The sequence below is a fragment of the Mytilus edulis genome, chromosome 4, assembly GCF_963676685.1.
Source record: "Mytilus edulis chromosome 4, xbMytEdul2.2, whole genome shotgun sequence".
Lineage (NCBI taxonomy): Eukaryota > Metazoa > Mollusca > Bivalvia > Mytilida > Mytilidae > Mytilus > Mytilus edulis.
In genome coordinates, this window is record NC_092347.1 from 39,486,472 (window position 1) to 39,630,650 (window position 144,179).

A 144,179-nucleotide genomic window follows, 5' to 3' on the forward strand; every position below is an offset into this window, starting at 1 on the left:
TGGCAGATAACAATACATATGGTCAATTAAAGTAGATGAAGTTTTAGTTACTCTGGTAGGTTCTGTAACCATTTGACTCATGTTGAAAATATTTTTGATGTGTGACCACTTAGCATGGTTTTTACTTGACATTATATCAATATTAAAATATCCCATAACAATAGTTTCCTTTTCTTCAGTGTCAACTTTTAACATCATGGTTTCAAACATAGTAACCCAGTTAGCATAACTGTTAGGTGGTCTATATACATAACCTAGTAAAATAGGCTTTTGATGAATATTAATAATTTCTATCCACATTGACTCAATTTCTTGCATTTCCAAATCGTCCCTTCTAAGCGTATTTATTTGATTTGAAGTATAAAGTAAAAGCCCACCCCCAGATTTATCAATTCTGTCTTTTCTATGTAAATTGTACCCTAGAATAATGATCTCTTTATTTTTGACACTGTTTGACAAAAAAGTTTCACTCAAACATAAAATATGCGTGTTTGACTTTGATTCCGAAATTAAGTATTGTATTTCTGCAAATTTTGGTAAAACATGGTTTATATTTAAGTGACAAATGTTAAGGTATTTGTGTGGGAATATAAAAGGATTGATCTGGGTATATTTGGAGGATTCTGATTTTTGCTCAAGAAGAAAAATAGCAATACACATATATACAATGAGAATGACTATAGAATGATATAAAATACAATCGTTTGCTTGACTTGAGCAGATTTTAAAAGTTTCTTCTAATTCCAGACGTCTGGACGAAATGAATGTGGATGTTAATAATCTTGATTGGTTGTCTCTAATGGCGCATATCTCCTCCCTGTTATCCTCTCCGAATAAAAATTTTGTTCAAATTGTGAATTTGAATTGTACAATCTAAGAATTGTGTTAACAAAAGAAATAATGTTATGGCTTAGAACTTTAGCACCGTCTACGTTGGTATGTACATGGTCCTGAAAAAGTAATTGATTAGGACGATTGCCGTACAAAAAGTCTAACGTGTTATCCAGTATTTTCACTTGATGTCTTCAACTGTTAGTAACTGCTGGTTGACTTCAGAAATAATTTGGTTTGACTTGTAATCTGTAGGCCTTGGTAGAATTGATGAAATAATTATTTGCGTTTCCGGTAAGCTCTGTTTCACCGTGTGAATAAGATGATGGATTGAATACGAAAAGTAAACATAGATTCGGCTATTTTTTTTATTATCTTCTAAATCAATAAGTTCTATATGTTTGCTGCAAATCCTCATCTTCAAACGCATTGGCCGTTCTTTATTTAGCGATAGTCTACACACATATCTTTGTTTAATGACTTGTGATGTACGATCCAAAATAATGATTAATAATTCCATACGAAATTCCAATGAGCAAACTATTTTCTCGATGATTTCGCAATGTGTTATAGTTCGCGCGAGATGCAGGATTTCCTTTACTATTCTATTTTTAGGATTATTTGTTTACAAAAGGTAATTTATGGTCAGATCGGTTCTTTTTATGTTGTAGTGTAAACGCATTGAATTACATAAGATCGATCTCGTCCATTAAAGATACATTATTTTTTTTTAAATGCTTCCCGAGAACTTAATCTTATAAATAAGTATCTCATATAACTGTTTCAAATCCCACAATCACGGGAATAACTAAGTTCGGGTACATGCATGTTTTGTTTATCAAATGTGAATCAAACCTGAAAATTCGGTGTAAACAATATTTTTGTAACTCGCAACTCGACTTTCTTAACTCGCAGCTCGACTTTCTTAACTCGCAACTCGACTTTCTTAACTCGCAACTCGACTTGTGTAACTCGCAACTCGACTTTCGTAACTCGCAACTCGACTTTTGTAACTCGCAACTCGACTTTCGTAACTCGCAACTCGACTTTCGTAACTCGCAACTCGACTTTCGTAACTCGCAACTCGACTTTCCTAACTCTCAACTCGACTTTCCTAACTCGAACTCGAATTTCTTAACTCGCAACTCGACTTTCATAACTCGCAACTCGACTTTCTTAACTCGCAACTCGACTTTCTTAACTCGCAACTCGACTTTCGTAACTCGCAACTTGCAACTCGACGATAAGAAACCCTCAGTCACATAAGTCCCGCTCGACTTCACACTATACAGATTTTATAAGTCCCACTGACCTTGACTGCTAGTTAAAGTTACACACACTACATGTCTGAACTACTCTATTTAGAATTCAGAACTATGTTACAAATTAAACAAACGTTAGTGGTTGTTCATCTGCTGACATATTACACAATAAAACTGAATCAAATGTTTCTTTTTGTTCAATTATCAGGAAAGTACATGCATATTCCGGAAAGTGGACCGGAAAAGTTTTGTTTGTTATATCGAACTGGTTTACTAATTTCTTCAGTCCTATTGCTCAAGGTTGAAATTTTTAATTGAATTCAGTAGAAAAGTATTTGCATGCTGAAATCTTCTCCCGGTCTTACATAAACATAATTAGAGGATAAACCTATGTATTACAGATAAAATGTTTAAAACACCAAGCATCAGAAGTGCAAGACTAATAAAGGTAATTTTAAAGATCCGTATTCAGAAATTATAGCAAAAACATAGAAGTCTTTTATCTGTTTGCCGTGTCAACAGGTTGGATAGTCTTTGAAAATGAAAGGCGAAATGCCGAAATCGATGGGTCACTGTGAAAACAGTCTGATTATGAGAAAATAAAGGTTGGCAGGTAGGTTAAACTTACATAAATGAAGAGATAAATGAAAAATGAACAGATTGATGCCCATTCATATAATTCCAAGGCCGCCAGTCGGCACCAGAAGCGACGAAGCAGCGCATCTATTTTGGATGGGCAAGTATCCACTTTTTGATATGGGATGAGCTCTGACGTCCCACGGCCCCAGCTTGTCTGGCAAAACAGCCGTTGGACGTCAGAGTAATCTCTGACTACAGGTTGGAAAGATCCACAGATAAAATTGGGATCAGCATTTATGTGTATATCTACCCAGGATCTCCTGTAGTTGGTGATCGCAATACTGGTATAAAAATTTTGTACCAGTATTGTATTCCAGTATTGTACAAGTATTGTGTTTTTTTTTTAAATAAACAATACATATATTAGGTTATTCATCTTGTATTAAAGGTGTCACATACATGTATACATGTATATGCATGATGAAAGTAACATATGATATGACATGAATGATTGTATGTTTTACTTCAGATGATGCCAATGATGATACACTGCGATTGTCATCAAAGAAAGTGTTAAATCTTCTGATGTTTTTTTTCTTAACATGCTTAAGGGAACTGTACATACTGTCTCAGCATTTTAACAAACTCTTTACTTTCTGCTATGTTTTCTTTCTTAGACTAATAGTATGTTTTAGGGAATTTTATATTGGCATGGCTGTTAGGCAGCAACCATTTGATTTTCTGGGGGGGGCTATGGGTTTTTTTTCTGTGCAAACTTTTTTTTTCGCCTTCGGCGAAGAACAATCTATTTTTTTAGCGACAAACCGAAGACAATTTTTTTCTTTCAATTTTAGCATTACATATAGTGGCAGCTGAGGGTGAAACAAACAATTTTTTTTACTCAGGGTCCAAAACAAATTATTTTTTTCACCAAAACCTGGAAACAAACTTTTTTTTCCAAAAAAAAACCATAGCCCCACCCCAGAAAATCAAATGGTTGCTGCCTTACAGCTTCTGTATCATCAGCATTGGAATTGTCTGCTTTTATCATTTGTTTATTTTATTTTATCTAAATTGACTTAAATAAAATATAGAAATATGATAAAATTATTAGCAATTGTTTGATTAATATATACAATGATATAAGTTAATTACAATAATCTTTTGTTTATTTGTACAAGCAAGGATTTGTATAGTATTATTATACAAATCCTTGGTACAAGTATAGTAATTATTTTTAACTGGTTGTTAATTAATTAATTAAGTTCACAATTATCATCTATATAATCTTAAAAGTTTATTTAATGTCCATTTGATCTTTAATATCTAGATTTGCTTAAAATTCATTGCGAAATTCTTTAATTTTACTTTCCGATGTATTGATGATGTTTTATCATTGAACAACCCATACTTCAGCAAATACTTACATCTCATATATCCCAGTGAACTTGAAATTAAGGATACTACTGATACTCGAAGGACTGCTTCATACCTTGATCTTTTCCTCAATATTGACGTAGATGGACGACTTCACACGAAAATCTATGATAAACGGGACGATTTCAACTTCCCAATTATCAATTTCCCATTTCTCAGCAGTAACATACCCTCTGCCCCTTCGTATGGTGTTTACATATCACAATTGATACGTTATTCACGTGCTTGTTCACACTATACGGACTTCATATACAGGAGTGTGCTCCTTATGCAGAAACTGCTCCAACAAAGTTATGAGGAGGACAGATTAAAATTGACACTCCGTAAATTTTATGGACACCATCACGAATTGGTGGATCCATATGATGTCTCTTTAACCAAACTAGCTAAGGACATTTTTACCACATGGTAGATTGTGGTTTGTCATTATGTCGTCTAATCTTTTAATTACCAACTGTGACTTATTCCCGATTGTGACTGTTTTGCTGAATGTGAATTCGCATTACTATAAGACGTGTTTCTGTACTTGTTTATCCCAAATTCATGTATTTAGTTTACATGTTTAATGTTATATTTGTAATTCTCATCGGATTTTGTCAAATGTGTTGACGTCTTTTTATTATATTTAGGTGTTACGGATAGAAAAATTAATCACCGCCTTTATTAATTATATTAAATTTTGTACGATTATTTACGTTTGAAGTTGGATTCATAACAAACTGGACATATATATATTACAGTTAATTGCTATTAATAAGTATTGCAATATGCATTTTGTTTAAATTAATTATCAGTATTTAGTTCTGATATAATCTTAAATCAATCCTAATTCTATCTCACTTTGATAGTTTTTCATATGTGACGTCATGCTGTTTCTAAATTTCATAAATTCAAATGTGGCATAACGTTTGTACCTTTTCGCCATCTTATGTGACGTCACATTTTTGTAATTACGTTGACGCCTGGACTGATTCGGATGTGTCTATTCTGTGTTAAACTTTAATAGCATTATGTATTCGGGTTTAGTTTTCTGTAATTAGTTAATACTTTAGTTTCATTATGTATATCTCTTTCATATTCATTTGTTAAAATTTACTGTTTGCAATAGCATAAATTGTTCTATATAATAAGGATGTTCTTATCCCGGGCATAAAAACAATGCCGTATTTGGCAAAACCTTTTCAACTTTTGATCTTCAGTGCTGTACAACTTTGTACCTTTTTCACTTTCGATCTTTTATATCTGGGCGTTATGTATTCGGGTTTAGTTTTCTGTAATTAGTTAATACTTCAGTTTCTTTATGTATATCTCTTTCATATTCATTTGATAAAATTTACTGTTTGCAATAGCATGAATTGTTCTATATAATAAGAATGTTCTTATCCCGGGCATAAAAACAATGCCGTATTTGGCGAAACCTTTTCAACTTTTTATCTCCAGTGCTGTACAACTTTGTACTTTTTTCACTTTCGATCTTTGATATCTGGGCGTCACTTGTAAGTCCTGTGTGGACAAGGCGCGTTTTTGGCGTATTGAATTTTAAACCTGATGCTTTTTGTTATCTATTAATCATGTTTTTCTTTGTCTAATATGTTCTCCTATTTATTTGTAATGTAGTCCTGTAATATTATGTTGTCATTTCAATGTTATATTTAACTTTGCCATTAAAGTGCGAGGTTTGGCATGCCACAAAACCAGGTTCAACCCACCACTTTTATTCCCCTTTAAAAGTGTCCTGTACCAAGTCAGGAAGATGGCCATTGTTATATTATTGTTCGTTTCTGTGTGTGTTGCATTTTAACGTTGAGTCGTTTGTGTTTTCTCTTATTTTTGAGATATTGAGATCAGACGTGGCACGGTACTTGTCTATCCCAAATTCATGTATTTGGTTTTCATGTTATATTTGTTATTCTCGTGGTGTTTTGTCTGATGCTTGGTCCGTTTCTGTGTGTGTTACGTTTCGGTGTTATGTCGTTGTTCTCCTCTTATATTTAATGCGTTTCCCTCGGTTTTAGTTTGTTACCCCCATTTTGTTTTTTGTCCCTGGATTTATGAGTTTTGAACAGCGGTATACTACTGTTGCCTTTATTCACATTATGCACCTTAAAGCAGTGTTCTCCCCAGGCCGTTTTAGCACAGCGCTTTTCAGCGCTATTGCAATTCCCCGCTGTCCTAGTATTGCACTGACCGCGGCGCTATCCCACGCAAACGCGTCGCTATATTTTTTTTCGTTTTTTTCAATTTTTTTCAAATTTCCCGCTTATTTTTCACTTCCGATCACGTGATCGACTGGTTTACAATTTTTGAAAGAATTATTTCCGTTGTATTAAAGTAACTCCGCGGGACCAGTCTAATAAATTTTACAAAATGGCGTTTTTGAAAGATCAAAATAAACAAAGATTTCAACATTGACATCTATTTTTTTTAATTTAAAGAATATATAGAGGCCGGCATATGGACCATAATTTGCTATTGGGCTCGTTTCCTATAACGATAGAAAAGTGATAAAAATGTGTATTACTGTAAGAAAAGTTGTAACTACATCTAAAGATGCCTTTATTTTTATCAACATACAAGTGTATGCTACTCTTCCCTAGAAAAAAAATTGAAATTAACAAATTTCAAAGATTATACGACAGTATTTTTGTGTTGTTTCTCGCGTTACTTTTCGCTTCCGAAGTGCATAACGCTGACTGATTTATAGATAATCGTCACCGGCAAATTCGTAACATTTGCTTTCAAATAATAAAGAACATCGACCAATAAGAATAGTCAGAAGAAAATGCAGAGAACTATAAGTATTTCTGTAGCAGGTGTAAGAACACTAGCGTTACTTTGGTTTCCAATTTCGTAACGCAAATTTTAGATGATGTAATCTGCTTTGTTGTAATAAAATTCTTTATAACAATATGCAAATATGAACTCTCGCGAGATGTTCAAACAGGTAAATCAGAGATGATTTACATTCTAGTTTTGTTCTTCGTAATAATTAAGTTAGAAAATGATGTTATCATTATGCGTTACATTTCAAACGATTATTTCCTTTTTTTTATTAAAATTGTTTTTGTCGTTAAGTTCTCATCATTTCCGGTCATACGTGAAACATGTGACTAACATGTGATCACGCCCTTACGGCCGGATGTATGAAATACTAGGTCTAAACATTGTTTTTGTTTCCAATGGGATGTTAGCAAACATAATCTGTAGACTTGTTTTGTCTTGTATAAAAAAGGAAAATACAATTTTCAAAGAGATTGCACCGGGGGTCTATTGTTTTTCCTATGTGCATAATGTTACATACGATCTTGTGTGAAAATAAATGCCCAATGACTTGACAAAATCGATTTCAGATTTGACAGACGTTATGACACACTTCGTTTCCTGATAACGATGTAAAGGGTCCTTGGAAAATTCAATCGACATTACGTCTCTTATCATTGTGCCGATGCTCGTTGGATTGATTTTGCTTCAGCAGTAAATATTACTGGATATTTTAGGTGAATAAAGATAACTTAATAAAAAATACATGTTAATATACCGTTACACTTGGAATGTACAAAGTTGGTATCTTTGTCACAATTTTTAATTATTTTTTTTTATTCATGTTCTGCAAACACTTTTCAGAAACGCAATAAACTTGTCAAAGGAGAAGTAAACTTTTACCATGCATGACTTGAAAGGAAGTACTTTATTGATTTTAGCCCACTAAAGTAGGTTAAAATGTGGAAACCATGTAGATGGTCTACAGGTCACAAATATCACATGGTGCCTATTTTAAAGATTTTAATTCCAAGTTAAAAGTTTTTTTCTTTACTGGATTTAAAGAATTTTACATTGCCAATGATTTGGAATAAATTGTATATAACTGGAATTTCAAAACCAAATATAAATACATTTTTTTGGCTAAAACATCAAGATACAACGATTATGGTATCCTGTATCAATGAAGAAAATATGGAAATTTCTGAATAAATTGTACTAATTGTTTTCAAAACAAACACATATTTAGGAGTTTTATAATACTGTTACATTTAAGATGGATTTTAAGAAAAAGTATACTGTTCAGACTATTTTAAGCAGATTTTGCAATAAAATAAAACTAAAAAAATGCTTTCGGTTTCTTATGGTTTCCTGTCGCGTTTAAAACTTTAAAAAACTTTAATTAAACATTGAAAATAAATTTTAAATATTAACATGAAGCAAGTAACACTAGTAATGGTGTTCATTTATGTCTTTTGAAATATATTGTACAAAATAAAGAAAATAAAGATTGGTTTCCTGTTTGGTTTCCTGTCATGTAAACGGTGAATCAAAATGTATTATTTTTTTCTTGAAAAACTCAATTGTTCCATTAATACTATTCTAACACCAACACAACCCACAGAATAAAAGTTAAAGTTTTAGAACTTATAAAAAAGGATACAAAAAGAAACCAAAGGCCGAATACCAAATTATGGTCCATATATGAATGAAATGAGATGAAATGAATTGACCGCATTTCCCGACGTCACTCACAAACTTGTTTTACGAATTTTGAACAAACGAGGATTTTAAAAACGATCAAACACACTTAAAGTGTAGACAACAATACAACTATAATACTGGTATATCAGTAATGTACCAGTATTCCAGTATTGCTGTTTTAAAAAAAAAAGTTACAGTACTGGTACAAAATTTTTATACCAGTATTGTGGACAATACTGGTATACCAGTATTGCGATCACCAACTATAGGAGATCCTCTACCCAGAATAGGTATTAATTTTCAGATTTCAGTAATACAAACTTTTACTTTCAAGACATTTGCTGACATGGCACAAAACAAACATTCTGGTAAATTTTTATTTTTAATACAGAATTTTTTTATATAGACAAAATGATGGTTGAGTCAAATTTCCCCCCACTGTGGCGACTAACATCCTTCTGTCTTTCCTTCGTCCTATTTTTTTTTTTATTCAAAGCTGATTCTTCAGACACAGTCTTCTTTTTTACATATCTGGCTTCCAAATGAAGGGGTACTGGTCCGAAAATCCTGTGCTTAAAAACATGAAATCCTGAGGTCCAGAATTTAAATCCAAACATCCTGAAATTCCAAAAAAGTATTCCCTGGATCACGAAAGGATCAATCCAGAAATCCGGAGCTTAAAAACACACAATCCAGATGTCCTGAATAATGTCCTTCCACCTAAGTATAGAAGTTAATCATATACTGAGCAAAGATATATTGATTTTTGATTATGTAACAAAACAACAGAAACGCAGACAAAATCACAATTTGTGACAAAACTTCAAATTTGCTACTCAAGAAAGTGATTTAAAAATCACTTATTTCAATAAGTCCCCTGACTGATGATGCAAGGACCACGCTTTTAAAAAAGCAAATGCCACAAAGAGCACTAGAGATGTTCATAGGTATAAATATCTTAAAGCAGAATGTCAATGAACAGTATTTGTCAGTAATTATGTTAAAGACATCATTAGCCTGGATGAGAGGCAGAACCACAAAAAGTTATGGTCCTCTCGTAAAAAGCAAAAGAGAGGCAGAACCACAAATAGTTATGGTCCTCTCGTAAAAAGCAAAAAAAAAAAATTGTTTGCTTTAAATAGGATTTATCTGGTCATGCTGGTATTACATGTATCTTACAAATATGAAACACAAATATTTAGCAGCAATTTATAATAAACATATATATGTATTAAAGGTATGATGTATTTTTCTTAGTTGATGGTAAACCATGCTTCTCGAAGACACATTACGGGCAGAGGTGGAACACCAATAAACACTATTATTGTTTTTGTACCGCAACAAGAGGCCTGGGTGGTAGAAAGGTTTGGAAAATATGCAAGAATATTAGAACCAGTATGTATGACATTCACTATCTTTTTTTCTTGGGACATGAGTCACATGATATCTTAATCATTTTTATATTGTTCACCTTTTTTATCAAGAATTTTAGAAAAAGTTACCAAGGGATATTCAAACTCAGAAGTGGAACAAAAATCATTCAGTGCCATGGAAAGAAAAAATTACAAAACGACAATCAACAGTATACAAAGCATTATATAGAAAAATAAAAATTGAGCGACACAATTCTTAAAAAAAGTGGGCATGATCTCAAATATCCTAGAAGGGTAGGCAGATCCTGCTAACATTTTAGCAAAGAAGTGATATAAATAAACCCCATTAAAACAGGTTGTACAACAAATAATTCATTTCAGGTCAGTATGTCAGTCATGTTTTATAGCATGTACATTGTATTACAGACCGAAATAAGGAAATTTGATACAGGAAAAAGCAATCTTGTAAATGCAACTTTAAATGTATATATACCTATCATAAATCTAAATTTGTATTTGGAATTAGGAAGATGTGGTATGAGTGCCAATGAGACAACTCTCCATCTAGAAGGAAGATAGTAATAATAATGTATCTTCCATTAATTGACAAATATTTAAGTGTTAAGTGAAATATGAACAGATTTTCACTGACCATACATGTAATTATGCAGACCACTGCATAAGTTGATTACCATACTGGTTACAGAATATACTTAAAAGTATGACAATTAGTCAAGGTTATTGTGATTTGTAAAAATAAATATGAAAAGTGGAAAATGGAGCAAAAAGTAAGATGTGACTTATTGTAGATTGTAGATTGCAATAAGTTTAGAATGTTTAAGGCATTTTTTTTTATAAAGGTTTATTTTGTTTACATTTTATGATTATTAAGAATAATTTATAATTTTTAGGGAATCAACTTTTTGGCACCAATAGTTCACAAGGTGGCCTATGTTCAAAGTTTAAAGGAATTGGCAATAGATGTACCGCAGCAAGCTGCTATAACAATGGGTATGTATACAGGGTGTTTTGTGGAGTTATGGGCCCTAATTTAACATATCAAGTTTGATCAATTTTCAAAGCATTTTGCTGGGTTTTTTCTTTAACTCTTGAAGGAGCAAGGTAAAAAAAACCAACAATTTTTGCAACTGTTACAATGATCACCATGAAAAGTTCTATCTTCCCTGAAAGTGTAATTATAATCAGACTTGTTGTTACAGAGTTATTACCCCTTAAATGTCTGAAATATTTTTTTAAAAGGTGTTAATTTAAAAATAATTAGCAGGACAAAAACATAACTAGTAAGTGCAAAGAAAGTTCCTCATAGCAGACTCCAGGTGAGTGATTTAGTGTTTAATGTGAGCAAATGAATAGGTTATCTAAGGTCTTTTCCATTCATAATTTCTAAATAATGATTTTGACTTTTAAAACACAGTGAATTGCTACTATTTTTCTGCAATATTTAAATTATTTATTTTTTCTCTCTTTTTTGACAGATAACGTTACACTGAATTTAGATGGTGTGTTATATCTTCGTGTCACAGACCCACACAAGGTAAGTACAACAACATATTTTTCTTGTGTTTAGCTGCTTTTAATCATAAGAATTACCAATGTATTATTTGATTTGTTTTTACAGTAAAAATCAGTCTAACATGAATTAAATCTTTAATACCAATAATTGTGAATATTTTTTTTTGTGTGATTGTAGGCAAGTTATGGGGTAGAAGATGCAGAGTTTGCCATCACACAGCTAGCTCAGACAACAATGAGATCTGAGATAGGAAAAATAGCATTAGACACAGTATTTAGGGAGAGAGAGACACTCAATGTTAATATTGTGGGTTAGTATTACATAGATATAATATCTAGGGATCACAAAAACATGGATTGGCATAACATTAAATTTGTTTCATGACAAGCAAAAGAGAGAAATTATAAAAATAAGATGATGTGGTATTATTTCCAATGAGACTAAATGGTGTAGTGAACAATTATAGGTCACCATACAGCTTTCAACAATGAGTGTAACCCATACTGCAAAAATGAGCTATAAAAGCTCTGAAATGAAATATGTATACGAATTCAAACAAGAAAACTGTGATTCTGATAAATGTACAAAACAATAAAAGTAATCAGTTATAATGTATTTTTATCTACCATCTTTATTTTTGTCAAACAGTAGGAAGATTTTAACCTATATAAAGTATTGTGTCACATTAAACTGTATAATTTGTTTTTTTCTTACAGAGGCACTAAACAAAGCAGCTGAAGCATGGGGTATCACATGTTTACGATATGAAATTAGTAAGTAAAATATAATTAAGGTCAAGTAAAAATTTATGTACATTCAACATTTCTTTTCTGACAGTTGTCATTAAAATAAAATAGAAACAAATAATTTCTGGTAAAAAGATTATAATTGCATTAGATCTTAAGAACTTATACTTCAAATGGACAACAAAATGGTTCCTACACATGGATGCACATCAGATGGCCCCATATTTTTAATGAACTAAATATTTTTAAATCTTTACTTTTGTATGGAGTGTTTTTTAGACTGCTGTTTGTCTTTTTCTGTTATGAATTTGTGACTTAAGCTTAAAGATGATGTTTTACATAAACGTTTGGTTGTGTTTATATATATTTATTGAAATAATTTTGAAAATTGACAAAATAGTGAATTTATAATTTAACAGGAGATATGAAATTACCGAAGAAAATTCAGGAAGCTATGCAAATGCAGGTTGAGGCAGAAAGAAAAAAGAGAGCTTATATTTTAGAATCAGAAGGTCAAAGAGAAGCTGACATCAATGTAGCAGAGGGTCAAAAGAAAGCAAAGATCCTTAACTCTGAGGCTTTCAAGTTGGAACAGATCAATAATGCTGAAGGTACAATGTATGCCACTAAAATTCAGATTGGTCAATTTTGTGACACTATAGGGGTACTGGTACTTATTAGCTCACCTGGCCTAAAAGGCCATGTGAGCTTTTCTCATCACTTGGCGGTCGTCGTCGTCGTCGTCTGTCGTCGTTAACAATTTTTCAAACATCTTCTCCTCTGAAACTACTGAATGGATTTGAATGAAACTTAACATGATTGTTCCTTAGTATATCCTGCACAAAATGTGCGCTTCGATTTTTGATCCGTCAAAAAACATGGCCGCCGTTACTTAAAATAGAACATAGGGGTCAAATGCAGTTTTTGGCTTATATCTCAAAAAGGAAAGCATTTAGAGCAAATCTGACAAGGGGTAAACATGTTCATTAGGTCAAGATCTATCAGCCCTGAAATTTTCAGATGAATCAAACAAACCATTGTTGGGTTGCTGCCACTTAATTGGTAATTTTAAGGAAATTTTGCAGTTTTTGGTCATTATCTTGAATATTATTATAGATAAAGATAAACTGTAAACAGCAAAAAAGATCAGCAAAGTAAGATCTACAAATAAGTTAATATGACCAAAATTGTCAATTGACCCCTTAAGGGGTTATTGTCCTTTGATGACAATTTTTCACAATTTGTTCATCATATTTGCTAACTTTAAAAAATCTTCTCCTCTGAAACTACTGAATGGATTTGAATGAAACTTAACATGATTGTTCCTTAGTATATCCTGCACAAAATGTGCGCTTCGATTTTTGATCCGTCAAAAAACATGGCCGCCGTTACTTAAAATAGAACATAGGGGTCAAATGCAGTTTTTGGCTTATATCTCAAAAACGAAAGCATTTAGAGCAAATCTGACAAGGGGTTAACATGTTCATTAGGTCAAGATCTATCAGCCCTGAAATTTTCAGATGAATCAAACAAACCATTGTTGGGTTGCTGCCACTTAATTGGTAATTTTAAGGAAATTTTGCAGTTTTTGGTCATTATCTTGAATATTATTATAGATAAAGATAAACTGTAAACAGCAAAAAAGATCAGCAAAGTAAGATCTACAAATAAGTTAATATGACCAAAATTGTCAATTGACCCCTTAAGGGGTTATTGTCCTTTAATGACAATTTTTCACAATTTGTTCATCATATTTGCTAACTTTAAAAAATCTTCTCCTCTGAAACTACTGAATGGATTTGGTTAAAACTTAGCATGATTGTTCCTTAGATTATCCTGCACAATGTGTGTGCTTCGATTTTTGATCCGTCAAAAAACATGGCCGCAGTTACTTAAAATAGAACATAGGGGTCAAATGCAGTTTTTGGCTTATATCTCAAAAAGGAAAGCATTTAGAGCAAATCTGACAAGGGGTAAACATGTTCATTAGGTCAATATCTATCAGCCCTGAAATTTTCAGATGAATCAAACATCCAATTGTTGGGTTGCTGCCACTTAATTGGTAATTTTTTAGGAAATTTTGCAGTTTTTGGTCATTATCTTGAATATTATTATAGATAAAGATAAACTGTAAACAGCAAAAATGATCAGCAAAGTAAGATCTACAAATAAGTCAATTTGACCAAAATTGTCAATTGACCTCTTTAGGAGTTATTGCCCTTTAAAGACTTTTTTCACAATTTGTTCATCATGTTGACTTACTTTAAAAAATCTTCTCTTTTGAAACTGCTGTATCAATTTCAGCCAAACTTAGGCTAAATGAGTTTCAGAGTTTCAGAGTATCTAGTATAAATTTTATATTTCATTTCCTTGTATGTCAAGAAACATAGCTCCTATGGCTAAAATAGAACATAGGAGAAAATTTTTTTTTTTTGCTTTTGAAGAAAATAGGACGATTCAAAGAACATTTAAATAAATTGAAAAGCCAAAATAATCATTGATGAGAGATTAAACCAAAAAAATTCAGGTGAGCGATTCAGGCTCTTGAGAGCCTCTTGTTTTTAAAGTAAAACTTATTCAGCATTACATGATTGAGATATGTCTTAAAACTTTAAATTGCTAAAATATTAAATAAGAATTTTCCTTCATAGATTTTAACTACTCTTAAATTTAATACCGAGTACAAATATAGTGCTGACTTCCTTTGGTCCTTCATTACTTTACATTAATTTTAATTACAAATCTTAAAAAACAAGTTGGGAATTTTTATTGAATTCCATGGCCAGCTCAACATACTTTTTCCTGTTTTTGAGTTCACCTTTGGGGTTAGAAATGATGTATGTGTAGGCCTATGATTCTGCAAGATGGCTTTGTAAATCCATTTCTGTTGAAAAGTAAAATAATAAAAATACAGACATCCACGGATAATTCACAACCTAAAGCCTTTAATCAAATGGCAAAATGTAAAGCTCAAACATATCAACGAATGTATAACTACTGTCATATTCCTGTCTTGGTACAGGCATTTTCTTATGTAGAAAATAGTGGATTTAACCTAGTTTTATGGCTAGCTAAACCTCTCCCTTGTATGACAGTCGCATTAGATACTCTCTGTGTTAGTGATGCAACGTTTTGTAGAATCTTTACTTTTGATAGTTAAAGGGGCACTAGCTGTCAAATTCATATATACCGATTTTGATAAAATTCTCATATTTTATTTATAACAATGTAAAACATTTATCCAAACTATTAAAAGTCTGAAATAAATAATAAAGAGGGCATGAGTATGAAAATACATAGCTTCGTTTCATGTGTATTTCAGTCCAGACGCCATCTAATTAATTATCGAGTTGACCTCTAAAGTCACGCGATGACCATACAAGCGATGTAAACATAAATATAGATATAAATAGATTAAGCAAACTCGTGCTGTTGGATTATTCTAGGTCTATTTAATTTCATATTATAGTTAAAAAATAAATGTTTATCATCGTTTTTATCTATATAAGAATGCATATTTGTGGATCAAATCATTCAATCAAATGATTTATCTTTGTTTCACTTTCAATGTTGACATTCTTTTCCTTTATATAACTTTACACATACAATTCATGTGTTATCCATCTCAAGCTAAGGGGTTAAATTGAAGTTCACATGAATATGGATTCAATGAGGTCGAATTATTCACTTGCAAGTGAATAATTCATAATCAATGTTTTTTAGCTTATTTTGACAAAATTGAACCATACTGGCTGCTAAAAGCTAATTATTATTTCACTATTTGCATTTCATTATTGATTGAGCAAAAAAAAAAAGATATTAGATTTTTTATACATCTCGTAGCTAGTGCCCCTTTAAGGGATGGAGAATTTGAGAAAACTAGTCATTATCAAAGTGATTATACAAAAAATCAGAAAAACAAATCAAATAATAAATTTTTATAAATTAATGCTAATAAGAGTGATTTGTTTGGTAGAAATGTGTAATCACGATTCAATATATTATAATGTGTTGCCTACATTTTGTTTTCATTTCAGGTGAAGCAAATGCTATTCTAGCTAAAGCAAAGGCAAAAGCCGATGCAATTAATGTTGTGGCCCAAGCTATAACTAGTAAGGTTAGTTTCAAGCTTATGCTATTAGTGTGATGACATTGATTAAGTCCAGCCAGGTCATTTAATATATGCAATAAAAACTGATTCAGGACATTTCTTGTAAAGTTCATTTTTAAAATTGTGTTTTTTATATAAGTTTTGTGCTATTTTCACATTTCTTGATCAGTGTGTGATCAGCAAATGATTGGTCAAAAAATTAAGACGTAAAATTTTCTTGATTTATTATGAAATTTCCTATTTGGATGTCATGAAAAAAAGCAACAATGTCTGATGGCGTCGCATATGAAGAACACAACTTTCTGCAAATCTTTAAAAAGGAAGGATAAAAATCATTAGAGAAACATATTCAACCGCAATAACTTGTGTATTACAACATTTTTTCAATTTTCAATTTTAATAATTTAAAAAGCTCAGCAAGCCTCGCACTTTAAATATTAAAATTTAACTGTCTTGATGGAGAAATATCGTAATACACTTGTTGCAGTGATGGAATCTATATAACCATAGTCCCCATTGACATACTAATGTCTATCTGATATATATGTTACAGAATGGTGTAAATGCAGTATCTTACAATGTAGCAGAACAGTATGTGTCAGCATTTAGTAATCTAGCTCAGAAAGGCAATACTGTTTTATTACCTGCCAATACTGGTGACGTTAGTAGCATGGTATCGCAGGTAAGCTGAAAGTACCTTACCATAAATTCAGAAATTATTGCATTCATTTATTATTTTGATTTTGTCATTTTAGACTAAAATGCCATTTCAATTTTTGCGATATTCCGAAAAATCCTGTTTGATTCAAAATAAAAATTTCAAAACGCAAGTTTTAATTATTGCAATGACAACCCTGTCAAATTTTTCGCAATAATAAAAATATCGCAATAATTTCTGAATTTACTGTATCTGATCTCCCTTTACCTAAGGCGGAATTGGTTGTCCTAAAACTAAATGAAATCAATGAAAGATTCATGGCATGTTTAAGCAGTGGTTTTGTAAATTTTATATTGAGCATAGCTTTGACTCATTTCTACATCTAGGGATGACATTTCTATATGAAATTCCCCTAAGATAGAGATTTGATTTCAATAAAACTTTCAAGGAATCTACTAAATGCCATTTTAAATCTTTTGGTGATTTGTCTGAATAACAAGACATGTTGTGATACATCCCTTAGATAGCAACACAATACCAAAAATTATTTGAATAAATTTCAGAGGGTAGCAATTGACAGATGTCTACAAAATATGTAAAGCTTTAAAATCCTCCTGAGGATAAAAATCGAACAGACATCTTATGGTCAATTAACATTCTTTAACAATAGATCAGATGTGTCAATATAGAATACAAAGCTGTGAATCGCCCTAGTCTACAACAGTTTTGAGTAGATTTATCTCTATATACTAAAACTATCAATTACCTGTCTAAATAGCAAATTCTAGTCTAGTTAACCATTGTCAGTTACACACAGCAAATAATTTGCAGAGAAAAAATACAAATATAAAATATAAAAGGCAATTTGACTTTGACATCAGCAAAGTTCATAGAGAGATTACATATATATGTGTGAAACGAAAGAATAATTTTTGGTAGATTAGGACAACAATTATTAAAGAGAGATGAAAATCGCAAAATATAACTCCGGTGATAATAATGTTTTATGCTATTTAAAAGTAACCATGGTAATTTTATTTTTACCAATGTCCAACTTTTATCTCCTTTGAAATGAAAATAAACTTATATTGGTATAATGCCAATAAATTTTTTGTATCAACAACAAACAAATGTCTAGGTAAAACAATATACTTGTGTATAAGAACTTAAAACCTGATTGTTTATATTTCAGGCGATGGCTATTTATACTAATTTGTCTGAGGCAAACAAAGTGAAACAAACATTATCTGAGACAGAAGAAGTGAAAGAAAAACAACAAATAGAACCAACAAACATTAATGTAAACCCAGAAAGTTGGGATACGGACACACACACATTATTTAGTAGTGAACTTGATTCGCCTGATAAACAGAACTAGTCATTATAATTGTGATATAATAATAAAAATTCTATGTGCAAATGTATGTGAACTTAACATTGACTTGTCATTTTTTGGAAAGATTTGAACAATTGTTCCAATATCATGGGGAGCTGTCTTCTCGACTTGGTTTGAATAAAATAAAAATGCAGTTCAACCACATAACTATATTTATTTATCTGTTGGAAATAGGCAAGACAGGATTTTAAAGAACCAGTTAGTTATCTAAATAGTTAATATTGAATAATTTTGCATATGTATTTGAACTTAAAACAGTTTTACAGTCTTCATTTAAGTACATTGTCATTAAAAAGAAAATATCTCCCTATCAGGTTATTTTAATGAGGAATTGATATTACAATTGTGTTTTAAGCACATATGCTGACAATATATATTTTACAAATGATTTTCAAAACGATGGTTATTATAGAAAACAGTATTTTCACTAGAAGTTCAAGCTACGATAAATTTCTTTAAGCTTCGCACCAATTCAGTTACAGTTAATTTCAAACATTAGTTGTTCATGTTTTTTTTATGTCGGAAATTCAAAGATCTGGTGTTATTTTAACTTTCACAATAATAGTACCAAATGATATTGATTGGGGACATATCCAGTGTATAACAGTTGTCTCCCTTTGTTGAGTTCAGTTTAGATGTGGAAAAATTGAAGAAAATGAGCGATCTAATTTTCAAAAAAACTCCAGCTTTATTATCTTCTGAGACATTGATTTTGAAAATTTTGATATGAGCGTCACTGATGAGTCTTATGTAGACGAAACGCGCGTCTGTCATACTAAATTATAATCCTGGTACCTTTGATAACTATTTGACTTGAGGCCTTCACTTGCCAGGTCATTTTGGAATTTGTGTCGTTTTAAAACAATTAAGAAAATAACTGTCTGAATTGTCAGAGTATTCTTTTGAATGATTTTGTTTTTGATCATCAAAATCTGAGAGAGTTGCAGGATGACCTTGCAGAACAGATATTTTGTGTTTTGTGCATACAATAAGAAACAGTGTCTACAAAACAGTTAGCATGATGACTTCAGGAATTTTTTTATGTTATTTGTATCAATGATGCATAATATTATTGTTAACATTCAAATCCAATTTCGCTACTGGTTATTCAAAAAAGTTAGTACGGTACTATAATTTTATTATTTTTATGAATTAGACTGTGTCTTCATTCTACCTGGTATTCATTTTTCAATGGAAAAAAGTAATAGATAACAATACACATATAACATTCAAACATTTTTATGCCCCACCTACGATAATAGAGGGGCATTATGTTTTCTGATCTGTGCCTCCGTTCGTCTGTGCGTCCGTCTGCATCCGTCCGTCCGTTCAGGTTAAAGTTTTTGGTCAAGGTAGTTTTTGATGAAGCAGAAGTCTAATCAACTTGAAACTTAGTAGACTTGTTGCTTATGATATGATCTTTCTAATTTTAAAGCCAAATTAGACTTTTGATCCCAATTTCACAGTCCACTGAACATAGAAAATAAAAGTGGGAGTTTCAGGTTAAAGTTTTTGGTCAAGGTAGTTTTTGGTGAAGTTGAAGTCCAATCAACTTGAAACTTAGTAAACTTGTTGCTTATGATATAATCTTTTTAATTTTGAAGCCAAATTAGACTTTTGACCACAATTTCACGGTCCACTAAACATAGAAAATGAAAGTGGGAGTTTCAGGTTAAAGTTTTTGGTCAAGGTAGTTTTTGATAAAATTGAAGTCCAATCAACTTAAAACTTAGTACATATGTTCCTTATAGTATAATCTTTCTAATTTTAATACCAAATTAGATTATTACCCAATTTCACAGTCCATGGAATATGGAAAAGGATAGTGCGAGTGGGGCATCCATGTACTTTGGACACATTCTTGTTTTATTTTAGTGCAATCAAGTTCTCAAATTATTTCAAGGTCTTTGTCTCACATATGACAAAGTTGAAAAAAGGGAAACAGGTGTTGCTTTTCTATTGGCATTGGCAGCAACAGTGCAGGCATCCACGGTTGTGGAATTTTCTGCTGAATTTAGTTTGATAGGAACAACTTGGGATAGATCAGTGATTTTTTCACCAGCCCAGTAGACATCACTTTGATGTTGGCATGAATATCAATTATATGGTCATTTTTGTCTAACTTGACGGAGTCAAAAAGTGAGACATAGATATGCAGTTTCTGTCTTCGTCAGTGTCAACAATGTATTAGCTTGTGATTATGTCTAGTTTACGATGAACCGCTAGTGGTAAGTCAGAGATATTTGGTATGCATTAGTATTAGTACTGGCACATCTCATTACCATGGAGATTATTTGACCCTGCTCCCTCAGTTATGGTTTATTTACTTTGAAATTTTGCTTAGTTTACATGCATGAGTTTGTCTAAAAGTTTGTTTGAAAGGAACTACTAATGATAAGTCAATTATATTTGGTATGCAGTTGTATTATCATTTGTATATCTCATTTCCATGGAGATGTTTAGCCATGCGTGTACCTTCAGTCATGGTTCATTGACTGAATATTTGCAAAACTTATATGTGAAAGTATTGCTATTTTAATTTCAACTTTTGCATTAATTTATCGAAATTTCAAAAAAAGCGAGACATATCTCTGTGATAACAGTTTATTATTAATTTCCTGCTACAAAAGTATAAAATTTTCTAAATACTAAGGATTTTCTTTTCCCAGGCATAGATTACCTTAGTCTTATATGGCATAACTTTGGGAATTTTGGTTCCTCATTGCTCTTCAACTTTGTACTTGTTTGGCTCTTTTACTATTTTGCCCTAAGCATCACTGATGAGTTTTATGTAGACCAAACACGTGTCTAGCGTATCAAATTATAAGCCTGGTACCTTTGATAACTATTGTATACAGTTGTATTAACACATATATTAGTACATATAATTTTGACAACTATTTTCATGCCCTGTCAGCTGGGTCATGATCCAGCATATTGACTGTACATCAGAGTATTTTTTTTATTTTACATCTCTCTGAACATTCAGATTCAGTCATCAATAACTTTTTCAACGTTCGTGGAATTATTTGAAATTTTGACAGAAGCTTGTGAAAGGTAAAAAAAAGTCGAGCAAATTTTTTTAAATAATGGATGTATGCTGCTGCAAGTGCAAGGCAAAGAACTTATAGTTTGCTTGGTAGAGGATTCCATGGACACAGCGGTCTTGACGTATAGACAATGGTGCACCTGTACAAAATTAACATATCTCCAGTACTACTATAGGGATTACAGAGTATACTTCCAACAACAAGCTCACTAACGCTTCTTGAAAACTTTCAGAAAAAACTCCTAAAGCAATTACGTTCTCTACCAACCTGTGTAGCACACATAACTGTTACCATCCTCACAAGGATACTATCCATTGAGGCACAGGTGCATATCCATCCATCCATTAGGCATATTTAATAACATCTACAACCAGCCTGACGACAGTGAAGAAAAATCACTGACAAAAAGCCAACTACTTGTAAAAAATTATGAAAGTTGTAGCTGGTTCATTGCTATTAAGCATATGTTACGAAAGTATGACCTGCAGGAGACAAGTTGGTATTTGAACAACCACGTTAAAAAGAGCGTATTGACATCAACTATCATGAAGACAATAAACAATCACTGGAATAGGTCAATAGTTCAGTTACAGCCATTATATTAAGGACTTTTGAGAAAATTTGAGAACCGGAAATATACACCATCTATTCAAAATCAACTGCCACTCTACTATCGATACAGCAAGATAGTCAGTAAAATTAAAGCTACGTACAGACTTACGACCTTCAGAGCAAAGTAATTAGAATGTACAAAGATGAGACTGATCCGAAATGTCTGTTATGTGCAAAGGAAGAAGAACATATAGAACGCTTTATTTTGAAATGTGAAAGCTTCAGAATAGCGAAGAACGCCATATATATACTTCAAGAAATAACTACAACACTGAACACAATAGGAATTCAATTCGATGAACTATCAACGAACGAAAAACTACAACTTATTCTGAACTTAACGCCGATAGCGAAAGCAAAGAAACTCTCTCAAGTCAGTGTAGTACAAATAGACCGCATTACTCGACGCCTGCTATATCAACTTCATACACCCATTACAAGATACATTGATATTGTTGGCTTTTTTATTGGAAAATTTAGATTAAACCATTAATTTGACTGAAACTTCAATTTGCCGACCCCCTTTCAAGAGTCAAACCCTGCTTTGAAATAAGAATATTGTCAGTGATGATACATATATAGACCCTCAAATCTGCACATGTATAATATAGTCATTTTAGACATGAAAAATGTATAAATGAGTGTTTTTCAGTTTGAATTCATGCACACTTACTACTGAGACTGCACTGTTTGGGAAAAAAGTTGTCTCTTTGGGAATAATTCTAAGGCATTTTTTTTCAAATTGGATTCTTCTTCAGGGGAAAAAGCCTTTATTCTCCGGTAATTTAAGGCAAACAATATTACTGAGATGGTATGTGGACGGTTATAAAACTAGTGCGAAGTGAAATTAAAAATAAGCGATTCCATTATCTCAACATCGATAAGGGCGTGGTTGGGGGAACCACACAAATTTCTGGAATCAAGTGAAATAAACTGTAAAATAAAGGAATTTATGCAAATTGTGTGTGGGTAGGATGTCACTGTAAATATGCCCATATCAGATGTCGAATGGTTGAGGGAGAAACATCACTGTATATTCAAAGCACTTGAGCTGAGCATATAAATATGGTTAGATGCACAATGGTGGAATGAGATGAGCACTGTACATAAAGAGAGCACCTGTTCTACATATGAAAATATGGTTCCTCTACAAAGGGGGTTTAAAGATAAGCTAGATTAGATTAGATGGATGTTAAAAGTCCACGTTTTATTTTTAAATGGTTGCTACTTTACAAGACCGTTACATGACCTCTCAGCATTGATTTAACGTCTATGTTAATCATATAAGAGGATGTAGATGGAGGTTTATAGTATAGATAATTTATTGGGAAAATAAGAATATACAGATATGTATGACCCCCCTACCGACCCTTATATTGATAAAAAAGAAATCTACAATTTTGTGCACATGTATCTATTCAAATATAAAATTGAGCGATATAGCTATCTATATATCACCAGTGATAATACATGTCTCTGATCTTACGTGGTTCAACTTCAGATAAAGATAGCATTATACACTTCCCGATACAAACTTTTACAACACCTTGCAGGTTTTACGAACTGGTAGGTAAAATGATTGTATTTGTAAATCAGTTCCACCATTTTGTAATTGACATATATACAGGGGTTTTGGAAAAAAGGGGGTGGTTCGAAGGAAAGTTTGAACGACAACCCCTCTGAAAAAACCCATTTGGACGGTTAAATCAAAGCCACGTGGTAAAAGTCAAGTTTATTGATATTTATAGATTATCGTTGATCTGTTCAAAGAGATTGATTTTCTCGTTTGAGCCGTGACTGCGAAAGGGAGAAAAGCGGTAAATCGAGTTGAGATGACCAACGATAATCTATTTATCGTACTTTACCTATGAGGGGGGATAGGAGGGGTCTTGATCCCGAAATCCCGGACTTGAAAAAACGAAATCCCGAGGTCCCGAATTTAAATAAAGCAAATCCCGACATCCCGAAATCCGAAAAAAAGGATTCCCGGATCCCGAAAGGGTCAATCCCGAAATCCCGAGCTTAAAAACACCCGACCCCGGAGTCCCGATAAAGGTCCTATCCCCCCTCACCTATGACGACGTTGTCAATTTCATTAGCAACGCCACGTGCCCCCTTAGATTCTAGAATTAATCTTATCACTCGACTACGCTGAGAAAGAAAATTATCAGTCAGTAAGATCAAACGAAAAATTCGTAAAATAGCTATAATGAGTTCAAATTCCTTGCATTATGTCGAGAGCTAAATTGATAACAATGTTTACTACCAAGGTTACAAGAATACGTTTTTTGTATGACCAATTAGCTTAATGGTGTCAAAAGAACTTTAGTTTTTAGTTTTAAAAAACTAAATCGATATAAGAACTAATGAAAATCGCATTTAAAAATATATCTACTGTGTTAAATTCTACAATGTTTACTACCAATATTACAAGAATATGGTTTTTTTTTTTAATGATCAATTAGTTAACTTTGATCTTATTTAAGTTTACGGGCTCTATAAACAAAACACCGTAAAAAATAAGCAGTGTTTATAAGAACTCTACAGGTACAGCCGAACTTTCTAACCAAGTCTTTGTATCAAAGAATTTGGTTACATGTAAGGTTGTAATTAATATGTATTAAAGAAATTCTTGACTTTATTATTAATCAACTATGCATATATTACGTTAATTGAAATTTGGAAAGCGACTACAGACACAGGCACACCATAAAAAGGAGACAAAAAAACATTACCGTCCAAAAAGGATAAAAACATTTTTGAACGAAAATTCGTCTCTTTTGTCGAAATTTTGTATATAGTCTTCCGTGTGAAATTGGAATATCCTAGTCTAGAAAGAGACAATTATAATAATTGCTGTTTGAGCCTTTTTTTTAAAATAAGTTCCTCGTGCAAATGCTTACAGTAAAACGCCTCTTAATTACTAATAAAAAGAAAAAAGATCTCCAGATAACATTAGTGATTTTGAAGTTACCAAGAAGTAATTTAGACAGATCTTTACTTAGTTTGTCCTTACACAATGATTCATAACAATACAGGAACAAGTCTGCTATTAAAGGGATACAATTGGTACACATAGGAATACCTACAACCTGCTAATAACCTGAATTTCCGAAACATACATATGTATTGTCGAGAAGAAAATTTAAAGCTTTAATCATGTCATCACAGCTCCAGTTAGTATATATGTTACAGTGAATAGGTGAAATAAGGAATTACATGTAATCACTTAAATGTAGGGATTACATGTAATTCCTGATGCACTTAGTAAATACAAGTAATTCCTGAAACTGCCCAGTTATTACGAGTAATTACTAATTTTAAAACGAATTTTTACAGCTTTTTACTAACCTTGCCAACGACATTTATTCTTCTATTCTTGTAATACTTTAAGCAAATAATGCTTATCAGCACATTATTATGTGATTTAAGGATATCAGTTTAAAAAAAACCACACAAACATACCCTTGCTAAATATATTACTATATTTGAAAAAAAAAAGATTTTTATGAAAATGTTTAATTTCTGTGATACGTTAATTAACATATGCTGAGCACTTGCTATGCAAAGATCTTTTTTAAAAACATATATTAAACTGTGTCAATTAACTGAATTCCATTGAAGCGATCTTTAGTTGTTAAGCTAGCAAATTTTATTTTAAAACGCAAAAACTAACACGAACGATGATAATTCTTAAAACAAAAAGGAGAATAACTTAAAAATTGCCAGAATCTGTTTAGGGATTGCAGCTATCAAAGAAGTAACCTATACTTATATCCTAAAATATCTGCAATTGGTTAAAACATTGTGAGCCAATACTCCGTGTTGAAGGTCGTACTTTGACCTTTAATGGCATGGGCGTATCCAGCCATTTTAAAAGGGGGTTCCAAACTCCAGGACAAAGAGGGGATGGATTCCATCTATATATCCCGATTCAAATGCATTGATCGTCCAAAAAAGGGGGTTTCCAAACCCTGAAACCCTTCTCCTGGATCCTCCACTGAATGGGTTATTTTTTACAAATTGTGGCTTTGAGGGAGAGTTCTGTCATTGGCACTCATACCACATCTTCTTGTATCTATAAACACTCTTGAATAAAAAAAAAAACCACCCATTATCATTTCAGTACATTATAACTTTCATGTAGTTTTTAGTCACAGGCACTTGTCTCAGAAAAAAAAATTCCTATATATATAATACCTTTAAATAACATTAAGGTATATAGGGAAAACAATTTCTGAGACAAGTGCCTGTGTTTTAGCAGTGTTATTTTGTTTGAGAGATGTTATTTCTTTTGGCAGTTTCAGTTTGGAGCCTATCTTAAGAGTAATTAAAAGAATAAAAATACCGAACTTAATGGATATTTAGTGTCGTAAAGTCCTCTAACTTTTACCGTCAACTGGTAAATTCAAAAGCTGAAACACATCAAATGAATAGAAAACAAACAGTAATATTCCTGACTTGGAACATGTAATAAATTTCCCTGTGTAGACAATGGTGGCGTTTATAATTCCTAGGTTGTAGGTGCTACAAGTAGCGCAGGATCTACTAACCCACCAGCAGTACCTAGGGTCAACCACATACTGCTGTGTGGTTCATTTTCATAAGTCTTTAGCTATATGTATCTTTGATATTGATATTTTATAGCGTGTCTTTCTCTGTTGTGATTGTGTCGAATGAAAATGGAAATGGAAATGTGAAATCTGACAAAGAGACAACAACCCTACCAAAGAGTAAAAAACAGGTGCTGGTCACTAATGGGTCGGCGTATTTTTACTAGTAACTTTTACAGAATTCGAGAACAATGATATCATCGGCATACATGAATAAAGACAATTCCTGTACTGCAAAGGGGGATTTGCCATTGCTTAAAAATTCCATTTCAAAACCATTCACATGCAATGAAAATCCTATTTTGTATTTTGTCTCTCTTTAAGAAATATTGAAGTGATCAAGAATTCCTAATGAAGTTAATCAAGAAAAGCGCTTCGGACGTTTGAAATTTATAAAGTGAAAAAATATAAGGGTTCTTGAATTATGTCAAAAATATTAAAACAAAAATATCAAGTTAGTAAATAGCTGTAAAAATGACAAGAAAAATCAGTGATTACCTGTAATCACTGAATCAATCAGTAAATACATGTAATTACTAAATTGACTAGTAATTACAGGTATTTACTGAATTGTTTAGTAATTACATGTAATTCCTAATTTCATCTATTTACTGTAACATATATAACATCTTTTTTTTATAATTACTAATGGCTTTATACAATGTTATATGAGTTGCATCAAATAAATCTGCAACACGACTTTCAAATGATCGTTTTATTAGGTAAGAGAAATTCTGTTCTGTTGGATAAAATTGTGTGGTAGTGTAGTGTACAGAGTAGAAAAATCATCACTGTCAACTGAAATGAACGGACCATCAAAAGCAGTTATTTATTCAAAACATCCACGAGGGTAGTAATGGGGATACCTTCCTGACGCATAACGGTAAATATTCTTGCCAAATGACGTTAACGGTAATTTTTAGTGCATGAAGATAAAATGTACACTTTCTTATAGACGATAAAAAAAAATCAGCTGAATTTGACGAATCACGCTATTTTATTTTCAAAAATATCGGTATCGATAATTATTTGAGACATCTGACGAAACACGATAAGGATATTTTGACGAAGCACGGTGCAATTTAAACCAATTTGACGCTAACGGTAGCCTAACATGACCGTTTGACGCCTGACGGTAAAGAGCATTACCACCCTCATCCATATACCACCTATGATTTCTTGGTGTTTTATTTTATCTGGTACCTTGACTACCATTTCTTGAATCACCTGATACCTTTACTTATGAAAGCCCTCTTCATTTTCAGTTTAAATTCCCCAATATGGCATCTGCGTACCAGGAACAGTGTTGTAGTATATGTGAACTTCAGCATATAACAAATAAAGCAGAAGAGTGGTGCCCTGAATGTGACGAGTATCTATGTTCAACTTGTAAAACTCATCATAAACTACAGAAAGCAACGAGGAGTCACAACACTGTTGGCGTGTCTGATTTGAAAGAATTGCCTTCGTTTGTGTCTGCTATAAAACTGGAATGCGATGTACATCAGGAGAACTACGAATACTTTTGTCCTAAACATGAAATTCCTATTTGTGTTGTATGTGCAGAAGAACATACAAATTGCGGCCAATTTACTATTTTGCGAAAATTGGAAGGCACAAAAACATCATCAGGTGTGGTAAAGCTTGAGAAAAATATTAGAGACATACAGCAAAATTTAGAGATATTTTTACAAAATCGTCGGTTGAACCTTTCGAATCTTAAAGATCAGCAAGCGAGTTGCAGAAAAAAAGTCAAAGAAACAAGACTCAAAATTAACCGACATCTTGATAAGTTAGAGAAAACGGTCATTAACAAATTAGACAATTCGTATATCAAACACAAATCAGAGATCGAACAAATCGTCAACAATTTGAGTGCCCATAAAATGAAGATAGACGCAATCAAAAATAATATAGATAACATTAAGGACCATGCATCTGAAATCCAAATATTTCTTAGCATTCAAGATATCCAAAAAGAAATAAAAGAGGAAGGAACCCAAATTGTAACAATCGGCCAGAATGAATTACAAGATATAGAACTTTTATTTATTCCAACATTAAGCTGCAAATCTGGCATCATATTAGAATCGTTTGGAGAGTTGAAAACAAATATCAATCCGGCTGACATAAACTTCGTCAGGCAAGAAGATTCAGAAGCACAGCTTTCTATGCGAGGGGCAAATAAAAAGCATATTGATCAAATTTCGATTACGAAAAAACTTGGTTTTACACTACCGACTATCCTAGGCGAAGCAAAAGTTGAATACTGTTGTACTACAGACGAAGGACTATTTCTACTGACTGATGGAGGTGAAAAGAGTCGTATTATAGTGTTGGAGTCAGATGGTGCCTTGGTATGTGAAATCCCATTGCAACATATCCCACATGATGTAATTTATTTCAACAAGACCTTATATGTATCTAGCTTTTCTTCAAAAACACTGACAAGTATAGATTTCGAATCAACGGAGGTGAAACAGATAATTAAAACGGGTCATAATTGTGATGCATTAGCACTTGCTGGAGATAAAATTCTACTGCATTTGCATAATGTAGAGTACAAAATTTATGATCAGAATCTTGTCGAAGTTGGTAAAATACCAATTCGAATGGAATTTGCTCCGTCTCTTTCCTACTGTGATGAGAAAATATATTTCGCGCAATGGAAAGACAATACAGTGTACTGTCACAACATGGCTGGAATCATGATATGGAAATTTCAAAACGAAGACCTTCGTGCACCTAGTGGAATTGCGATAGACAACTATGGAAATGTCTTTGTTTCTGGTGCTTTTTCTAAAAACATAACAGTTATTTCCCCGAATGGCGAGCATAGCAGAAACATTTTACACTTAGCTGATGTTTTGGACTATCCAACAGCAATCCATTACAATAACTCCTTAATGCAACTGATTGTTTCTTCTAATACTAGTAATCACATATTAGTTTATTACGCATCATGAATTATAACTTGACAAAGAAAATCGTTTTGGCTTATAACTTTAAAAAAATTGATATTAATATCATTAACTGAGATTTTATCGTAAAATATAACTTTGTTCTTGTAATATTAATTATGCACACAGTATGAATTGCTTGTAAACATTTCCAGACGACTTCTGTAAGATATTAATACAATACCACATAATATTAAATTTTAATTGTCAATCAAGGACGCCCTAAGAGGGCAGTATAATTACAAACAATTTATTACAATGATTATTATTAATTCTTAATGATGATATATATAATGACAAAATATAAAATAGAGAAAAATAAACACATAAGAACCCCCGATTATATATATTTATTTAACATATACAAATGTTGAGGCATATATTCAACTGTTTATAAAACGGTTTTAATTCAATAACAAATATAAGTGTTATATTTTTTTTCTGAATAGCGTTAAGAAAATCATAACAGTGTTTTAGCTTTTCATATCGCCATTTGATTAGGGTATTCCGTTTTAAAGTTTCCTCGGAGTTCAGTATTTTGTTATTTTATTTTATACATATGAAAGTAAAATTAGCAGAAGTTTACAAGCTTGTTGATTTTAAGGATGAAAGCTACTGTTGTTTCTGACTTTTCCTCGAATATTCGGAATCCTATAGTTTTATCCATGTAGTGCAGTGCCACTACTTACCCCTACTTTTTTTGCATTATCTTATTGCATGTTGTTCCAAAGGCCATGTTTTAAAATCTAATAAAACCCTGGTTATTTTGTCATAGCTTTAGAAAATAAAAAGGTGTCAATCTTGAATGTATGAAAAATCTAGAGAGAAACATTTTCCACCACGTAAATTTTAAATGGTTTGTATATCAAAAAACAAAGACACAGTCCTACAATTTTTTTCATGTTTTTTTTAGTTCCATTGTATATATTCTATTTTTCCTTCTTTTGTGAGTTCCTTTGTATATATTCTATTTTTTCCTTCTTTTGTAAGTTCCTTTGTATATATTCTATTTTTTCCTTTTTTTGTAAGTTCCTTTGTATATATTCTATTTTTTCCTTCTTTTGTAAGTTCCTTTGTATATATTCTATCAATGTATAAGAGTCTTTTAAAAAGCTTGTTATTTGAAACAGACTAAAGAACATCCGTAGCACTAAAATTAAACAATCTAGAAATCTAAATACACAATACATACAAATACTCTCAGCTTACTGTGAGTCAAGAAATCTGGTTGGTTCTATTAAAATAAACAATCGAAACAAGACGGAGATATGTGGAACAACAGATGTGACAGTGGCTATGGATGATGATTTTCCTTCTATGGCTGGTTTGTGTACTGTAACAATTCGAAACATATGCTTGATCAAATGACATTTTTGTCCACATATTCCATTTTAGTTTATATAGAAGTACGTGACGTGTAATTTATACCAACAGAGCAATTTGCTAAACCTTCCTCGTGTCAAAATGTTTATTCACCGTCTAGACCAACGTGATAAACACCATGGTAGTGTGTATAGTATTCAGAATTATTGTCGATCGTCTCCATATAAAAAAATAGATCATTTGAAAGGAGAATTAAACATGTTGAACACCTGTCCTGCTGCTTCCAGACTGTACAGTTTTCAGATTCCACTGCAGCACCATACCATGTAGTTGTTCTTTGTCCGTAATCATGTTCGATATGCTAACACACTGAATATAATTTTCTATCGAATGAGTAACAATTCCTCGATTTCCATTAGGTAAAACGTCGATATAACACGGTACAGTCTCGAAAACATTCCCACAGTCTCGACAAACAATCAAACAGTCTCGACAAACAACCAAACAGTCGCTGTAATGATAATTATCTTATAGTTCGTTTCTGTGTGTGTGGAATTGTCGTTTGATTTTTGTTCACTTCAGTGTTTCTGCATGTTGTTTCGTTGTTTTCCTCTTATAGTTAATGTGTTTCCCTCGGGTTTAGTTTGTTAACCGCATTTGTTTTGTCTCAATCGATATATGACTTTCCAACAGCGGTATACTACTGTTGCCTTTATTCATCAAATCAGATGATTGTCATTTGTTACATCAATAGCAGTGATTAGTACATTTTCAGAGGGAGCCTATCTGAGACCTGTACAAAAACTAAGTTTTGGTTTTCATATAGATATTGTTATCACCTGTGCTTGTCGTCTATTTTGTGAAAATGATCTGTTATAGACAAGGTTGTTTACAAATATCTAACGTTTTTATCTATTGAATTGATTCTTTTAATCCATTTTCTGGTGTAAACTCTACACTTATGTCTATAAAGAGCATAACTTTGTCTTTAATGTTTTGAGTTCTGTCTTTTGCAAATGTGAGATTTACGTTCTATTACAAGTGTGAGATTCATATTCTGATAAGAAAATTTGGGAATCCGGCCCATGCTGAAAATCAACGTCTAAATAAATCTTATTCTTATGCTATTATTTTTTACGCGTTTAAGTGATTTTTCATTTCTCTATCACTTTTTTCCTATAAATCTTTTCAAGTGATTTCTAATTTCTCCAACATTTTTCTTTGAAAACTTTTCCTGTTTTGAACCTATCTGGCAGCACTGTCGAACCCCAGTATCGATTTTCTCAAACAGGCTCTGAACTTTGTTCTTTGCAATCAAAACGATCAAACTCTGCACAAGCAATGGCATCTTCCCGAGCTCGTAGGTATGCTTCACATTATTTAGCTTCCTATAAGTCCATCTTGGCAAGCGCCGTGTACCTAAGAGATAAAATGTTATTATTTTTGTAGGGCCAATTGTCAATTTAACTGGAAAATACGAAGTTTTTTAGTTCCTGTTTTGATCCAAATGTTCATAAAAAAAAATCTTCATGACCCCAACCCCTCACACAACCCATAAGCCATAACAACAGAACATTGAGAACTTCATTTGTATTATTTACTTGAAAGTAAATACATACATATATTTGTATGATTGCCTATTAAACAACTTTACAAATCAGTTATAATGAAGTGGAGGAAGGTGTATGTTTTTCGTCCACATATCCATACAGTTTCTTTGTATTATAAAGCAGTGATTGCATTTTTACAAATGAAATTTTCACTAATCGTTACTAGTGATAACATTGTGCATCTGCTGATATATAGGCTTATACTTTTTGATCGTCTTCTACCTTTAATGATATCTAAATAATAGTAAACTTTTTTTTCAGTTCTGACATGACAATATGGCATCAGCATATCAGGAACAGTGTTGTAGTATATGTACACTTCAGCATATAACAAATAAAGCAGACGAATGGTGCCCTGAGTGTGACGAGTATTTATGTTCAAGCTGTAAAACTCATCATAAACTAGCAAAATCCAGCAGGAAACACAAAACCTTTGAAATGTCAGATTTGAAAGAATTGCCTACGTTTGTTTCTGCAATAAAACTTGAATGCGACACACATCACGAAAACTACGAGTACTTTTGTCCTAAACATGAGATACCTATTTGTGTCATATGTGCCAAAGAACATACAAGTTGTGGAACTTTCACAATATTGCGAAAATTAGAGGACACGAAAACATCAACAACTATGATAAAGCTTGAGCAAAACGTAAAAGATATTCAGCAAAACTTAGAGATATTTTTACAAAATCGCCGATCAAACCTTTCGAATCTTAAAGGTCAGCATGAGAGTTGCAGACAAAAAGTAAAAGAAATAAGACTTGAAATCAACCAGCATCTTGACAAACTGGAGAAGATAGTAAATGACGAAATAGACACTACATACACGAAACATAAACTACAAGTGGAACAAAGAGTCGACGATTTAAGCGGCCGTGAAACAAGAATGAATACAATCCAAAACAATATTGAGAAAATTAAAGATCATGCATCTGAAATTCAAATATTTCTGAGCATTCAAAGTATCCAAAACAATTTAAAAGAGGAAGAGAGTCAATTAGTTACTATAGGCAAGGAAAAATTAAGAGAAATCGAGCTTTCATTCCTTCCAGCTTTAAGCTGGACATCTGACATCAAGCAAGCATCATTTGGAGAGATAAAAATAAATACCAAACCGGCTGATATAAGCTTTGTCAGGCAAGACGGTTCTGAAGCGCAACTTGTAATGCCAGGGATACACACAAAAGATATTGATGGAATTTCCCTTACGAAAAAAAATTCCATCACATTTCCGACTTACATGGGAAACACAAGCATTGAAGGATGTTGTAGTAATGATGACGGAATTATGTTTCAACTATGAGTACTCAATGCATAAACCAATCATCTATGTGTGTGTATTAGTTTTTTTTTCAATGACAAACAATTTTTTTTCTTCAATTTTCATACAAAAAGACTTTTTTTTTTAGTATAATCAAGATTGTTTTTTTGGGGGGGGGGGGGGGGGGGGGGGGCAAAATCGATTCTGATTTATATTTTACAAACTAATTTTCAGTAGAAACAAACTTTCTTTATTTACTTACCTTCTGAACCAAATCAATTTTCTCGCTAAATAAAGAACCAAGCTTTTAATTGAAATCGAAAGTTTCACTGCCAATAAAGTTTAAGGAATTATACATCTTTTTTCGAAGCTGTTGCTTATTTTCGATGATATGAACTTTAATAAAATCTACAAGAGAATGTTTAGCAGTCATAATATTGTACGATTATCAGTGAAAAACGTCTCCTCCTATCTACAACAATCCCTCATCAAGTGAATGGATCCCAATTTCTGTACAAAAATGGTTTTATAATATTCAAATTGGTTTATTCGCCGCAAAATTAATAATTTAACCTTACGTAGAGAAGTTTTATTTGCCAACTGTGACCGCACAATTATAGCGGGATGAATTTTATCCATATTGTCTAAGACACAACAGTTAGTTCGTCATCTGAATGATTCGTAGGGTACCCAAGGGCGAGATGGCACTGCTGCAGTAAAGATATGAATTATATAATATGTTTTTGATAAGGACTTTATGTATATAAACAAATCAGTAAGCCGGGTTCATAGATTAAAAAATTAAGAGATGTGGTATGATTGCAAAAGAGATAACTATCCGCCAGGTTTTGAATGATTTACATATACATTGTACTTCAGTTTATCTTACAGCTTTCAACAACGAAAAAAGGATACTTTATAGTTAGCTATAGAAGGGACTGACTTTCTTCGTGTCCGTTTATGCCTCCCAGAAGAACTATCAGTACACAGATGTTTCCTTTACGTAATTTTGTTATAAAAGAAATAAAATTCCTTGTTTTTATCTGTAAAATTTTACAATATTATATTTTTCTGTGTTATGCTTTATGAACAATCGTTTGCTTTTTCGTCCTTTTCTCATATATTTAACTTTTTGGTTTCTTTTTTCATCCTTGGGTTTGATTGATACTGATATAGGTATAGCCAAAGAAGCGCTTAGGAAACATGAAATTCAAAACAGTGTGGCTGTGGCCATTGATTGACACATTAAATTCATCCATTGACTGGGACAATTTACGTGAACGTTTGTCTGTAACGACCACTGTTCACGACGTACCTACGATAGACATTTAAACTGTGGGGTCACCAAAGGTTTTTTAACGCCTTTAATTATAAAATAATTCGAAAAATTAATCAGGAATAACCTTTATGTTTTGATTTATATAATTGATATGAATCAAAACATCGTGTTATTTCTGATTAATTTTTCGAATTACTTTATTAAGGTGTTGAGAACCTTTGGTGACCCCATAGTTTAAGTGTCTTTAAAAAGTACACAGTGAGCAGTGGTCGTTAAATACAAACGTTCACCTAAATTGTCCCAGTCAATGGATGAATTTAATGTGTCAATCAATGGCCACAGCCACACTGTTTTGAATTTCATTCTATATGCTTCTGAATTGCTCTATTTGCTATTTTCCTCATTTCATTTCGTTTTGAATTATGTTGTTTAATCAACTCCTATATATCTATAAAATTGAGAATGGAAATGGGGAATGTGTCAAAGAGACAACAACCCGACCATAGAAAAAACAACAGCAGAAGGTCACCAACAGGTCTTCAATGTAGCGAGACATTCCCGCACCCGGAGGCGTCCTTCAGCTGTCCCCTAAACAAATATATACTAGTTCAGTGATAATGAACGCCATACTAATTTCCGAATTGTACACAAGAAACTAAAATTAAAAAAATACAAGACTAACAAAGGCCAGAGGCTCCTGACTTGGGACAGGCGCAAAAATGCGGCGGGGTTAAACATGTTTATGAGATCTCAACCCTCCCCCTATACCTCTAGCCAATGTAGAAAAGTAAATGCATAACAATACGCACATTTAAAATTCAATTCAAGAGAAGTCCGAGTCTGATGTCAGAAGATGTAACCAAAGAAAATAAACAAAATGACAATAATACATAAATAACAACAGACTACTAGCAGTTAACTGACATGCCAGCTCCAGACTTCAATTAAATTGATTGAAAGATTATGATTTCATCATATGAATATCAGGCACAATCCTTCCGTTAGGGGTTAAAACGTTCAAACCACGTTTCTGACAATTCACAGAAATATTTAAGTTTAGTAGTACTGCTTTTATGATATTGTATGAAGACTTTTCCCCAAACAGGGGAAAACAGACATTTTTCCGCAAAATTAAAAAAAATGTAAAGATGCTGTGCGACGACCTCAATAACTTTGAAGTTGAAAGATAACAGCTTTGCACATTCCATCGTTGATGTATTTATCTCGTGTGTGATATATACTAATCAACTGGGTATGAGTGGAATAATAAGTTTATTATCCCCCCTCCCGCACCACCACCCAGACCCCGAGGTGCAATTATTGTCCCGAGTTGTAACTAAGGCTAAGTTGTAAACTGATGTCAACCTTAGATACAAGTATTGTGTTAATTTTTCTCTACTGACGGAAACCCTAAATGCTTCTTGTTTTCTGTTTCATTGACGTATACTCTTGCCGTCCTTGTATTTTTATTGCCACAAAAAATAACGATCATAAACCAAAAAATTAGAAAACGTAATACCAATGGTACAAGTGTAAAAAAACGCTGGGCCTAGAAACAGTAGACAAACTAAGATGTACTCAAAAGTATTACAGTAATGCAACTTCATACAAATTATCATTGTTTTATCATGGCATAACGGCTTCCTCCATGAATAAAAACTGGCAGCCACTAAATATTACAAAAGCGGTGATTAAAAGTGGTGTTAAAACACCAAAACCCAATCAAAATCATTGTTCTATCACAAGTAGGTCCTATCAAACTAACTACAATTAACATTAAAAATTGTCATTCAAAGTCATTAGGCCATGTCATCGGGGTCATGGCATCAAAACAGTCATCAGACTGATATTTACTGATAGTAATGCAACTTGAAACAAAATTTCATTGATTTATCACAGTCAAGTACACTGTGTCTAAACCACACCGGCAAAATTTGTTCGGACTCGATGGTATCTAACATCCGGCACAATGACGGAACATTAATAGACAGAAGAAAGCTAGGTTTCTCCTTATTTTCTTATTTTTTTTATGATATCGAAGAATATAAATACACATACAACTATTTTCTATTGTGATATGCAATATTTTCTACAACCGTTCTATATTAATGGAAAAATAAGTAAAAATGCACGTCAAAAAGACGAATTGAGTGAACCTTGCCTCGAAATTGTTTAATTTCTCTTTAAATTGTTCACATTGTACGGAAAGAAAGGTACGGGAAGATAGATATTGACACGGAGATTGCAAATTTAGTTATTATGAGCATCTCAATAATTGTAACTCTGTGTATGGAACGAAAGAAATGGGTCATGTCAAAATGGAACTGGCCGGTTTCGTCAATGTATACAACCCGGTTTCGTCGTAGATTTCAAAATGCATAACCCGGTTTGGTCAAATAAAAAAAATCATAATCGCATTACATTATAATTGATTATTTAACTTCAGCGTTCAAAATGAGTTTTGTGGGTCGTTCGAAAACAAGTTCGTTCACCGGACAGCGGCTTATTATTTATATGAGTCTCAGATTCAAATAAATAATAAGCAAATTCCTACTCTTATAGAACACAAATATTTTAATTTTACTTTGCATTCCGAACTTTTTTAACAGCATATTGAGATTAAAGCTCTCTAAATATGCGTTTTCTATATGAGTTATGGGAAAATATGTTGAACATGTTTAAACTTGAAATTAAAGTTTACGGTCTTAAAAATCGAAACACACAATTGATATGTGATTTTCTCGCACAAAAGAATGGACACCTTTATAAGTAATCTAATCATTCCATGTATGTAATCTTTTCTACCATCGTTAAAAATAAATCTTCTTAAGGATAAACGTTGATAATAAGACAAATGTATATGCATGCATAATCGACATAGAAAATGAATGTAGGATTACAACTACCATGCATTAAAATAAAATTTATTTATCACTAATTGTAACTATACTGCTATGTACAAATTAGTATAATAGTCTCAGGTCATCGATAAAATTCAATAATAATTATTTTGTTAACATTATTAAAAAAACCGAGTCTGTACTGTCGCCATTGTGTTATGATGATCGTACACTGACGTTGGTCAATATATTTTGACAATATATACGGACAGACGGATTCAGTTTATTTCAAAGTGGGCGTATTTCGAACAACCTTTACATACCGCCGAGCGTAGCGAGTCGAACAATATTTTGATTATTTTTTGCTTTACAAAATCGTTAAATACAGGAATCAATACAGTTTTGGCAACCGAAGGTGCGGTCGGGGCGTGCAACCTATACGTCATCTAGATTCGCCACTTATCTTATAAAGTGTATACCGAATTAAAATATTGTAAGAAATGAGAAAACAGGAACACCCGGGAAATCGGATTATGTGAGTTGGATTATGTTTCTTATAATAAATGCCGAATATCAAGTTCTTTTTATCGATTTCTATACATTTTTCTCAAATATATATAAAAGTTATATAGGAAAATGATAAGGCAGACAAATATACAAATAAATCGACTTGGCCGACATCCTAATAAAACTTATTGACCTTTAATTACGAGTCTTTTTTTCATTTCTTTGCGTTTTTACACGCCCGTCCCAATTTTGACAGGACGTATTATTGTATACACCCGTCTGTCCGTCCGTCCTTCCATCCGTCCGTTCCTCCATCTATCAGTCATTCGGTCCGTCCGTCTAGCTATCCGTCTATCTTTATGTCCAGCGTAAACATGTCGCACCGTAACTTGAGCTTATCTAGTTTTCATGAAACTTAACAAAGTTATTTCTTGAAATGGTCAAACGATTTGTAAACCTTTTAGTGAAAATCAAATTAAATCTTTTTGAGTTACAGAACTTTGTAAGTAAAACAGGAGTGTGTTTTTTGTTAACATGTCGCGCCATATCTCAAAATGATTTATCATTATTGCATCAAACTTTACACACTTCTTAGTAATATAAATCTTAACTTCTGCATACTTTATGGTGATGTTTTAAATTTTGTTTTTTAAGCGTTAATTAGGTTTTCTTTGTAAAAAAAAGGGGGGGGGGTCACATACTGCGATGTATCTCAAAACCTATATAAAAAAAATATCATAATGTTAATGTTAAAAAAATAATTAGATATCAGTGTTTGCTATTGAGTATTTATATTCCATTTAAAATTAGTTTGAAGATCAGTGAAATAACGGATATGACTTTCATTAGGAAAATGTGTAGTACTATAATTACCTATGTAAATAAATGTAAACACGCCAAGTTTACTTTATAATACATATATATTTAATTTCTTTCGAAAGACAATGTTCAGATCCGTGTTAACGTTGCTTTTCATTAATTGTTGGTTTTAAAAAAATATAAAAAACCGGGTGATATATATAGACGAAACCGGGTGTTGTGTAGTAAACAACAATGACGAAACCGGTGTATTTTTATTTGACATGACCTATTTCTTTCGTTCCATACACATAAATACAAGTATTGAGATGCTCATAATGACTAGTTTTGCAATCTCTGTGTCAGTATCTATCTTCCCGTACCTTTCTTTCCGTACAATGTGAACAATTTAAAGAGAAATTAAACAATTTCGAGGCAAGGTTCACTCAATTCGTCATTTTGACATGCATTTTGACTTATTTCTCCGTTAATATAGAACGGTTGTAGAAAATATTGCATATCACAATAGAAAATAGTTGTTTATGTATATATATTCTTCGATATCATTAAAAAAATAAGAAAATAAGGAGAAACCTAGCTTTCTTCTGTCTATTAATGTTCCGTCATTGTGTCGGATGTTAGATACCATCGAGTCCGAACAAATTTTGCCGGTGTGGTTTAGACACAGTGAAGTAGTGCGTAGTGCCTATTAAACTAACTAAGGCAGACAACTTAACATTGGAAATTGTTCATTACTTCAAAGTTACTAGACCATGACTATGGGGGACATTTAGGGCATCAAAATAGTCGTTTAACAGATGTGTACTGATAGAAATGCAACTTCATATCAAATATTAATGATCTATTGCAAGTAAACAAACTAATTCAACAGAAAACTTAACAATTGTTGATGCCTCTTGGAAATATGGCCTTATGGTCTTTTTTCACCCATGTCAGTCATTGGCAAATGGGGTCATCGGACATATTTAATAACTAGATACCATATAAATGAAGGTTGTGATTATGTTTGGTGGAATTTGGCCTTGTAGTTTCAGAGGAAATTTTTTTGTAAAAAACGATGTCTGACAATGACGATGGATGCAGAGGCCAAGTGATGACAAAAGCTCGGTCAGGTGAGCTTAAAAGGATATCATGTCTGAAAGCTAACTCAGTGGAATCTAATGGTAAAAAGACAAATGACTAGCCATAGTTTTAAGTAACTATCCAACAAGTAACTTTAATTAACTTTATATAAGAAAACAAATATATGAACAATTGCAATTATACCATAATAAGAAGTGAACAATAAATGATCAAACTGGCCACTTACTTACCTATACTGTTACAAATGAATTTCAAGTAAGGGGTCATCAATAATTGTCAACCATTTTCCAAAGTGTAAAAAGCGTACAATTAGAGGGAGGGGGGTAAAAAAAAATAACATTTTTTACAGAAAGCTTTTTTTTTTTATTTCCGGATTTTTTTCATTTCCACAGGGTTCACTCATTGATGTCATCAAATAAATAGTCAGATATGTTTCATGTTATTTTCAATGCAAATTTCTGTATTATAAACTAAACTTTAATAGACAGGATCTTCTTTTTATGAACAATGATTGATTCTTGTCTTGAAATCTGAAAATGGTTGATGTACACTTTATGAGCGAGGGTGGGGGTCTGAAAAAAGTGTATGTTTTGTACACTTTGGAAACGTGTCAATAGTTTAGACACTGACCACAACATGTATCTTGACAAATTTCAATATTAACTGGTTAAACATAAAAGCCTGTTGAACACATGAAGGTAATTGGAATGGAGTGTGGTATGGTTGATCTCGTAATCATGCTTCTGCTAAATGAGTCAGATGAGATTTGTGATTCTGCGATGAGCTGTCATGTCCCAGTGGATACCGTCACCAACTCTGCGTTGAAGCTGAATACGGAGATAGTAATGAAGATCTAAAAAGTCATATCCATTCGAAGATATTATCTGTCGAGCATAAAAATAAGCCTCTAAAATGTCCAGTCTTAATGTCGAGTTCATAAATTCAATCTCTGGAATAATGAAGCCTCCTCTAGCATCTTTACTAATAGTTAAAGTAGCATTCCATAATACTTTAACATTCTTCTGGAAGGCATTCTTTGAATCTCTGATCTAGTTTATCTAAGTTTTCCTTGTACATTTCGACACTTGCTTTACCATATCTGAAAATGAAATGAAATTTTTAAATGACGCAAGCATAAATATAAACTACAGGTAAAATTATTTTTTCTTGTTCATATTTTTCTTGAAACTTATACTGCAGATCCAGTTTTTAACCTTTTTGTATTCAGTTTTGTTATTTTTTTTAATATGTAATTCAAATTATCAAAAAATTCCTACAGTATTGTATACAGAATTTCTGAAATAAACTTTGAAGCTCCTTCTTTCTTTAACTAAATGTGTCAATGCGACACGAATGGCCTCGTCCCAAAAAGTTTAAAAATCTGCAATTTCAATATAAACACATGTGGACACAAACATGATGGTAGTCTCACAATCTGGATACATATAGAAAAAAATCTGTATAACTGTGATTTTCAATCATTTATCAAAGTCCAAAGCCCGTAATTTCAGCAACAATTAGCGGAGCAGAACTAAGCTTAAACTTGACCTGTAACTCATCATGGTTAACTCACATACCAAAAATCAGCCCAATATCATGAAGACGTTTAGAAAAAGAGACTGTATAACTGTGATTTTTCAACAAATTCTCAAAGTCCAAAGCCTGTAATTTCGGCAAAAATTAGTGGAGCGGAACGAAACTTTAACGTTATCTGTAACTCATCATGATTAACTCATATATTAAAAATCAGCCCAATATCTGAAGGTTTTTGGAAAAAAAGTCTAAATAACTGTGATTTTCAACAATTTTTCAAAATCCAAAGCCCGTAATTTCGGTAAAAGTTAGTGGAGCGGAACGAAACTTAAAATTGATCTATAACTCATCATAGTTAACTCACATACCAAAAATCAGCCCAATATCTGAAGTCGTTTAGAAAAAAAACTCTGTATAATGTTTTTTTGCGGAATGACGGAATTACGGAAAAGGGTAAAACTATATGGCACCGACAACTTTGTTGTGGGGCCATAATAAAAGAATCACAAGGTTACAAGTGATGTGTATCTGTATAACAAGGAAAATTTACAGAAAAGAATAAATAAACTCATCATAGATACCAGGACTAAATTTAGTATATACGCCAGACGCGCGTTTCGTCTACAAAAGACTCACCAGTGACGCTCGAATCCAAAAAAGTTAAAAAGGCCAAATAAAGTACGAAGTTGAAGAGCATTGAGGACCAAAATTCACAAAAAGACACTTCAGCAACCCATTATCCAAATTATTTATCAAATATAGTTTTATAAAAGTCTCCTTTTGGAAAAAAATGGTTCTTCATTTCTGATTAGCAGTCTGATTAGGTTGTTATAGTGTAATATATTCAAAGGTTGTTATAGTGTAATGCCCCAGTCCCACTAGACCTCGATCGCACCACGCTCACCGCGATCTAAAATAAATTTAGATCGTAGTGAGTTCGCGGTATGAGCGGCATGAAAATGTAAATTTCCGTTGCTTTCACGATGCTATTACGTCCTCTCTACGTTTCTACAAAGATCCCGCTACGATTATACCACGTTCTCACCGCGCTTATTCTGCGACCTCAGTGCGCTTATCAAGATCTTTCTACGCTCTTCACGTTCTCACTACGACCATACCACGAGTTATCAGATTGCAACACGATCTTACTGCGATTATAACACGTTCTTACAACGATTAAACTACGTTCATAGCGCGATCTTACTACGTTCTCAGCAATAACGTCAACATCGTGTTCCATATCAATACAGTTCAATTCCTTCTATTTCTGATTAAATCGTAGATTTCTCAGAAACAATACATTCATACCACCAAAATCTACCAGAATACGTAGACATGGTGGTAGGAGTTAATGTAGAGGCAGAGGGAGCAAAGTAACGAATCCTGATCAAGCAGAGATGTCGGACCGACCAATCCAACCTAAATTACAACCTATTGCTGGTCCATAAAGCTCAATGACGATATTTTAGTGAACGATAGCAGAGATGATATAGATGTATCAATATATATAGGAAGATGTGGTATAAGTGCCAATGAGACAACTCTCCATCCAAGTAACAATTTATAAAAGTAAACCATTATAGGCCAAGGTACGGCCTCCAACACGGAGCCTTGGCTCACATCAATCAACACGTTATAAAGGACCAAAAATATTACTAGTGTTAAACCATTTAAACGGGAAAACCAACGGTCTAATCTATATAAAAACGAGAAGCATGGTTGAGCCGTTAGAGCAAATGGATAATTACATTCAAACAAACAAAATCTAGGGAGCTTTTTTATATATATATTTTATGTGAAAATGACAATAAGAATGATGGTCGTAGTGTGAACGTAGTAAGGTCGTAAGAAGAGCGTGATGAGGACGACAAGAGCGTGCTAGAATCGTCCTATTGTCGTGAACAGCTTGGTATAGTCGTAGTGGAAGCGTAGTTGGGTCGCAGTGAGAACGTGATGGTCGTAGTGAGGTCGTGATAACGTCGCTCTGCGATCGTAGCGCAGTCTCTCCGAATAGAATCACGCTTTCGCTACGCTCTCGCTACGATTGTACAGCGACCTTTGCGATCTTACTACGATCTTAGTGCGCTCTCACTACGCTTCTACTACGACCTGATTTCGCCAAGACCGCACCACGATTGTTTTGAACATGTTCAAAGTTGACCACGCTCTCCACGATCTTGAAGACCTCACTACGACCGTGATACGACCTTACTGCGATCTACACGATCGCACTACGATCATCAACATTTGCATTTTTTTCACAGATCGTAGTGCGATCGTGGCCTAGTGGGACTGGGGTATAACATATTCAGTCATGAGTACAACTTGTACAAGTAATCTTTATTTACTTGAAGAAGTAAATAAAATATACATATATAGTTAATTTTAATGTTTGATTTATCTCCCCTTAATATTTTCAAAAATTTACTTTCATAAGTAAATTCTTTTTATAATTCCATAAAATTCTCAAGTTTTGAGATGTAAAATTATGCATTTAACCAAATATTATTGACCTACCACTTGTGGTTCCCCATAAACTGACCTGGTCACAAACTAATACATGTAAAATAAGCAAAAGTTTTGATGTCAGGTAGACCATGACTGAGGGGGCAGGGCCAAATAATCTCCATGGAAATGAGATGTGCCAATGCTTATATAACTGCATACCAAATATGATTGACCTACCACTTGTGGTTCACCATAAACTAGACCTAAAATATAATCACAAACTAATACATTAATGTTGACGCCGCTAAAACAGCATACCTTTGTCTCGCTTTTTGACAAAAATTACTCGTACAAGTTAGTAGTACCCCTGGCTGACATTATACAAACTATAATAGGATTTGATAAGAAAGAATTGGACTATCTTACTTACAAGAATTATGGGATATATTTGTACAAGTCTGCATCCCAAAATTATTATGCTATCAAAATTAATTATTTGAACTTCATCTGACTTTGCTGTTTAAAACCTTGTGTTTAAGTTTGAGAACATTTAGGTGGAGGCACAATAAAGAATTGGAAAGAGTCTGGGAATTGGCAAATTATGCAATTTTTTTCATTCGCTAAGGATGTACTTAAGTGAGGTTTTGGACTAAGGGTCAAATGTTCGGACTCCTTGGTGTTTTTCCATACGATACAAAGTAAAATAGTTTGCCCATAACACCTATTTATCTTTTAACATAAGACTTAACCAGGTGCTCCGCAGGGTGCAGCCTGATATGACCGCAGAGGTCGTACCCTGAACAGTTGGGGCAAGTATGGAAAAAACATTCAAGCTTGATGCAGCTCTGAATTTGGATTGTGATAAAATTTTTGACACTACATGGGTTTCTTACACAAAACAAATGTCAAGATCATACAAATCTATTGCACAATATTATTAAATTAAAGATTCTTCTTTAAACTTTTGAAAAAATATGAAATTTGGAGAAAAAAAATTGAAAGCTACTACCACCCCCCTTTTTTGCAATTAGTCCAAAACCTGACATTACTTTATACATAATTTACAAGTCGTGTTAGGGAGGTAAATCTGACATACCCAACAGTGTATGTTAAATGTTTTTGAATTACCTCCCTAACACTGCTTTTAAATTGTCTTTTGACCAGAAAAACTTTGTGTTTCCCCTTTTTTGCCCCTAATTTCTTAACTATTGGGACTATAACCCCAAAATCAAAACTAACTATCCCTTCATGCTAGAAACGTGTGGCATAATTTCAGAGAGATTCATACACTCAAACACAAGTTATTGTTTGAAAACTACAAAAATGCTTATTTTGGGCCCCCTTTTTGGCCCCTTACTCCAAAACTATTGGGACCATAACCCCCTTAATCAATCCTAACATTCTTTTTTCAATGGTATTGAACCTGCTGGTGAAAATTTATAAAGATCCATTCACTAAAACTAAAGTTTTTGTCAAGAAACTAAATGTGTTTTCGGACGATGACGACGACGACATGATAATAGCATTATACGACGCAACATTTTGTTTGCGGTCATATAAAAACTCATAAAGGGTCATTTGACAAAATTTAATCAGATTCTTGATTTTTTTCTTTTGATTTGAACCATGAATAATACCAATGCTAATATCAGGTAAAAGTCCGAGTCAGCCTTTTCCCGCCATATTTTATAAATCAAATATTTCAAAAAGGAGCTCCATGACCTATCAATATCTTTGGCTTATTTTTATCCTAAACTAATACTCTTCCAGCTTAAAGTATCAATTTTGAATTCTTGATTTATTATTCAACTTTCAATGTTATTCCACATGAAATCAAAAGATAATAAATATATTCCAGAGGAAATAAAAAGTACAGTCATTAAAACTTTAATGACTTACTTTTCACAATTTGAGGCTTTTCCAAATGCTGATTTTGGTCCGAATCCGCCTAGACGAAATCAGACATAGGAGCTCGTTGAACTTAGTTTGCCGAATGCCTTAGATGGTATTCCAACTGCTTTTTTGCATATATGTAGCTTTGTAGATGTGGTGTGATGGCCAGTGAGAGAACGTTCCATCAAAGTTTAAATATGAAGTGGGTGTATAAAGCAATTGTTATAGTCCAATGTACAACATTTAATAATGAGGAAAACCTTTACCACAATTCTGCTAAAAACAGCGCTGATATAAAAAAAATGTGAAAAAAAAAGAGCTAACTGTTATACATTTATGAATTATGTCTTAAAGAAGAAAAAAATGAGATCTATGTAACTGTTCCGGACCATATGAGTATCTGGACCATACGCGTATGGTCATGACCATATGGGTATTCTCATATGGTCCGACCATACGCGTATGGTCGGACCATATGAGTATATACTCGTTTGGTTATAAACGGGCCGGACCATACGAGTATTTGGACCATATAGGTATTTTACAAATATGTACAAGAAACGTTGAAATTATACAATAAACTTTACCATAAAAAAACACAACCTTGGTAACATGAAAATAGATTAATTTTATAATTCAAAGGTTACATGATTATACATAATTTACCTTTAGATTATGTGCAACTTCAATGGCGGATTTACGTTCTTGTGGCCAGAAAAAGTTAAATTTGGAAAAGTGATCTATGTAATGTCCAATCCAGCAAAATGGACCGTCAGGATCTGCACGCTTATCAACTAAATCCAACTGACCCCTATGCATAAAATGTTTGGATGAAATCGGTTTTAACGGTGCTATGTTATTTTGAGGTTTCTTACACGCACATTTTACACATCCTTTAATAAATTCCTTACAAAGGCTTCTCGGGACGCCGTAAAAAGTATCCTCAACATCTTTGAATAGTTTGTGATAACATGTATGAGACCGAGTTCCTTCGTGAACTAGCTTTAAAGTCTTGAACATATTTTCGACTGTCACTACACGACGCCAGTGTGCAAGAAGGCCAGGTCTCTCACATTCCTGAGGGGAAAAACGAAAGAAAGGTATAAGAAATAAGCTAGTAAGAGTTACAGAATGAATAAAACGATCATTGTTGAAAGCCTAAAAATTGCTAACTTCAACGTCATGCGGTCTCTAGTGGAGAGCTGTGTCATTGACAGTCATACCACATGCATATTCTGATTTTTGGAATAACATTTTTAACTAAAAAACGTCTATTTATTTTACAACTATTAAAAACCATATAAGATGCGATGACAGCAATTAAAAACAAAAACACATATAGGAAAATTCTGAATATTGCGCTGCTAAAGAACTGCTAATGCTGATTTATGTTAAGATTAAAAATTAATCAAAGCCATAATATGTAGAATTATAACCTCTTTTGTTGGAACACACAGCTCATTCTCTAAACCTAAAACGGCACAAGTTACAAGTTGGAATCCTTTGTCTTTGACATATTGCCGAAATCTGGGTGTATCTGTTTTCTGTCCGTCTTTAGTGTCAATTATAAGACTCTTTATCCTTTCAACCTTTTCATCAGTTAGTAAAACAGTTGACTTCTTTTGTAAAAGTTCATTCAGAAATATTTGAAAGTTATCTTCCCAAGACGACATATTGCCATTCACTTGTAACAATAAATCGGTAATGACCATAGGACTGGTATAAAATGTGTTTACTATAGTATTGACCAGTGAGTAAAATTTACTATATGAAACTGTTTATTTTTTATTAAGATAATTGTTTAATTAATTGATTAATCGACCTTTGACAGCGTCTTCTCAATGACGTGACAACTAGAAGGATCATACCTTATTAAAAGTAAAGTCTTAACAGTAAACGTGTTAATTACCCCGACCATACGCGTATGGTCGGACCATATGAGTATATACCCATATGGTCATGACCATACGCGTATGGTCCAAATACTCATATGGTCCGGAACATTAATACATTTTCAGAATTATCAATTGTAGTAAATCAGTCAGAGTGGTTATCGACTATTAGTGGTACCGTTTAAGTTAAGCTTCAGCACAAATTCAGTCCTGCATAGAGTAGACACATCGTTTGCTTTCAATAAGATATGTTCCGTACATTTATTATTTATTTACATTTTCAAATTCAACAAAGGTCTGAAAAGCTAAAGCAGAGATTTTGATTGACTACAATCGAACTATATAAACTACGGCGAATGCAGCTATGAAAGAACAAATATGTTGTTCCCTCAAGATGTTTTGTCGTTTCCACAAGATAGTTATCCCGTTCCCGTGTTGTTCCCTCAACATAGCTATGTAACTGTATTGATATGATAAGATTGTATTGTCTTCTACATTTGTATTTAAAAAAAACGTCTGATCTTAAAACTTGGTGTACTATTCACTGTCATATAATTCAAAACTAACTCAGTCAAAATGGATTAGCTTGTCGGATGAGGCATGTATAGCAGAAGACGCTCACTCTGTTTACCTGAGGTTTGGCAAATACCTAAATAGAATTTTAATATTCTAAACAAGTGTGGACACAGATGAGTGTGGATAGTATGTTTGGATGTTTGACAGTGTCTTAATTATGACAAAAGGGAGTTCTATGTTTTCCTATATCGTGTTATTAACGGCGTTGCACGATGACAACCAACCTGAACATTAGGAATATTGTTTATTTAATATTTAGTTTTTATGTTCAAGACGGACATGGAAGAGACAGTAACTACATTAGTTACCAAATGATTATGATCGAATATATTCCACATCTTTGATTTTGGATTCATTTTGTAGCTAGGAGAGCAACACATAATAGGTTAATTTTTTCATGTGTTTTTTTTTCTAAATGGGAGATGATAAATAGATTTGATAACATGATATAAGGAGCCTGTAATTCAGTTTTTATTTGTTTGTGTGTTACATATTCGCTTTTTTGTTTCTTTTTTTGTACATAAATAAGGCCGTTAGTTTTCTCGTTTGAATTGTTTTACATTGTCATTTCGGGGCCTTTTATAGCTGATAATGGGGTATTGTCTTTGTTCATTGCTAATGGCCATATGGTGACCTGTATTTGTTAATTTCTGTGTCATTTTGGTCTCTTGTCTCATTGGCAATCATACCACATCTTTTTTATATGTATTTGCTTACTATTTGTATGGTTCTATTATTTTGTGGTGGTTTTCAGTATCATTAGTAACTTTTTTTTTAATTTGATCAATGAACAATCGAAATAGAATGACGTTACGCGCGATGTTCGTACCTCATTGGAAAATCGGTGTAGTTGGCAAGATGCAAGTCCAAAATATTTAATTTTGTGATATCATATTCATTGCTATTGTACGCATTTGAAAAAAAAATGTTTTTTTTTAAATAAACAAGTATGGACACAGACGCAAATTGTCAGTGGGGTTAAAAGTCGTTACAAATGTATTGAAAGCTAGACTGGAAATGTGTATTAACAAATTGAGTTGATGTGTACATGTACATGTCTTCATTCAAATGCATTGACTGATAAAAAAAGGGGGCTTCAACTTCCACCCCTCTCTATGAATTAGTTGTTTGAGTGTTTGAATATGGAGTTTGTTAATAAATAGCTGCACAGTAAGCGCATGATATGTCTCCAATGGGTTTTCAATGTAGCCAGAAACTCCTGCACTTATAGGTGTCCAAAAACTATAAAATCCCTTCTTTTTTTAAGCATATATAAAAATTCATAACACAGAAATGTATAATCTGAAATTTATTACAATCAAAAGGGACCTTAGGTCAATAGTTTAAACAATTCACCAAAGTTTAATTAAAGGTGATGGATGCATTTTTGTGTTATTGTTCAAAATTGGAAAATTCTCTCTTTTTTAAGGATAAAATCTCTCTTCATAACATGGAAACGAAAATTCTAAAATTTATAAAATCGATGTGGAGCTAATGTCAATAGATATAAGCATTTCAACAAAGTTTCTTGAAAGTAGGGGAAGTGTTTTCTAGTTATTGTCTGAAGTGTGGATGATGGACTGATAGACAACAGTATACTATAATATGTTGTGTGTGAGACATTGGTATAATAAAAAGGTTTTGAATGAATAATGATTAGAAACTGTTTAATGCAGTTATTGAGGGAACGACAGTGAAGAAATTGCTGAGATCAATGCGTTTGAATCCTAAGAATTCAATTTTTGTTGAAATGAAATAAAGTTCAATTTTTTACCCTTTGGATCTTAATGTAGACCAATTTGAAAACGGGACAATCCTGTGCAATTGAATATTTCTGGCTATTGGCAATACTGTGCAATTGAAAATTTCTTGCTATTGCGCAATATTGTGCAATTAGATATTTCTTGCTATTGTGCAATACTGTGCAATTGAAGATTTCTTGCTATTGCAGAATACTGCCCAATTGAAAATTTCTTGCTATTGCACAATATAGTATAATAATTTATGACCCCGATTTGGACCAACTTGAAAACTGGGCCCATAATCAAAAATCTAAGTACATGTTAAGACTCACCATATCAAAGAACCCCAAGAATTCAATTCTTATTAAAATCAAGCTTATTTTAATTTTGGACCCTTTAGACTTTAATGTAGACCAATTAGAAAACAGGACCTAAAATTAAAAATTTGGACATGGTTAGATTTGGCATATCAAAGAAGCACAATACCGTAATTCATTTTTTTGCTGAAATCAAACAAAGTTTAATTTTGGCCCCTTATTCCTTGGGACCAAAACTCCAAAATTAATCCAAACCTTCCTTTTGTGGTCATAAACCTTTGTAGATTTCTATTAACTTATACTAAAGTTATTGTTCAAAAACCAAGAAAAATGCTTATTTGGGGCCTGTCTGTTGGAACTAAAATTACCAAAATCTATCCCAACCCTCCTTATGTGGCCATAGACCTTATGTTAAAATATCATAGATTTCTGTTTACTAATACTTAAGTTATAGAGCAAAAACCAAGAACAATTCTTATTTGGCCCCTTATTCCTAAACTGTTGAGACCAAAATACCCCAAATCAATCCCACCCTTCCTTTCATGGTCATAAATCTTGTGTCTAAATTTCATATATATCTATTTTACTTTTACTGAAGTTAGAGTGCGAAAACCGAATGTCTTTGGATGAAGACGAAGATGCCAACGTGATTCCAATGTACAACCAAAAAGTTTTCAATTTTTGCGGTTGTATAAAAATGATCTCAAATCAAATTTTTAATGGAGTTTGCAACAGTAATTATTCAACTACTCATTTTAATACATCATAAAGTATTAAAGTGTAAATGTCATAGTCATGGTGATGATGCCTCCGCTAGCATATAACGTTATAAAGGTACATAAATCAAGAACTGTAAAAGTGAAGCTGCTAAAAATTGAACTTAAACCGAGTTTAGAGGTACCGGTAATAAGCATTATATACACATTTCACTAAATTTAGTTGAGACAAACTTGAGAAATTTTTCCATTTGTGAAAGGGGATAACCCTAGAATGATAATCAAAGTGCTTGTAATCACCGAATGGCTATTAAAGACTGCTTAAATTTATCAGTTGGTAGTAAAGTGAATTTTGCATTGTATATTGTATATATAGCATTATTTTTAGTCGATTCAACTACTATTCTGGACAGAGAAAGATAACTCCAATTTTCAAAGAAGATTTCATAAAGCAATGGTTTTAGGTTATATTAATTCAACAACCATTCTGGACAAAGAAAGATAACTCCAATTTATTGTCTTGAATCTAGAAAAATGTTTGTTTTTGGCCCTCAATTCCTCGACTGTTTGCCCCATAACCCACAAAATAGACCCCAAACTTCTACTTATGGTATTAAATATTATGGTACAGTTTCAGAACAATTGAAATACTTATACACAACTTTTTGTACTGACACAAGATTAATGCTTGTTTTGGGCACCTTTGGAACCTTTATTCATAAACCTTAGGGACTATATATATATATAACCGCCCCAAAACAATCCCAAGCTTCCTTTTATGATTATAAATATTATGTTATAATTAAATGGCTTCCTTTTTACTTATACTGAAGTTATTATCTGGAAACCATCCGTCTTGGGAAGACGACGACAGGATACCTACATGTATTTCAACTGCAAAAATTTCTGTGGTTGTATAAAAATTTCAAATATGTACAATGAAATAGAGTTTTAGAAATTGATAAGCCTTATAATTTTCCCCCACATAGTTGAAGGACCATTTACACTCAGGACCGAGTCATAAGTAGGCAGTACAGTCTACAGATGTATTAAAACAACCTAGCATCATATTGCTAGTAGTGGGAGTAGCATTCTCGGGAAAATTTGTTCTTTTTTTTTATAATATGTTTGGTTCAAATCAAAATAGAATGCTTTTATCTCCCTAATACTTACATTGTAAATAGAGGTGGTACTACTTTGACAAATCCTTGTACATGAGAGTTTTCTGTCAAATCTTTATTTCACAAAGAATGAATTGCATAACAATGAACTGAGCTCAAAGCAAAGTACTTTAATAATACACTTAGACAAAGAGCTAAATCCAGTGATATACTTTGTACTACAGGTCCTTCATTAACATCCATTGACCAAAACCATATCTCATCAACATTCCATACTACATGGTTGGATTCTGAAGTCCTGAAAAAGATATGATTTTTTTTATCATATTTTAAGTATATAAACACAGGTTTAAACTTTCTTGTTGTATAATCATTCCGTATCTAGCAACTATCAATTTGCTTAATGCACATATTGATATATGTTGAGTGTACCTCTGTTGGAAATAAGAACACACAAACCTCCACCTAGTTTTAGTCAATGGACAAAACATTCAAAACTATAAAATATTATAGATCTAAGACTTGTCAGTGTCTATTTACCATTGCCACTGAATCAGTGATATATGTATTGTACACATAATTATATACATGCAAGACTAAAATTATAAAGTACATACATGTTTGTATATAAGACTAAAACTGACATTCATTCCCAAAGTCATTTTCAAATCTGACTTCATGGTAAAATAAGATTCCATATCTACAACCAATTAAAAGGAAAAATCCCTCTGATAGACTAGCATTTAAATCCGATTTCTAAAATGGAAGCTAGGTCACCTTGGAACTTAGAACTAAAAAAAATCGAAACAATATATCTGATATATTTCAAATGCATGTACATGAAATAATATAAATCTCTAAAATTCACCATATTGTTCCCTTTTTCATCTTCTGTTAGATACTGTATATCCAGTGGCGGATCCAGAAATTTTCTCAAGTGGGGGCCCACTGACTGACCTAAGAGGGGGCTCGCTCAAGTCATGATTCAGTGATTCCCTATATAAGCAAACAAATTTTTTCTCAAAAAGCAGGCCCCCCCCCCTAAATCCGCCTCTGATATCAACCTCTAGATGTCTTTCAATTACATTCAGTTTAGTGTGGGTTGATCTTTGATTGTTGTACATGTTACAACCAGATTCCCGGCAGGGGGCAACTTTGTAAGACCGCAGAGGTTCAAGCTTAGATTTTGAAATAAGGGGGAAAATGTAACCTTTTCAATTTATAAAACAGGCTCAACATCATTTCTAAACATATATAAACATATTCTAAATTGTGGACACACCTTCATTAAATATTCTACTTCAATTAGTGGAGGAGATCAAATTAAAAAGTTGCAATGGTTAAATACTCCAATCACAGTCTTTCCTGCTAAAATCTCATGTGTAGAATGTGATAGATGGTTTTTGGGTCTATATATTGTCCTTGATATTGAGGTTATTTTGACACAGCAAAATATAAAGAAAATGTAAACTATGATCTGGAAATTGACTTCGTTTTCGCAAAATAAGCCCACTTAAACTGAACTTTAAATGCAAAAGACCTCTAAATGGCTAACAGATATTGCTATATAAAAAAATAGTCCATGATTATACATGTACATGATCAGAGCTCCAGATAAGAATTCATAAATTGGGGTTTTTACCCACCATTTTCTTATATAATTGGGTGATAAAGTTTTTTAATTGCATTATCAATTCCAATTCACCCCTCAGGTTAATATCAAATTGGGTTTTTCACCACCAAGCTCCTTCATGTATTGGGTTTTTTCATCAACACAATATTGAATATTTAGGCAATATCAACCCCAATTTTTTTCCATCTTAAATTAATACATGTAATATGTTTCTGTCTTTGTTTAGCTCTTTTATTTGGTTTAGGGTTTTGGTTAGGGTTATTTGCTAGCTGTTTTATTTGGTTTATTCACTGAGAAGCAATTGTAGGTTAAATTTGTGTCCAGTTTCAAACAGTTTTTTTTCAAAAAAAGGATATGTGTATTCACAGGCACTCGTCTTATACTTTTATATGATAAATTCTGAGACCAGTGCCTGATCAGTGGCTGTGTGCATGGTGTGTGTATTCATTAATTAACCGTAAAATGAATAAACCAGATGCTTCGCAGGGCGTAGCTTTATACGACCGCAGAGGTTGAACCCTGAACGGTTGGGGCAAGTTTGGACACAACATTCAAGCTGGATTCAGCTCTAAATTTGGATTGTGATTAAATAGTTGACACAGCATAGGTTTCTGACACAGAATGAATGTGTTTTCTCTTAGAGCAATTCACTATGCTGTTCAATATTAATCCTCTCAAAAAAATGTTTGAAGAAATTTTCTTTTTATTTATGAAATTTCAAATGAGAAAAATTGAACCCAATTTTTTAATCACATCCCCCTTTCCCTTATTCCAAAACTAATCTCAATTAAAACATTCTAATGGAGTTTGCAAAAATAACTACTCATTTAAATACATCATAAAATATTGAGATGTAAAAAACTGCTTGTTATCACTGAATGGTAAAAATGGTAGTAAAAAGTGAATATACATTGTATATTGTATATAACAAAGATTTAAGTTGATTATGGACAAAGAAAGATAACTCCAATTAAAAAAATTTCTTGCAATAAGATATTTCTTGCTTACTATTTTGGACAAGAAAGATAACTCTAATTAAAAAAAAAATTGCTATTTCACAATATTGTGAAATTGGATATTTCTTGCCATTGCACAATACTGTGCAATTGAAAAGACTTGCTATTGCACAATACTTAATATAATAATTTTAGATCCTGATTTGGACCAACTTGAAAACTGGGCCCATAATCAAAAATCTAAGTACATGTTTAGATTCAGCATATCAAAGAGGCCAAAGAATTTAATTTTTGTTAAAATCAAACTTAGTTTAATTTTGGACCCTTTGGACCTTAATGTAGGCCAATTTGAAAAGTTACACGGGACCAAAAATGAAGAATCTACATACACAGTTAGATTTGGCATATCAAAGAACCCCATTTATTCAATTTTTGATGAAATCAAAAAAGTTTAATTTTGGACCCAGATTTGGACCAACTTGAAAACTGGGCCAATAATCAAGAATCTATATACATTTTTAGATTCAACATATCAAAGAACCCAATGGATTCATTTTTTGTCAAAATCAAACTAAGTTTAATTTTGGACCCTTTGGACCTTAATCATTAATGTAGACCAATTTGAAAACATGACCAAAAGTTAAGAATCTACATACACAGTTAGATTCTGCATATCAAAGAACCCCAATTATTCAATTTTGATGAAATCAAACAAAGTTTAATTTTGGACCCTTTGGGCCCCTTTTTCCTACACTATTGGGACCAAAACTCCCAAAATCAATACCAATCTTCCTTTTATGGTCATTAACCTTGTGTTTAAATTTCATAGATTTCTATTTACTTATACTAACGTTATGGTGCGAAAACCAAGAAAAATGCTTATTTGGGTCCCTTTTTGGCCCCTTATTCCTAAACTGTTTGGACCTCAACTCCCAAAATCAATACCAATCTTCCTTTTGTGGTCATAAACATTATGTTCAAATTTCATTGATTTCTATTTACTTAAACTAAAGTTATTGTGCGAAAACCAAGAATAATGCTTATTTGGGCCCTTTTTTGGCCCCTAATTCCTTAACTGTTGAAACCAAAACTCCCAAAATCAATCCCAACCTTTCTTTTGTGGTCATCAACCTTGTGTCAAAATTTCATAGATTTCTATTAACTTAAACTAAAGTTATAGTGCGAAAACCAAGAAAATGCTTATTTGGGCCCTTTTTGGCCCCTAATTCCTAAAATGTTGGGACCCAAACTCCCAAAATCAATACCAACCTTCCTTTTATGGTCATAAACCTTGTGTTAAAATTTCATAGATTTCTATTCACTTTTACTAAAGTTAGAGTGCGAAAACTAAAAGTATTCGGACGACGACGACGACGCCAACGTGATAGCAATATACGACGAAAATTTTTTCAAAATTTGCGGTCGTATAAAAATAGTATATAAACTAATTATACTTGAATGATTTTCTTTTATTCAATTTACATAAATCTGGGTTTAGTTGTATTTTATTAGAACTTTTGATTTCTGATGCTTTATCATTTCATAATTGATTGGGCCTTTCACTTTTTCCAACTGAATTCGTTTTTGATGAAACCCTGTGTTTATTAGCAATGTTTTCGTTATGGTACGCACACACGCCCGTGCGTTCGATGGACTGTTCCTAAAGACACTAGCTGAGTCTTGTTATCATAACTTTCCCTCAATTTTCCAAAATAAGCCGAAAACATGCTTCTATTCAATATTTTAACCGGACATTCACTTTCGTTTTAATTCGATGTATGTTATGAAAAATCCCGAGCAATGCGAAAGAAAATATGACTACATGACACACGCTAATTGGATAAACACCGAGAAGATCGAAATATTTACAAAAACACGTGTACCTATCAAGCAACGGAAAACTCAAACACAGGGACCCATTACAGCTACTTGATGCAGGGATCTATTTTTAGAACGACAGGAAATTTCCAATTATAAATATTATAAAAAAAAGTTTAAGCGACGACTGTAAACAGATAAGGGTTAATAACACAAACGGTAGCCAATAAAAGGGTTGAGAACTCATGGTTTTGGCATATAATTGGGTTTTCCGTTGAATTAATTGGGTTGTTGAACCCTTCAATGGACAATTGCATTGGGTTTTCTATTATTTGTATTGCGGGATCACGCAAATACGCAGCTTATCTGGAGCTCTGCATGATATTAAAGAATTCATGAAATTTACACTGATTCTGTCAGTTGAATGGACTAGAATGAGATAAGTTATATACATGTACATGATAGACATAAAGGTTTTTCCAACAGGACTGTGGTGTAAATTAAATTAGTTGTATTTTATGGTTGATATATTTATGTATATACATGTATGTAAATCATTGGCTTTTCAACCAATGATATTTTACAATATCGATTATTTGTTTATTTTTCAGCATACTAAAAATGTTTTAACACAACACGAGCGCAAGCTTGATAGGGTGTCCTCACACAGGGTTTCCACTGGCGGTCGCCATTTTCCCAAATTTGCGAAAAATAATACTTGTGGCGATAAAAATTCGTCATTTGCTTAAGAATTTGGCGAAAGAAATATATAGAAAGATTTATTTTCCTCCTTCTTGTTTATTTACTTTTTTTGAGTTTCTCGGACTTTAACTTATCAGACAATACTCGGAATTCACCTTGACCTCAATGCATTCTAGCGTCACAATTTCAAATGACATAGGATAACATATGATCTGTCCATATACATGTATGAGGGTAGAAATGGGGGTATTTTACTTTAGTATTCTTGCCAAATGAAGATTAAACAGTAATTCTTAGACATGACCATAAAAGAGGGGGGGATAGGACCTTTATCGGGACTCCGGGATCGGGTGTTTTTAAGCTTGGGATTATCCTACCTCATAAAATGTACACTTTTTTCCAGACGATTAAAAAATCAGCTGAATTTGACAAATCACACTATTTGTTTTCCAAAAATAACCGTAATTGGATGGGGGTTCTGTGTATTCACATTATTTGAACAACTCTCCTTGGGCCGAGAAAAAAAAGATCCCTGTTTCAGGTAACCCGACCGACCCTAACTTTTTTATTGGATCTTTCAAAAAAAAAAATTTAAAAAAAATTATCAATCGACCCTGTTTTTGACACAGGCTTCTGATAAATGACATATTTTTTTCTCTCTTGCTTCCTCTTGCATAGAAAGGCAGTAAAACATTTTATTAATGTCAAAAGGTATTCCAAATAGGTTAAAATCCAAGAAATTTGCACAGCAGGTGCTTCATAAACATTGCAAATGGCCCAAGACCACAATTAATGACCCCGCTTTTCGTAGTTCCTTTTAATTAGAGTGTATTTTTCCTTAATTTTTTTCTTTCCCTTCCCCACTCATTTCTTAGATTTTATTGGGTGGAAATGAAAGATGAGAGGTGAAATAATTTTTTGGATGTTGTATTTAAACTGATTTTGATATGGAATGAGTGATTAGGCCAAGTGCAAAAAGGTCATATTTACAGTTTTCGGAACATCTCTTGACTTGTCCATAGGGGTATGGATGTATATTGGCTATATTTGTAAAAGTGATTGCTTCAATCTTTCTGAATTTTGGATATATTTTTGGACTAGTGCTATACATAAGACACACAAAAAATTTGACAAAAGGGCATGGTGCAATTTTTTTAATGATACAAAATGTTCTAAAGAAATGATAGAGAAATTAATTGTGGTCTGTGGCCAAATGGCACACTTCCGGTTTTTGATACTAATTATGGATCCGGACTTGGAAAAAACATGATAAATACTCAATAACTCAAAAATGAAATTTTGAATCATCACCAAAAAGTATACAGATATTAAGATTAATGTAACTAAGAAGTGTTTAAAGTTTTAAGCCATAATCAAGAATTGGTTTTGAGATACGGTGTGACATGTGAAACTAGAGGGTCCAAGGACCCTGTGTCGCTCACCTGATATTTTTATTTACAATTGTTGCATGATAAATGCAACTGTTGTACTGTCGTTTAGTTTCAGAGATATAATACTAAAAAGTGCATTTGAAACCTATGTTTTATTTCAGCCATGTGGGCAGGCAGGGTCATCATACACAGTGGTCCCTGGATATCCTAGTGGTGATTTAAACCAAGTTTGTTTAAATTCGACAGTTGTTTCAGGGGAGAATTTTTGTAAAATTTATCTAACAAGAAATGCAAAGTAATGAGAAAGTTGTGAAGTAGTTTTGTTGTTGCGTAACCCCCCCCCCCCCCCCCCACTTTGCCACCAGTGCAAGGGTTGTATAGCCAGCTGAGGTCGTGAAAAACTCTCTTTCTTTTGTTGTTGCAGATAGATCTTGACCTGATGAACAATTTTACCACATGTCAGATTTGCTCTAAATGCTTTGGTTTTTGAGTGATAAGCCAAAAACTGCATTTTACCCCTATCTTCTATTTTTAGCCATGGCGGGCATCTTGGTTGGTTGGCTGGATCACCGGACACAATTTTTAAACTAGATACCCCAATGATGATTGTGGCCAAGTTTGGTTTAATTTAATCCAGTAGTTTCAGAGGAGAAGATTTTTGTAAAAGATAACTAAGATTTACGAAAAATGGTTAAAAATTGACTATAAAGGGCAATAACTTCTAAAGGGGTCAACAGACCATTTTGGTCATGTTGACTTATTTGTAGATCTTACTTTGCTGAACATTTTTGCTGTTTACAGTTTATCTCTATCTATAATAATATTCAAGATAATAACCAAAAACAGCAAAATTTTCTCAAAATTACCAATTCAGGGGCAGCAACCCAACAACGGGTTGTCCGATTCATCTGACAATTTCAGGGCAGATAGATCTTGACCTGATAAACAATTTTACCCCATGTCAGATTTGCTCTAAATGCTTTGGTTTTTGAGTTATAAGCCAAAAACTGCATTTTACCCCTATGTTCTATTTTTAGCCATGGCGGCCATCTTGGTTGGTTGGGCGGGTCACCGGACACAATTTTTAAACTAGATACCCTAATAATGATTTTGGCCATGTTTGGTTAAATTTGGCCCAGCAGTTTCAGAGGAGAAGATTTTTGTAAAAGTTAACGACGACGGACGCAGGACGACGACGGACGACGCCGGACGCCGGACGCCAAGTGATGAGAAAAGCTCACTTGGCCCTTCGGGCCAGGTGAGCTAAAAAACACACCCCTGTTTAAGTTGCAATGTGTCGTAACTCAAAAAGTTTTAATCTTATTTTCACCAAAAAGTATACAGATCATGTGACCATCATAAGAAACAACAATATTAAGTTTCATGAAATTTGGATAAGTCGTTCTCAAGTTACGGTGCCACATGTTTACGCTGGACAGACAGACGGACACCGGACATTTGTATACCATAATACGTCACGTCTTTGACGGACGTATAAAAAGCAGTACTAAGCGTGCATGTTACGCTAGAAACATATTCAAAGAATAAAGTTTTATAACTTTTAATGTCATATTCAATATTTATCAAAACCTAAAGGGGAGTTACATGTATTTTACTTTCTATATTTTTTCGTGGATGTCAATACACCTAATCGCTATTTATTCCATACCGGATAAATTCTAAAATTACACAACTTTTTCATCCAGTTGAAGCTATCTGGGGGCTGTTGAAACAATTCACCATGCACAATACTTTTTAATGAGACCCGTTTTAACTTATTGTAAATACTTTAAACAAAATAATTTTTTACTTCAATTTTAATTTGGAAAAAAAGTGGATCATACTCTATTAAAGTTTCTTGATGATCGCTTTCTAAAGTTTTCCTCCCTCAGCTCTCTACTAAAAAACCTTTATTTTCGGCCGCATGACCCCAACAGGAAGTTGTACATACAGTGTATGACTGTTTTTCCCAGATTGGACTAAATAGCGATAATTAAATAAGGTGTAATTTCCGGTATTGTTGAAAACTTGCATATTCATCACTATCTGATTTTGTGGTTTTAACAATCCGGACAGACAAATAGCAATAAGGTGTTTAGGAAAACATGACCTAAAACCTCCTTCATATAAGACAAAAAACATCGGAACTCATACTGAATGGTCAAATGTGTTCAATATGAAAATTTCAGTTAAGATGGTAAAATCACAAATCAGCCGTTAATGTAAATGGACTATAAGTATGACTTTTGAGCAAATTTAAAGGGAAATGACGGGAAAGGGGCAAATTAGCTTTCAAGGGGAGCAAATGCTGTTTGAATTGTTAAGCGGGTTTTAAATATAGAGGGAAAGTGGAGTCATCTTTTTAGACTTTAGACTTTAATTTAGTTACATGTACATATAACTTATGTAGACTTACCTTCTAATTCTATACACTATTAAAAAAAAACCCACACACAACTCGGAACTATTTCTAATTCACTTAGACTACTGATATGCAAACCTAAAAACAAAAAAAAAAATATTATAAAATAGTTATTGAAAGATTCATAACACTTTGAAAGGATAATTCAGACACGTGTTACACGGGGAGCATGTTTGTTTACAAACAATAATGTCACGTGATCGCGCACTGACCTCGCATGCTGCATCGCCCTTACAATTCACTAATACATGTACATAACCATTTTCATGCAAACATGCAACGTGAATGTGATTGGTTATCAAATAATACAAAAATAATGCATGAACCGTTGAAGAAGAAGTTATTTCATCAAATAGATTGGATTTTCCCTTTCGACACGAATAGGTCGAGTTGACATTCCTGTCATCGGAGATAGTATTGAGATAAATGGGATAAAACGGACCGTCAAAAAGATCTGGAGAAGCACATCAGTAGAACCTTAACATAAATAAGTAATACTTACCAAAATTTCTCTAATTGATAACCTATAGAACTGAAATTTCACAAAAATACCGATAAAAAATTTCCTCTGAAACTACAAGGCCAAATTCCACCAAACATAATCACAACCTTCATTTATATGGTATCTAGTTATTAAATATGTCCGATGACCCCATTTGCCAATGACTGACATGGGTGAAAAAAGACCATAAGGCCATATTTCCAAGAGGCATCAACAATTGTTAAGTTTTCTGTTGAATTAGTTTGTTTACTTGCAATAGATCATTAATATTTGATATGAAGTTGCATTTCTATTAGTACACATCTGTTAAACGACTATTTTGATGCCCTAAATGTCCCCCATAGTCATGGTCTAGTAACTTTGAATTAATGAACAATTTCCAATGTTAAGTTTTCTGCCTTAGTTAGTTTAATAGGCACTACGCACTACTTGACTGTGATAAATCAATGAAATTTTGTTTCAAGTTGCATTACTATCAGTAAATATCAGTCTGATGACTGTTTTGATGCCATGACCCCGATGACATGGCCTAATGACTTTGAATGACAATTTTTAATGTTAATTGTAGTTAGTTTGATAGGACCTACTTGTGATAGAACAATGATTTTGATTGGGTTTTGGTGTTTTAACACCACTTTTAATCACCGCTTTTGTAATATTTAGTGGCTGCCAGTTTTTATTCGTGGAGGAAGCCGTTGTGCCATGATAAAACAATGATAATTTGTATGAAGTTGCATTACTGTAATACTTTTGAGTACATCTTAGTTTGTCTACTGTTTCGAGGCCCAGCGGTTTTTTACACTCGTTTTCTAATTTTTTGGTTTATGATCGTTATTTTTTGTGGCAATAAAAATACAAGGACGGCAAGAGTATACGTCAATGAAACAGAAAACAAGAAGCATTTAGGGTTTCCGTCAGTAGAGAAAAATTAACACAATACTGGTATCTAAGGTTGACATCAGTTTAAAACTTAGCCTTAGTTACAACTCGGGACAATAATTGCACCTCGGGGTCTGGGTGGTGGTGCGGGAGGGGGGATAATAAACTTATTATTCCACTCATACCCAGTTGATTAGTATATATCACACACGAGATAAATACATCAACGATGGAATGTGCAAAGCTGTTATCTTTCTTTCAACTTCAAAGTTATTGAGGTCGTCGCACAGCATCCATGCGCGTAGCTACGTTAACGTCAAAACGCCCGGGCGTACACTTGAATTTGGTAAAAAAATAATCATCTAAATAAAAATAAAAGAATTTGTTAACAGTACCTCAACCTTCTAAGTCTTTCTTCAATGGCTTGTAATTGCGAATACAAGTGACGAAAATTAGTATCATATTATTTCTGTCAAATTCTAAATTGACCGTGAATTCTATACTCACTTTCCCTTCTTTCTTTTTTTAAAGCAATTCATTATGAGCTAAGATTCGATATGTGGTTTGCCTTTTTGGTCGAGCCATTGACATTTATGTCGCGAAAGGGAGACATTTTGATCCAAAATGTCGTCGGCGGTGCCAAAATTATAACTATGTGCATGTAGGTTCATTATGTAGTTAAAGTTTTAAGATATCAATAACTTTGTCAAACCTTCGTAAAATTTTACTGTAGCTGGACAAAAACTGTTAATGGTCAAATGAGTATCCAGAGCATAATGACGAAATTATATATATGATGCGTTTTCCCGTATTTTCTGAATTAAAGGAATTTCTTTTTGCATTTACAGTAGAAGGTTAAAATTTATTACATATCAATTACTTTGTGAAACCTAGTTTTTTTCATGGTTAATTTCTGAAGCAAAAAGTTTTTCGTTCATTTTTAATTTTTAAACCGACAGTCGGACTTTCTTTTGGGCAATTTAAATCAGACGATCGGCCACCGTTTAATAACCGAATGCACAGGGAGTCAATCTTTCAAATACTGTCTTTCATTGAAATTAGATTACGACTTCAGCTGACAGGGCATGGTATATATTGTCCATTACATATATTAACAACTCTTTGTACAGAAATAAAATATTCTTTTTGAATACAAAAACAGTTAAATATATGAAACAAAACTATATGTCACAGTGATATATGGGGGTCTGGATTGGGACCAACAGGGGGGGGGGGGGGGTTCATCATTTCTATATTTCTATGTTCTATCATTCTTTTGGTCTCTCTAATCTATTTAGTAAGAAATATGCTTATTCTTTCAATTATGGGTCTCGATTTATGTATTATAAATTGGATATCGGAGGGATAACAATCAGTAGATCCGTTGAAATTAGTCATGCCCCCGTTTATCCTCTACCAGCAGTTTCTTTGGCCTCACCAAGTTTTGGGCGTACACTTAGAAATGACCTTGCTACGCCACTGATTATTTGCACAACTCTCCTTACTGATGCCATATTTTGGAATTTCCGTGACCTAAATGGTTCGCGAAAATTAATATTTTTATATATAGTATAGTAAAAAGAAAAAAATAATTGTTGAAACAATGTTTCATGCTGCATGCGACAAGCTTCAGTTTAAAAAAACGGCTATTTTTAGGCTGTCCCGCGTAACATATTTCATTTATTGTAACCACTAAACTGTGATTTTCGTCTAAAGTATTTAATATTTTGAAAAACGGGTTTTTCCATTATTTAACAAAAAGGTTCCTTCAGTTTTTTATGCATTTTTTATGACGTTATGATGACGTCATAGAAAAAATAAAATGTTCCATACAACAAGGGCAAATCTGTCCCACGGGAAAAAACATTGGTATTCCAGATTTGAGAATCAAAAACATTTATCTAATATGGAAAAAAGGTTAGTATTTGTATTTACTTCATCAATGTTAATTTGCTTAATTTTATGAATTTAAAGACAAATATCCTGAAAAATGATATATGGTTATTTATGAGCGATTTTTCAAAGGCTTATAAGGTTGTCGCACCGCTATTTTTTGACGTAAAAACTAACTCAACTCAAATCTACGTCAATTGTTTGCTTATCAGAGCTCTTATATTGGTAGAATTTTATGATTTTTTAAAATGTTATTTTTCTTAATTTTTCAAAAATCTAAAGTACATCAATTTTCGATAAGTAGTTAAAACGCACCATCGATTTTGCGGAGTCTTACAAGAATGTGGCACATGCTTAAAACCAACGTTTCAGTCGAAGTTTTGGTTTGAACGTTACGGAATATTCGTGACGTTGTGTTACGCTTACATGTACGAACATCGCGCGTAACGTCAATGCTTTTATCTCCCTATTACTTACATTGTACATAGAGGTGATACTTCTTTGACAAATCCTTGTACATGAGTGTTGTCTGTCAAATCTTTGTTTCACAAAGAATGAATTGCATAACAATGAACTGAGCTCAAAGCAAAGTACTTTAATAATACACTTAGACAGAGAGCTAAATCCAGTGATATACTTTGTACTTCAGGTCCCTCACGAACATCCATCGACCAAAACCATATCTCAATAACATGCCATACTACATGGTTGGATCAGAAGTCCTGAAAAAGACATGATTTTTTTTTATCGTATTTTAAGTATATATGCACAGGTTAAAACTTTCTTGTGGTATAATCATTCAGTATCTAGCAACTATCAATTTGCTTCATGCAAAAATTGATATAGGTGGAGTGCCCCTCTCAGTGTTGAAAATAAGAACACACCTCCACCTAATTTTAGTCAACTGATGAACAAACATTCAGAACTATAAAAAAATTTCTAAGAATTGTCAGTGTCTATTTACCATTGCCACTGAATCAGTGATATAAATTTTACACATAATTATATACATGTAAGACTAAAATTTTGAAGTACATACATTGTATATATAAGACAAAAACTGACATTCGGTCTTTACTGACTTCATTCCCCAAGTCATTTTCAAATCCGACTTCATGATAAAATTAGATTCCATATTTACATGTACAACCAATGAAAATCAAATATCCCTCTAATAGACTAGCAATGAAATCCCTGTTTTCTAAAATGGTAGCTAGGTGGAACATAAAACTAAAAAATAAAACAAATATTTACATGTAAGAATATAATTTTTTTTTGTCTTCTGACCTCTAGATGTCTTTCAATTACATTCAGTTTGGTGTGGGTTGATATTTGATTGTTGTACATATTACAACCAAATGCTCCGCAGGGTACAGCTTTATACGACCCCAAAATCAATCCCAACCTTCCTTTAGTGGTATTGAACCTTCTGTTTAAAATTTATAAAAATCCATTCACTAAAACTAAAGTTATTGTCTGGAAACTAAATGTGTCTTCAGACGAAGAGACGACGACTGTCACGGAATAGAAGTTCCTTAATAATAAAAGTTCCAAAAGGAAAAAAAAGTTCTGAAATATTATTTCCACAGGAATACATATTACAGTATGTGTTCCTAATGGAATAAATGGTATAGAATATTTTTTTCCTAAGAGGAATAGGTATTATAACATCGTTTATAACAAAGTTTCCAGTGGAACTTCTGTCAGATGGAACAAATATACGTTGACAGCCTACTGACTGCTTAAAAGGAGGCCCGGTCCAGTCATGCTTTGACAGTGATTCCCTGAATAATCAACCATTTTTCCCCACCATAAAAACGGGACGGGCAATATGACCCCCCCTTTTTAGTCCGCATCTGCAAACTCTTTTAACAAGTATCTGTATCACATGTACACTTCAATCTCAAAATTGGATTGTCCGAGGACCGTTTTCCAAATCCTTGACCGTTACCTGTCTTACGGAAGCCGTGTGTAATTTCCCCCCTCTTATTTGAATACACTGAGTCGACCTAGACTATTGACAAACTAATTTTGACATAAGTTATAGTTTATGGCTCAATATTTAGTCCCAGTTTAAAGTTTTAGTGAAGTCCTGTTTTATAGTTCGTCCTTAATTTCCCGATTCGTTGTTAATAAAGGTCGGCTATCTCATGATTTATAGGTAGTAGCATTGTATTTGTCGGGTAAATGCACGTGGGTAAATGGATATTTATATTACTATAAGTCATGATTGGAACTTCCTTATATTTTCAATCGTCTTATTTTTTCTTCGCCGGTACCATAAAAATGACCTAGCTGTAACTAACGGCGTAATTTGATTTTTACACGCGAACGTCATATATATATAAATATATATATATATATAGGTTTAGTTTAAACAGGTAGTTTAAAGGTTTTAATATGAACTTGTTTGTATAACTGTTTGATCAGGCATTATAATTAAGATTTACATTGCACTCAATATATAGGTGGGGCTGCAGCTTGTTTCATGTTATTCGATGCTTGAGAAAAAAGTTTATTCAAACAAAGCAATCAAACATTTAAACTACACTAGAACACACCCGTGATATCACGGGTCCGTGACTGAATTAAAGTACACAACTATGCGCAAGCCTTATTTTAGTATTAGTATTGTCATCTGATAAAGTCATGCCGATTATAAGATACACAGTTTTTCTCTGCTTTCAAGTATTTCTGTTTGAACCCGTCGGACTGAAACAATAATATCAATTATTTGGAAAACAAAAGGTCCTGGAATGGAGTATTTTTTAATCAACAGCATTGTCCTATATAAGTTATAAATAAAGTTGAATTCTTTGCTTCGCTGTTTTACGTCATGCCCACTAACAAATTGAAAACTGTATCTATACGCCTTATTTTTAGTCCAGATTTTTAGTATTCGTATTGTTATCTTAGAAAGTCTTACTGATTAAAATACTACATGTACAATAGGTAACAATTTGACAATTTAATAGTGTCAACCCTGTGATTATGCCCGTGTATATAGCATATTAATCCTGAATACAACGTTTGGTGGTGCGCCTGTCAGATGCGGAACGTACAGATAAGGTAATAGGTAACAGGTGAATATACTATTGGTATCGGTAGCGGACTCGACCCGGAACTTCTTAATTATTGGCAATATTAATTACGTGGAAAACAAAAGGGCCTGGAGTGGTGTAATTTTTAATCTACACCTTTGTACTATATTAGTTATATATAAAGTTGAATTCTGTGATTCGTCGTTTTTACGTGATGACAGCTGACAAATTGGACCTCGTAATTTTAGTATTATAGATGCTTTAGGAAAAAGCTCTAAAACACACGAAGACTATACTGTATATGATTCAACCATTGATAGCAGAAGACTGGCTGATGGCTTTTCATCCTGACAATATACTGTTCTCTCTGCCTCAAACAAGAAAGCTACCGTCAAACATAATTACATTCGTCGCAGTCATACTGTATGAAATCATCTCTTCATCATAATATCTTGATATTACTCTTCAACCTGATTTAAAATGGACTTGATCAACACACTAAAAATGTTATTGCAAATGCAAACAAAAGCATAGACTTTGTTAAAAGAAATACCAAAACATCTATCCCAAACAGAAAGGACGTCATTACGTCTCAGGAATACCTACTTACGACACTTGTACATCATGTTCGACCAAAACTAGAATATGCGGCTTGCTTGGTTTGGACCCTCATACTTGTGAACAATACAATAAATTTGAGATGACCCGGAGTGCGACAGGTATGCTAAATACTCTTAAATGGCCTTCCTTTAATACAACAACGCAGATTTTAAAAAAACCCAACTAAATTCATAATGTACTAATAAACTGAGATTACTATAATGTGTTATAGTACTGAGTCTCAGACATAAATAAGGCCTTTAGTTTTCTAGTTTAAATTGTGCACGTGACCATATTGTCGCAGTGCCATAAAATTACTGTTAGAATTATTCCTTTTTTCCTTTAACAATTACCCAATGGAATTATCTGCTTCCAAATGTGACCGCCTCCTCCTCCCCCTCCCACGTTAATTTTCCGCTACACTAAATATTTTAGAGAAAAGTTGACACCTACAATTATCTACAATATAGAACAGTAAACCTTAGTAGGTATGTAAATAGTTTAACCACATGTCATGTTACAGTAGGATTTATTTATTTTTTGCTGGTACTATTCTTTTATAAATATTTTTTTTATCATTTTTTATCCTAATACGCATGCGCAGTAGTTAGTAAACACCAAACAATCTGATGAATAACTGGATACCACAAAAAGAAGAAGAACGAAGTTTAAGTATATTTAGGGACTTTAACCTGTATTTTGCTAAGCAGACTTTTCATATCCCTTCTGTTTATGGTTAGATTAATGTCTTTTATTGTTACCTTCGATCCACCATATTCATTTCAAGTCCAAATTTCTCATGCCAATAAAAGTTGACAAATTCAAATTGAGTAGAGTAGACCGGTAATTGCTAGGATGAAAGTTAACCGATTAATATTAAAACACAGTACCCCCCAACCACTCTGTTGTCAATTTTTTTTTTTAATTATTAGCATTATTAAAAGACAGTTTAAGATGTTGCACAATTTTATATATTCGAAAGAAGGTTGATCTTTCATCAATTATGAGAAGACAAACAGATAGTTAATCACTTAGACATTTAAATTCAACCAATAGATTTTTTTTCAATAGAAGTGAACATAATTCAGTTCTGGTCAGTTACACCTGGAGCATGTAGCTTGAACAATTGATTTCTAAATAAAATATTTGCTTTTTTTAGTTCTAGAAAAAAACAATGCTTCAGTTAGGGACATCAAAAGATCGATGTAGGATAAAAAACTTAAATCAAATAGTTTGGGGGTGGGGGTCAACATGGCTGCAAGTTTTGTAATGTCAATCTAAAAATCGATTTTACATATATCCCTATTGGTCAATCAATTTTCCCCAAATTAAGTTAAGAGCGGGGGGGGGGGGGGGGGGGGGGGAGGGGAGTGTGTGGGGGTCAGTGAAAAAACTATGTGAATTAAGTTTTTTATCCTTCATTGAACTTTTGATGTCGTCCCTTAATCATGCGTTGTTGTTCCTGAAATGCTTCAAGTATTTAAATGCTCATAGGTAAATTTAATACCATAAATTTTAATAGGAAAAAAAGTCCCTGTATACCTTTTCTAAACACTGGTACACTCTTAAACAAGGAATACCCCACTTTTTATAGGCACGTCAAAATTAATACAAATGTCTGGCTTCCCTCTGTTCGTCTGTCCGTTACGTATGACTTTGTCTGTCCAGCATCCACATGTCGCACTGTAACTTGAGAACCGCTTGTCCAAATTTCATGAAACTGAAGACAGTGTTTCTTATGATGGTCAAACAATCTGTATACTTTTTGGTGAAAATAGGATTCAAACTTTTTGAGTAACAGAACTCTAGAACTAAAATAGGGGTGTGTTTTTTTCACATGTTGCGCTGTATCTCAAAAATGATTTCTGATTATTGTTTCACACACTTCTTAATTATTCTAATCCAAAGATCTGTATACTTTTTGGTGATGATTTAAAATTTTATTTTAGAGTAATTGAGTTTTTTGTATAAAAGGGGGGGGGGGGGGTGTTTCACATGTCACTTTGTATCTCATAAATGATTTATGATTATTGCTTAAAACTTAACACACTTCTTAGTTATATTAATCTAAAGATCTGTATACTTTTTGGTGATTCAAAATTTTACTTTAGAGTTATTGAGTTTTTTGTAAAAAAAAGTGGGACTTTCAAGTGTTTCATCATATCTTAAAAACCATTAATGACTATTGCTTAAAACTTTACACACTTCTTAGTTATATTAATCTAAAGATCTGTATATTTTTTGGTGATGATTCAAAATTTTATTTTAGAGTTAGAGTTTCTTTATTTCACATGTCGTGCTGTATCTCAGAAACTATTCCTGCTTATTGCATAAAACTTTTTTACACAAGATTAAGGGCATATCATGCACTCATGGCACAGCTATTTATTCTGACTTCAGCCCAACTTGTTACATCTAAACAAAAGGTAGGGTACATTGTACAGTCAGGTGCATTACTTAGACAAGTAACTTTTAAAATTACCTATATAAGTAATGTTGAAAACGAGGCTATTTTAAAAATTACTTAAGTAACTTTTCTAAATATTATTTTTATAGGTGACAAATTATACAAATTTTACTAGTTTTAACGAATTTTTACAGTTATCTGGTTATTTTTCCCATGAAATATAAAATCTAATCCTTCTGAAACACTAATTGCTTTTCTGACACACTTATCTTTGATATCTACGCTTCTTGGTCAAAAATTGGTCTCTTGGGAGCTCTTATTAATTGGGACTATCAAAATATCGTTTTCCTTCAAAATCTTGAAGGTAAACAGATATACATAGATAGAAACTTATGAATTGATTAAGACTTGAAGTCATTTATAATTTGTAGCCCAAAACAATTACATATGTTCCTTAAATAAGTGTAATTATTACTAATTTTTTTAAAGATGTACAAAATCACTTATTCAAGTAACATTTTTGTCATTATTTTTAAAGTAACCCTTTATGTCTATTCTCCTCTCAAATCTTACAAATTCTTAAATTTATGATATAAAATGATGTAAAAATTCATGAAAACTACATTTAGTCCTTAATTTTTTGCTTATATTGAAATTTAAAATAACTCTATTGAGTAATTTTATATTTTTTAAAAACAAAAAATACCTCTATAAGTAACTAGAAAAAGTTACTTGTTTAAGTAACGCCCCTGACTGTTGTAGATAGGTAGGGATGTTTTTTTAATTTTACATTGAGTCTATGGGAGCAACTTATTCTGACTTAATAAAAAATCCCCCCATTAAATCTTTAGGATAGGCTCTTATTAAGACTAAAATGTAAAATAGGTAGGGTAACTGGAACCACACAGATTTTAATTTGGCCTCAGTAATATGTTTTTATTCTTAAACATCATTTTTACTTAATTTTCAACTTCACTGACTTTCATGATAATTTTCATCTCACTTCAGTTTTTGAATTTTATGTAGTTTATGAGACTTTTTGTTCCCTTATATAAGAGGGTAGAAATGTTCTTTAACTCAGTTGTCAAGCATTCATTTTCTGCTACTACATACTAATGAGTAAGTGTCAAGTTGGTTAAAATTTGATGGTGATTTGTCAAAATATCCTAATCACAAATCATCAGAGATCTCAAATTTTTTTGAAGAGAGTTATACCCCTTGAAAATTACAAATTTATGGAAAATGGCTGCGTTAGCGCTCTTACAGCAATTTTTTTTGACAGATTGTTATATATGACAGCAAACAAATTTTGGTATAACATTGTAGCCGTCTGTGTTTTCCAAAGACACTTAAGTTTCCAGACAATAACATAAGTTTAAGTGAATGATTTTATGGGTTATGGTCACAACAATTTAGGAATTCAGGGCCTAAAAAGGGGTCCAAATAAGCATTTTTCCAGTTTTCAGACAATAACTTGTGTGTAAGTGTACAGATCTTTCTGAAATTGAACCACTAGGTTCCATACCAAAAATGGAAGGTTGGGATTAAATTTTGGTGTTAGGGCCCAAACTGTTTAGGAATTATAGGGGCCAAAAAACAATACTTTTCTAATATTTTGTATAAATTTCTTGTTTCTTGACTAATTTCAATGGGGTTTTATTCTTGAATTCTTTGGGTTCTTTAATATGCTGAATCTAATCGTATATTAAATTTTTGGAATTTGGGCCCCATTTTAAATTGGTCCACATGAGGTTCAAAGGGTCTAAAATTAAACTATGTTTGATTTCATAAAAAAATAAATTATTTGAGTCAAAGCTTTTACTTAGATTTTCAATTTTGGGTCCCGTTTTCAATTTGGTCTACATTTAGGTCTTAAGTGTCCAAAACTAAACTTAGTTTGATTTCAATAAAAGTTGAATTCTTGGAACATTTTAAATTTTTTTATTATGGACCCAGTTTTCAAGTTGGTCCAAATTGGGGTCCAAAATTAAACTTTGTTTGATTTCATTAAAAATTAAATTATTTGAGTCAAAGCTTTTACTTAAATTTTTAATTTTGGGTCCCGTTTTCAATTTGGTCTACATTAAGGTCTTAAGTGTCCAAAACTAAACTTAGTTTGAGTTCAATAAAAGTTGAATTCTTGGAGTTCTTTGATATGCTGAATCTAAACATTTTTAGATTTTTTAATTTGGAACTAAGACAGGAACCAGACCGCCTGGACAGACTCCACAGTTCAAAAGTTAAGTATGCGATTTATGTTAATGGACCCTTATTAGCTCACCTGGCCCGAAGGGCCAAGTGAGCTTTTCCCATCACTTGGCGTCCATCGTCGTCGTTAACTTTTACAAAAATCTTCTCCTCTGAAACTACTGGGCCAAATTAAACCAAACTTGGCCACAATCATCATTGGGGTATCTAGTTTAAAAAATGTGTGGCGTGACCCGGCCAACCAACCAAGATGGCCGCCATGGCTAAAAATAGAACATAGGGGTAAAATGCAGTTTTTGGCTTATAACTCAAAAAACAAAGCATTTAGAGCAAATCTGACGGAGTAAAATTGTTTATCAGGTCAAGATCTATCTGCCCTTCAGATGAATCCGACAACCCGTTATTGGGTTGCTGCCCCTGAACTGGTAATTTTAGGGAATTTTTGCTGTTTTTGGCTATTATCTTGAATATTATTATAGATAGAGATAAACTGTAAACAGCAATAATGTTCAGCAAAGTAAGATTTACAAATAAGTCAGCATGACCAAAATGGTTAGTTGACCCCTTTAGGAGTTATTGACCTTTATAGTCAATTTTTAACCATTTTTCGTAAATCTTAGTAATCTTTTACAAAAATCTTCTTCTCTGAAACTACTGGGCCAAATTAATCCAAACTTGGCCACAATCATTTTTGGGATATATCTAGTTTAAAAAATGTGTGGCGTGACCCGGCCAACCAACCAAGATGACTGCCATGGCTAAAAATAGAACATAGGGTAAAATGCAGTTTTTGGCTTAAAACTCAAAATCCAAAGCATTTAGAGCAAATCTGACATGTGGTAAAAGTGTTTATCAGGTCAAAATATATCTGTCCTGAAATTTTCAGATGAATCAGACAACCTGTTGTTGGGTTGCTGCCCCTGAATTGGTAATTTTAAGGAAATTTTGCTGTTTTTGGTTATTATCTTGAATATTATTATAGATAGAGATAAACTGTAAACAGCAATAATGTTCAGCAAAGTAAGATTTACAAATAAGTCAGCATGACCAAAATGGTCAGTTCACCCCTGAAGGAGTTATTGCCCTTTATAGTCAATTTTTAACCATTTTCTCGTTAATCTTAGTAATCTTTTACAAAAATCTTCTTCTCTGAAACTACTGGGCCAAATTTAACTAAACTTGGCCACAATCATCATTGGGGTAACTTGTTTAAAAAATGTGTGGCGTGACCTGGCCAATCAACCAAAATGGCTGCCACGGCTAATAATAGAACATAGGGGTAAAATGCATTTTTTGGCTTATAACTCAAAAACCGAAGCATTAAGAGAAAATCTGACAGGGTTTAATTGTTTATATTGTCAAGATCTATCTGCCCTGATGTTTTCACATGGATCGGACAACCTGTTGTTAGGTTACTGTCCTGAATTGGTAGTTTTAAGAAAATTTTGCCGTTTTTGGTTATTATCTTGAATATTATTATAGATAGAGATAAACTGTATACAGCAATAACGTTCAGCAAAATAAGATCTACAAATAAGCTTACATGACCAAAAAAGTCAATTGACCCCTTAAGGAGTCATTGCCCTTTATAGTTAATTTTTAACATTTTTCATAAATTTTTGTAAATTTTTAGAAAATATTTTCCACTGTAATTACTGGGCCATTAGTTCATTATAGATAGAGATAATTGTAGCAACAAGAATGTTCAGTAAAGTAAGATCTACAAACACATCACTATCACCAAAACACAATTATGTCATGAATTTATCCGTGTCAATTGTTTAATATGCACAAGACCAAGGTGAGCGACACAGGCTCTTTAGAGCCTCTAGTTCCAAAATTGTCGTATTAATGTGGAACTAATGTGCACTTTTTTTTACATGCAGATGCTGATTCAAGACAGGAACAAGACTGCCCGGACAGACTCCACAGTTCAAAAGATAAGTATGCGCTTTATGTGAATGGACCCTTTTTCCAAAATTGTCGTATTAATGTGGAACTAATGTGCACTTTTTTTAGCTCACCTGGCCCGAAGGGCCAAGTGAGCTTTTCTCATCACTTGGCGTCCGTCGTCCGTCGTCGTCCGTCGTCGTCCGTCGTCGTTAACTTTTACAAAAATCTTCTCCTCTGAAACTACTGGGCCAAATCAAACCAAACTTGGCCACAATCATCATTGGGGTATCTAGTTTAAAAAATGTGTGGCGTGACCCGGTCAACCAACCAAGATGGCCGCCACGGCTAAAAATAGAACATAGGGGTAAAATGCAGTTTTTGGCTTATAACTCAAAAACCAAAGCATTTAGAGCAAATCTGACAAGGGGTAAAAATGTTTATCAGGTCAAGATCTATCTGCCCTGAAATTTTCAGATGAATCGGTCAATCGGTTGTTGGGTTGCTGCCCCTGAATTGGTAATTTTGAGGAAATTTTGCTGTTTTTGGTTATTATCTTGAATATTATTATAGATAGAGATAAACTGTAAACAGCAATAATGTTCAGCAAAGTAAGATCTACAAATAAGTCAACATGACCAAAATGGTCAGTTGACCCGTTTAGGAGTTATTGCCCTTTATAGTCAATTTTTAACCATTTTTCGTTAATTAAAGTAATCTTTTACAAAAATCTTCTCCTCTGAAACTACTGGGCCAAATTAATCCAAACTTGGCCACAATCATCTTTGGGGTATCTAGTTTAAAAAATGTGTGGCGTGACCTGGTCAACCAACCAAGATGGCCGCCACGGCTAAAAATAGAACAAAGGGGTAAAATGCAGTTTTTGGCTTATAACTCAAAAACCAAAGCATTTAGAGCAAATCTGACATGGGGTAAAAATGTTTATCAGGTCAAGATCTATCTGCCCTGAAATTTTCAGATGAATCAGTCAATCGGTTGTTGGGTTGCTGCCCCTGAATTGGTAATTTTGAGGAAATTTTGCTGTTTTTGGTTATTATCTTGAATATTATTATAGATAGAGATAAACTGTAAACAGCAATAATGTTCAGCAAAGTAAGATCTACAAATAAGTCAACATGAACAAAATGGTCAGTTGACCTGTTTAGGAGTTATTGCCCTTTATAGTCAATTTTAACCATTTTTCATAAATTAAATTAATCTTTTACAAAAATCTTCTCCTCTGAAACTACTGGGCCAAATTAATCTAAACTTGGCCACAATCATCTTTGGGGTATCTAGTTTAAAAAATGTGTGGCGTGACCTGGTCAACCAACCAAGATGGCCGCCACCGCTAAAAATAGAAGATAGGGGTAAAATGCAGTTTTTGGCTTATAACTCAAAAACCAAAGCATTTTGAGGAAATCTGACATGGGATAAAAATGTTTATCAGGTCAAGATCTATCTGCCCTGAAATTTTCAGATGAATCGGTCAATCGGTTGTTGGGTTGCTGCCCCTGAATTGGTAATTTTGAGGAAATTTTGCTGTTTTTGGTTATTATCTTGAATATTATTATAGATAGAGATAAATTGTAAACAGCAATAATGTTCAGCAAAGTAAGATCTACAAATAAGTCAACATGACCAAAATGGTCAGTTGACCCCTTTAGGAGTTATTGCCCTTTAAAGTCAATCTTTAACCATTTTACATAAATCTAAGTAATCTTTTACAAAATCTCCACTGAAACTACTAGGCCACAATCATCTTTGGGGTATCTAGTTTGAAAAATGTGTCCGATGACCTGGCCATTCAACCAAGATGGCCGCCACGGCTAAAAATAGAACATAGGGGTAAAATGCAGTTTTTGGCTTATAACTATGAACTCAAAGCATCTAGAGCAAATCTGACAAGAAGTTAAATTGTTAATCAAGTTAATATCTATCTGCCCTGAATTTTTCAGATGAATTGGACAACTGGTTGTTGGGTTGCTGCCCTCCAATTGGTAATTTTTAAAGAAATTTTGCCGTTTTTGGTTATCTTGAATACTATTATAGATAGCGATAAACTGTAAACAGCAATAATGTTCAGCAAAGTAAGATCTACAAATAAGTCAACATGACCTAAATGGTCAATTGACCCCTTAAGGAGTTATTGCCCTTTATAGTCAATTTTTAACAATTTTCATTAATTTGGTAAATATATGTAAATTTTTACCAAATATAGTTCTCTGTTACTAATGGGCAAAGTTCATTATAGATATAATTGTAAGAAGCAAAATCGTTCAGTAAAGTAAGAACTTCAAACACATCACCATCACCAAAATACAATTTTGTCATGAATCCATTTGTGTCCTTTGTTTAATATGCACATAGACCAAGGTGAGCGACACAGGCTCTTTAGAGCCTCTAGTTTTACTTGCAGATGCTGATCCAAGACAGGAACCAGACCGCCCGGACAGACTCCACAGTTCAAAAGATAAGTATGCGCTTTATGTTAATGGACCCTTTTTCCAAAATTGTCGTATTAATGTGGAACTAATGTGCACTTTTTTTTTACTTGCAGATGCTGACCCAAGACTGGAACCAGACCACCAGGAGTGACTCCACAGTTCAAAAGTTAAGTATGTGCTTTATGTTAATGGACCCATTTTCCAAATTGTCGTATTAATGTGGAACTAATGTGCACTTTTTTTTTTACTTGCAGATGCTGACCCAAGACAGGAACCAGACCGCCCGGACAGACTCCACAGTTCAAAAGTTAAGTATGCGCTTTAGGTTAATGGACCCTTTTTCCAAAATTGTCGTATTAATGTGGAACTAATGTGCACTTTTTTTTTTACTTGCAGATGCTGACCCAAGACTGGAACCAGACCGCCCGGACAGACTCCACAGTTGAAAAGATAAGTATGCGCTTTATGTTAATGGACCCTTTTTCCAAAATTGTCGTATTAATGTAGAACTAATGTGCACTTTTTTTTTTACTTGCAGATGCTGACCGAAGACTGGAACCAGACCGCCCGGACAGACTCCACAATTCAAAAGATAAGTATGCGCTTTATGTTGATGAACCCTTTTTCCAAAATTGTCGTATTAATGTGGAACCAATGTGAAGTTTTTTTTTTACTTGCAGATGCTGACCCAAGATCGGAACCAGACCGCCTAGACAACTCCACAGTTCAAAAGATATAAGTATGCGCTTTATGTTAATGGACCCTTTTTCCAAAATTGTCGTATTAATGTGGAACTAATGTGCACTTTTTTTTTTCTTGCAGATGCTGACCGAAGACTGGAACCAGACCGCCCGGACAGACTCCACAGTTCAAAAGATAAGTATGCGCTTTATGTTAATGGACCCTTTTTCCAAAATTGTCGTATTAATGTGGAACTAATGTGCACTTTTTTTTTACTTGCAGATGCTGACCCAAGACAGGAACCAGACCGCCAGGACAGATTCCACAGTTCAAAAGATAAGTATGCGCTTTATGTTAATGGACCCTTTTTCCAAAATTGTCGTATTAATGTGGAACTAATGTGCACTCTTTTTTTTACTTGCAGATGCTGACCCAAGACTGGAAACAGACCGCCTAGACAGACTCCACAGTTCAAAAGATAAGTATGCGCTTTATGTTAATGGACCCTTTTTCCAAAATTGTCGTATTAATGTGGAACTAATGTGCACTTTTTTTTTACTTGCAGATGCTGACCCAAGACAGGAACCAGACCGCCAGGACAGATTCCACAGTTCAAAAGATAAGTATGCGCTTTATGTTAATGGACCCTTTTTCCAAAATTGTCGTATTAATGTGGAACTAATGTGCACTTTTTTTTTTACTTGCAGATGCTGACCCAAGACAGGAACCAGACCGCCTGGACAGACTCCATAGTTCAAAAGATAAGTATGGGCTTTATGTTAATGGACCCTTTTTCCAAAATTGTCGTATTAATGTGGAACTAATGTGAATTTTTTTTTTTACTTGCAGATGCTGACCCAAGACAGGAACCAGACCGCCTAGACAGACTCCACAGTTCAAAAGATAAGTATGGGCTTTATGTTAATGGACCCTTTTTCCAAAATTGTCGTATTAATGTGGAACTAATGTGAATTTTTTTTTTTACTTGCAGATGCTGACCCAAGACAGGAACCAGACCGCCTAGACAGACTCCACAGTTCAAAAGATAAGTATGCGCTTTATGTTAATGGACCCTTTTTCCAAAATTGTCTTATTAATGTGGAACTAATGTGCACTTTTTTTTTTACTTGCAGATGCTGACCCAAGACAGGAACCAGACCGCCTAGACAGACTCCACAGTTCAAAAGATAAGTATGCGCTTTATGTTAATGGACCCTTTTTCCAAAATTGTCGTATTAATGTGGAACTAATGTGCACTTTTTTTTTTACTTGCAGATGCTGACTGAAAACTGGAACAAGACGGCCTAGACAGACTCCACAGTTGAAAAGATAAGTATGCGCTTTATGTTAATGGACCCTTTTTCCAAAATTGTCGTATTAATGTGGAACTAATGTGCACTTTTTTTTTACTTGCAGATGCTGACCCAAGACAGGAACCAGACCGCCCGGACAGTTCCACAGTTCAAAAGATAAGTATGCGCATTATGTTAATGGACCCTTTTTTCCAAAATTGTGGTATTAATGTGGAACTAATGTGCACTTTTTTTTTTACTTGCAGACGCTGACCCAAGACTGGAACCAGACCGCCTGGACAGACTCCACAGTTCAAAAGATAAGTATGCACTTCATGTTAATGGACCCTTTTTCCAAAATTGTCGTATTAATGTGGAACTAATGTGCACTTTTTTTTTTACTTGCAGATGCTGACCCAAGACAGGAACCAGACCGCCTGGACAGACTCCACAGTTCAAAAGATAAGTATGGGCTTTATGTTAATGGACCCTTTTTCCAAAATTGTCGTATTAATGTGGAACTAATGTGAATTTTTTTTTTTACTTGCAGATGCTGACCCAAGACAGGAACCAGACCGCCTAGACAGACTCCACAGTTCAAAAGATAAGTATGCGCTTTATGTTAATGGACCCTTTTTCCAAAATTGTCTTATTAATGTGGAACTAATGTGCACTTTTTTTTTTACTTGCAGATGCTGACCCAAGACAGGAACCAGACCCCCTAGACAGACTCCACAGTTCAAAAGATAAGTATGAGCTTTATGTTAATGGACCCTTTTTCCAAAATTGTCGTATTAATGTGGAACTAATGTGCACTTTTTTTTTACTTGCAGATGCTGACCCCGGACTGGAACCAGACCGCCCGGACAGACTCCACAGTTCAAAAGATAAGTATGCGCTTTATGTTAATGGACCCTTTTTCCAAAATTGTCGTATTAATGTGGAACTAATGTGCACTTTTTTTTTTACTTGCAGATGCTGACCCAAGACTGGAAACAGACCGCCTAGACAGACTGCACAGTTCAAAAGATAAGTATGCGCTTTATGTTAATGGACCCTTTTTCCAAAATTGTCGTATTAATGTGGAACTAATGTGCACTTTTTTTTTACTTGCAGATGCTGACCCAAGACAGGAACCAGACCGCCAGGACAGATTCCACAGTTCAAAAGATAAGTATGCGCTTTATGTTAATGGACCCTTTTTCCAAAATTGTCGTATTAATGTGGAACTAATGTGCACTTTTTTTTTACTTGCAGATGCTGACCCAAGACAGGAACCAGACCGCCTGGACAGACTCCATAGTTCAAAAGATAAGTATGGGCTTTATGTTAATGGACCCTTTTTCCAAAATTGTCGTATTAATGTGGAACTAATGTGAATTTTTTTTTTTACTTGCAGATGCTGACCCAAGACAGGAACCAGACCGCCTAGACAGACTCCACAGTTCAAAAGATAAGTATGGGCTTTATGTTAATGGACCCTTTTTCCAAAATTGTCTTATTAATGTGGAACTAATGTGCACTTTTTTTTTAACTTGCAGATGCTGACCCAAGACAGGAACCAGACCGCCTAGACAGACTCCACAGTTCAAAAGATAAGTATGCGCTTTATGTTAATGGACCCTTTTTCCAAAATTGTCGTATTAATGTGGAACTAATGTGCACTTTTTTTTTACTTGCAGATGTTGACCCCGGACTGGAACCAGACCGCCTGGACAGACTCCACAGTTCAAAAGATAAGTATGCGCTTTATGTTAATGGACCCTTTTTCCAAAATTGTCGTATTAATGTGGAACTAATGTGCACTTTTTTTTTTACTTGCAGATGCTGACCCAAGACTGGAAACAGACCGCCTAGACAGACTCCACAGTTCAAAAGATAAGTATGCGCTTGATGTTAATGGACCCTTTTTCCAATATTGTCGTATCAATGTGGAACTAATGTGCACTTTTTTTTTACTTGCAGATGCTGACCCAAGACAGGAACCAGACCGCCCGGACAGATTCCACAGTTCAAAAGATAAGTATGCGCTTTATGTTAATGGACCCTTTTTCCAAAATTGTCGTATTAATGTGGAACTAATGTGCACTTTTTTTTTTACTTGCAGATGCTGACCGAAGACTGGAACAAGACGGCCTAGACAGACTCCACAGTTCAAAAGATAAGTATGCGCTTTATGTTAATGGACCCTTTTTCCAAAATTGTGGTATTAATGTGGAACTAATGTGCACTTTTTTTTTACTTGCAGATGCTGACCCAAGACTGGAACCAGACCGCCCGGACAGACTCCACAGTTCAAAAGATAAGTATGCGCTTCATGTTAATGGACCCTTTTTCCAAAATTGTCGTATTAATGTGGAACTAATGTGCACTTTTTTTTTACTTGCAGATGCTGACCCAAGACAGGAACCAGACCGCCCGGACAGATTCCACAGTTCAAAAGATAAGTATGCGCTTTATGTTAATGGACCCTTTTTCCAAAATTGTGGTATTAATGTGGAACTAATGTGCACTTTTTTTTTTACTTGCAGATGCTGACCCAAGACTGGAACCAGACCGCCCGGGAAGACTCCACAGTTCAAAAGATAAGTATGCGATTTATGTTAATGGACCCTTTTTCCAAAATTGTCGTATTAATGTGGAACTAATGTGCACTTTTTTTTTAACTTGCAGATGCTGACCCAAGACAGGAACCAGACCGCCTAGACAGACTCCACAGTTCAAAAGATAAGTATGCGCTTTATGTTAATGGACCCTTTTTCCAAAATTGTCGTATTAATGTGGAACTAATGTGCACTTTTTTTTTACTTGCAGATGTTGACCCCGGACTGGAACCAGACCGCCTGGACAGACTCCACAGTTCAAAAGATAAGTATGCGCTTTATGTTAATGGACCCTTTTTCCAAAATTGTCGTATTAATGTGGAACTAATGTGCACTTTTTTTTTTACTTGCAGATGCTGACCCAAGACTGGAAACAGACCGCCTAGACAGACTCCACAGTTCAAAAGATAAGTATGCGCTTGATGTTAATGGACCCTTTTTCCAATATTGTCGTATCAATGTGGAACTAATGTGCACTTTTTTTTTACTTGCAGATGCTGACCCAAGACAGGAACCAGACCGCCCGGACAGATTCCACAGTTCAAAAGATAAGTATGCGCTTTATGTTAATGGACCCTTTTTCCAAAATTGTCGTATTAATGTGGAACTAATGTGCACTTTTTTTTTTACTTGCAGATGCTGACCGAAGACTGGAACAAGACGGCCTAGACAGACTCCACAGTTCAAAAGATAAGTATGCGCTTTATGTTAATGGACCCTTTTTCCAAAATTGTGGTATTAATGTGGAACTAATGTGCACTTTTTTTTTACTTGCAGATGCTGACCCAAGACTGGAACCAGACCGCCCGGACAGACTCCACAGTTCAAAAGATAAGTATGCGCTTCATGTTAATGGACCCTTTTTCCAAAATTGTCGTATTAATGTGGAACTAATGTGCACTTTTTTTTTACTTGCAGATGCTGACCCAAGACAGGAACCAGACCGCCCGGACAGATTCCACAGTTCAAAAGATAAGTATGCGCTTTATGTTAATGGACCCTTTTTCCAAAATTGTGGTATTAATGTGGAACTAATGTGCACTTTTTTTTTTACTTGCAGATGCTGACCCAAGACTGGAACCAGACCGCCCGGGAAGACTCCACAGTTCAAAAGATAAGTATGCGATTTATGTTAATGGACTCTTTTTCCAAAATTGTCGTATTAATGTGAAACTAATGTGCACTTTTTTTTTTACTAGCAGATGCTGACCCAAGACTGGAACCAGACCGCCCGGACAGACTCCACAGTTCAAAAGATAAGTATGCGCTTTATGTTAATGGACCCTTTTTCCAAAATTGTGGTATTAATGTGGAACTAATGTGCACTTTTTTTTTTACTTGCAGATGCTGACCCCAGACTGGAACCAGACCGCCTGGACAGACTCCACAGTTCAAAAGATAAGTATGCGCTTTATGTTAATGGACCCTTTTTCCAAAATTGTCGTATTAATGTGGAACTAATGTGCACTTTTTTTTTTACTTGCAGATGCTGACCCAAGACTGGAAACAGACCGCCTAGACAGACTCCACAGTTCAAAAGATAAGTATGCGCTTTATGTTAATGGACCCTTTTTCCAAAATTGTCGTATTAATGTGGAACTAATGTGCACTTTTTTTTTACTTGCAGATGCTGACCCAAGACAGGAACAAGACTGCCTAGACAGACTCCACAGTTCAAAAGATAAGTATGCGCTTTATGTTAATGAACCCTTTTTCCAAAATTGTCGTATTAATGTGGAACTAATGTGCACTTTTTTTTTTACTTGCAGATGCTGACCGAAGACTGGAACCAGACCGCCCGGACAGACTCCACAGTTCAAAAGATAAGTATGCGCTTTATGTTAATGGACTCTTTTTCCAAAATTGTCGTATTAATGTGGAACTAATGTGCACTTCTTTTTTTTACTTGCAGATGCTGACCGAAGAATGGAACCAGACCGCCCGGACAGACTCCACAGTTCAAAAGATAAGTATGCGCTTTATGTTAATGGACCCTTTTTCCAAAATTGTCGTATCAATGTGGAACTAATGTGCACTTTTTTTTTTACTTGCAGATGCTGACCCAAGACAGGAACCAGACGGCCGGACAGATTCCACAGTTCAAAAGATAAGTATGCGCTTTATGTTAATGGACCCTTTTTCCAAAATTGTCGTATTAATGTGGAACTAATGTGCACTTTTTTTTTTACTTGCAGATGCTGACCGAAGACTGGAACCAGACCGCCTGGACAGACTCCACAGTTCAAAAGATAAGTATGCGCTTTATGTTAATGGACCCTTTTTCCAAAATTGTCGTATTAATGTGGAACTAATGTGCACTTTTTTTTTACTTGCAGATGCTGACCAAAGACAGGAACCAGACCGCCCGGAAAGATTCCACAGTTCAAAAGATAAGTATGCGCTTTATGTTAATGGACCCTTTTTCCAAAATTGTTGTATTAATGTGGAACTAATATGCACTTATTTTTTACTTGCAGATGCTGACCCAAGACTGGAACCAGACCGCCCGGACAGACTCCACAGTTCAAAAGATAAGTATGCGCTTCATGTTAATGGACCCTTTTTCCAAAATTGTCGTATTAATGTGGAACTAATGTGCACTTTTTTTTTACTTGCAGATGCTGACCCAAGACAGGAACCAGACCGCCCGGACAGATTCCACAGTTCAAAAGATAAGTATGCGCTTTATGTTAATGGACCCTTTTTCCAAAATTGTGGTATTAATGTGGAACTAATGTGCACTTTTTTTTTTACTTGCAGATGCTGACCCAAGACTGGAACCAGACCGCCCGGGAAGACTCCACAGTTCAAAAGATAAGTATGCGATTTATGTTAATGGACTCTTTTTCCAAAATTGTCGTATTAATGTGAAACTAATGTGCACTTTTTTTTTTACTAGCAGATGCTGACCCAAGACTGGAACCAGACCGCCCGGACAGACTCCACAGTTCAAAAGATAAGTATGCGCTTTATGTTAATGGACCCTTTTTCCAAAATTGTGGTATTAATGTGGAACTAATGTGCACTTTTTTTTTTACTTGCAGATGCTGACCCCAGACTGGAACCAGACCGCCTGGACAGACTCCACAGTTCAAAAGATAAGTATGCGCTTTATGTTAATGGACCCTTTTTCCAAAATTGTCGTATTAATGTGGAACTAATGTGCACTTTTTTTTTTACTTGCAGATGCTGACCCAAGACTGGAAACAGACCGCCTAGACAGACTCCACAGTTCAAAAGATAAGTATGCGCTTTATGTTAATGGACCCTTTTTCCAAAATTGTCGTATTAATGTGGAACTAATGTGCACTTTTTTTTTACTTGCAGATGCTGACCCAAGACAGGAACAAGACTGCCTAGACAGACTCCACAGTTCAAAAGATAAGTATGCGCTTTATGTTAATGAACCCTTTTTCCAAAATTGTCGTATTAATGTGGAACTAATGTGCACTTTTTTTTTTACTTGCAGATGCTGACCGAAGACTGGAACCAGACCGCCCGGACAGACTCCACAGTTCAAAAGATAAGTATGCGCTTTATGTTAATGGACTCTTTTTCCAAAATTGTCGTATTAATGTGGAACTAATGTGCACTTCTTTTTTTTACTTGCAGATGCTGACCGAAGAATGGAACCAGACCGCCCGGACAGACTCCACAGTTCAAAAGATAAGTATGCGCTTTATGTTAATGGACCCTTTTTCCAAAATTGTCGTATCAATGTGGAACTAATGTGCACTTTTTTTTTTACTTGCAGATGCTGACCCAAGACAGGAACCAGACGGCCGGACAGATTCCACAGTTCAAAAGATAAGTATGCGCTTTATGTTAATGGACCCTTTTTCCAAAATTGTCGTATTAATGTGGAACTAATGTGCACTTTTTTTTTTACTTGCAGATGCTGACCGAAGACTGGAACCAGACCGCCTGGACAGACTCCACAGTTCAAAAGATAAGTATGCGCTTTATGTTAATGGACCCTTTTTCCAAAATTGTCGTATTAATGTGGAACTAATGTGCACTTTTTTTTTACTTGCAGATGCTGACCAAAGACAGGAACCAGACCGCCCGGAAAGATTCCACAGTTCAAAAGATAAGTATGCGCTTTATGTTAATGGACCCTTTTTCCAAAATTGTTGTATTAATGTGGAACTAATATGCACTTATTTTTTACTTGCAGATGCTGACCCAAGACTGGAACCAGACCGCCCGGACAGACTCCACAGTTCAAAAGATAAGTATGCGCTTCATGTTAATGGACCCTTTTTCCAAAATTGTCGTATTAATGTGGAACTAATGTGCACTTTTTTTTTACTTGCAGATGCTGACCCAAGACAGGAACCAGACCGCCCGGACAGATTCCACAGTTCAAAAGATAAGTATGCGCTTTATGTTAATGGACCCTTTTTCCAAAATTGTGGTATTAATGTGGAACTAATGTGCACTTTTTTTTTTACTTGCAGATGCTGACCCAAGACTGGAACCAGACCGCCCAGGAAGACTCCACAGTTCAAAAGATAAGTATGCAATTTATGTTAATGGACTCTTTTTCCAAAATTGTCGTATTAATGTGGAACTAATGTGCACTTTTTTTTTTACTAGCAGATGCTGACCCAAGACTGGAACCAGACCGCCCGGACAGACTCCACAGTTCAAAAGATAAGTATGCGCTTTATGTTAATGGACCCTTTTTCCAAAATTGTGGTATTAATGTGGAACTAATGTGCACTTTTTTTTTTACTTGCAGATGCTGACCGAAGACTGGAACCAGACCGCCCGGACAGACTCCACAGTTCAAAAGATAAGTATGCGCTTTATGTTAATGGACCCTTTTTCCAAAATTGTGGTATTAATGTGGAAATAATGTGCACCTTTTTTTTTACTTGCAGATGCTGACCCCGGACTGGAACCAGACCGCCCGGACAGACTCCACAGTTCAAAAGATAAGTATGCGCTTTATGTTAATGGACCCTTTTTCCAAAATTGTCGTATTAATGTGGAACTAATGTGCACTTTTTTTTTACTTGCAGATGCTGACCCAAGACAGGAACCAGACCGCCTGGACAGACTCCATAGTTCAAAAGATAAGTATGGGCTTTATGTTAATGGACCCTTTTTCCAAAATTGTCGTATTAATGTGGAACTAATGTGAATTTTTTTTTTTACTTGCAGATGCTGACCCAAGACAGGAACCAGACCGCCTAGACAGACTCCACAGTTCAAAAGATAAGTATGCGCTTTATGTTAATGGACCCTTTTTCCAAAATTGTCTTATTAATGTGGAACTAATGTGCACTTTTTTTTTAACTTGCAGATGCTGACCCAAGACAGGAACCAGACCGCCTAGACAGACTCCACAGTTCAAAAGATAAGTATGCGCTTTATGTTAATGGACCCTTTTTCCAAAATTGTCGTATTAATGTGGAACTAATGTGCACTTTTTTTTTACTTGCAGATGTTGACCCCGGACTGGAACCAGACCGCCTGGACAGACTCCACAGTTCAAAAGATAAGTATGCGCTTTATGTTAATGGACCCTTTTTCCAAAATTGTCGTATTAATGTGGAACTAATGTGCACTTTTTTTTTTACTTGCAGATGCTGACCCAAGACTGGAAACAGACCGCCTAGACAGACTCCACAGTTCAAAAGATAAGTATGCGCTTGATGTTAATGGACCCTTTTTCCAAAATTGTCGTATCAATGTGGAACTAATGTGCACTTTTTTTTTACTTGCAGATGCTGACCCAAGACAGGAACCAGACCGCCCGGACAGATTCCACAGTTCAAAAGATAAGTATGCGCTTTATGTTAATGGACCCTTTTTCCAAAATTGTCGTATTAATGTGGAACTAATGTGCACTTTTTTTTTACTTGCAGATGCTGACCCCGGACTGGAACCAGACCGCCCGGACAGACTCCACAGTTCAAAAGATAAGTATGCGCTTTATGTTAATGGACCCTTTTTCCAAAATTGTCGTATTAATGTGGAACTAATGTGCACGTTTTTTTTTACTTGCAGATGCTGACCCAAGACTGGAAACAGACCGCCTAGACAGACTGCACAGTTCAAAAGATAAGTATGCGCTTTATGTTAATGGACCCTTTTTCCAAAATTGTCGTATTAATGTGGAACTAATGTGCACTTTTTTTTTACTTGCAGATGCTGACCCAAGACAGGAACCAGACCGCCAGGACAGATTCCACAGTTCAAAAGATAAGTATGCGCTTTATGTTAATGGACCCTTTTTCCAAAATTGTCGTATTAATGTGGAACTAATGTGCACTTTTTTTTTTACTTGCAGATGCTGACCCAAGACAGGAACCAGACCGCCTGGACAGACTCCATAGTTCAAAAGATAAGTATGGGCTTTATGTTAATGGACCCTTTTTCCAAAATTGTCGTATTAATGTGGAACTAATGTGAATTTTTTTTTTTACTTGCAGATGCTGACCCAAGACAGGAACCAGACCGCCTAGACAGACTCCACAGTTCAAAAGATAAGTATGGGCTTTATGTTAATGGACCCTTTTTCCAAAATTGTCGTATTAATGTGGAACTAATGTGAATTTTTTTTTTTACTTGCAGATGCTGACCCAAGACAGGAACCAGACCGCCTAGACAGACTCCACAGTTCAAAAGATAAGTATGCGCTTTATGTTAATGGACCCTTTTTCCAAAATTGTCTTATTAATGTGGAACTAATGTGCACTTTTTTTTTTACTTGCAGATGCTGACCCAAGACAGGAACCAGACCGCCTAGACAGACTCCACAGTTCAAAAGATAAGTATGCGCTTTATGTTAATGGACCCTTTTTCCAAAATTGTCGTATTAATGTGGAACTAATGTGCACTTTTTTTTTTACTTGCAGATGCTGACTGAAGACTGGAACAAGACGGCCTAGACAGACTCCACAGTTGAAAAGATAAGTATGCGCTTTATGTTAATGGACCCTTTTTCCAAAATTGTCGTATTAATGTGGAACTAATGTGCACTTTTTTTTTACTTGCAGATGCTGACCCAAGACAGGAACCAGACCGCCCGGACAGTTCCACAGTTCAAAAGATAAGTATGCGCATTATGTTAATGGACCCTTTTTTCCAAAATTGTGGTATTAATGTGGAACTAATGTGCACTTTTTTTTTTACTTGCAGACGCTGACCCAAGACTGGAACCAGACCGCCTGGACAGACTCCACAGTTCAAAAGATAAGTATGCACTTCATGTTAATGGACCCTTTTTCCAAAATTGTCGTATTAATGTGGAACTAATGTGCACTTTTTTTTTTACTTGCAGATGCTGACCCAAGACAGGAACCAGACCGCCTGGACAGACTCCACAGTTCAAAAGATAAGTATGGGCTTTATGTTAATGGACCCTTTTTCCAAAATTGTCGTATTAATGTGGAACTAATGTGAATTTTTTTTTTTACTTGCAGATGCTGACCCAAGACAGGAACCAGACCGCCTAGACAGACTCCACAGTTCAAAAGATAAGTATGCGCTTTATGTTAATGGACCCTTTTTCCAAAATTGTCTTATTAATGTGGAACTAATGTGCACTTTTTTTTTTACTTGCAGATGCTGACCCAAGACAGGAACCAGACCCCCTAGACAGACTCCACAGTTCAAAAGATAAGTATGAGCTTTATGTTAATGGACCCTTTTTCCAAAATTGTCGTATTAATGTGGAACTAATGTGCACTTTTTTTTTACTTGCAGATGCTGACCCCGGACTGGAACCAGACCGCCCGGACAGACTCCACAGTTCAAAAGATAAGTATGCGCTTTATGTTAATGGACCCTTTTTCCAAAATTGTCGTATTAATGTGGAACTAATGTGCACTTTTTTTTTTACTTGCAGATGCTGACCCAAGACTGGAAACAGACCGCCTAGACAGACTGCACAGTTCAAAAGATAAGTATGCGCTTTATGTTAATGGACCCTTTTTCCAAAATTGTCGTATTAATGTGGAACTAATGTGCACTTTTTTTTTACTTGCAGATGCTGACCCAAGACAGGAACCAGACCGCCAGGACAGATTCCACAGTTCAAAAGATAAGTATGCGCTTTATGTTAATGGACCCTTTTTCCAAAATTGTCGATTTAATGTGGAACTAATGTGCACTTTTTTTTTACTTGCAGATGCTGACCCAAGACAGGAACCAGACCGCCTGGACAGACTCCATAGTTCAAAAGATAAGTATGGGCTTTATGTTAATGGACCCTTTTTCCAAAATTGTCGTATTAATGTGGAACTAATGTGCACTTTTTTTTTACTTGCAGATGCTGACCCAAGACAGGAACCAGACCGCCCGGACAGATTCCACAGTTCAAAAGATAAGTATGCGCTTTATGTTAATGGACCCTTTTTCCAAAATTGTGGTATTAATGTGGAACTAATGTGCACTTTTTTTTTTACTTGCAGATGCTGACCCAAGACTGGAACCAGACCGCCCAGGAAGACTCCACAGTTCAAAAGATAAGTATGCAATTTATGTTAATGGACTCTTTTTCCAAAATTGTCGTATTAATGTGGAACTAATGTGCACTTTTTTTTTTACTAGCAGATGCTGACCCAAGACTGGAACCAGACCGCCCGGACAGACTCCACAGTTCAAAAGATAAGTATGCGCTTTATGTTAATGGACCCTTTTTCCAAAATTGTGGTATTAATGTGGAACTAATGTGCACTTTTTTTTTTACTTGCAGATGCTGACCGAAGACTGGAACCAGACCGCCCGGACAGACTCCACAGTTCAAAAGATAAGTATGCGCTTCATGTTAATGGACCCTTTTTCCAAAATTGTGGTATTAATGTGGAAATAATGTGCACCTTTTTTTTTACTTGCAGATGCTGACCCCGGACTGGAACCAGACCGCCCGGACAGACTCCACAGTTCAAAAGATAAGTATGCGCTTTATGTTAATGGACCCTTTTTCCAAAATTGTCGTATTAATGTGGAACTAATGTGCACTTTTTTTTTACTTGCAGATGCTGACCCAAGACAGGAACCAGACCGCCTGGACAGACTCCATAGTTCAAAAGATAAGTATGGGCTTTATGTTAATGGACCCTTTTTCCAAAATTGTCGTATTAATGTGGAACTAATGTGAATTTTTTTTTTTACTTGCAGATGCTGACCCAAGACAGGAACCAGACCGCCTAGACAGACTCCACAGTTCAAAAGATAAGTATGCGCTTTATGTTAATGGACCCTTTTTCCAAAATTGTCTTATTAATGTGGAACTAATGTGCACTTTTTTTTTAACTTGCAGATGCTGACCCAAGACAGGAACCAGACCGCCTAGACAGACTCCACAGTTCAAAAGATAAGTATGCGCTTTATGTTAATGGACCCTTTTTCCAAAATTGTCGTATTAATGTGGAACTAATGTGCACTTTTTTTTTACTTGCAGATGTTGACCCCGGACTGGAACCAGACCGCCTGGACAGACTCCACAGTTCAAAAGATAAGTATGCGCTTTATGTTAATGGACCCTTTTTCCAAAATTGTCGTATTAATGTGGAACTAATGTGCACTTTTTTTTTTACTTGCAGATGCTGACCCAAGACTGGAAACAGACCGCCTAGACAGACTCCACAGTTCAAAAGATAAGTATGCGCTTGATGTTAATGGACCCTTTTTCCAAAATTGTCGTATCAATGTGGAACTAATGTGCACTTTTTTTTTACTTGCAGATGCTGACCCAAGACAGGAACCAGACCGCCCGGACAGATTCCACAGTTCAAAAGATAAGTATGCGCTTTATGTTAATGGACCCTTTTTCCAAAATTGTCGTATTAATGTGGAACTAATGTGCACTTTTTTTTTACTTGCAGATGCTGACCCCGGACTGGAACCAGACCGCCCGGACAGACTCCACAGTTCAAAAGATAAGTATGCGCTTTATGTTAATGGACCCTTTTTCCAAAATTGTCGTATTAATGTGGAACTAATGTGCACGTTTTTTTTTACTTGCAGATGCTGACCCAAGACTGGAAACAGACCGCCTAGACAGACTGCACAGTTCAAAAGATAAGTATGCGCTTTATGTTAATGGACCCTTTTTCCAAAATTGTCGTATTAATGTGGAACTAATGTGCACTTTTTTTTTACTTGCAGATGCTGACCCAAGACAGGAACCAGACCGCCAGGACAGATTCCACAGTTCAAAAGATAAGTATGCGCTTTATGTTAATGGACCCTTTTTCCAAAATTGTCGTATTAATGTGGAACTAATGTGCACTTTTTTTTTTACTTGCAGATGCTGACCCAAGACAGGAACCAGACCGCCTGGACAGACTCCATAGTTCAAAAGATAAGTATGGGCTTTATGTTAATGGACCCTTTTTCCAAAATTGTCGTATTAATGTGGAACTAATGTGAATTTTTTTTTTTACTTGCAGATGCTGACCCAAGACAGGAACCAGACCGCCTAGACAGACTCCACAGTTCAAAAGATAAGTATGGGCTTTATGTTAATGGACCCTTTTTCCAAAATTGTCGTATTAATGTGGAACTAATGTGAATTTTTTTTTTTACTTGCAGATGCTGACCCAAGACAGGAACCAGACCGCCTAGACAGACTCCACAGTTCAAAAGATAAGTATGCGCTTTATGTTAATGGACCCTTTTTCCAAAATTGTCTTATTAATGTGGAACTAATGTGCACTTTTTTTTTTACTTGCAGATGCTGACCCAAGACAGGAACCAGACCGCCTAGACAGACTCCACAGTTCAAAAGATAAGTATGCGCTTTATGTTAATGGACCCTTTTTCCAAAATTGTCGTATTAATGTGGAACTAATGTGCACTTTTTTTTTTACTTGCAGATGCTGACTGAAGACTGGAACAAGACGGCCTAGACAGACTCCACAGTTGAAAAGATAAGTATGCGCTTTATGTTAATGGACCCTTTTTCCAAAATTGTCGTATTAATGTGGAACTAATGTGCACTTTTTTTTTACTTGCAGATGCTGACCCAAGACAGGAACCAGACCGCCCGGACAGTTCCACAGTTCAAAAGATAAGTATGCGCATTATGTTAATGGACCCTTTTTTCCAAAATTGTGGTATTAATGTGGAACTAATGTGCACTTTTTTTTTTACTTGCAGACGCTGACCCAAGACTGGAACCAGACCGCCTGGACAGACTCCACAGTTCAAAAGATAAGTATGCACTTCATGTTAATGGACCCTTTTTCCAAAATTGTCGTATTAATGTGGAACTAATGTGCACTTTTTTTTTTACTTGCAGATGCTGACCCAAGACAGGAACCAGACCGCCTGGACAGACTCCACAGTTCAAAAGATAAGTATGGGCTTTATGTTAATGGACCCTTTTTCCAAAATTGTCGTATTAATGTGGAACTAATGTGAATTTTTTTTTTTACTTGCAGATGCTGACCCAAGACAGGAACCAGACCGCCTAGACAGACTCCACAGTTCAAAAGATAAGTATGCGCTTTATGTTAATGGACCCTTTTTCCAAAATTGTCTTATTAATGTGGAACTAATGTGCACTTTTTTTTTTACTTGCAGATGCTGACCCAAGACAGGAACCAGACCCCCTAGACAGACTCCACAGTTCAAAAGATAAGTATGAGCTTTATGTTAATGGACCCTTTTTCCAAAATTGTCGTATTAATGTGGAACTAATGTGCACTTTTTTTTTACTTGCAGATGCTGACCCCGGACTGGAACCAGACCGCCCGGACAGACTCCACAGTTCAAAAGATAAGTATGCGCTTTATGTTAATGGACCCTTTTTCCAAAATTGTCGTATTAATGTGGAACTAATGTGCACTTTTTTTTTTACTTGCAGATGCTGACCCAAGACTGGAAACAGACCGCCTAGACAGACTGCACAGTTCAAAAGATAAGTATGCGCTTTATGTTAATGGACCCTTTTTCCAAAATTGTCGTATTAATGTGGAACTAATGTGCACTTTTTTTTTACTTGCAGATGCTGACCCAAGACAGGAACCAGACCGCCAGGACAGATTCCACAGTTCAAAAGATAAGTATGCGCTTTATGTTAATGGACCCTTTTTCCAAAATTGTCGATTTAATGTGGAACTAATGTGCACTTTTTTTTTACTTGCAGATGTTGACCCCGGACTGGAACCAGACCGCCTGGACAGACTCCACAGTTCAAAAGATAAGTATGCGCTTTATGTTAATGGACCCTTTTTCCAAAATTGTCGTATTAATGTGGAACTAATGTGCACTTTTTTTTTTACTTGCAGATGCTGACCCAAGACTGGAAACAGACCGCCTAGACAGACTCCACAGTTCAAAAGATAAGTATGCGCTTGATGTTAATGGACCCTTTTTCCAATATTGTCGTATCAATGTGGAACTAATGTGCACTTTTTTTTTACTTGCAGATGCTGACCCAAGACAGGAACCAGACCGCCCGGACAGATTCCACAGTTCAAAAGATAAGTATGCGCTTTATGTTAATGGACCCTTTTTCCAAAATTGTCGTATTAATGTGGAACTAATGTGCACTTTTTTTTTTACTTGCAGATGCTGACCGAAGACTGGAACAAGACGGCCTAGACAGACTCCACAGTTCAAAAGATAAGTATGCGCTTTATGTTAATGGACCCTTTTTCCAAAATTGTGGTATTAATGTGGAACTAATGTGCACTTTTTTTTTACTTGCAGATGCTGACCCAAGACTGGAACCAGACCGCCCGGACAGACTCCACAGTTCAAAAGATAAGTATGCGCTTCATGTTAATGGACCCTTTTTCCAAAATTGTCGTATTAATGTGGAACTAATGTGCACTTTTTTTTTACTTGCAGATGCTGACCCAAGACAGGAACCAGACCGCCCGGACAGATTCCACAGTTCAAAAGATAAGTATGCGCTTTATGTTAATGGACCCTTTTTCCAAAATTGTGGTATTAATGTGGAACTAATGTGCACTTTTTTTTTTACTTGCAGATGCTGACCCAAGACTGGAACCAGACCGCCCGGGAAGACTCCACAGTTCAAAAGATAAGTATGCGATTTATGTTAATGGACTCTTTTTCCAAAATTGTCGTATTAATGTGAAACTAATGTGCACTTTTTTTTTTACTAGCAGATGCTGACCCAAGACTGGAACCAGACCGCCCGGACAGACTCCACAGTTCAAAAGATAAGTATGCGCTTTATGTTAATGGACCCTTTTTCCAAAATTGTGGTATTAATGTGGAACTAATGTGCACTTTTTTTTTTACTTGCAGATGCTGACCCCAGACTGGAACCAGACCGCCCGGACAGACTCCACAGTTCAAAAGATAAGTATGCGCTTTATGTTAATGGACCCTTTTTCCAAAATTGTCGTATTAATGTGGAACTAATGTGCACTTTTTTTTTTACTTGCAGATGCTGACCCAAGACTGGAAACAGACCGCCTAGACAGACTCCACAGTTCAAAAGATAAGTATGCGCTTTATGTTAATGGACCCTTTTTCCAAAATTGTCGTATTAATGTGGAACTAATGTGCACTTTTTTTTTACTTGCAGATGCTGACCCAAGACAGGAACAAGACTGCCTAGACAGACTCCACAGTTCAAAAGATAAGTATGCGCTTTATGTTAATGAACCCTTTTTCCAAAATTGTCGTATTAATGTGGAACTAATGTGCACTTTTTTTTTTACTTGCAGATGCTGACCGAAGACTGGAACCAGACCGCCCGGACAGACTCCACAGTTCAAAAGATAAGTATGCGCTTTATGTTAATGGACTCTTTTTCCAAAATTGTCGTATTAATGTGGAACTAATGTGCACTTCTTTTTTTTACTTGCAGATGCTGACCGAAGAATGGAACCAGACCGCCCGGACAGACTCCACAGTTCAAAAGATAAGTATGCGCTTTATGTTAATGGACCCTTTTTCCAAAATTGTCGTATCAATGTGGAACTAATGTGCACTTTTTTTTTTACTTGCAGATGCTGACCCAAGACAGGAACCAGACGGCCGGACAGATTCCACAGTTCAAAAGATAAGTATGCGCTTTATGTTAATGGACCCTTTTTCCAAAATTGTCGTATTAATGTGGAACTAATGTGCACTTTTTTTTTTACTTGCAGATGCTGACCGAAGACTGGAACCAGACCGCCTGGACAGACTCCACAGTTCAAAAGATAAGTATGCGCTTTATGTTAATGGACCCTTTTTCCAAAATTGTCGTATTAATGTGGAACTAATGTGCACTTTTTTTTTACTTGCAGATGCTGACCCAAGACAGGAACAAGACTGCCTAGACAGACTCCACAGTTCAAAAGATAAGTATGCGCTTTATGTTAATGAACCCTTTTTCCAAAATTGTCGTATTAATGTGGAACTAATGTGCACTTTTTTTTTTACTTGCAGATGCTGACCGAAGACTGGAACCAGACCGCCCGGACAGACTCCACAGTTCAAAAGATAAGTATGCGCTTTATGTTAATGGACTCTTTTTCCAAAATTGTCGTATTAATGTGGAACTAATGTGCACTTCTTTTTTTTACTTGCAGATGCTGACCGAAGAATGGAACCAGACCGCCCGGACAGACTCCACAGTTCAAAAGATAAGTATGCGCTTTATGTTAATGGACCCTTTTTCCAAAATTGTCGTATCAATGTGGAACTAATGTGCACTTTTTTTTTTACTTGCAGATGCTGACCCAAGACAGGAACCAGACGGCCGGACAGATTCCACAGTTCAAAAGATAAGTATGCGCTTTATGTTAATGGACCCTTTTTCCAAAATTGTCGTATTAATGTGGAACTAATGTGCACTTTTTTTTTTACTTGCAGTTGCTGACCGAAGACTGGAACCAGACCGCCTGGACAGACTCCACAGTTCAAAAGATAAGTATGCGCTTTATGTTAATGGACCCTTTTTCCAAAATTGTCGTATTAATGTGGAACTAATGTGCACTTTTTTTTTACTTGCAGATGCTGACCAAAGACAGGAACCAGACCGCCCGGAAAGATTCCACAGTTCAAAAGATAAGTATGCGCTTTATGTTAATGGACCCTTTTTCCAAAATTGTTGTATTAATGTGGAACTAATATGCACTTATTTTTTACTTGCAGATGCTGACCCAAGACTGGAACCAGACCGCCCGGACAGACTCCACAGTTCAAAAGATAAGTATGCGCTTCATGTTAATGGACCCTTTTTCCAAAATTGTCGTATTAATGTGGAACTAATGTGCACTTTTTTTTTACTTGCAGATGCTGACCCAAGACAGGAACCAGACCGCCCGGACAGATTCCACAGTTCAAAAGATAAGTATGCGCTTTATGTTAATGGACCCTTTTTCCAAAATTGTGGTATAAATGTGGAACTAATGTGCACTTTTTTTTTTACTTGCAGATGCTGACCCAAGACTGGAACCAGACCGCCCAGGAAGACTCCACAGTTCAAAAGATAAGTATGCAATTTATGTTAATGGACTCTTTTTCCAAAATTGTCGTATTAATGTGGAACTAATGTGCACTTTTTTTTTTACTAGCAGATGCTGACCCAAGACTGGAACCAGACCGCCCGGACAGACTCCACAGTTCAAAAGATAAGTATGCGCTTTATGTTAATGGACCCTTTTTCCAAAATTGTGGTATTAATGTGGAAATAATGTGCACCTTTTTTTTTACTTGCAGATGCTGACCCCGGACTGGAACCAGACCGCCCGGACAGACTCCACAGTTCAAAAGATAAGTATGCGCTTTATGTTAATGGACCCTTTTTCCAAAATTGTCGTATTAATGTGGAACTAATGTGCACTTTTTTTTTACTTGCAGATGCTGACCCAAGACAGGAACCAGACCGCCTGGACAGACTCCATAGTTCAAAAGATAAGTATGGGTTTTATGTTAATGGACCCTTTTTCCAAAATTGTCGTATTAATGTGGAACTAATGTGAATTTTTTTTTTTTACTTGCAGATGCTGACCCAAGACAGGAACCAGACCGCCTAGACAGACTCCACAGTTCAAAAGATAAGTATGCGCTTTATGTTAATGGACCCTTTTTCCAAAATTGTCTTATTAATGTGGAACTAATGTGCACTTTTTTTTTAACTTGCAGATGCTGACCCAAGACAGGAACCAGACCGCCTAGACAGACTCCACAGTTCAAAAGATAAGTATGCGCTTTATGTTAATGGACCCTTTTTCCAAAATTGTCGTATTAATGTGGAACTAATGTGCACTTTTTTTTTACTTGCAGATGTTGACCCCGGACTGGAACCAGACCGCCTGGACAGACTCCACAGTTCAAAAGATAAGTATGCGCTTTATGTTAATGGACCCTTTTTCCAAAATTGTCGTATTAATGTGGAACTAATGTGCACTTTTTTTTTTACTTGCAGATGCTGACCCAAGACTGGAAACAGACCGCCTAGACAGACTCCACAGTTCAAAAGATAAGTATGCGCTTGATGTTAATGGACCCTTTTTCCAAAATTGTCGTATCAATGTGGAACTAATGTGCACTTTTTTTTTACTTGCAGATGCTGACCCAAGACAGGAACCAGACCGCCCGGACAGATTCCACAGTTCAAAAGATAAGTATGCGCTTTATGTTAATGGACCCTTTTTCCAAAATTGTCGTATTAATGTGGAACTAATGTGCACTTTTTTTTTTACTTGCAGATGCTGACCGAAGACTGGAACAAGACGGCCTAGACAGACTCCACAGTTCAAAAGATAAGTATGCGCTTTATGTTAATGGACCCTTTTTCCAAAATTGTGGTATTAATGTGGAACTAATGTGCACTTTTTTTTTACTTGCAGATGCTGACCCAAGACTGGAACCAGACCGCCCGGACAGACTCCACAGTTCAAAAGATAAGTATGCGCTTCATGTTAATGGACCCTTTTTCCAAAATTGTCGTATTAATGTGGAACTAATGTGCACTTTTTTTTTACTTGCAGATGCTGACCCAAGACAGGAACCAGACCGCCCGGACAGATTCCACAGTTCAAAAGATAAGTATGCGCTTTATGTTAATGGACCCTTTTTCCAAAATTGTGGTATTAATGTGGAACTAATGTGCACTTTTTTTTTTACTTGCAGATGCTGACCCAAGACTGGAACCAGACCGCCCGGGAAGACTCCACAGTTCAAAAGATAAGTATGCGATTTATGTTAATGGACTCTTTTTCCAAAATTGTCGTATTAATGTGGAACTAATGTGCACTTTTTTTTTTACTAGCAGATGCTGACCCAAGACTGGAACCAGACCGCCCGGACAGACTCCACAGTTCAAAAGATAAGTATGCGCTTTATGTTAATGGACCCTTTTTCCAAAATTGTGGTATTAATGTGGAACTAATGTGCACTTTTTTTTTTACTTGCAGATGCTGACCCCAGACTGGAACCAGACCGCCCGGACAGACTCCACAGTTCAAAAGATAAGTATGCGCTTTATGTTAATGGACCCTTTTTCCAAAATTGTCGTATTAATGTGGAACTAATGTGCACTTTTTTTTTTACTTGCAGATGCTGACCCAAGACTGGAAACAGACCGCCTAGACAGACTCCACAGTTCAAAAGATAAGTATGCGCTTTATGTTAATGGACCCTTTTTCCAAAATTGTCGTATTAATGTGGAACTAATGTGCACTTTTTTTTTACTTGCAGATGCTGACCCAAGACAGGAACAAGACTGCCTAGACAGACTCCACAGTTCAAAAGATAAGTATGCGCTTCATGTTAATGAACCCTTTTTCCAAAATTGTCGTATTAATGTGGAACTAATGTGCACTTTTTTTTTTACTTGCAGATGCTGACCGAAGACTGGAACCAGACCGCCCGGACAGACTCCACAGTTCAAAAGATAAGTATGCGCTTTATGTTAATGGACTCTTTTTCCAAAATTGTCGTATTAATGTGGAACTAATGTGCACTTCTTTTTTTTACTTGCAGATGCTGACCGAAGAATGGAACCAGACCGCCCGGACAGACTCCACAGTTCAAAAGATAAGTATGCGCTTTATGTTAATGGACCCTTTTTCCAAAATTGTCGTATCAATGTGGAACTAATGTGCACTTTTTTTTTTACTTGCAGATGCTGACCCAAGACAGGAACCAGACGGCCGGACAGATTCCACAGTTCAAAAGATAAGTATGCGCTTTATGTTAATGGACCCTTTTTCCAAAATTGTCGTATTAATGTGGAACTAATGTGCACTTTTTTTTTTACTTGCAGATGCTGACCGAAGACTGGAACCAGACCGCCCGGACAGACTCCACAGTTCAAAAGATAAGTATGCGCTTTATGTTAATGGACCCTTTTTCCAAAATTGTCGTATTAATGTGGAACTAATGTGCACTTTTTTTTTACTTGCAGATGCTGACCCAAGACAGGAACCAGACCGCCCGGACAGATTCCACAGTTCAAAAGATAAGTATGCGCTTTATGTTAATGGACCCTTTTTCCAAAATTGTTGTATTAATGTGGAACTAATATGCACTTATTTTTTACTTGCAGATGCTGACCCAAGACTGGAACCAGACCGCCCGGACAGACTCCACAGTTCAAAAGATAAGTATGCGCTTCATGTTAATGGACCCTTTTTCCAAAATTGTCGTATTAATGTGGAACTAATGTGCACTTTTTTTTTACTTGCAGATGCTGACCCAAGACAGGAACCAGACCGCCCGGACAGATTCCACAGTTCAAAAGATAAGTATGCGCTTTATGTTAATGGACCCTTTTTCCAAAATTGTGGTATTAATGTGGAACTAATGTGCACTTTTTTTTTTACTTGCAGATGCTGACCCAAGACTGGAACCAGACCGCCCGGGAAGACTCCACAGTTCAAAAGATAAGTATGCGATTTATGTTAATGGACTCTTTTTCCAAAATTGTCGTATTAATGTGGAACTAATGTGCACTTTTTTTTTTACTAGCAGATGCTGACCCAAGACTGGAACCAGACCGCCCGGACAGACTCCACAGTTCAAAAGATAAGTATGCGCTTTATGTTAATGGACCCTTTTTCCAAAATTGTGGTATTAATGTGGAACTAATGTGCACTTTTTTTTTTACTTGCAGATGCTGACCCCAGACTGGAACCAGACCGCCCGGACAGACTCCACAGTTCAAAAGATAAGTATGCGCTTTATGTTAATGGACCCTTTTTCCAAAATTGTCGTATTAATGTGGAACTAATGTGCACTTTTTTTTTTACTTGCAGATGCTGACCCAAGACTGGAAACAGACCGCCTAGACAGACTCCACAGTTCAAAAGATAAGTATGCGCTTTATGTTAATGGACCCTTTTTCCAAAATTGTCGTATTAATGTGGAACTAATGTGCACTTTTTTTTTACTTGCAGATGCTGACCCAAGACAGGAACAAGACTGCCTAGACAGACTCCACAGTTCAAAAGATAAGTATGCGCTTCATGTTAATGAACCCTTTTTCCAAAATTGTCGTATTAATGTGGAACTAATGTGCACTTTTTTTTTTACTTGCAGATGCTGACCGAAGACTGGAACCAGACCGCCCGGACAGACTCCACAGTTCAAAAGATAAGTATGCGCTTTATGTTAATGGACTCTTTTTCCAAAATTGTCGTATTAATGTGGAACTAATGTGCACTTCTTTTTTTTACTTGCAGATGCTGACCGAAGAATGGAACCAGACCGCCCGGACAGACTCCACAGTTCAAAAGATAAGTATGCGCTTTATGTTAATGGACCCTTTTTCCAAAATTGTCGTATCAATGTGGAACTAATGTGCACTTTTTTTTTTACTTGCAGATGCTGACCCAAGACAGGAACCAGACGGCCGGACAGATTCCACAGTTCAAAAGATAAGTATGCGCTTTATGTTAATGGACCCTTTTTCCAAAATTGTCGTATTAATGTGGAACTAATGTGCACTTTTTTTTTTACTTGCAGATGCTGACCGAAGACTGGAACCAGACCGCCCGGACAGACTCCACAGTTCAAAAGATAAGTATGCGCTTTATGTTAATGGACCCTTTTTCCAAAATTGTCGTATTAATGTGGAACTAATGTGCACTTTTTTTTTACTTGCAGATGCTGACCCAAGACAGGAACCAGACCGCCCGGAGAGATTCCACAGTTCAAAAGATAAGTATGCGCTTTATGTTAATGGACCCTTTTTCCAAAATTGTTGTATTAATGTGGAACTAATATGCACTTATTTTTTACTTGCAGATGCTGACCCAAGGCCTAAAATAAAATATTGTTTGTTTCCCCAATCCCGACCGACCCTGAAAAATTGGTGCTACTCATAAAATTTTATTGTCAAAACTAAGTCAAATATTATTTTATTCATTTTGGATTTTCAGGCTTGCTGGATCGTCCGATAATCTTCAACCTTTTTGGAAAAATAAAATTATTTCCCTACCTACCTACCCACACCTGGCTCGGCAGGGTCGGGATTGGGGAAACAAACAATATTTTAATTTAGGCCCAAGACTGGAACCAGACCGCCCGGACAGACTCCACAGTTCAAAAGATAAGTATGCGCTTCATGTTAATGGACCCTTTTTCCAAAATTGTCGTATTAATGTGGAACTAATGTGCACTTTTTTTTTTACTTGCAGATGCTGACCGAAGACTGGAACCAGACCGCCCGGACAGACTCCACAGTTCAAAAGATAAGTATGCGCTTTATGTTAATGGACCCTTTTTCCAAAATTGTCGTATCAATGTGGAACTAATGTGCACTTTTTTTTTTACTTGCAGATGCTGACCCAAGACAGGAACCAGACGGCCGGACAGATTCCACAGTTCAAAAGATAAGTATGCGCTTTATGTTAATGGACCCTTTTTCCAAAATTGTCGTATTAATGTGGAACTAATGTGCACTTTTTTTTTTACTTGCAGATGCTGACCGAAGACTGGAACCAGACCGCCCGGACAGACTCCACAGTTCAAAAGATAAGTATGCGCTTTATGTTAATGGACCCTTTTTCCAAAATTGTCGTATTAATGTGGAACTAATGTGCACTTTTTTTTTACTTGCAGATGCTGACCCAAGACAGGAACCAGACCGCCCGGACAGATTCCACAGTTCAAAAGATAAGTATGCGCTTTATGTTAATGGACCCTTTTTCCAAAATTGTTGTATTAATGTGGAACTAATATGCACTTATTTTTTACTTGCAGATGCTGACCCAAGACTGGAACCAGACCGCCCGGACAGACTCCACAGTTCAAAAGATAAGTATGCGCTTCATGTTAATGGACCCTTTTTCCAAAATTGTCGTATTAATGTGGAACTAATGTGCACTTTTTTTTTACTTGCAGATGCTGACCCAAGACAGGAACCAGACCGCCCGGACAGATTCCACAGTTCAAAAGATAAGTATGCGCTTTATGTTAATGGACCCTTTTTCCAAAATTGTGGTATTAATGTGGAACTAATGTGCACTTTTTTTTTTACTTGCAGATGCTGACCCAAGACTGGAACCAGACCGCCCGGGAAGACTCCACAGTTCAAAAGATAAGTATGCGATTTATGTTAATGGACTCTTTTTCCAAAATTGTCGTATTAATGTGGAACTAATGTGCACTTTTTTTTTTACTAGCAGATGCTGACCCAAGACTGGAACCAGACCGCCCGGACAGACTCCACAGTTCAAAAGATAAGTATGCGCTTTATGTTAATGGACCCTTTTTCCAAAATTGTGGTATTAATGTGGAACTAATGTGCACTTTTTTTTTTACTTGCAGATGCTGACCCCAGACTGGAACCAGACCGCCCGGACAGACTCCACAGTTCAAAAGATAAGTATGCGCTTTATGTTAATGGACCCTTTTTCCAAAATTGTCGTATTAATGTGGAACTAATGTGCACTTTTTTTTTTACTTGCAGATGCTGACCCAAGACTGGAAACAGACCGCCTAGACAGACTCCACAGTTCAAAAGATAAGTATGCGCTTTATGTTAATGGACCCTTTTTCCAAAATTGTCGTATTAATGTGGAACTAATGTGCACTTTTTTTTTACTTGCAGATGCTGACCCAAGACAGGAACAAGACTGCCTAGACAGACTCCACAGTTCAAAAGATAAGTATGCGCTTCATGTTAATGAACCCTTTTTCCAAAATTGTCGTATTAATGTGGAACTAATGTGCACTTTTTTTTTTACTTGCAGATGCTGACCGAAGACTGGAACCAGACCGCCCGGACAGACTCCACAGTTCAAAAGATAAGTATGCGCTTTATGTTAATGGACTCTTTTTCCAAAATTGTCGTATTAATGTGGAACTAATGTGCACTTCTTTTTTTTACTTGCAGATGCTGACCGAAGAATGGAACCAGACCGCCCGGACAGACTCCACAGTTCAAAAGATAAGTATGCGCTTTATGTTAATGGACCCTTTTTCCAAAATTGTCGTATCAATGTGGAACTAATGTGCACTTTTTTTTTTACTTGCAGATGCTGACCCAAGACAGGAACCAGACGGCCGGACAGATTCCACAGTTCAAAAGATAAGTATGCGCTTTATGTTAATGGACCCTTTTTCCAAAATTGTCGTATTAATGTGGAACTAATGTGCACTTTTTTTTTTACTTGCAGATGCTGACCGAAGACTGGAACCAGACCGCCCGGACAGACTCCACAGTTCAAAAGATAAGTATGCGCTTTATGTTAATGGACCCTTTTTCCAAAATTGTCGTATTAATGTGGAACTAATGTGCACTTTTTTTTTACTTGCAGATGCTGACCCAAGACAGGAACCAGACCGCCCGGAGAGATTCCACAGTTCAAAAGATAAGTATGCGCTTTATGTTAATGGACCCTTTTTCCAAAATTGTTGTATTAATGTGGAACTAATATGCACTTATTTTTTACTTGCAGATGCTGACCCAAGGCCTAAAATAAAATATTGTTTGTTTCCCCAATCCCGACCGACCCTGAAAAATTGGTGCTACTCATAAAATTTTATTGTCAAAACTAAGTCAAATATTATTTTATTCATTTTGGATTTTCAGGCTTGCTGGATCGTCCGATAATCTTCAACCTTTTTGGAAAAATAAAATTATTTCCCTACCTACCTACCCACACCTGGCTCGGCAGGGTCGGGATTGGGGAAACAAACAATATTTTAATTTAGGCCCAAGACTGGAACCAGACCGCCCGGACAGACTCCACAGTTCAAAAGATAAGTATGCGCTTCATGTTAATGGACCCTTTTTCCAAAATTGTCGTATTAATGTGGAACTAATGTGCACTTTTTTTTTACTTGCAGATGCTGACCCAAGACAGGAACCAGACCGCCCGGACAGATTCCACAGTTCAAAAGATAAGTATGCGCTTTATGTTAATGGACCCTTTTTCCAAAATTGTGGTATTAATGTGGAACTAATGTGCACTTTTTTTTTTACTTGCAGATGCTGACCCAAGACTGGAACCAGACCGCCCAGGAAGACTCCACAGTTCAAAAGATAAGTATGCAATTTATGTTAATGGACTCTTTTTCCAAAATTGTCGAATTAATGTGGAACTAATGTGCACTTTTTTTTTTACTAGCAGATGCTGACCCAAGACTGGAACCAGACCGCCCGGACAGACTCCACAGTTCAAAAGATAAGTATGCGCTTTATGTTAATGGACCCTTTTTCCAAAATTGTGGTATTAATGTGGAAATAATGTGCACCTTTTTTTTTACTTGCAGATGCTGACCCCGGACTGGAACCAGACCGCCCGGACAGACTCCACAGTTCAAAAGATAAGTATGCGCTTTATGTTAATGGACCCTTTTTCCAAAATTGTCGTATTAATGTGGAACTAATGTGCACTTTTTTTTTTACTTGCAGATGCTGACCCAAGACTGGAAACAGACCGCCTAGACAGACTCCACAGTTCAAAAGATAAGTATGCGCTTTATGTTAATGGACCCTTTTTCCAAAATTGTCGTATTAATGTGGAACTAATGTGCACTTTTTTTTTACTTGCAGATGCTGACCCAAGACTGGAACAAGACTGCCTAGACAGACTCCACAGTTCAAAAGATAAGTATGCGCTTTATGTTAATGGACCCTTTTTCCAAAATTGTCGTATTAATGTGGAACTAATGTGCACTTTTTTTTTTACTTGCAGATGCTGACCGAAGACTGGAACCAGACCGCCCGGACAGACTCCACAGTTCAAAAGATAAGTATGCGCTTTATGTTAATGGACCCTTTTTCCAAAATTGTCGTATTAATGTGGAACTAATGTGCACTTTTTTTTTTTACTTGCAGATGCTGACCCAAGACAGGAACCAGACCGCCTGGACAGACTCCACAGTTCAAAAGATAAGTATGGGCTTTATGTTAATGGACCCTTTTTCCAAAATTGTCGTATTAATGTGGAACTAATGTGAATTTTTTTTTTTACTTGCAGATGCTGACCCAAGACAGGAACCAGACCGCCTAGACAGACTCCACAGTTCAAAAGATAAGTATGCGCTTTATGTTAATGGACCCTTTTTCCAAAATTGTCTTATTAATGTGGAACTAATGTGCACTTTTTTTTTTACTTGCAGATGCTGACCCAAGACAGGAACCAGACCGCCTAGACAGACTCCACAGTTCAAAAGATAAGTATGTTAATGGACCCTTTTTCCAAAATTGTCTTATTAATGTGGAACTAATGTGCACTTTTTTTTTTACTTGCAGATGCTGACCCAAGACAGGAACCAGACCGCCTAGACAGACTCCACAGTTCAAAAGATAAGTATGCGCTTTATGTTAATGGACCCTTTTTCCAAAATTGTCGTATTAATGTGGAACTAATGTGCACTTTTTTTTTACTTGCAGATGCTGACCCCGGACTGGAACCAGACCGCCCGGACAGACTCCACAGTTCAAAAGATAAGTATGCGCTTTATGTTAATGGATCCTTTTTCCAAAATTGTCGTATTAATGTGGAACTAATGTGCACTTTTTTTTTTACTTGCAGATGCTGACCCAAGACTGGAAACAGACCGCCTAGACAGACTGCACAGTTCAAAAGATAAGTATGCGCTTTATGTTAATGGACCCTTTTTCCAAAATTGTCGTATTAATGTGGAACTAATGTGCACTTTTTTTTTACTTGCAGATGCTGACCCAAGACAGGAACCAGACCACCAGGACAAATTCCACAGTTCAAAAGATAAGTATGCGCTTTATGTTAATGGACCCTTTTTCCAAAATTGTCGTATTAATGTGGAACTAATGTGCACTCTTTTTTTTACTTGCAGATGCTGACCCAAGACTGGAAACAGACCGCCTAGACAGACTCCACAGTTCAAAAGATAAGTATGCGCTTTATGTTAATGGACCCTTTTTCCAAAATTGTCGTATTAATGTGGAACTAATGTGCACTTTTTTTTTACTTGCAGATGCTGACCCCGGACTGGAACCAGACCGCCCGGACAGACTCCACAGTTCAAAAGATAAGTATGCGCTTTATGTTAATGGACCCTTTTTCCAAAATTGTCGTATTAATGTGGAACTAATGTGCACTTTTTTTTTACTTGCAGATGCTGACCCAAGACAGGAACCAGACCGCCAGGACAGATTCCACAGTTCAAAAGATAAGTATGCGCTTTATGTTAATGGACCCTTTTTCCAAAATTGTCGTATTAATGTGGAACTAATGTGCACTTTTTTTTTTACTTGCAGATGCTGACCCAAGACAGGAACCAGACCGCCTGGACAGACTCCATAGTTCAAAAGATAAGTATGGGCTTTATGTTAATGGACCCTTTTTCCAAAATTGTCGTATTAATGTGGAACTAATGTGAATTTTTTTTTTTACTTGCAGATGCTGACCCAAGACAGGAACCAGACCGCCTAGACAGACTCCACAGTTCAAAAGATAAGTATGGGCTTTATGTTAATGGACCCTTTTTCCAAAATTGTCGTATTAATGTGGAACTAATGTGAATTTTTTTTTTTACTTGCATATGCTGACCCAAGACAGGAACCAGACCGCCTAGACAGACTCCACAGTTCAAAAGATAAGTATGCGCTTTATGTTAATGGACCCTTTTTCCAAAATTGTCTTATTAATGTGGAACTAATGTGCACTTTTTTTTTTACTTGCAGATGCTGACCCAAGACAGGAACCAGACCGCCTAGACAGACTCCACAGTTCAAAAGATAAGTATGCGCTTTATGTTAATGGACCCTTTTTCCAAAATTGTCGTATTAATGTGGAACTAATGTGCACTTTTTTTTTTACTTGCAGATGCTGACCGAAGACTGGAACAAGACGAGACGGCCTAGACAGACTCCACAGTTGAAAAGATAAGTATGCGCTTTATGTTAATGGACCCTTTTTCCAAAATTGTCGTATTTATGTGGAACTAATGTGCACTTTTTTTTTACTTGCAGATGCTGACCCAAGACAGGAACCAGACCGCCCGGACAGTTCCACAGTTCAAAAGATAAGTATGCGCATTATGTTAATGGACCCTTTTTTCCAAAATTGTGGTATTAATGTGGAACTACCGTAATGTGCACTTTTTTTTTTACTTGCAGACGCTGACCCAAGACTGGAACCAGACCGCCTGGACAGACTCCACAGTTCAAAAGATAAGTATGCACTTCATGTTAATGGACCCTTTTTCCAAAATTGTCGTATTAATGTGGAACTAATGTGCACTTTTTTTTTTACTTGCAGATGCTGACCCAAGACAGGAACCAGACCGCCTGGACAGACTCCACAGTTCAAAAGATAAGTATGGGCTTTATGTTAATGGACCCTTTTTCCAAAATTGTCGTATTAATGTGGAACTAATGTGAATTTTTTTTTTTACTTGCAGATGCTGACCCAAGACAGGAACCAGACCGCCTAGACAGACTCCACAGTTCAAAAGATAAGTATGCGCTTTATGTTAATGGACCCTTTTTCCAAAATTGTCTTATTAATGTGGAACTAATGTGCACTTTTTTTTTTACTTGCAGATGCTGACCCAAGACAGGAACCAGACCGCCTAGACAGACTCCACAGTTCAAAAGATAAGTATGTTAATGGACCCTTTTTCCAAAATTGTCTTATTAATGTGGAACTAATGTGCACTTTTTTTTTTACTTGCAGATGCTGACCCAAGACAGGAACCAGACCGCCTAGACAGACTCCACAGTTCAAAAGATAAGTATGCGCTTTATGTTAATGGACCCTTTTTCCAAAATTGTCGTATTAATGTGGAACTAATGTGCACTTTTTTTTTACTTGCAGATGCTGACCCCGGACTGGAACCAGACCGCCCGGACAGACTCCACAGTTCAAAAGATAAGTATGCGCTTTATGTTAATGGATCCTTTTTCCAAAATTGTCGTATTAATGTGGAACTAATGTGCACTTTTTTTTTTACTTGCAGATGCTGACCCAAGACTGGAAACAGACCGCCTAGACAGACTGCACAGTTCAAAAGATAAGTATGCGCTTTATGTTAATGGACCCTTTTTCCAAAATTGTCGTATTAATGTGGAACTAATGTGCACTTTTTTTTTACTTGCAGATGCTGACCCAAGACAGGAACCAGACCACCAGGACAAATTCCACAGTTCAAAAGATAAGTATGCGCTTTATGTTAATGGACCCTTTTTCCAAAATTGTCGTATTAATGTGGAACTAATGTGCACTCTTTTTTTTACTTGCAGATGCTGACCCAAGACTGGAAACAGACCGCCTAGACAGACTCCACAGTTCAAAAGATAAGTATGCGCTTTATGTTAATGGACCCTTTTTCCAAAATTGTCGTATTAATGTGGAACTAATGTGCACTTTTTTTTTACTTGCAGATGCTGACCCCGGACTGGAACCAGACCGCCCAGACAGACTCCACAGTTCAAAAGATAAGTATGCGCTTTATGTTAATGGACCCTTTTTCCAAAATTGTCGTATTAATGTGGAACTAATGTGCACTTTTTTTTTACTTGCAGATGCTGACCCAAGACAGGAACCAGACCGCCAGGACAGATTCCACAGTTCAAAAGATAAGTATGCGCTTTATGTTAATGGACCCTTTTTCCAAAATTGTCGTATTAATGTGGAACTAATGTGCACTTTTTTTTTTACTTGCAGATGCTGACCCAAGACAGGAACCAGACCGCCTGGACAGACTCCATAGTTCAAAAGATAAGTATGGGCTTTATGTTAATGGACCCTTTTTCCAAAATTGTCGTATTAATGTGGAACTAATGTGAATTTTTTTTTTTACTTGCAGATGCTGACCCAAGACAGGAACCAGACCGCCTAGACAGACTCCACAGTTCAAAAGATAAGTATGGGCTTTATGTTAATGGACCCTTTTTCCAAAATTGTCGTATTAATGTGGAACTAATGTGAATTTTTTTTTTTACTTGCATATGCTGACCCAAGACAGGAACCAGACCGCCTAGACAGACTCCACAGTTCAAAAGATAAGTATGCGCTTTATGTTAATGGACCCTTTTTCCAAAATTGTCTTATTAATGTGGAACTAATGTGCACTTTTTTTTTTACTTGCAGATGCTGACCCAAGACAGGAACCAGACCGCCTAGACAGACTCCACAGTTCAAAAGATAAGTATGCGCTTTATGTTAATGGACCCTTTTTCCAAAATTGTCGTATTAATGTGGAACTAATGTGCACTTTTTTTTTTACTTGCAGATGCTGACCGAAGACTGGAACAAGACGAGACGGCCTAGACAGACTCCACAGTTGAAAAGATAAGTATGCGCTTTATGTTAATGGACCCTTTTTCCAAAATTGTCGTATTTATGTGGAACTAATGTGCACTTTTTTTTTACTTGCAGATGCTGACCCAAGACAGGAACCAGACCGCCCGGACAGTTCCACAGTTCAAAAGATAAGTATGCGCATTATGTTAATGGACCCTTTTTTCCAAAATTGTGGTATTAATGTGGAACTACCGTAATGTGCACTTTTTTTTTTACTTGCAGACGCTGACCCAAGACTGGAACCAGACCGCCTGGACAGACTCCACAGTTCAAAAGATAAGTATGCACTTCATGTTAATGGACCCTTTTTCCAAAATTGTCGTATTAATGTGGAACTAATGTGCACTTTTTTTTTTACTTGCAGATGCTGACCCAAGACAGGAACCAGACCGCCTGGACAGACTCCACAGTTCAAAAGATAAGTATGGGCTTTATGTTAATGGACCCTTTTTCCAAAATTGTCGTATTAATGTGGAACTAATGTGAATTTTTTTTTTTACTTGCAGATGCTGACCCAAGACAGGAACCAGACCGCCTAGACAGACTCCACAGTTCAAAAGATAAGTATGCGCTTTATGTTAATGGACCCTTTTTCCAAAATTGTCTTATTAATGTGGAACTAATGTGCACTTTTTTTTTTACTTGCAGATGCTGACCCAAGACAGGAACCAGACCGCCTAGACAGACTCCACAGTTCAAAAGATAAGTATGTTAATGGACCCTTTTTCCAAAATTGTCTTATTAATGTGGAACTAATGTGCACTTTTTTTTTTACTTGCAGATGCTGACCCAAGACAGGAACCAGACCGCCTAGACAGACTCCACAGTTCAAAAGATAAGTATGCGCTTTATGTTAATGGACCCTTTTTCCAAAATTGTCGTATTAATGTGGAACTAATGTGCACTTTTTTTTTACTTGCAGATGCTGACCCCGGACTGGAACCAGACCGCCCGGACAGACTCCACAGTTCAAAAGATAAGTATGCGCTTTATGTTAATGGATCCTTTTTCCAAAATTGTCGTATTAATGTGGAACTAATGTGCACTTTTTTTTTTACTTGCAGATGCTGACCCAAGACTGGAAACAGACCGCCTAGACAGACTGCACAGTTCAAAAGATAAGTATGCGCTTTATGTTAATGGACCCTTTTTCCAAAATTGTCGTATTAATGTGGAACTAATGTGCACTTTTTTTTTACTTGCAGATGCTGACCCAAGACAGGAACCAGACCACCAGGACAAATTCCACAGTTCAAAAGATAAGTATGCGCTTTATGTTAATGGACCCTTTTTCCAAAATTGTCGTATTAATGTGGAACTAATGTGCACTCTTTTTTTTACTTGCAGATGCTGACCCAAGACTGGAAACAGACCGCCTAGACAGACTTCACAGTTCAAAAGATAAGTATGCGCTTTATGTTAATGGACCCTTTTTCCAAAATTGTCGTATTAATGTGGAACTAATGTGCACTTTTTTTTTACTTGCAGATGCTGACCCCGGACTGGAACCAGACCGCCCGGACAGACTCCACAGTTCAAAAGATAAGTATGCGCTTTATGTTAATGGACCCTTTTTCCAAAATTGTCGTATTAATGTGGAACTAATGTGCACTTTTTTTTTACTTGCAGATGCTGACCCAAGACAGGAACCAGACCGCCAGGACAGATTCCACAGTTCAAAAGATAAGTATGCGCTTTATGTTAATGGACCCTTTTTCCAAAATTGTCGTATTAATGTGGAACTAATGTGCACTTTTTTTTTTACTTGCAGATGCTGACCCAAGACAGGAACCAGACCGCCTGGACAGACTCCATAGTTCAAAAGATAAGTATGGGCTTTATGTTAATGAACCCTTTTTCCAAAATTGTCGTATTAATGTGGAACTAATGTGAATTTTTTTTTTTACTTGCAGATGCTGACCCAAGACAGGAACCAGACCGCCTAGACAGACTCCACAGTTCAAAAGATAAGTATGGGCTTTATGTTAATGGACCCTTTTTCCAAAATTGTCGTATTAATGTGGAACTAATGTGAATTTTTTTTTTTACTTGCATATGCTGACCCAAGACAGGAACCAGACCGCCTAGACAGACTCCACAGTTCAAAAGATAAGTATGCGCTTTATGTTAATGGACCCTTTTTCCAAAATTGTCTTATTAATGTGGAACTAATGTGCACTTTTTTTTTTACTTGCAGATGCTGACCCAAGACAGGAACCAGACCGCCTAGACAGACTCCACAGTTCAAAAGATAAGTATGGGCTTTATGTTAATGGACCCTTTTTCCAAAATTGTCGTATTAATGTGGAACTAATGTGCACTTTTTTTTTTACTTGCAGATGCTGACCGAAGACTGGAACAAGACGAGACGGCCTAGACAGACTCCACAGTTGAAAAGATAAGTATGCGCTTTATGTTAATGGACCCTTTTTCCAAAATTGTCGTATTTATGTGGAACTAATGTGCACTTTTTTTTTACTTGCAGATGCTGACCCAAGACAGGAACCAGACCGCCCGGACAGTTCCACAGTTCAAAAGATAAGTATGCGCATTATGTTAATGGACCCTTTTTTCCAAAATTGTGGTATTAATGTGGAACTACCGTAATGTGCACTTTTTTTTTTACTTGCAGACGCTGACCCAAGACTGGAACCAGACCGCCTGGACAGACTCCACAGTTCAAAAGATAAGTATGCACTTCATGTTAATGGACCCTTTTTCCAAAATTGTCGTATTAATGTGGAACTAATGTGCACTTTTTTTTTTACTTGCAGATGCTGACCCAAGACAGGAACCAGACCGCCTGGACAGACTCCACAGTTCAAAAGATAAGTATGGGCTTTATGTTAATGGACCCTTTTTCCAAAATTGTCGTATTAATGTGGAACTAATGTGAATTTTTTTTTTTACTTGCAGATGCTGACCCAAGACAGGAACCAGACCGCCTAGACAGACTCCACAGTTCAAAAGATAAGTATGCGCTTTATGTTAATGGACCCTTTTTCCAAAATTGTCTTATTAATGTGGAACTAATGTGCACTTTTTTTTTTACTTGCAGATGCTGACCCAAGACAGGAACCAGACCCCCTAGACAGACTCCACAGTTCAAAAGATAAGTATGAGCTTTATGTTAATGGACCCTTTTTCCAAAATTGTCGTATTAATGTGGAACTAATGTGCACTTTTTTTTTTACTTGCAGATGCTGACCCAAGACAGGAACCAGACCCCCTAGACAGACTCCACAGTTCAAAAGATAAGTATGAGCTTTATGTTAATGGACCCTTTTTCCAAAATTGTCGTATTAATGTGGAACTAATGTGCACTTTTTTTTTACTTGCAGATGCTGACCCCGGACTGGAACCAGACCGCCAGGACAGATTCCACAGTTCAAAAGATAAGTATGCGCTTTATGTTAATGGACCCTTTTTCCAAAATTGTCGTATTAATGTGGAACTAATGTGCACTTTTTTTTTTACTTGCAGATGCTGACCCAAGACAGGAACCAGACCGCCTGGACAGACTCCATAGTTCAAAAGATAAGTATGGGCTTTATGTTAATGGACCCTTTTTCCAAAATTGTCGTATTAATGTGGAACTAATGTGAATTTTTTTTTTTACTTGCAGATGCTGACCCAAGACAGGAACCAGACCGCCTAGACAGACTCCACAGTTCAAAAGATAAGTATGGGCTTTATGTTAATGGACCCTTTTTCCAAAATTGTCGTATTAATGTGGAACTAATGTGAATTTTTTTTTTTACTTGCATATGCTGACCCAAGACAGGAACCAGACCGCCTAGACAGACTCCACAGTTCAAAAGATAAGTATGCGCTTTATGTTAATGGACCCTTTTTCCAAAATTGTCTTATTAATGTGGAACTAATGTGCACTTTTTTTTTTACTTGCAGATGCTGACCCAAGACAGGAACCAGACCGCCTAGACAGACTCCACAGTTCAAAAGATAAGTATGCGCTTTATGTTAATGGACCCTTTTTCCAAAATTGTCGTATTAATGTGGAACTAATGTGCACTTTTTTTTTTACTTGCAGATGCTGACCGAAGACTGGAACAAGACGAGACGGCCTAGACAGACTCCACAGTTGAAAAGATAAGTATGCGCTTTATGTTAATGGACCCTTTTTCCAAAATTGTCGTATTTATGTGGAACTAATGTGCACTTTTTTTTTACTTGCAGATGCTGACCCAAGACAGGAACCAGACCGCCCGGACAGTTCCACAGTTCAAAAGATAAGTATGCGCATTATGTTAATGGACCCTTTTTTCCAAAATTGTGGTATTAATGTGGAACTACCGTAATGTGCACTTTTTTTTTTACTTGCAGACGCTGACCCAAGACTGGAACCAGACCGCCTGGACAGACTCCACAGTTCAAAAGATAAGTATGCACTTCATGTTAATGGACCCTTTTTCCAAAATTGTCGTATTAATGTGGAACTAATGTGCACTTTTTTTTTTACTTGCAGATGCTGACCCAAGACAGGAACCAGACCGCCTGGACAGACTCCACAGTTCAAAAGATAAGTATGGGCTTTATGTTAATGGACCCTTTTTCCAAAATTGTCGTATTAATGTGGAACTAATGTGAATTTTTTTTTTTACTTGCAGATGCTGACCCAAGACAGGAACCAGACCGCCTAGACAGACTCCACAGTTCAAAAGATAAGTATGCGCTTTATGTTAATGGACCCTTTTTCCAAAATTGTCTTATTAATGTGGAACTAATGTGCACTTTTTTTTTTACTTGCAGATGCTGACCCAAGACAGGAACCAGACCCCCTAGACAGACTCCACAGTTCAAAAGATAAGTATGAGCTTTATGTTAATGGACCCTTTTTCCAAAATTGTCGTATTAATGTGGAACTAATGTGCACTTTTTTTTTACTTGCAGATGCTGACCCCGGACTGGAACCAGACCGCCCGGACAGACTCCACAGTTCAAAAGATAAGTATGCGCTTTATGTTAATGGACTCTTTTTCCAAAATTGTCGTATTAATGTGGAACTAATGTGCACTTTTTTTTTTACTTGCAGATGCTGACCCAAGACTGGAAACAGACCGCCTAGACAGACTGCACAGTTCAAAAGATAAGTATGCGCTTTATGTTAATGGACCCTTTTTCCAAAATTGTCGTATTAATGTGGAACTAATGTGCACTTTTTTTTTTACTTGCAGATGCTGACCCAAGACAGGAACCAGACCGCCAGGACAGATTCCACAGTTCAAAAGATAAGTATGCGCTTTATGTTAATGGACCCTTTTTCCAAAATTGTCGTATTAATGTGGAACTAATGTGCACTTTTTTTTTACTTGCAGATGCTGACCCAAGACAGGAACCAGACAGCCTGGACAGACTCCATAGTTCAAAAGATAAGTATGGGCTTTATGTTAATGGACCCTTTTTCCAAAATTGTCGTATTAATGTGGAACTAATGTGAATTTTTTTTTTTACTTGCAGATGCTGACCCAAGACAGGAACCAGACCGCCTAGACAGACTCCACAGTTCAAAAGATAAGTATGCGCTTTATGTTAATGGACCCTTTTTCCAAAATTGTCTTATTAATGTGGAACTAATGTGCACTTTTTTTTTAACTTGCAGATGCTGACCCAAGACAGGAACCAGACCGCCTAGACAGACTCCACAGTTCAAAAGATAAGTATGCGCTTTATGTTAATGGACCCTTTTTCCAAAATTGTCGTATTAATGTGGAACTAATGTGCACTTTTTTTTTACTTGCAGATGTTGACCCCGGACTGGAACCAGACCGCCTGGACAGACTCCACAGTTCAAAAGATAAGTATGCACTTTATGTTAATGGACCCTTTTTCCAAAATTGTCGTATTAATGTGGAACTAATGTGCACTTTTTTTTTTACTTGCAGATGCTGACCCAAGACTGGAAACAGACCGCCTAGACAGACTCCACAGTTCAAAAGATAAGTATGCGCTTGATGTTAATGGACCCTTTTTCCAAAATTGTCGTATCAATGTGGAACTAATGTGCACTTTTTTTTTACTTGCAGATGCTGACCCAAGACAGGAACCAGACCGCCCGGACAGATTCCACAGTTCAAAAGATAAGTATGCGCTTTATGTTAATGGACCCTTTTTCCAAAATTGTCGTATTAATGTGGAACTAATGTGCACTTTTTTTTTTACTTGCAGATGCTGACCGAAGACTGGAACAAGACGGCCTAGACAGACTCCACAGTTCAAAAGATAAGTATGCGCTTTATGTTAATGGACCCTTTTTCCAAAACTGTGGTATTAATGTGGAACTAATGTGCACTTTTTTTTTACTTGCAGATGCTGACCCAAGACTGGAACCAGACCGCCCGGACAGACTCCACAGTTCAAAAGATAAGTATGCGCTTCATGTTAATGGACCCTTTTTCCAAAATTGTCGTATTAATGTGGAACTAATGTGCACTTTTTTTTTACTTGCAGATGCTGACCCAAGACAGGAACCAGACCGCCCGGACAGATTCCACAGTTCAAAAGATAAGTATGCGCTTTATGTTAATGGACCCTTTTTCCAAAATTGTGGTATTAATGTGGAACTAATGTGCACTTTTTTTTTTACTTGCAGATGCTGACCCAAGACTGGAACCAGACCGCCCGGGAAGACTCCACAGTTCAAAAGATAAGTATGCGATTTATGTTAATGGACTCTTTTTCCAAAATTGTCGTATTAATGTGGAACTAATGTGCACTTTTTTTTTTACTAGCAGATGCTGACCCAAGACTGGAACCAGACCGCCCGGACAGACTCCACAGTTCAAAAGATAAGTATGCGCTTTATGTTAATGGACCCTTTTTCCAAAATTGTGGTATTAATGTGGAACTAATGTGCACTTTTTTTTTTACTTGCAGATGCTGACCCCAGACTGGAACCAGACCGCCCGGACAGACTCCACAGTTCAAAAGATAAGTATGCGCTTTATGTTAATGGACCCTTTTTCCAAAATTGTCGTATTAATGTGGAACTAATGTGCACTTTTTTTTTTACTTGCAGATGCTGACCCAAGACTGGAAACAGACCGCCTAGACAGACTCCACAGTTCAAAAGATAAGTATGCGCTTTATGTTAATGGACCCTTTTTCCAAAATTGTCGTATTAATGTGGAACTAATGTGCACTTTTTTTTTACTTGCAGATGCTGACCCAAGACAGGAACAAGACTGCCTAGACAGACTCCACAGTTCAAAAGATAAGTATGCGCTTTATGTTAATGAACCCTTTTTCCAAAATTGTCGTATTAATGTGGAACTAATGTGCACTTTTTTTTTTACTTGCAGATGCTGACCGAAGACTGGAACCAGACCGCCCGGACAGACTCCACAGTTCAAAAGATAAGTATGCGCTTTATGTTAATGGACCCTTTTTCCAAAATTGTTGTATTAATGTGGAACTAATGTGCACTTTTTTTTTTACTTGCAGATGCTGACCGAAGACTGGAACCAGACCGCCCGGACAGACTCCACAGTTCAAAAGATAAGTATGCGCTTTATGTTAATGGACTCTTTTTCCAAAATTGTAGTATTAATGTGGAACTAATGTGCACTTCTTTTTTTTACTTGCAGATGCTGACCGAAGAATGGAACCAGACCGCCCGGACAGACTCCACAGTTCAAAAGATAAGTATGCGCTTTATGTTAATGGACCCTTTTTCCAAAATTGTCGTATCAATGTGGAACTATATATAATGTGCACTTTTTTTTTTACTTGCAGATGCTGACCCAAGACAGGAACCAGACGGCCGGACAGATTCCACAGTTCAAAAAATAAGTATGCGCTTTATGTTAATGGACCCTTTTTCCAAAATTGTCGTATTAATGTGGAACTAATGTGCACTTTTTTTTTTACTTGCAGATGCTGACCGAAGACTGGAACCAGACCGCCCAGACAGACTCCACAGTTCAAAAGATAAGTATGCGCTTTATGTTAATGGACCCTTTTTCCAAAATTGTCGTATTAATGTGGAACTAATGTGGACTTTTTTTTTACTTGCAGATGCTGACCCAAGACAGGAACCAGACCGCCCGGACAGATTCCACAGTTCAAAAGATAAGTATGCGCTTTATGTTAATGGACCCTTTTTCCAAAATTGTTGTATTAATGTGGAACTAATATGCACTTATTTTTTACTTGCAGATGCTGACCCAAGACTGGAACCAGACCGCCCGGACAGACTCCACAGTTCAAAAGATAAGTATGCGCTTCATGTTAATGGACCCTTTTTCCAAAATTGTCGTATTAATGTGGAACTAATGTGCACTTTTTTTTTACTTGCAGATGCTGACCCAAGACAGGAACCAGACCGCCCGGACAGATTCCACAGTTCAAAAGATAAGTATGCGCTTTATGTTAATGGACCCTTTTTCCAAAATTGTGGTATTAATGTGGAACTAATGTGCACTTTTTTTTTTACTTGCAGATGCTGACCCAAGACTGGAACCAGACCGCCCAGGAAGACTCCACAGTTCAAAAGATAAGTATGCAATTTATGTTAATGGACTCTTTTTCCAAAATTGTCGTATTAATGTGGAACTAATGTGCACTTTTTTTTTTACTAGCAGATGCTGACCCAAGACTGGAACCAGACCGCCCGGACAGACTCCACAGTTCAAAAGATAAGTATGCGCTTTATGTTAATGGACCCTTTTTCCAAAATTGTGGTATTAATGTGGAAATAATGTGCACCTTTTTTTTTACTTGCAGATGCTGACCCCGGACTGGAACCAGACCGCCCGGACAGACTCCACAGTTCAAAAGATAAGTATGCGCTTTATGTTAATGGACCTTTTTTCCAAAATTGTCGTATTAATGTGGAACTAATGTGCACTTTTTTTTTACTTGCAGATGCTGACCCAAGACAGGAACCAGACCGCCTGGACAGACTCCATAGTTCAAAAGATAAGTATGGGCTTTATGTTAATGGACCCTTTTTCCAAAATTGTCGTATTAATGTGGAACTAATGTGAATTTTTTTTTTTACTTGCAGATGCTGACCCAAGACAGGAACCAGACCGCCTAGACAGACTCCACAGTTCAAAAGATAAGTATGCGCTTTATGTTAATGGACCCTTTTTCCAAAATTGTCTTATTAATGTGGAACTAATGTGCACTTTTTTTTTAACTTGCAGATGCTGACCCAAGACAGGAACCAGACCGCCTAGACAGACTCCACAGTTCAAAAGATAAGTATGCGCTTTATGTTAATGGACCCTTTTTCCAAAATTGTCGTATTAATGTGGAACTAATGTGCACTTTTTTTTTACTTGCAGATGTTGACCCCGGACTGGAACCAGACCGCCTGGACAGACTCCACAGTTCAAAAGATAAGTATGCGCTTTATGTTAATGGACCCTTTTTCCAAAATTGTCTTATTAATGTGGAACTAATGTGCACCTTTTTTTTTTACTTGCAGATGCTGACCCAAGACTGGAAACAGACCGCCTAGACAGACTCCACAGTTCAAAAGATAAGTATGCGCTTGATGTTAATAGACCCTTTTTCCAAAATTGTCGTATCAATGTGGAACTAATGTGCACTTTTTTTTTACTTGCAGATGCTGACCCAAGACAGGAACCAGACCGCCCGGACAGATTCCACAGTTCAAAAGATAAGTATGCGCTTTATGTTAATGGACCCTTTTTCCAAAATTGTCGTATTAATGTGGAACTAATGTGCACTTTTTTTTTTACTTGCAGATGCTGACCGAAGACTGGAACAAGACGGCCTAGACAGACTCCACAGTTTAAAAGATAAGTATGCGCTTTATGTTAATGGACCCTTTTTCCAAAATTGTGGTATTAATGTGGAACTAATGTGCACTTTTTTTTTACTTGCAGATGCTGACCCAAGACTGGAACCAGACCGCCCGGACAGACTCCACAGTTCAAAAGATAAGTATGCGCTTCATGTTAATGGACCCTTTTTCCAAAATTGTCGTATTAATGTGGAACTAATGTGCACTTTTTTTTTACTTGCAGATGCTGACCCAAGACAGGAACCAGACCGCCCGGACAGATTCCACAGTTCAAAAGATAAGTATGCGCTTTATGTTAATGGACCCTTTTTCCAAAATTGTGGTATTAATGTGGAACTAATGTGCACTTTTTTTTTTACTTGCAGATGCTGACCCAAGACTGGAACCAGACCGCCCGGGAAGACTCCACAGTTCAAAAGATAAGTATGCGATTTATGTTAATGGACTCTTTTTCCAAAATTGTCGTATTAATGTGGAACTAATGTGCACTTTTTTTTTTACTAGCAGATGCTGACCCAAGACTGGAACCAGACCGCCCGGACAGACTCCATAGTTCAAAAGATAAGTATGGGCTTTATGTTAATGGACCCTTTTTCCAAAATTGTCGTATTAATGTGGAACTAATGTGAATTTTTTTTTTTACTTGCAGATGCTGACCCAAGACAGGAACCAGACCGCCTAGACAGACTCCACAGTTCAAAAGATAAGTATGCGCTTTATGTTAATGGACCCTTTTTCCAAAATTGTCTTATTAATGTGGAACTAATGTGCACTTTTTTTTTAACTTGCAGATGCTGACCCAAGACAGGAACCAGACCGCCTAGACAGACTCCACAGTTCAAAAGATAAGTATGCGCTTTATGTTAATGGACCCTTTTTCCAAAATTGTCGTATTAATGTGGAACTAATGTGCACTTTTTTTTTACTTGCAGATGTTGACCCCGGACTGGAACCAGACCGCCTGGACAGACTCCACAGTTCAAAAGATAAGTATGCGCTTTATGTTAATGGACCCTTTTTCCAAAATTGTCGTATTAATGTGGAACTAATGTGCACCTTTTTTTTTTACTTGCAGATGCTGACCCAAGACTGGAAACAGACCGCCTAGACAGACTCCACAGTTCAAAAGATAAGTATGCGCTTGATGTTAATGGACCCTTTTTCCAAAATTGTCGTATCAATGTGGAACTAATGTGCACTTTTTTTTTACTTGCAGATGCTGACCCAAGACAGGAACCAGACCGCCCGGACAGATTCCACAGTTCAAAAGATAAGTATGCGCTTAATGTTAATGGACCCTTTTTCCAAAATTGTCGTATTAATGTGGAACTAATGTGCACTTTTTTTTTTACTTGCAGAATATGCTGACCGAAGACTGGAACAAGACGGCCTAGACAGACTCCACAGTTCAAAAGATAAGTATGCGCTTTATGTTAATGGACCCTTTTTCCAAAATTGTGGTATTAATGTGGAACTAATGTGCACTTTTTTTTTACTTGCAGATGCTGACCCAAGACTGGAACCAGACCGCCCGGACAGACTCCACAGTTCAAAAGATAAGTATGCGCTTCATGTTAATGGACTCTTTTTCCAAAATTGTCGTATTAATGTGGAACTAATGTGCACTTTTTTTTTACTTGCAGATGCTGACCCAAGACAGGAACCAGACCGCCCGGACAGATTCCACAGTTCAAAAGATAAGTATGCGCTTTATGTTAATGGACCCTTTTTCCAAAATTGTGGTATTAATGTGGAACTAATGTGCACTTTTTTTTTTACTTGCAGATGCTGACCCAAGACTGGAACCAGACCGCCCGGGAAGACTCCACAGTTCAAAAGATAAGTATGCGATTTATGTTAATGGACTCTTTTTCCAAAATTGTCGTATTAATGTGGAACTAATGTGCACTTTTTTTTTACTAGCAGATGCTGACCCAAGACTGGAACCAGACCGCCCGGACAGACTCCACAGTTCAAAAGATAAGTATGCGCTTTATGTTAATGGACCCTTTTTCCAAAATTGTGGTATTAATGTGGAACTAATGTGCACTTTTTTTTTTACTTGCAGATGCTGACCCCAGACTGGAACCAGACCGCCCGGACAGACTCCACAGTTCAAAAAATAAGTATGCGCTTTATGTTAATGGACCCTTTTTCCAAAATTGTCGTATTAATGTGGAACTAATGTGCACTTTTTTTTTTACTTGCAGATGCTGACCCAAGACTGGAAACAGACCGCCTAGACAGACTCCACAGTTCAAAAGATAAGTATGCGCTTTATGTTAATGGACCCTTTTTCCAAAATTGTCGTATTAATGTGGAACTAATGTGCACTTTTTTTTTACTTGCAGATGCTGACCCAAGACAGGAACAAGACTGCCTAGACAGACTCCACAGTTCAAAAGATAAGTATGCGCTTTATGTTAATGAACCCTTTTTCCAAAATTGTCGTATTAATGTGGAACTAATGTGCACTTTTTTATTTACTTGCAGATGCTGACCGAAGACTGGAACCAGACCGCCCGGACAGACTCCACAGTTCAAAAGATAAGTATGCGCTTTATGTTAATGGACTCTTTTTTTTAAAATTGTCGTATTAATGTGGAACTAATGTGCACTTCTTTTTTTTACTTGCAGATGCTGACCGAAGAATGGAACCAGACCGCCCGGACAGACTCCACAGTTCAAAAGATAAGTATGCGCTTTATGTTAATGGACCCTTTTTCCAAAATTGTCGTATCAATGTGGAACTAATGTGCACTTTTTTTTTTACTTGCAGATGCTGACCCAAGACAGGAACCAGACGGCCGGACAGATTCCACAGTTCAAAAGATAAGTATGCGCTTTATGTTAATGGACCCTTTTTCCAAAATTGTCGTATTAATGTGGAACTAATGTGCACTTTTTTTTTTACTTGCAGATGCTGACCGAAGACTGGAACCAGACCGCCCGGACAGACTCCACAGTTCAAAAGATAAGTATGCGCTTTATGTTAATGGACCCTTTTTCCAAAATTGTCGTATTAATGTGGAACTAATGTGCACTTTTTTTTTACTTGCAGATGCTGACCCAAGACAGGAACCAGACCGCCCGGACAGATTCCACAGTTCAAAAGATAAGTATGCGCTTTATGTTAATGGACCCTTTTTCCAAAATTGTTGTATTAATGTGGAACTAATATGCACTTAGTTATATTTTACTTGCAGATGCTGACCCAAGACTGGAACCAGACCGCCCGGACAGACTCCACAGTTCAAAAGATAAGTATGCGCTTCATGTTAATGGACCCTTTTTCCAAAATTGTCGTATTAATGTGGAACTAATGTGCACTTTTTTTTTACTTGCAGATGCTGACCCAAGACAGGAACCAGACCGCCCGGACAGATTCCACAGTTCAAAAGAAAAGTATGCGCTTTATGTTAATGGACCCTTTTTCCAAAATTGTGGTATTAATGTGGAACTAATGTGCACTTTTTTTTTTACTTGCAGATGCTGACCCAAGACTGGAACCAGACCGCCCAGGAAGACTCCACAGTTCAAAAGATAAGTATGCAATTTATGTTAATGGACTCTTTTTCCAAAATTGTCGAATTAATGTGGAACTAATGTGCACTTTTTTTTTTACTAGCAGATGCTGACCCAAGACTGGAACCAGACCGCCCGGACAGACTCCACAGTTCAAAAGATAAGTATGCGCTTTATGTTAATGGACCCTTTTTCCAAAATTGTGGTATTAATGTGGAAATAATGTGCACCTTTTTTTTTACTTGCAGATGCTGACCCCGGACTGGAACCAGACCGCCCGGACAGACTCCACAGTTCAAAAGATAAGTATGCGCTTTATGTTAATGGACCCTTTTTCCAAAATTGTCGTATTAATGTGGAACTAATGTGCACTTTTTTTTTTACTTGCAGATGCTGACCCAAGACTGGAAACAGACCGCCTAGACAGACTCCACAGTTCAAAAGATAAGTATGCGCTTTATGTTAATGGACCCTTTTTCCAAAATTGTCGTATTAATGTGGAACTAATGTGCACTTTTTTTTTACTTGCAGATGCTGACCCAAGACTGGAACAAGACTGCCTAGACAGACTCCACAGTTCAAAAGATAAGTATGCGCTTTATGTTAATGGACCCTTTTTCCAAAATTGTCGTATTAATGTGGAACTAATGTGCACTTTTTTTTTTACTTGCAGATGCTGACCGAAGACTGGAACCAGACCGCCCGGACAGACTCCACAGTTCAAAAGATAAGTATGTGCTTTATGTTAATGGACCCTTTTTCCAAAATTGTCGTATTAATGTGGAACTAATGTGCACTTTTTTTTTTTACTTGCAGATGCTGACCCAAGACAGGAACCAGACCGCCTGGACAGACTCCACAGTTCAAAAGATAAGTATGGGCTTTATGTTAATGGACCCTTTTTCCAAAATTGTCGTATTAATGTGGAACTAATGTGAATTTTTTTTTTTACTTGCAGATGCTGACCCAAGACAGGAACCAGACCGCCTAGACAGACTCCACAGTTCAAAAGATAAGTATGCGCTTTATGTTAATGGACCCTTTTTCCAAAATTGTCTTATTAATGTGGAACTAATGTGCACTTTTTTTTTTACTTGCAGATGCTGACCCAAGACAGGAACCAGACCGCCTAGACAGACTCCACAGTTCAAAAGATAAGTATGCGCTTTATGTTAATGGACCCTTTTTCCAAAATTGTCGTATTAATGTGGAACTAATGTGCACTTTTTTTTTACTTGCAGATGCTGACCCCGGACTGGAACCAGACCGCCCGGACAGACTCCACAGTTCAAAAGATAAGTATGCGCTTTATGTTAATGGACCCTTTTTCCAAAATTGTCGTATTAATGTGGAACTAATGTGCACTTTTTTTTTTACTTGCAGATGCTGACCCAAGACTGGAAACAGACCGCCTAGACAGACTGCACAGTTCAAAAGATAAGTATGCGCTTTATGTTAATGGACCCTTTTTCCAAAATTGTCATATTAATGTGGAACTAATGTGCACTTTTTTTTTACTTGCAGATGCTGACCCAAGACAGGAACCAGACCGCCAGGACAGATTCCACAGTTCAAAAGATAAGTATGATCTTTATGTTAATGGACCCTTTTTCCAAAATTGTCGTATTAATGTGGAACTAATGTGCACTTTTTTTTTACTTGCAGATATTGACCGAAGACTGGAACAAGACGGCCTAGACAGACTCCACAGTTGAAAAGATAAGTATGCGCTTTATGTTAATGGACCCTTTTTCTAAAATTGTCGTATTAATGTGGAACTAATGTGCACTTTTTTTTTTACTTGCAGATGCTGACCCAAGACAGGAACCAGACTGCCCGGACAGTTCCACAGTTCAAAAGATAAGTATGCGCATTATGTTAATGGACCCTTTTTCCAAAATTGTCGTATTAATGTGGAACTAATGTGCACTTTTTTTTTTACTTGCAGATGCTGACCCAAGACTGGAACCAGACCGCCTGGACAGACTCCACAGTTCAAAAGATAAGTATGCGCTTTATGTTAATGGACCCTTTTTCCAAAATTGTTGTATTAATGTGGAACTAATATGCACTTATTTTTTACTTGCAGATGCTGACCGAAGAATGGAACCAGACCGCCCGGACAGACTCCACAGTTCAAAAGATAAGTATGCGCTTTATGTTAATGGACCCTTTTTCCAAAATTGTCGTATTAATGTGGAACTAATGTGCACTTTTTTTTTTACTTGCAGATGCTGACCCAAGACAGGAACCAGACCGCCTAGACAGACTCCACAGTTCAAAAGATAAGTATGCGCTTTATGTTAATGGACCCTTTTTCCAAAATTGTCTTATAAATGTGGAACTAATGTGCACTTTTTTTTTTACTTGCAGATGCTGACCCAAGACAGGAACCAGACCGCCCGGACAGATTCCACAGTTCAAAAGATAAGTATGCGCTTTATGTTAATGGACCCTTTTTTCAAAATTGTGGTATTAATGTGGAACTAATGTGCACTTTTTTTTTTACTTGCAGATGCTGACCCAAGACTGGAACCAGACCGCCCGGAAAGACGCCACAGTTCAAAAGATAAGTATGCGATTTATGTTAATGGACTCTTTTTCCAAAATTGTCGTATTAATGTGGAACTAATGTGCACTTTTTTTTTTACTAGCAGATGCTGACCCAAGACTGGAACCAGACCGCCCGGACAGACTCCACAGTTCAAAAGATAAGTATGCGCTTTATGTTAATGGACCCTTTTTCAAAAATTGTCGTATTAATGTGGAACTAATGTGCACTTTTTTTTTTACTTGCAGATGCTGACCCCGAACTGGAACCAGACCGCCCGGACAGACTCCACAGTTCAAAAGATAAGTATGCGCTTTATGTTAATGGACCCTTTTTCCAAAATTGTCGTATTAATGTGGAACTAATGTGCACTTTTTTTTTTACTTGCAGATGCTGACCCAAGACTGGAAACAGACCGCCTAGACAGACTTCACAGTTCAAAAGATAAGTATGCGCTTTATGTTAATGGACCCTTTTTCCAAAATTGTCGTATTAATGTGGAACTAATGTGCACTTTTTTTTTACTTGCAGATGCTGACCCAAGACAGGAACCAGACTGCCTAGACAGACTCCACAGTTCAAAAGATAAGTATGCGCTTTATGTTAATGGACCCTTTTTCCAAAATTGTCTTATTAATGTGGAACTAATGTGCACTTTTTTTTTTACTTGCAGATGCTGACCGAAGACTGGAACCAGACCGCCCGGACAGACTCCACAGTTCAAAAGATAAGTATGCGCTTTATGTTAATGGACCCTTTTTCCAAAATTGTCGTATTAATGTGGAACTAATGTGCACTTTTTTTTTTACTTGCAGATGCTGACCCAAGACAGGAACCAGACCGCCTGGACAGACTCCACAGTTCAAAAGATAAGTATGGGCTTTATGTTAATGGACCCTTTTTCCAAAATTGTCGTATTAATGTGGAACTAATGTGAATTTTTTTTTTACTTGCAGATGCTGACCCAAGACAGGAACCAGACCGCCTAGACAGACTCCACAGTTCAAAAGATAAGTATGCGCTTTATGTTAATGGACCCTTTTTCCAAAATTGTCTTATTAATGTGGAACTAATGTGCACTTTTTTTTTTACTTGCAGATGCTGACCCAAGACGGGAACCAGACCGCCTAGACAGACTCCACAGTTCAAAAGATAAGTATGCGCTTTATGTTAATGGACCCTTTTTCCAAAATTGTGGTATTAATGTGGAACTAATGTGCACTTTTTTTTTTACTTGCAGATGCTGACCCAAGACTGGAACCAGACCGCCCAGGAAGACTCCACAGTTCAAAAGATAAGTATGCAATTTATGTTAATGGACTCTTTTTCCAAAATTGTCGTATTAATGTGGAACTAATGTGCACTTTTTTTTTTACTAGCAGATGCTGACCCAAGACTGGAACCAGACCGCCCGGACAGACTCCACAGTTCAAAAGATAAGTATGCGCTTTATGTTAATGGACCCTTTTTCCAAAATTGTGGTATTAATGTGGAAATAATGTGCACCTTTTTTTTTACTTGCAGATGCTGACCCCGGACTGGAACCAGACCGCCCGGACAGACTCCACAGTTCAAAAGATAAGTATGCGCTTTATGTTAATGGACCCTTTTTCCAAAATTGTCGTATTAATGTGGAACTAATGTGCACTTTTTTTTTTACTTGCAGATGCTGACCCAAGACTGGAAACAGACCGCCTAGACAGACTCCACAGTTCAAAAGATAAGTATGCGCTTTATGTTAATGGACCCTTTTTCCAAAATTGTCGTATTAATGTGGAACTAATGTGCACTTTTTTTTTACTTGCAGATGCTGACCCAAGACCGGAACAAGACTGCCTAGACAGACTCCACAGTTCAAAAGATAAGTATGCGCTTTATGTTAATGGACCCTTTTTCCAAAATTGTCGTATTAATGTGGAACTAATGTGCACTTTTTTTTTTACTTGCAGATGCTGACCGAAGACTGGAACCAGACCGCCCGGACAGACTCCACAGTTCAAAAGATAAGTATGCGCTTTATGTTAATGGACCCTTTTTCCAAAATTGTCGTATTAATGTGGAACTAATGTGCACTTTTTTTTTTACTTGCAGATGCTGACCCAAGACAGGAACCAGACCGCCTGGACAGACTCCACAGTTCAAAAGATAAGTATGGGCTTTATGTTAATGGACCCTTTTTCCAAAATTGTCGTATTAATGTGGAACTAATGTGAATTTTTTTTTTTACTTGCAGATGCTGACCCAAGACAGGAACCAGACCGCCTAGACAGACTCCACAGTTCAAAAGATAAGTATGCGCTTTATGTTAATGGACCCTTTTTCCAAAATTGTCTTATTAATGTGGAACTAATGTGCACTTTTTTTTTTACTTGCAGATGCTGACCCAAGACAGGAACCAGACCGCCTAGACAGACTCCACAGTTCAAAAGATAAGTATGCGCTTTATGTTAATGGACCCTTTTTCCAAAATTGTCGTATTAATGTGGAACTAATGTGCACTTTTTTTTTACTTGCAGATGCTGATCCCGGACTGGAACCAGACCGCCCGGACAGACTCCACAGTTCAAAAGATAAGTATGCGCTTTATGTTAATGGACCCTTTTTCCAAAATTGTCGTATTAATGTGGAACTAATGTGCACTTTTTTTTTTACTTGCAGATGCTGACCCAAGACTGGAAACAGACCGCCTAGACAGACTGCACAGTTCAAAAGATAAGTATGCGCTTTATCTTAATGGACCCTTTTTCCAAAATTGTCGTATTAATGTGGAACTAATGTGCACTTTTTTTTTACTTGCAGATGCTGACCCAAGACAGGAACCAGACCGCCAGGACAGATTCCACAGTTCAAAAGATAAGTATGACCTTTATGTTAATGGACCCTTTTTCCAAAATTGTCGTATTAATGTGGAACTAATGTGCACTTTTTTTTTACTTGCAGATGCTGACCGAAGACTGGAACAAGACGGCCTAGACAGACTCCACAGTTGAAAAGATAAGTATGCGCTTTATGTTAATGGACCCTTTTTCTAAAATTGTCGTATTAATGTGGAACTAATGTGCACTTTTTTTTTTTACTTGCAGATGCTGACCCAAGACAGGAACCAGACCGCCCGGACAGTTCCACAGTTCAAAAGATAAGTATGCGCATTATGTTAATGGACCCTTTTTCCAAAATTGTTGTATTAATGTGGAACTAATGTGCACTTTTTTTTTAACTTGCAGACGCTGACCCAAGACTGGAACCAGACCGCCTGGACAGACTCCACAGTTCAAAAGATAAGTATGCGCTTTATGTTAATGGACCCTTTTTCCAAAATTGTCGTATTAATGTGGAACTAATGTGCACTTTTTTTTTTACTTGCAGACGCTGACCCAAGACTGGAACCAGACCGCCTGGACAGACTCCACAGTTCAAAAGATAAGTATGCGCTTTATGTTAATGGACCCTTTTTCCAAAATTGTTGTATTAATGTGGAACTAATATGCACTTATTTTTTACTTGCAGATGCTGACCGAAGAATGGAACCAGACCGCCCGGACAGACTCCACAGTTCAAAAGATAAGTATGCGCTTTATGTTAATGGACCCTTTTTCCAAAATTGTCTTATAAATGTGGAACTAATGTGCACTTTTTTTTTTACTTGTAGATGCTGACCCAAGACAGGAACCAGACCGCCCGGACAGATTCCACAGTTCAAAAGATAAGTATGCGCTTTATGTTAATGGACCCTTTTTCCAAAATTGTCGTATTAATGTGGAACTAATGTGCACTTCTTTTTTTTACTTGCAGATGCTGACCGAAGAATGGAACCAGACCGCCCGGACAGACTCCACAGTTCAAAAGATAAGTATGCGCTTTATGTTAATGGACCCTTTTTCCAAAATTGTCTTATAAATGTGGAACTAATGTGCACTTTTTTTTTTACTTGCAGATGCTGACCCAAGACAGGAACCAGACCGCCCGGACAGATTCCACAGTTCAAAAGATAAGTATGCGCTTTATGTTAATGGACCCTTTTTCCAAAATTGTTGTATTAATGTGGAACTAATGTGCACTTTTTTTTTTACTTGCAGATGCTGACCCAAGACTGGAACCAGACCGCCCGGACAGACTCCACAGTTCAAAAGATAAGTATGCGCTTTATGTTAATGGACTCTTTTTCCAAAATTGTCGTATTAATGTGGAAATAATGTGCACTTTTTTTTTTACTTGCAGATGCTAACCCAAGACTGGAAACAGACCGCCTACACAGACTCCACAGTTCAAAAGATAAGTATGCGCTTTATGTTAATGGACCCTTTTTCCAAAATTGTCGTATTAATGTGGAACTAATGTGCACTTTTTTTTTTACTTGCAGATGCTGACCCAAGACTGGAAACAGACCGCCTAGACAGACTCCACAGTTCAAAAGATAAGTATGCGCTTTATGTTAATGGACCCTTTTTCCAAAATTGTTGTATTAATTTGGAACTTAAATGTGCACTTTTTTTTTACTTGCAGATGCTGACCCAAGACTGGTACCAGACCGCCCGGACAGACTCCACAGTTCAAAAGATAAGTATGCGCTTCATGTTAATGGACCCTTTTTCCAAAATTGTCGTATTAATGTGGAACTAATGTGCACTTTTTTTTTTACTTGCAGATGCTGACCCAAGACAGAAACCGACGGCCTGGACAGACTCCACAGTTCAAAAGATAAGTATGCGCTTTATGTTAATGGACCCTTTTTCCAAAATTGTCGTATTAATGTGGAACTAATGTGCACTTTTTTTTTTACTTGCAGATGCTGACCCAAGACTGGAACCAGACCGCCCGGACAGACTCCACAGTTCAAAAGATAAGTATGCGCTTTATGTTAATGGACTCTTTTTCCAAAATTGTCGTATTAATGTGGAAATAATGTGCACTTTTTTTTTTACTTGCAGATGCTAACCCAAGACTGGAAACAGACCGCCTACACAGACTCCACAGTTCAAAAGATAAGTATGCGCTTTATGTTAATGGACCCTTTTTCCAAAATTGTCGTATTAATGTGGAACTAATGTGCACTTTTTTTTTTACTTGCAGATGCTGACCCAAGACTGGAAACAGACCGCCTAGACAGACTCCACAGTTCAAAAGATAAGTATGCGCTTTATGTTAATGGACCCCTTTTCCAAAATTGTCGTATTAATGTGGAACTAATGTGCACTTTTTTTTTTACTTGCAGATGCTGACCGAAGACTGGAACAGGACCGCCCGGACAGACTCCACAGTTCAAAAGATAAGTATGCGCTTTCTGTTAATGGACCCCTTTTCCAAAATTGTTGTATTAATGTGGAACTAATATGCACTTATTTTTTACTTGCAGATGCTGACCGAAGAATGGAACCAGACTGCCCGGACAGACTCCACAGTTCAAAAGATAAGTATGCGCTTTATGTTAATGGACCCTTTTTCCAAAATTGTCTTATAAATGTGGAACTAATGTGCACTTTTTTTTTTACTTGCAGATGCTGACCCAAGACAGGAACCAGACTGCCCGGACAGATTCCACAGTTCAAAAGATAAGTATGCGCTTTATGTTAATGGACCCTTTTTCCAAAATTGTCGTTTTAATGTGGAACTAATGTGCACTTCTTTTTTTTACTTGCAGATGCTGACCGAAGAATGGAACCAGACCGCCCGGACAGACTCCACAGTTCAAAAGATAAGTATGCGCTTTATGTTAATGGACCCTTTTTCCAAAATTGTCTTATAAATGTGGAACTAATGTGCACTTTTTTTTTACTTGCAGATGCTGACCAAAGACAGGAACCAGACCGCCCGGACAGATTCCACAGTTCAAAAGATAAGTATGCACTTTATGTTAATGGACCCTTTTTCCAAAATTGTCGTATTAATGTGGAACTAATGTGCACTTCTTTTTTTTACTTGCAGATGCTGACCCAAGACAGGAACCAGACCGCCCGGACAGATTCCACAGTTCAAAAGATAAGTATGCGCTTTATGTTAATGGACCCTTTTTCCAAAATTGTCGTATTAATGTGGAACTAATGTGCACTTTTTTTTTTACTTGCAGATGCTGACCGAAGACTGGAACCAGACCGCCCGGACAGACTCCACAGTTCAAAAGATAAGTATGCGCTTTATGTTAATGGACCCTTTTTTCAAAATTGTCGTATTAATGTGGAACTAATGTGCACTTTTTTTTTTACTTGCAGATGCTGACCGAAGACTGGAACCAGACCGCCCGGACAGACTCCACAGTTCAAAAGATAAGTATGCGCTTTATGTTAATGGACCCTTTTTCCAAAATTGTCGTATTAATGTGGAACTAAGGCCACACCAATTTAATTTCTTGTTCTACGGATTTTTGGACTCAAAAATTTGGGGCGAGCGAGCGATTTGAAAATTTTAATAAAAAAATATTTAATTTGCAAATTTTTGAGGCGAAGCTTGAAAAGTAAAGGCGAGCGACTATATTTTTTTTTTGTAAACATAAAATAGTAGGTTTTGACAATAATTAAACTTGATTTATAACTTGTACTTTGACCTTTCTTTAATTTCTGAAGTATTTTTTCCCTATACACCAAGAAATAATTAAATCTGGTCTATGTATGTGTGACTGACAATGAGACAATTCTCCATCCAAGTCATAATCAGTTTGGGGTCAACCCCTTAATGTTATAAATATCCCTTTTACATGTTTTATGAGGGATCAATATAAGTTATAATATATTTGTTTGTACAAAAGGGCTCATATTTTCTCAAAGAACTATATATCTATCTAGTATTAAATGGTCAAAGCATGTCCAAGAATTTTGTAATATTCCTGGACTATTTATTAACCATGTTAAATTAACACATTTACTTTAACAGTTTAATATTATTCAAAATAAGTGGACCCCTCTTTTAGAAAAAGTTTAAAATATGATGTATAAACTCTCCTCTTTTTGAGTACAAAATTCTAAGTTTCCAAAGGTTTTGTATAGAAGAACTATACAAATCCTTGGTATTTCTATTTTCTTTTCTACATCAGCAAGGACGTTCTCAACCTGACAATTTATAACAAACACAGGTCAAAGTACGGCCTTTTACACAGGGCTTTGATACAGACCAAACAGCAAGCTATAAAGGATCCCAAAATTATTAGCGTACACAATTCGAACAGGCAAACCAACGATCTAATTTATATATCCAAACGGGGAAAATTATACCAATGAACAACATCAACAAACGGTAACTGCTGAACGACAGGCCCCTGAATCAATCAGGACAGGTGCATAAACATGCAGCGGCTATAGATAGTTTTGTTTTGTCAGCATAATATAATTGCAGTTGAAGGCAAATCCTTCAGAAGTTCTTTGTACTTTATTCTAACAACGAGCATTTTTTAATAGGGAATATAAGTAAAGGGGAAAGAAACCAATGTTGATATCTTTTTGTAATATTTACAAAAAAAACCGGTGCGGGAAATAGACATGATTACATTTCCGGATGCGGGAAGCGGGAATAAAAAAAAAATAAAAAAATTCTGTTTTGAAAAAAATAGGTGCGGGCGGGTCCGTCGAACAAGGAATCAAATTGGTGTGGCCTAATGTGCACTTTTTTTTTTACTTGCAGATGCTGACCCAAGACAGGAACCAGACCGCCCGGACAGATTCCACAGTTCAAAAGATAAGTATGCGCTTTATGTTAATGGACCCTTTTTCCAAAATTGTTGTATTAATGTGGAACTAATGTGCACTTTTTTTTTACTTGCAGATGCTGACCCAAGACTGGTACCAGACCGCCCGGACAGACTCCACAGTTCAAAAGATAAGTATGCGCTTTATGTTAATGGACTCTTTTTCCAAAATTGTCGTATTAATGTGGAAATAATGTGCACTTTTTTTTTTACTTGCAGATGCTAACCCAAGACTGGAAACAGACCGCCTACACAGACTCCACAGTTCAAAAGATAAGTATGCGCTTTATGTTAATGGACCCTTTTTCCAAAATTGTCTTATTAATGTGGAACTAATGTGCACTTTTTTTTTACTTGCAGATGCTGACCCAAGACTGGAAACAGACCGCCTAGACAGACTCCACAGTTCAAAAGATAAGTATGCGCTTTATGTTAATGGACCCCTTTTCCAAAATTGTCGTATTAATGTGGAACTAATGTGCACTTTTTTTTTTACTTGCAGATGCTGACCGAAGACTGGAACCAGACCGCCCGGACAGACTCCACAGTTCAAAAGATAAGTATGCGCTTTCTGTTAATGGACCCTTTTTCCAAAATTGTCGTATTAATGTGGAACTAATGTGCACTTTTTTTTTTACTTGCAGATGCTGACCCAAGACAGGAACCAGACCGCCTGGACAGACTCCACAGTTCAAAAGATAAGTATGCGCTTTTTGTTAATAGACCCTTTTTCCAAAATTGTCGTATTAATGTGGAACTAATGTGAATTTTTTTTTTACTTGCAGATGCTGACCCAAGACAGGAACCAGACCGCCTAGACAGACTCCACAGTTCAAAAGATAAGTATGCGCTTTATGTTAATGGACTCTTTTTTCAAAATTGTCTTATTAATGTGGAACTAATGTGCACTTTTTTTTTTACTTGCAGATGCTGACCCAAGACAGGAACCAGACCGCCTAGACAGACTCCACAGTTCAAAAGATAAGTATGCGCTTTATGTTAATGGACCCTTTTTCCAAAATTGTCGTATTAATGTGGAACTAATGTGCACTTTTTTTTTACTTGCAGATGCTGACCCCGGACTGGAACCAGACCGCCCGGACAGACTCCACAGTTCAAAAGATAAGTATGCGCTTTATGTTAATGGACCCTTTTTCCAAAATTGTCGTATTAATGTGGAACTAATTTGCACTTTTTTTTTTACTTGCAGATGCTGACCCAAGACTGGAAACAGACCGCCTAGACAGACTGCACAGTTCAAAAGATAAGTATGCGCTTTATGTTAATGGACCCTTTTTCCAAAATTGTCGTATTAATGTGGAACTAATGTGCACTTTTTTTTTACTTGCAGATGCTGACCCAAGACAGGAACCAGACCGCCCGGACAGATTCCACAGTTCAAAAGATAAGTATGCGCTTCATGTTAATGGACCCTTTTTCCAAAATTGTCGTATTAATGTGGAACTAATGTGCACTTTTTTTTTTACTTGCAGATGCTGACCGAAGACTGGAACAAGACGGCCTAGACAGACTCCACAGTTGAAAAGATAAGTATGCGCTTTATGTTAATGGACCCTTTTTCCAAAATTGTCGTATTAATGTGGAACTAATGTGCACTTTTTTTTTTACTTGCAGATGCTGACCCAAGACAGGAACCAGACCGCCCGGACAGTTCCACAGTTCAAAAGATAAGTATGCGCTTTATGTTAATGGACCCTTTTTCCAAAATTGTGGTATTAATGTGGAACTAATATGCACTTATTTTTTACTTGCAGATGCTGACCGAAGAATGGAACCAGACCGCCCGGACAGACTCCACAGTTCAAAAGATAAGTATGCGCTTTATGTTAATGGACCCTTTTTCCAAAATTGTCTTATAAATGTGGAACTAATGTGCACTTTTTTTTTTACTTGCAGATGCTGACCCAAGACAGGAACCAGACCGCCCGGACAGATTCCACAGTTCAAAAGATAAGTATGCGCTTTATGTTAATGGACCCTTTTTCCAAAATTGTCGTATTAATGTGGAACTAATGTGCACTTCTTTTTTTTACTTGCAGATGCTGACCGAAGAATGGAACCAGACCGCCCGGACAGACTCCACAGTTCAAAAGATAAGTATGCGCTTTATGTTAATGGACCCTTTTTCCAAAATTGTCTTATAAATGTGGAACTAATGTGCACTTTTTTTTACTTGCAGATGCTGACCCAAGACAGGAACCAGACCGCCCGGACAGATTCCACAGTTCAAAAGATAAGTATGCGCTTTATGTTAATGGACCCTTTTTCCAAAATTGTCGTATTAATGTGGAACTAATGTGCACTTTTTTTTTACTTGCAGATGCTGACCCAAGACAGGAACCAGACCGCCCGGACAGATTCCACAGTTCAAAAGATAAGTATGCGCTTCATGTTAATGGACCCTTTTTCCAAAATTGTCGTATTAATGTGGAACTAATGTGCACTTTTTTTTTTACTTGCAGATGCTGACCGAAGACTGGAACAAGACGGCCTAGACAGACTCCACAGTTGAAAAGATAAGTATGCGCTTTATGTTAATGGACCCTTTTTCCAAAATTGTCGTATTAATGTGGAACTAATGTGCACTTTTTTTTTTACTTGCAGATGCTGACCCAAGACAGGAACCAGACCGCCCGGACAGTTCCACAGTTCAAAAGATAAGTATGCGCTTTATGTTAATGGACCCTTTTTCCAAAATTGTGGTATTAATGTGGAACTAATATGCACTTATTTTTTACTTGCAGATGCTGACCGAAGAATGGAACCAGACCGCCCGGACAGACTCCACAGTTCAAAAGATAAGTATGCGCTTTATGTTAATGGACCCTTTTTCCAAAATTGTCTTATAAATGTGGAACTAATGTGCACTTTTTTTTTTACTTGCAGATGCTGACCCAAGACAGGAACCAGACCGCCCGGACAGATTCCACAGTTCAAAAGATAAGTATGCGCTTTATGTTAATGGACCCTTTTTCCAAAATTGTCGTATTAATGTGGAACTAATGTGCACTTCTTTTTTTTACTTGCAGATGCTGACCGAAGAATGGAACCAGACCGCCCGGACAGACTCCACAGTTCAAAAGATAAGTATGCGCTTTATGTTAATGGACCCTTTTTCCAAAATTGTCTTATAAATGTGGAACTAATGTGCACTTTTTTTTACTTGCAGATGCTGACCCAAGACAGGAACCAGACCGCCCGGACAGATTCCACAGTTCAAAAGATAAGTATGCGCTTTATGTTAATGGACCCTTTTTCCAAAATTGTCGTATTAATGTGGAACTAATGTGCACTTCTTTTTTTTACTTGCAGATGCTGACCCAAGACAGGAACCAGACCGCCCGGACAGATTCCACAGTTCAAAAGATAAGTATGCGCTTTATGTTAATGGACCCTTTTTTCAAAATTGTCGTATTAATGTGGAACTAATGTGCACTTTTTTTTTTACTTGCAGATGCTGACCGAAGACAGGAACCAGACCGCCCGGACAGACTCCACAGTTCAAAAGATAAGTATGCGCTTTATGTTAATGGACCCTTTTTCCAAAATTGTCGTATTAATGTGGAACTAATGTGCACTTTTTTTTTTACTTGCAGATGCTGACCCAAGACAGGAACCAGACCGCCCGGACAGATTCCACAGTTCAAAAGATAAGTATGCGCTTTATGTTAATGGACCCTTTTTCCAAAATTGTTGTATTAATGTGGAACTAATGTGCACTTTTTTTTTACTTGCAGATGCTGACCCAAGACTGGTACCAGACCGCCCGGACAGACTCCACAGTTCAAAAGATAAGTATGCGCTTCATGTTAATGGACCCTTTTTCCAAAATTGTCGTATTAATGTGGAACTAATGTGCACTTTTTTTTTTACTTGCAGATGGCTGATGCTGACCCAAGACAGAAACCGACGGCCTGGACAGACTCCACAGTTCAAAAGATAAGTATGCGCTTTATGTTAATGGACCCTTTTTCCAAAATTGTCGTATTAATGTGGAACTAATGTGCACTTTTTTTTTTACTTGCAGATGCTGACCCAAGACAGGAACTAGACTGCCCGGACAGATTCCACAGTTCAAAAGATAAGTATGCGCTTTATGTTAATGGACCCTTTTTCCAAAATTGTGGTATTAATGTGGAACTAATGTGCACTTTTTTTTTACTTGCAGATGCTGACCCAAGACTGGTACCAGACCGCCTGGACAGACTCCACAGTTCAAAAGATAAGTATGCGCTTCATGTTAATGGACCCTTTTTCCAAAATTGTCGTATTAATGTGGAACTAAAGTGCACTTTTTTTTTACTTGCAGATGCTGACCCAAGACAGAAACCGACTGCCTGGACAGACTCCACAGTTCATAAGATAAGTATGCGCTTGATGTTAATGGACCCTTTTTCCAAAATTGTCGTATTAATGTGGAACTAATGTGCACTTTTTTTTTTACTTGCAGATGCTGACCCAAGACTGGAACCAGACCGCCCGGACAGACTCCACAGTTCAAAAGATAAGTATGCGATTTATGTTAATGGACTCTTTTTCCAAAATTGTCGTATTAATGTGGAACTAATGTGCACTTTTTTTTTTACTAGCAGATGCTGACCCAAGACTGGAACCAGACCGCCCAGACAGACTCCACAGTTCAAAAGATAAGTATGCGCTTTATGTTAATGGACCCTTTTTCCAAAATTGTCGTATTAATGTGGAACTAATGTGCACTTTTTTTTTTACTTGCAGATGCTGACCGAAGACTGGAACCAGACCGCCCAGACAGACTCCACAGTTCAAAAGATAAGTATGCGCTTTATGTTAATGGACCCTTTTTCCAAAATTGTCGTATTAATGTGGAACTAATGTGCACTTTTTTTTTTACTTGCCGATGCTGAGCCAAGACAGGAACCAGACCGCCCGGACAGATTCCACAGTTCAAAAGATAAGTATGCGCTTTATGTTAATGGACCCTTTTTCCAAAATTGTTGTATTAATGTGGAACTAATGTGCACTTTTTTTTTACTTGCAGATGCTGACCCAAGACTGGTACCAGACCGCCCGGACAGACTCCACAGTTCAAAAGATAAGTATGCGCTTCATGTTAATGGACCCTTTTTCCAAAATTGTCGTATTAATGTGGAACTAATGTGCACTTTTTTTTTTACTTGCAGATGCTGACCCAAGACAGAAACCGACCGCCTGGACAGACTCCACAGTTCAAAAGATAAGTATGCGCTTTATGTTAATGGACCCTTTTTCCAAAATTGTCGTATTAATGTGGAACTAATGTGCACTTTTTTTTTTACTTGCAGATGCTGACCCAAGACAGGAACCAGACCGCCCGGACAGACTCCACAGTTCAAAAGATAAGTATGCGCTTTATGTTAATGGACTCTTTTTCCAAAATTGTCGTATTAATGTGGAAATAATGTGCACTTTTTTTTTTACTTGCAGATGCTGACCCAAGACTGGAACCAGACCGCCCGGACAGACTCCACAGTTCAAAAGATAAGTATGCGCTTTATGTTAATGGACCCTTTTTCCAAAATTGTCGTATTAATGTGGAACTAATGTTTTGAAAAATTTTGTCCTGCTTTTTTTTTTTAGTTTTAATCTCTGTCGTGCCTTTTTATTTTTTACTCTATTCGGTTTTGCCTTTTTTACTAGTTTATCCTGACTTTTTTTACACAAATTGTCATCCTGCCTTTTTTTTTTGCCAAGATGCTCATCCTGCCTTTTTTTTACTCAAAACTGCCTATTTTTTTCAAATTTCATCCAAGCTATTTTTTGTCTTTGCAGGATCTGTTGTTGAAGTTTTTCACGATTTCAATAACCAAGTACAAGGAGTTTTCTAACAAGAAGAGGAAATGCAAAAAATATTTTCTGTTTACTCCCGTACAGAAATCAGAGATGGGTCCGATTACTTTCAATGTTATTGATTAAATTACAATTACTTTGTCATTTGTACGATTAAATTAAATTAATGATTACATCATTTCTGAAAGTATCTGATTAAATTAATGATTACATTGGCAAAGTAATCATGATTACGTCTGATTACAATGAATTTAAAAACAAAACATTTTGAATGATGTGGATGAATAAACGTTTAATATAACTAAAGCATTTTTGAGAACGTATTTTATTTGGTTCAATTATAAAATGATAACTTCAAATTAAACGTCATCTATTTAAATAAACACCAAATTTCACTACATATATATACATTACACTTTATCACCAATGATCTATTTTGAATTAAATTTAATAAAGATATATCATAATCAAGAGTTTTTTTGTTTGTCTTCTGACCTCTTTCATAATTTATATGTATTCCAAGTTGCAGTTTATGGAAGTTTAAATATGGATGAAATAAAGTTACATTTGTACCGGTTAAAACTATGTTAAATTTTAATAGAAATGTTTAATCAAATTGTAAACAATATGTATTGAAGTACTAAAAACCATTGCATTTTACACGTCCAGTCCAAATACAAAAAAAAGTTTAAACAACATATTTGTCCAACTTTTAATTCAGTTTGTGCTAATTAGATAAACTTTCATGTCTGATTATCTTTTGTCATATATATTTCCCTACAGCTATACTCAATTGGTAATTGCAATAAAAACAAACCTTAATTAGTCTCCTACCTGTCAATTCAAAGTTGACAAAAATCACAAAAATTAACAAAAGATTATATTTCAGGGATAAAGAAAAGTATTACTTGAATATATAACAGTTATTATCAAATATTAATATGAAGATCATTATAAAACAATGAATATACATGTATGTACAATATCTTTTACCAAGATAAAAGGTATATAATTGTATTATACGTCTCTGACTTTTCAATACTGTAACAGTTTATTTTTTACTGAAGAAGACAAGCTTAAAGTAACCAAACCATTTTAGTATGTAATAAATTTATCAAATATGAACAAAGAGGTTCATTTAATGACCAAAAACACAATTTTAGATTTTTTTCATTGTAATCAGAATGTAATCAAAAAGTAATCATGATTACAGGATATTTTGAAAAGTAATTGATTAAATTAAATTACATGTAATCAGATTTTTGGCTGATTAATGATTACACTGATTACTTGAAAAATTGTAATCAATTACAGCTGATTAATGATTACAATTACAATTACCCCAAGTCTGACAGAAATTGCTAACAAAAGCACACAAGTTGCACATGAGATGCAAGTAAGAATTGTATGCAAATCAGATTGGCAATCATTGCTCTCCTGTGCAGTTCAAACCTCGGGTAAGCTAGCTTTACTGAATTCAGCAAAAAAGTAAATGAAGTCAGATCTACAAATAAGTCGAGCATAACAAAAATTATCAAATTATCAATTGACTTACTATTGGAGTTATTGCCCTTCAAAGTCAATTTTTCAGAATATCTTACTAAAATCTTATTCTTTGAAACTCTTAGGCCAGATTCAAGCAAACTTGGCCAAAGTCATAACTACTCTGGTTATCTCCCGTACAGAAATTGCTAACAAAAGCACATGAGATGCAAGTAAGAATTGTATGCAAATCAGTTTGGTAGATTTATATGTGCAATTCAAACCTCATGTGAGCTTTTACCATGTTAGTTTTGTACTTTGAAAGTTTGTCCATTCTTCTAATCATTCACCTTGTAAGAAATAAAACCTGAGAAGACAAGAAACTTAATTATAGCAGAGGACTGCATTTTAAAATATAATATTTATAAAACTTACCATTTTTGCTGCTATAACAATATCATCTTTGTAATCCACAATAAAATCGAATATATATCTGAACACACATTTGATTTTGATCCACAATGAAATCGAATATATTTGAACACACATTTGATTATAATCCACAATGAAATCGAATATAGCTGAACACACAGTTGATTTTAATCCACAATGAAATCGAATACATCTGAACACACATTTGATTTTAATCCACAATGAAATCGAATATATCTGAACACAAATTTGATTTTAATCCACAATGAAATCGAATATAGCTGAACACACATTTGATTTTAATCCACAATGAATCGAATATATCTGAACACACATTTGATTTTAATCCACAATGAAATCGAATATAGCTGAACACACATTTGATTTTAATCCACAATGAAATCGAATACATTTGAACACACATTTGATTTTAATCCACAATGAAATCGAATATATCTGAACACACATTTGATTTTAATCCACAATGAAATCGAATATAGCTGAACACACATTTGATTTTAATCCACAATGAATCGAATGTATCTGAACACACATTTGATTTTAATCCACAATGAAATCAAATATATCTGAACACACATTTGATTTTAATCCACAATGAAATCGAATATAGCTGAACATACATTTGATTTTAATCAACAATGATATTGAATATATCTGAACACACATTTGATTTTAATCCAAAATGACATTGAATATATAGCTAAACACACATTTGATTTTAATCCACAATGAAATCGAATATAGCTGAACACACATTTGATTTTAATCCACAATTAAATCGAATATATCTGAACACGCATTTGATTTTAATACACGCTAGTTTGAAGCAACACAAACACTAATAACGGCATCACTTCTTCGTTTTTTTTTTGCACTAAGAATATACTTCCATTGTCTTTATCCATTTTGAAACACAAAACGCATGTAAAGGTATTTACTGAAAATATTGAGAATAGTCCTTGCGCAGGCTGATATATACATATACCTGGTGTCTTAAGGTGTGTTTGGATATCTACCTATAGGTAACATAGCATTATATCCTTAATCTTCATGTTGTTTACCTTCAGCTGCACTTTCTTGTTGTCTATAGTTTAAGATGAGCTACTGTTTAAAGGAGCTAACATCTATGATAGAAAGTTTATTCTTAAAACATTTTTTTACAGAATGGCCTGTTATTGGCTTATATACTGTTTAAAGGAGCTAACATATAGGATAGAAAGTTTATTCTTAAAACATTTTTTTACAGAATGGCCTGTTATTGGCTTATATACTGTTTAAAGGAGCTAACATATAGGATAGAAAGTTTATTCTTAAAACATTTTTTTACAGAATGGCCTGTTATTGGCTTATATCCTTTATAGAAATGTTTAATATTAAAAAAGGCCAAAACATTTTTTTAACCTCTACAAAAACAAGAAAATTTCGAGTAGAACTGTCAAAAACTTAACATTAACCATAAATGTAGTTTCATAAGGGGGAGCAAGGCAAATTGTGAAATATTTTGATTCTTCAAAACCGTTTTTTTTTTCAAAATCAACAGTTAAAAATTCTTAAGGATTATGTACCCTTGTGATGATTCAATGCTAAACATATGGAAATTTTATAAAAAATCCACAGCCTTTATCCTTGTACTCTCATATTTGGCAATTTGGTGACTGATAGATATAGGATTATTTCATGCAGTGCTAGCATTGATTTCTTTAAAACAAGTTTATTAATGTAGTTAGCCCACACCAATTTAACTTCCTGTTCGACGGACCCGCCCGCACCTAATTATTTCAAAACAGATTTTTTTAATTTTTTTTATATTCCCGCTTTCAACATCAGGAAATGTAATCATGTCCATTTCCCGCACCGTTTTTTTTGGTGAATATTATAAGAAATATCAACATTTTATGGTCAAAATAGGCATTTTTTAACTTTTTCGATATTGATGCATAAATGGCATCCTGACTTTCTATCTGACAGGTTAATTTTCATGTGTCAATATTTGTGTTTCTATGCCTTTATCTACTTTTACTTATTTATGAACTCTGAATCTACAGAAAAGAAGATTATCTCAGACAAAATGTGCAAAATGTGTTGTATAAATGACCCTTGTCTAACGCCTTGTTTGGATGAAGTCAATAGTAGGGAGCTTGGTACATAAAATTTGATGTCCATAATAAAGACCTCACTAAATTTGTATCAAATGCACTTTACAATGTCTATTGTACCTGTTCCATTTCACATAATATCTTTC

General features: G+C 35.7%; 2 protein-coding genes and 1 long non-coding RNA gene across 4 annotated transcripts; 2 read left to right on the plus strand and 1 right to left on the minus strand.

Moving 5' to 3' along the window:
• The first annotated feature begins 2,388 nt into the window (after positions 1-2,388).
• Positions 2,389-18,430, plus strand: LOC139519671 (stomatin-like protein stl-1). The gene is made up of 10 exons (XM_071311886.1): positions 2,389-2,541; positions 9,831-9,968; positions 10,858-10,957; positions 11,443-11,501; positions 11,658-11,790; positions 12,197-12,253; positions 12,646-12,837; positions 16,264-16,343; positions 16,891-17,019; positions 18,188-18,430. Exons 1-10 carry the CDS (start codon positions 2,500-2,502, stop codon positions 18,371-18,373), a joined length of 1,116 nt encoding a protein of 371 aa, XP_071167987.1. The 5' UTR covers positions 2,389-2,499; the 3' UTR covers positions 18,374-18,430.
• Positions 18,431-23,567: 5,137 nt separating this feature from the next.
• On the plus strand, positions 23,568-30,322 carry LOC139519672 (uncharacterized). Its single transcript, XM_071311887.1, has 2 exons — positions 23,568-23,619; positions 27,932-30,322. The coding sequence occupies exon 2, from the start codon at positions 27,947-27,949 to the stop codon at positions 29,630-29,632; it is 1,686 nt and encodes a 561-aa protein (XP_071167988.1). The 5' UTR covers positions 23,568-23,619; positions 27,932-27,946; the 3' UTR covers positions 29,633-30,322.
• Positions 30,323-40,478: 10,156 nt separating this feature from the next.
• Positions 40,479-65,683, minus strand: LOC139519673 (uncharacterized). Of its 2 annotated transcripts, none has more exons than XR_011663646.1 (2): positions 65,262-65,683; positions 40,479-41,449 (listed from the first exon to the last, which is right to left on the minus strand). It is a non-coding gene; the product is annotated as an uncharacterized lncRNA (long non-coding RNA). The 2 variants fall into 2 exon arrangements; XR_011663645.1 differs by lacking the exon at positions 65,262-65,683 and adding an exon at positions 47,661-48,590.
• Between the last annotated feature and the right edge of the window lie 78,496 nt (positions 65,684-144,179).

Excerpts from the sequence above, each read along its gene's own strand:
- LOC139519671 (XM_071311886.1), top strand. The coding sequence starts at position 2,500 with ATGTTTAAAACACCAAGCATCAGAAGTGCAAGACTAATAAAG. Across the intron at positions 10,958-11,442 it reads GCAAGCTGCTATAACAATGG|ATAACGTTACACTGAATTTA; the intron begins GTATGTATACAG and ends CTTTTTTGACAG. Across the intron at positions 11,791-12,196 it reads ACTCAATGTTAATATTGTGG|AGGCACTAAACAAAGCAGCT; the intron begins GTTAGTATTACA and ends TTTTTCTTACAG.
- LOC139519672 (XM_071311887.1), top strand. The coding sequence starts at position 27,947 with ATGGCATCTGCGTACCAGGAACAGTGTTGTAGTATATGTGAACTTCAG.